The sequence below is a fragment of the Mastigoproctus giganteus genome, chromosome 8 (genome assembly GCF_048544385.1).
Source record: "Mastigoproctus giganteus isolate SK-2022 chromosome 8, ASM4854438v1, whole genome shotgun sequence".
In the NCBI taxonomy this organism is placed as follows: Eukaryota; Metazoa; Arthropoda; class Arachnida; order Uropygi; family Thelyphonidae; genus Mastigoproctus; species Mastigoproctus giganteus.
Window position 1 is genome coordinate 46,410,506 of NC_143582.1, and position 116,358 is coordinate 46,526,863.

Below are 116,358 nucleotides of genomic sequence, written 5' to 3' on the forward strand. Positions count from 1 at the left end.
GCTTCCTTGCACCGTATGGCTATTAATAATAATAATAATAACCTGCGGACAATAAAATGATGCCTCATGGCCTTAGTTGTTTTGGTCTCTAGCGCGTACACACACACATACAGAATTTAAGTAAAGAACAGTAGGTTAATCTATAATATATTCGTTTCATGTTACCTTGATATTTTGACACGTTATCTGAGATGTGTAACTATTTTTATTTCAGATAAAATCGATTCACGTACTGTCAGTAGACTTACTGTTAAATTAAATACCAGACATGCGCAAGTTATTTTTAGATTATCTTCGTCACTCTGACTCATTATAGTTTCTGCTGTTTGGCTTTCTCACGTGATTGCTGTATCTTGATATCCGATTATGTTGATTGTTTTATGCTAAGCTATGGAAACCGCTTAGTATGGCTCACAGAGTTACACTCTGATATGGCTTACGCATAGTAAGATGAGGTCAATGTACTTGTATATCTCATAATGCTCAGTTTATGGTGAACATTTTGATGCTTTAAAAATAATTTTGTTGGAGATACTTTTAAAACTTTTTGTAAGTACGTTCTGGTATGTAGAATTTTTGTTATGATACATTTATATAACATTCTTTAATTATATCTGATTATGAATTAAATAGTTTGGATCCATTAATTCTGTTTTTTTTTTGTTTTTTTTTATATTATTGAACCTCTCATTGATGATTTAATTTTCTTGTGATACTTTTCTTTTATTTATTCCTAATGTTTTGAAGAAAGGGCAATAGTTCTGGTATTTTAATATGACCTTTATCACAGTATATTTACTTTATAGTCCCCAAGATCTTTTTGATAAGTCTTTGGTTGAAGATTATTATGCCACTGCAGCATTGACTGGAAACGGCCAGTTAAATATATTATATATATATATTTTAGTATTTAAAAGACTTAAATGCACGTCGTGGGTGTGCGTGATTTGCTATATATATCTAGCCTTGTAACTCTCATTCTTTTAGTGTGACTCCAAAAACTGGCATGAACTTATTCGGAATTATCAGTGGTGCCAAGGGGCAAGCCACTAGTCATTTTGTTTTCAATAGTCAACCATGTCACCAGCCAACTTAGGTTCAATTTATGATCCCTGCCTCTCTTTCTCAGGTTAGAAAGATGTAAATTACTCCGGCGTTTAATTGGTAAACATCTTTGATTATTTATAATAAGATTTATGTGTATTCTTTAATTTGACCTCATTCATTTTTCAGCACATGTTCTTTTATGTATGCCCCTACATCACTTATCCTGTCTTATGGCTGGATGCACACACACATATGCCTGAACAACTGACTCCTGGCGCATTAGTTCAATACTTCATCAGTAAGTGTGCTGGCACTGGACTGCAGCAATTAGTTTTGATCTCTTAGATATCATTATTTCATTCAGCATTTTCTGAGAGGATAAAGCAAACTCGAGGACAAAAAAAAAAAAAACCTTTCTCTCTGAGTAAAGCACAATTTGGTAAGTTAACTTTTGTGACTATTAGCTGTAACATATAAGTTATCTACTGTGACACTTCTGTATTTGCAAAAACTAGAATGTATTCCAGGTATCCATATGTAGCCTAAAATAGATCATGATAAATATATAAATATCTTTTTTTACCATTAAAAAATTCAATCACAGTGGGCCTGTTGGAGGTGAATGAATCATTCTGTCATATACTGAAATTTTCTTTTAATGAATAGCGTTGAAAATTGTTTTAAAATAATCATTATCAAAAAAATTATTGAACACAAAATGACTGTACAGCCTTAAACTTATAAATACAAAAATAACCAATAAATATCATTAATAAAAGTATGTAATATAATATAAAGAGATAAATATACATGGAAATCAGAATTAGTTCAAATAAGATTTTTTTCACAAGTATACTCCTAAAATCATAATAAAAGTACTTATATAAAACAGTTTAAATATTGGAAAAAACAAATTTTATACACTGGGTTATATGCTTCCTATTCTCAGCATCTTTTAAAATATTACTTATTAATTATATGAGGATAAAATTTTGTGTATAAGATTTAATTTGTTTAATAAAGATAGTTTTATAGCAGTAAAGGTTAAAATCAGTTCAGTTGAATGCTCTCATAACTATTAAAATATTGGTAGTATAATTATAGTGCTAGTGTAGCTTAGTTTAAAATGAACTGTATTTCTTATGTGTTAAAGTGGGCAGTAAAAATTGACTGCAGCTAGTAGATTGCTTAGCTACTGTAGATCACTCCATTTGTTATTTTATTTGAAAAGTTAAAATCTAAAAGTGTTCTGTGATTCTGTAATGATAAGAATTTGAAATGATTTCTGCACTCCTGTGGTGCTATCTGACCAAATGAGAAAGTCATACTCTAAAATTGGCACTACCACCATTTGTTAAACTTTCACCATGTAACTAGGCACAGAAGTAATTTTTTCAGATAAATTCTGTTGTTATATATAAGAAAGGCTTAAGTTGCGCAAATTGCAGTGGCTGGAGACTAGGCACCTGTGGTGATCTGATTGAGGTGTATAATGTCTTGAATTGTTTGAGCAAGCTCAATGCTGATGGGATTCTTCCTCTTTCCCAGATTAATCACCTGAGGGGACATAAATTCCAATTGAGGAATGCCCAGATTAATTGCTTGAGGGGCCATAGATTCAAATTGAGGAAAGACAGTTGTCAAATAGATGTGCGGAAATTTATCTTTAGTCAGTGGGTGGTTGAATTCTGGAACAAACTTCCATCTGTCGTAGAAGTGGACAGTTTAAATAAATTGAAGGCTGAACTAGACAAATATTTGGAGTGAATGAATGGGTGAAATGGGAAAGGTGTTTTTTTTTTTTTTTTTTTTGGCTGATGTTGTATAAGCTTGCTTTCTTGCATCATATGCCTCTACTAATGCTAATGCTAATAAAAGTTCATTTTAATTTAGTTAAAATGAACATTTTCATTAAATATAAACTAAAATAAATAAAGCAAAAAAAAAATGCATTACTGAAGTAAATATTTTTGTACTGAAATTATCATTTTGAAAGGTTATTTTATTTGTAAGAAATAGGGTGCTGTATAAAATTTTAATATAGCACACATTCAGAAATATAGCCTAGTAGATATAATTTATTCTTACTTTTTGCATATTAATGCATCACTTTTTGTGTTTAACTTCATTTTTCATACATAATATGGAAATGGAACCCCACCCTTTTTTTTTTTTTGCAAAAAATAGAAATCGTGTTGTTTTAGTTTGAGTTAAGTTTACTAATTCTAACACTTTTTTGCTCAACAAGCTTATGATTTCCCTTTACTAGCAGGGAAAAGGAGGTGATTATTCCTCTGTATAAGGCAATGGTCAGGCCATGCCTTGAGTACTGCATACAGGTCTGGAGGCCTCATTTTAGGAAGGATGTAGATTTGCTTGAGCGGGAACAGAGAAGGGCAACACGATTGGTGAGGGGAATGAAGGGATCCTCTTACCAAGAGAGGCTTAAGTTCTGCAAATTGCAGTGGCTGGAGACTAGGCGCCTGTGCGATGATCTGATTGAGGTGTATAAGGCCTTGAATGGGTTGGGCATGCTGAATTCTGATGGGATCCTTCCACTTGTTCAGATTACGAACCTAAGGGGGCATAAATTCAAATTAAGAAAGGACAGATGTAGAATAGATGTGCGGAAATTTGCCTTTAGCCACTGGGTGGTTAATTGCTGGAACAAACTTCCCTCTGTCGTTGTGGAAGTTGATTGGTTGAATAAATTTAAGGAGGAACTGGACAGGCATTTGGAGGGAATGATATGATTTTTTTTTTTTTTGGTTGATGCTGCACAAGCTCATACATTTTGCTTTCTTGCATCACATGCCACCACCACTACTACTACTATTTGAAGTTGTGCAAACACAGTGCCTTTTTGTTTTGATTCCATGCCTGCTTTTTTATATATTTTAAAATTTCTAACCACCCCCCATTCAGGCATGACTGTAAACTGTATAGAGTACGCAGTATTATTTAATTTTTACTAAGTTTTTCTTTTGTTGTAAAAAAAATTATATATAGGTGGACTTTTGTACTAACCTTTTCAGCAAAACTATTTTGTTCAACCAAGTTTACAATGCACTCTATTACTAAGGAAAATTATCAGAGGCCTATAAATATTTTCCTTATAGTGAAATTTTCACAGTATTATTTACCGTAATGGAATTTTACTCTACAATTCAGATTGTTGAGAAAGCATGGTAAAGACAAAATAGTTGTTTTCACTCCTGATAAAGTTCCACCCTGTAGCTGACTTTCTCATATTGCCTGAACTTAAATCCAAGTCTTCAGCTTTAAAAGCGTGTTCAATGTCTTACCCATCCCTTGTTTTTATGGTCAACCTTACCTTAACTTCAAAGTATTTGTAACTTTTTTTAATTGGGAATAAATGTTCCTCCCCTTTCAGGAAACAGAGCCAACAGGGTCCAGCATAGGAAAACATGGCAGGCATATTTATCTATGTGCAGGAAACACTTAATTTATATTGGTTCTACTTGTTTTCATCTAGCAAATTGCTATTCATATCATTAATTATATCAGTCAAACTCATGCTTGTGGCTTGTGGCCAGAGGCAATAATGGGAGCAATAATTGGACAACTGTGCCAAGGTTTGTATTAAACATACAAAATAACAATATTTATTTCTCTCAGGGTGAAAATGAACTTTGTAATACCTATTAACTGAATTTTGTAATAAACAAATATATTTACATAGAAAAGCCTATCCTTTCGCAGGGAAATGGTATATGCTTCATATAAACAAATGCTTTGTATAAACTGAGTTTGTGTTAATGAGATTTTACTGTATATACAGGGTGTCTCAAAAATACATGGCATAACTTCAGGAATGAGTTCCTCATATGTAGACAATAAAAATATTTTATATCAACATAGTTCCGGAAATGCTTGGTTTTCAAGTTATTAACTGGAAGTCTTATCTCCCGCAGGTGATTTCCTTCATCACAAGGCACTGACAGAATCTGGTAGTTTTCCATTCAGACCATGTACTCAAATCAGGAGCAAGCGGATATGCACTTTATGTATGGTTTGGTGGATGGCAATGCTCTGGAGGCTCGTCGTTTGTACCACGAAAGGTTCCCAGAACGAAGATGTCCAGACTGGAAAACGTTTGAAGGTATCCATCACCGCCTTTGTGAACATTGGACCATTACACCTCGTGCTGCCAACAGAGGATGACCAAGATCTACGACTCCTGAAGTAGAGGAGGAGATTTTGGATGTTGTGCGTGCCACTCCTGGAATCAATACACACAGAATAGCAATGCAACTGGCTGTTCAACGTTCGACTATTTGGACAGTGTCGCGCGAACACCAACTGTATCCTTATCATCTGCAACGGGTAAAGGCCGTGTCACCAGCAGATTACCCTGTGCGAGTAATGGTCTGCCAGTGGTTCTTGCAGCAGTGTGGTACAACTCCTCACTTTCCTGCCTTAGTGATATTCACAGATGAAGCACAGTTCACACAAGATGGAATCCAAAACTTTCACAATCAGCATGTATGGGCTGTGGAAAACCCACATGCAGTTCTTCCATCACATTACCAATAGCGGTTCAGCCTCAACATCTGGGCGGATGTTTTTGGTGATAAGTTATTTGGGCCACATGTATTTCCAAACTCACAGGGCAGGCATACAGAAACTTTCTGGAAAACAACATGCCTGATTTCTTGGACGACACACCACTGATCATTCGTCAACAAGCACACTTCATGCACGATGACGCTCCCGCACATTTCAGCCACCTAGCCCCCAATTACCTGAATCGAAGGTTTCCTGGTCGATGGATAGGTAGAGGTGGACCAACTGGCTGGGCTCCACACTCTGCTGATTTAAACCCACTAGATTTCTTCTCATGGAGCCATTTAAAGTCATTGGTGTATTCAACTCTGGTAGTTGATGTGGAAACTCTCCGCAATCGAATTATGGCAGGTTGTGAGATAATATGAAACATGCCACAATTTGGCATGCCGTGTGTTCTTTGCGAGTCCACGAGACATCGAAGTGAGGCCTGTATTCAGGCAGAAGGTGGACATTTTGAACAATTACTATAAGATGATGTGAACAGTTGTCATAGACAGACCTTCAAAACTCGGAAACCAAGCATTTCCAGAACTATATTGATATAAAATTTTTTTTATTGTCTATATATGAGGAACTCACTGAAGTTATGCCGTGTGTTTTTGAGACACCCTGTGTGTGTGTAAAAAATAATATATATATATATTATTTTTCTTTTGCAGAGTTTAATAGTGCCGAAGACCGCTTAGTGTTAGTTTTGGATTGATAGCGAATTTTCTATAATATGCTTGGAAAGAATAATTATCGAGAAAAGTGATAAGGGCTGAAAGTCGTTATCACTTTTCCACGGTTTATCACTTAACCACAGTTTCCAGTCCTTCATAAGGACTGGAAACTGTGGTTAAGGCCAATCAGCAGGGCTACTTGCAGAGGTGAGTTAGTATGCAGCACTTTTGATGTGGGAAGATCAACAAATTAGTTGCCTGGAGTAAATAGACACAAATCATAGTCCACAGGTAACGACACACTAGAAATAAGGCAAAATTGTTGTCCCAGAAAATTTAAGGTTTTTGTAGCATTGTCCTTTGGCTCGATATATTGCTTAAAGTAAATATTGCTTCTGAATACCTGCAAAGTTCACAAATAGTTTTGTCACAAAGTTGAGCAATGTCAGATATATTACAAAAAGAATTGGACCATGCAAGTGGTTTGAATCAAGTATTTTCTGCAGCTACAGAATTAGTTGAATAGGTAGAAACTGAAACAGTATTTGAAGTTGTTGAATGGTCAAGAATTCAAATTAAAAACAAGAATTTCAGATATGAAAAAGAGGATGAACCTATTCTGGTTCCTCAGAAGAAAGAAGTGTGAAATCTAAGTTCTTGATTTTACGTTTAATTATGTATTAATTCTGTAAAAGAGGTTTTCTCAATCAAAAATAAACAATAAAATATTTCAGTTCCTATATGATATTCCTGCTTTAAAATCATATGATACCAAGGATGTATTCAACGGTGGCCAAGTATTTTATTAGTGAAAATATTTCTGATACAGTTACTTTTGAATTGAATGCCAAGCTGCTAAACCAATGCAGCTTATTTAAACTTATAAACACACTTTTCTAAATAAGTTTTGGCCAATGATTTCAAATATATTTTTGTTTTTTAACTAGTTTATCTAGATTTTGTAATAGAAGCTTTGATAATATCAGTACAAGTGTTGATTATATTACAAAATGTGCAGGAATGGTTACAATTACATTTGTATCACTTACAGTTTAACACAATACATTTTAACACAATACGTTTAACACAATACATTTGTATCACTTACAGTTTAAGCACAATACATTTGTATCACTTACAGTTTAAACCCAATACACTTTATACACGAGTAAAATAATACAGTACACTATGTAAAAACGATGTGTACAATTTTAAAAAAATGCTGTGTGGATCATTTTCTGTGGTATGCTATGTCCACACAGTACAACGTCCAGCAGTAGTGTTCCAACGTACATTCATTTCAGAAACCGTGTTGGTGTTTTTCCATTAATGTCTTCATGTAATCATTCTCCCTGCTTGTTAGTTGTGTTAAAAGTTCCAGGAAAAAACTCTATATGCGAATGCAAGTGGTGAAGTTTCAACAACCCGCTCTTTTTTTTTTTTCCCTTTATATCCATTGTGAGCAGCTTCTGAACTCCATCTTTGTAAGCAGGAGACCAGTGGTAACTAAAGTTTTCACAAAGCCATTTGAAAGCACTTTTCATTCTAATACATTGAAGCATTTTTCAAAGCTTTCATCCTGCAAAAGCTCTCTGATTTGAGGCCCACAAAGATTTCCTCTTTCACTTTCATGGCATTATCTTTATAAATTCCTACTTAAGTAATGAAATCCTCTTAAATTCATCTTAGCCTTTCACTTTGACAAAACTGTTTATTAGGACAAGTTTAATGTGAAGAAATCTTCGTTGGATTCTCTAATGGAACATACTGTGCATCACTTGTTTCTAGTTCATATGTGCTTATTTAAGGCTAGTCATATTTGATGTAATGGTTTGCAGTAGAACGGCTTTTCCATAGGCATATTTTTTGTGAATCCTTCTTGAATGCCCATTAATGTACCAATGACTAAGTCGCCCCCTTTCATAAAGTGTTTGACAATGAACACTTTATGATCTACCTTTTTATCAAGTTATTGAGAATTTTTTAAAATTCTCAATAACTTGATAAAAAGATAGATTCAAAAAACAAAAGAAATATTAAAGAGAAAAAAAATAATATAATTATATACCTGCATATTATTTGTATTAATATGATTGTATAAACTACAATACACTTTAATATTAAACACAATGTATTTGTCTGTAATTTTAAAACCATATACCTAATAGTAAACACAATTTATTTCTCTGTAATTAAAAACGATACTATTTAATAATAAACACGATTTCAATTAGTCTTTATTTATGAATCATAAAATCGATGTTTGTTTTAAAGATTTCACTTTGATATTTCTTAAGTTTTCCCTTAAAACACTCAACACGTTACGTCTCATTACTTGCCTCAGTTTCTTCAAAAAAATTGACTAATGTGTCCATTGCACCTTGAGCTTGGGAGATTGTCGGCACTGATTTTGATTCACTTTCAGTTGTCATCATATCATCATCACAAACATAGTGTTTACCATCGTCATTATCGTCTTTGTTGAGCACAGCATCTACAATGTCACTCTGTAGGAAGACCACTAGTTAATAAGTTGTTATCGACTCATACAAATTCGTCGATGTTATCTGTATTAAAACCTACAACGTTGTTACGTAGCAACCGTTCAGGTAATGGTAAGTTGTTTTCTTCGTTTCCATCTTCTTCATCTACAATTAAAATTTCATTTGATTTTCATTTCGATTTCTTGAAGAAATTGAATATTGTTGTCAAAGTAACGTTCCATGCATCATTCAATAAATTTATAGCATCCAATACCGATATAGACTTAGTAAGTTTCTGTTCTCTTTGACCGATCGATGTAGAACTAGAAATCTTTTATAAAATCCTTTCAAAATCTTGATTACACTATGTTCAGTGGTTGTAAAATTGATGTCACATTGGGAGGCAGAAACATCAGCTTAATGTTGGACAAATTTTGAATCTGGGGATGTGCAGGACGGTTATCAGTTAACAATAAAATATTTTTCTTCTTTTTGAATAGCTGCTATTCCAATTATTTACGTATTGCTATAAAATATCCGAAGTCATCCAAGCATTCTTGTTTGCAGTGAGTGAGCCTTTGATTTTTTCCACCAACACATTTCCCCCCTTTGAATTTAAATGTATTGTCAGGTGTCGAATTATAAAAAAGTCCTGTTTCATCGGCATTGTAGATGTCTTCATCATTGAAATCGTTCCTGATTTCTGCCCAAACACAGTCAATCCACTCAATTGCCATTATTGGATCTACAGATCGAGATTCTCCACTAATTTTTGCATGAACGATGTTATGTCGATTTTCAAATCGATCCAGCCAACTATTGTTACACACAAAATGGTCGCATCCAAATTGTTTAGCAAATTTTTCCTCTTGAGCCTTCAAGGTCAGACCATCTATTGAAAATCTAGCACTTCTTTGTGTATTGAACCACTGAAGCAATGCTTCACGTTTGTAACCTCGCACTTTATAAATTTTTTTTTTTTTTTCCTCGGTTATTTTCTTTTCCAGTGCCGATATGTAAACTTATAGCATCCAATACCTATATAGACTCAGTAAGTTTTCTTTCTTTATTCTTCCATCCTTTATCCTTATCCTTATAACCAAGTTCAGCTGTGTGTGTGTGTGTGTGTGTGTGTGTGTGTGTGTGTGTGTGTGTGTGTGTGTGTGTGTGTGTGTGTGTGTGTGTGTGTGTGTGTGTGTGTGTGTGAAAACACTGGGTTTTCTAAAAAGAAAATTCAAAGTTTTATGTGTGAAACAACTGAACTTTATTCTTATTTTTATACAGATATACAGGGTGTCTCAAAAATATTGGTACAAACGTTTAGGGGAGGTAAGTAACATCTAAAGGAATGTGAATTGCATAGGAACCCATAACCGGAAACATCACCGTAAGTCGGTACACGGTGCTGTTCATCAGTTCGCGAGAGGGAAAATTTCTGGTTTACTCATTCAAGCTGCACGAAGAGCATGCATCGATATACGAACTGTGAGCTGGCAAACATGCACCTAGTGTATGGATTAGCAGAGGGCCCACACAGTGTGCGCCCCCATGCGGCACAACATTGCTTCGCAATAAATGTGTGGCCAGGTATGGTCGGTGACTGCTTAGTTGGCCCATTCCTGTTACCATCCCGCATGAACTCCGCTAAATATTGGATCTTTCTTGAACAAGTTCTACCAGGGTTACTTGACGATGTTCCAGCAAATGTGAGATGCAGCATTTGGTTTCAACATGACGGGGCGCCTGCCCATTATGGAAAGTGTGTTCGTGACTATTTGAACAGGCGTTTTTGGCGTCGATGGATTGGCTGGGGTGGACCCATTGCCTGGCCCCCACGCTCACCTAATTTATCAAGCCTTGATTTCTTTCTGTGGGGGGAGCCCCTCAAATCTATTGTGTACGAATCGCCTGTGGAGACGGAAATGGATCTCGTGGCGAGACTCATCTGCGCGGCTGCTACTGTCAAAGAAACTCCAGGTGTGTTCAACCGTGTCCGCCAATCCATGCTGCGTTGGTGTCACGCATGCATCGTGTCTCATGGTGGAACCTTCGAGCATCTGTTGTAACATCATGAAATGCGTCCATCTCGTACTCCATTGTTAATATTATATCATATAAATGTTTGCCACTAATTACTGTCTTGTGTCATTTCTGCTTCTTGTGCCTCTGCTACTACTTTCCTGTGACGTTTCCGGTTATGGGTTCCTATGCGATTCACATTCCTTTAGATGTTACCTACCTCCCCTAAATGTTTGTACCAATATTTTTGAGACACCCTGTATAATAACTTTATTTATCATCAATTTGCTATACATAGAATGAATAATTTGAAATCTGTATACAATTCTGTATACTAATCGTATTGAAAATAAATACATTACTTTATACCAAATTATGATATTAGGTTCACCTGTAAATGATTACATCTATCCATATATTTATTTTGTCTGTAAATTGTGTGCGTTCTCTGGTCGATTTGCCTATTTTGCTGGATGAAAACCCCCAGTTTCTTGGGGGAAAACCTTGCTATCTAAAAACCTTGCTTGAAAAAAGCTCATTACAGTTCCTCGTGTCATCAATGGGATTCGAATCCTGGCCTTTTCCTCCCCTGGTGTGGGGAGGAAACAGTGATAATATCACTGTGCTACCCGTGCAGACGACATTACTTTATACCTTCTGAACAGTTTGTGGACCCTTGGGGGACTGCAGACCCCAGTTTGGGAAATGCTGAACTAGACAACTAGGGAATGAATAGGTGAAATGGGTGATGCTGTATAAATGGCTGATGCTGTATAATCTTGCTTTGCATCATTTGCCAATGCTAACTCATCTTGGGTAAACAGCACTGGCTTGACCCGACTGTTTCTTTATTGGGTGTGTACCCAGGATTGGTTGAAGTTCTCAGGTCTTCACCAATTTGCAGCTTCATTGCATTTCATTTTGTCTTCTAAAGAGTCTAGTCCATTCTGTTGAGGTACCGAAAGTGGCACACCATTGTTGTAAGATTGTCCCATCACTGAATCCAGGTTTGGATGAGCAATCTTGTGCTTATTCTTTGCTGAGAAGTTTGTAATGTTACATTTACATTACAAAAAGTAACAATCACCATTGTAGTCTTTTTGTTCCCTCCAGTGATGTTGCTGACTGGGCTAGCCGGGTGGGTAAAGTGCCTGCCTTGGCAACCCAAAGGTCGCGGGTTCGAATCCCGCCTTGGGCTTGGATCAGAGTACTGCAAAAATCTTGGAGATGCATTATGGCCATAGAAGCCGATGCGCCAACAACTAACTAAAAAAAAAAAACAAAAACAAAAAAAAAAAAAACAGTGATGTTGACTTGGTTTTTTTTTTTTTTTTTTTTTTTCCGTTCAACCAATCATAATCCATTTGAACAAGCAATACAAATAATATGTGATGGTCATGCTTTATTCCAGTTACCCAGAAGACAACAAAGTATAACTGGTAAATTTTCTGAATATCTATTGTGATCATTGTGATATAGTTAGGAAAGACTTACACACATCGCAGAATTTGTTGGGATGATTATTGCCCTTTCAAGCATGAAGATGAATTTGTTTCAGTAATTCACTCGATCTTATTTTAACCAATTTATAATTAAATAACAAGCATATAGATATGTTTAAGCAATTCCATAAATATGAACGTATAAACAACAGTAATAATAAATAAATAATAATTAAATCCATGTTGGTTGGCTGAATATGTATGCACAATGAGTTTGAAACTAAACAGAAGTGGTATGTTGTAATCAGCAGAATGCACTGGTCCTACAGGAGCTGGTTATTGTTGGTGACTCTATTACCAAGAAAATGGGAAATATGTTGTGCAAGAAGTATAGATGGCATAGCACCAGGGTATGTCTGCCAGGGGGAAAATTAGATGATGTTGTAGAGTAGATATCTTCTAAGAGCACAAAAGGTGATACTGTTATACATGTTGGCCCTAATGATATTAAAAGTAAGAGATCTGAGAACTTACCAAGTATGGGGCAATGTTGGCAAAAAGTCACAAGTTAGGATTGAATTTGAAAGTGTCTGTAATTCTGCCCAGACACGATAGGAGGGAGTATATGTTGAGAGCCTTGACAATCAATTTGGCCCTGGAGAGAATGTGCAAGGCTTAGGGTAGAATTATTCTCAGAGTGGTCTCTGCTTGTTAACAGGAGAGACAGTTTTTGCAGGGATATGATACACTTGAATAGAAAGGGTGCAAGAATATTTGCTGATACTCTTAAGGCAGTGTTAGGTGGGTCGGAAAACTACTAGCTTAGGGGGTATTCACTGACTAATAGATTAACTAGAGCCATAGTCAGAGGTGAAAGTGATTCTTGCATTGCTACTATTGGTACATGCAGCAGCCTGGAAAGCAACATGTCTGGGATTTCAGTCCCTGCTTGTGGATCATCATAGAACAAATGAATATATGGACTGTGTTAGGTTAACTAAGAATAAGAACACTTGCGTGTACACTAATGCTAGGAGCAATGTAAATAAATTTGATGAATTTGAAGTCCTGATCAAGTTGTTGAATACAAACATTTCAGGAATAGTGGAGACATGGTTTATTCAGACATAAGTTATGCTGAATTTGAATATGGGGAGTACAATGTATACAGGAAGGACAAATAGGACAGGAGAAGTGGAGGGGTTAAGATCATAGTTAAGAAGAATATTAAATCTAAGGCAATGCATCCAGTTGACTTGGATGATGAGTGCAATTTTGTATCAGTATGGTGTAATATAAGCACTGGGAAAACAAAATTGAGAGTAGGAGTGTGTTATAGGCGTAATGAATGTGATGGGAGTAGAGGGGACCAGCAAATCAGAATTAGCATTAGCAAAGGCACATGATGCAAGAAAGCAAGCTTTTATAGCATCAGCCAAAAAAAAACCCTTATTTCACCCATCCACTCGCTCCAAATGTTTGTCAAGTTCTGCCTTGAATCTATTTAAGCTATCAACTTCTACGACAGATGGAAGTTTGTTCCAGCAATCAACCACCAGCTGGCTAAAGGCAAACTTCCGCACATCTATCCTACAGCCGTCTTTCCTCAATTTGAATTTATGCCCTCTCAGACGATTATTCTGAGCAAGAGGAAGAATCCCATCAGCATTGAGCATGCTCAAACCATTCAAGGCTTTATACACCTCTATCAGATCACCTCGCCAGTGCCTAGTCTCCAGACACTGCAATTTGCAAAACTTAAGCCTTTCTTCGTAAGAGCAACCCTTTTTCCATTCACTAATCTTGTTACCCTTCTCTGTACTCGTTCCAGCAGCTCTACATGATTCTTAAAATGAAGCCTCCAGACCTGTATACAGTACTCAAGGTGTGGTCTGACCATTGCCTTATACAAGGGGATAATCACCTCCTTATCCCCGTATATCATTGACAAGACACCATTAGCTACTTTTGCAGACAGTCTGCACTGCTCAGAAAACTTCATATCTCCCTGCACAATTATCCCAAGGTCCTTTTCATTCTCTACCACTGTCAGTGTGGTACCACAGAGTTCATACGTTACTCTGGGATTAATGCTTCCCATATGCAGTACTTTACATTTGTCAATGTTAAACTTCATTTGCCACCTCTCAGCCCATCTGCTCAACTTTTCTAGATCCTGTTGCAGCAGTGTACTGTCATTAGTGTTATTAACAACCCAGCCAACCTTCGTATCGTCTGCAAACTTGGACATTAAGCCTGATATACCGTCATCACTATCATTTATAAATACAGAAAACAACAATGGACCAAACACTGAACCCTGAGGGACTCCACTAATAACATTAGTCCACGAAGAGCAGTGTCCATTGATTACCACTCTCTGTCTTCTCCCACTCAACCATCCCTTTATCCATAGCAGCAATTTGCCTCCAATGCCACACTGCTCCAATTTGTGCAGCAGCCTTCCATGTGCAAGAGTATCAAAGGTTTTTCTAAGATCCAAATATATGATATCAAAGTTATTCTTTGCATCCAGTTCCTTTGTGACTACATCATAGTATCCAATCAAATTAGTCAGACAAGACTTCCCCTTAACAAACCCATGCTGTGTTCGAGCTATAACTAAAGTCTTCTCTAGATGATCCTGCAATGCTTCTTTAACCAGTGCCTTCATTAATTTCCCTGGAACAGAAGTTAAACTAACAGGTCTGTAATTACCTGTGTTTCCCTTTGATCCTCCTTTGTTGATTGGGGTCACATTTGCACATCTCCAGTCCATGGGTACCTTCCCTGAGACCAGGGAAGCTCTCATAATTATGGCTAAGGGTTTCCTTACTTCCTTTGCCGCCACCTCTAATATAACTGGATAGATTCTATCCACCCCAGGAGGCGCCTCCGTAGCCAGGTGGGAAGGAGCAGCAGTGCGTAGCATACGCTTCTTGATTAGACCGGGGTTCGAGCCCGTCACCACCAAATACGGAGGATGCGGAAAGGTCAGGGAATGACCACAGCATATCCCGGAGCAATATGGCCTTAGTTGCTAATGCTCCTAAAAAAAACAAATAACAAATAAATAACAAAAATCCACCCCAGGTGCCTTTCTTGAGTTTATCTTCAACAATTTCTCTTCCAGTTTACTCTCAGTTATTACAAGATTATCTAGCTTACTGCCAGAGTTGAATACACCTCTGGCATTCCCCTCCCTGAATAACTCCTCATGTGTGAATGTCGATGCAGAATATTCATTTAGTTTGTTAGCTACCTGAGCAGGATCATCAACAGTTGAACCATCGATATCAAGTGGACTAATCTGATTCATCCCCTTCCTTCTAGAGTTTACATAAGTAAAGAACTCTTTGCTGTTTCTCTTTGCATCCTTTGCCAAAGATTTCTCTTAATCTGCCTTCGCCTGCCTAACTTCCATTGTAACTTGGTTACAGACCAGCTTATATCTATCATAGGCTTCTGTGTCACGTGTTAATTTATATGTATCCCATCCATTTGTCTTCTCTGGCACATGTATAATTAGTTCATCTGACATCCATTTAGGCCTAAATCGTGAACAATATTTCTTTGTTCGTATGAAAAGCTAGTAGCTTCCAAGATTAATTCTTTGAATGCTTCCCATTTATAATTTGTTGTTGGTAACATCATCAGTTGGTTCCACCGTATAGAATTTAAATACTGTCTCAGACTACCGTAGTCACAGTTACGAAAGCAAAAAGCCATCCCTTTACCCTTGATGGTAGTTACCACTTTAAGTAAATCCCACTTCAGCACAGTGTGATCACTGCCATCTAGTGGTTTCTTTATCTGCAGATTCTTGATGCATGAAGAATCATTACTGATAATCAGATCAAGTGTATTACTCCCTCTAGTTGCCTCCCGAACATGCTGCTGTAGAAAACAATCATCCAATAAATCCACAAAAGCCTTGCTAGTTTGTGAGTGACCAACCCACAAATTCCAGTCAATATCCAGGAAATTAAAATCCGGCATTATATAAGAGACACTAATTTACTGGCCCACTCTATTTCTCTGCACAATTGCTCATTATACTCATCAGATTCATTAGGCCTATAGCACACACCTATTCTCATTTTTCCTTTCCCAGTGCTTATGTCACACCAAACAGACTCAACATTGCATTGTCCACCAACATCAATTGGATGCACTTCCTTAGATTTTGTGTTTCTTAACTAACAGCATAAACCCTCCTCCCTTCCTGTCCTGTCTATCCTTTCTGTACACATTGTACTCCCCAAATTCCAGTTCTGCACTGGTTATGTCTGTGTGACACCATGTCTCTGATATCTACTTTTGATGTCTTGACTAGCACTTCAAGTTCATTGAATTTATTAACTATACTCCTAGCATTGGTGTACATGCACCTGTTTCTACTCTTAGTTACCCTAACACAGCCCATGTATTTACTTGTTCCACTATGACTCCCAGCAGTCCTGGAAATTCCCATTGCCTTGCTTTCCAGGCTGCTGCTCAATTGCATTTCAGTAGAAGTAGTGCAAGAATCACTTTTACCTCTGCCAGCAGCTACTTATAATCTATAAGTCCGTGTATCCCCTGAAGCTAGCAGTGTTCTGACCCACCTAACTCTGCCTCAATAGCATCAGCAAATATTCTTGCACCCTTTATATTTAATTGTATCCCATCCCTGTAGAAGCAATCTCTCCTGTTAACAAGCACAGACCAGGCTGAGAAAAATTCTACCCCTTGAGCCTTTCACAATCTTTCCAGGGCCGAATTGATCGACAAGGCTCTCATCATATACTCCCTCCCACCATGTCTGGGCAGAATTGCAGACACTTTCAAATTCAACCCTAACACACAGCTTTTTTTCAGCATTAGTAGTAGTAGTGGCATGTGATGCAAGAAAGCAAGTGTATGAGCTTATGCAGCATCAGCCAAAAAAAAAAAAAAAAAAAAAAATCACACAATTCCCTCCAAATGCCTGTACAGTTCCTCCTTAAATTTATTTAACCTATCAACTTCCACAACGACGACAGATGGAAGTAGTTTCAGCAATTAACCACCCGCTGGCTAAAGGCAAATTTCCGCACATCTATTCTACATCTGTCATTTCCTAATTTGAATTTATGCCCCCTTAGGTTCGTAATCTGAACAAGTGGAAGGATCCCATCAGAATTCAGCGTGCTCAACCCATTCAAGGCCTTATACACCTCAATCAGATCACCGGCGCAGGTGCCTAGTCTCCAGCCACTGCAATTTGCAGAACTTAAGCCTCTCTTGGTAAGAGGATCCCTTCATTCCCCTCACCAATCTTGTTGCCCTTCTCTGAACACGCTCAAGTAAATCTACATCCTTCCAAAAATGAGGCCTCCAGACCTGTACGCAGTACTCAAGCCGTGGCCTGACCATTGCCTTATACAGAGGGACAATCACCTCCTTTTCCCTGCTAGCAAAATTCCTATATATCATTGACGAAACCCCATGACCTGCCCTGGCAGCCTGTCTGCATTGCTCAGAAAACTTCATATCTGATTGCACAATTACTCCTAGGTCTTTTTCATTTTCTACCACCTTAAGTGTAGTACCACACAGTTGATACTTTTCTCTCGGGTTACGTCTACCCATATGCAGTACTTTGCATTTGTCAAGGTTAAACTTCAGTTGCCACTTCTTAGCCCATCTGCCCAAATTATCTAGATCCTGTTGCAGTAGCACATTGCTGTCATTAACAACCCTGCCAACCTTTGTATCATCTGCAAACTTTGACATTAGGCCTGATATACCTTCATCAATATCATTGATAAATATACAAAACAACAGTGAACCCAACACCGAACCCTGTGGGACTCCACTAATAACATTAGTCCACGAAGAGCAGCACCCATTGCTTACCACCCTCTGTCTTCTCCCACTTAACCATCCTTTTATCCATTGTAGCAACTTACCCTTAATACCATTCTGCTCCAATTTGTACAATAGTCTTCCATGCGCAACAGTCTCAAAAGCTTTCCTGAAATCCAAATATATGATATCAAAATTATTTTTTGCATCCAGTTCCTTTGTAACCACATCATAATAACCAATCAAATTTGTCAGACAAGTCTTTCCCTTAACAAACCCATGCTGTGTCTGAATTATTGCTGCAGTCTTGTCTAGATGATCCTGCAATGCATCTTTAACCAGTGACTCCATTGTTTTACCCGGAACAGAAGTTAAACTAACTGGTCTGTAATTACTCGTGTCACTCTTCGATCCCCCTTTGTGAATTGGGGATACATTTGCACAACTCCAGTCCATGGGAACCTCCCCTGAGTCCAAGGATGCTCTCATAATTATGGCTAAGTGTTTGCTTAGTTGCTTTGCCGCCTCCTTTAATATAACTGGATAGATCCCATCCACCCCAGGTGCTTTTCTTATGTTTAATTAAAAAATTTTTCCTCCACTTTGCTCTCAGTTATTACAAAATCATTAAGTATCCTGCTACAATTTGATAACCTTCTGGCATTTTGAATCCTTAATAACTTCTCATATGTGAATGTAGATGCAAAATACTCATTCAGTTTGTTTGCTATCTGAGCAGGATCATCAACAGTCGAACCATCGATGTCAAATGGACCAATCAGATTCATACCCTTCCTTTTAGAGTTTATATAAGTAAAGAAATTCATGCTGTTTTTCTTAGCATCTTTTGCCAAAGATTTCTCGTAATCTGCCTTCGCCTGCCTAACCTCCTTTGTGACCTGATTACAGACTACCTTATATCTGCCATAGGCTTCTGAGTCGCTTGATAATATATATGCATCCCATGCATTTTTCTTCTCTGTTACGAGTCTCAATAGTTCATTTAATAACCATTTAGGCCTAAACCTTGAACAGTATTTCTTAATAGGTATGAAACTTTTAGTAGCATCCACAATTAATTCCTTGAATGCTTCCCGCTTAGAATTTACTGTTGATAACATCGTCAGTTGATCCCACTGTACAGAATTTAAAAACTGTCTCAGACCACTGTACTCACCTTTACGGAAGCAAAAACCCTTGTAATATGCTTTGTAATGTTACAAAGCATTACAAACAATGCTTTGTAACAAGTACAAAGCATTGTTTTGTACTTGTTAAGTAATTTTAACTTTCCAGATGGTGACTGGAATTTGTGGGTTAGTCATGCACCAGCAAGACTTTTGTGGATTTCTTGGGTGATTGTTTTCTGCAGTAGCATGTTAGAGAGGCAACAAGGGAAAGCAATACCCTTGATCTAGTTATCAGCAGTGATTTTTCATGCATTAAGAATCTGCAGATAAAAGACTGACTGGGTGGCAGCAATCATAGTGTACTAATGTGGAATTTGTTTAAAGCCATAACTGCTATAAAGGGAAAGGCTTTTGCTTTTGTAAGGGTTACTGCAGAAATCTCAGACAGTTTTTAAATTGTGTGCAGTGAGTCCAACTGATTCTAAATTGGAAGTATTCAGAGACGTAATCAAAGAAGCTATTAGGCTTTTCATATGAACAAAGAAATACTGTTCAAGGCATAGATCTAAATGGATGTGAGATGAACTGTTGAGAGTGGCAGAGAAGAAAAGTGCATGGGATGCACATAATATATCAGGCAATACAGAAGTCTATGGTATATTTAAATTAGTCTGTAATCAAGTCACAAAGGTTAGGCAAGTTAAGGCAGATTACGAGATGTTTTTAGCATTAGCATTAGCATTAGTAGAGGCATATGATGCAAGAAAGCAAGCTTATTCAGCATCAGCCAAAAAAAAAAAACAACCACTACTCCCATTTCACCCCTCCATTCGTTCGAAATACCTGTCCAGCTGAGCCTTAAATTTGTTTAGGCTATCAACTTCAACAACAAGTGATGGAAGTCTATTCCACAAACCAACTGCCCGCTGGCTAAAGGCAAATTTCCGCACATTGGCAAAGAATGCAAAGAAAAACAACAAAGACTTCTATGCTTATATTAACAGTAGAAGAAAGGGGTAGAATCACATTGGGCCACGATGTTTTTGCGTTAACCGTCGACCCTGCTCAGGTTGCAGACAAATTGAATAGGTATTTTGCATCTATATTCAAACACAAGGAATTCTTTAGGGTAGGGATGCCAGAAGTTTATCAAGCTCTGATGTGGAGCTAAATAATGCTGTGATAACTGAAAGGAAAGTGGAGAAGAAAATTTTGATGGACATAAAAAAGGAACCTGTGGCAAATGGAATCTATCCAGTTATATTAAGGGAGGCAGCAAAGAAAGTAAGCAAACCCTTAGCCATAATTATGAGAGCATCCTCGGATTTAAGGGAGATCCCTATGGACTGGAGAAGTGCAAATATATCCCCAGTTCATAAAGGGGGATCAAAAGGTAACATGAGTAATTACAGACCTGTTAGTTTAACGTCTGTTCAGGGAAAATAATGGAATCGCTGTATAAAGAAGTAATAAAGTAAAAAAAGTAAATTGCAGCCATTATCAACCCACTGCAGGATGGAAGCCTCCTCAACAATTCATGCTGAGAGAAACAGACCATAATCTGCCACGCTGGTCTAGTGTGGGTTGGCAGATTGATCGTATTCGGCAGTCAGGGGCTTGAACCCCGGTTTACCCAAAGAGCGTGTACTACTGCGCTCCCGCTCCTGACCACTCGGCTACGGAGGCCTCCTGCAGAACCATTTGGACTGGAGAAGTGCAAATATATCCCTAGTTCATAAAGGGGGATCAAAAGGTAACATGAGTAATTACAGACCTGTTAGTTTAACGTCTGTTCAGGGAAAATAATGGAATCGCTGTATAAAGAAGTAATGCAGAACCATTTGGACAGGCATGCAATTATACTGCAGTCAGCATGGATTTGTCAAGGGGCAGTCTTGTCTAACCAGTCTGATAGGTTACTATGATGCAGTGACGAAAGAACCGGATGCAAAAAATAATTTTGACATCATATAATTAAATTTCAGGAAGTCATTTGATACTGTTGCACATAAGACTGCTGTACAAACTGGATCAATGTGACATTAAGGGCAAGTTACTGTTATGGATAAAGGGATGATTAGGTTGAAGAAGACAAGAGAGTTGTTATCAATGGTCATTGCTGTTTGTGGACTAACGTTATTAGTGGAGTTACCCATCCTTCCAACAATGAACCCAGTTTAATGCTGGGTTCATTGTTGTTTTCAATATTTATCAATGATAATGATGACAGTATATCACTAATTTTGCAGATGATGCAAATGTTGGCAAGGTGGTTAACAACAGTCATTAGGGTGAGCTACTGCAACGAGATCTAGGAAAATTGGGTCGGTGGTGTGAGAAATGGCAGTTGAATTTTAAACATAGTGTAAAAAACATGGAAATTTAAAGTTTTTGTTTTTGTTTTGATTTTTTGGAGCATTAGCAACTAAGGCCATATTTCTCCGGGATATGCGGTGGTCATTCCCTAACCTTTCCACATCCTCCGTATTTGGTGGTGACGGGCTCGAACCCCGATCTAATCAAGAAGCGTGTGGTACCTGCTGCTGCTCCTTCCCACCTGGCTACGGAGGCGCTGGAAATCTAAAGTCTCAGAACTTTGTTAGACATGTTGGACAGACAACTTGTATAGGCGAGACCCGCTAATTTTCATAAAATCGGACAAATGCTAACTTATTATGATTTTTCTCTTGTGGAGGAAATCAATCATTCACTAGTTTGATTTTGAATTTAAAATCAATATTTTGAATTTTAATGGATGCCATCAAAATCAGCACTAAAATTTATCATAAACTTACAAATAAAGGAAATTATTTGCATTTTGACAGCTATGTCCCCCCCCTTCATAAAAAAAATTAATTCTAATAGCCCAGTTCAACAATGCTCTCAAGTATTCATTTAGAGAAGATGTTTGCAAACAGGAAATTGAATCACTTAAGGACAGATTCTCCAACCGTGGTTACCCGAAATGGCTCATAAACAGTACTTATAAACCCTTAAATATTGCCAAAAGAAACAGTTAAGAAAAACCAAAATGAGAAGTGCTAAAAAAACAACCGATTGGCCTCCCATATATTGAAATGTATCAACAACCTTTGAAAAAAACCTTCAAAGATTCCAGGGTAAACTTAGCCTTCGGCAGCTAAAAAAAACTATGGGCATACCTTAAAAATCAAACTAACAACAAAAAAACGATACATTTCAAACAATAAACAAACATAGTTTATGCAATTCCTTGCACACCAGACTGCAATTGCATATATATAGGCAGCATGAGAACATCGTTATATACGAGAATCCAAAAGCACAAGAGCAGTTTAAAAGTAGCCTCAAATAATAAAGAAAAAATAGACTGGACAGAAAAAAATAGTTCTGAATTGGTAGCTCACCACTTAGACACAGGATACCCATCCTTTGACAACACCATAATAATAGACAAAAAAGACACAAAATTTAAGCCAGAAACCAGTGAAACTATAGCAATAAGATCAACAAACAGATCAATAAGCACACATAGACATTGATATCCTATAAGTTCAAATTTAATAACAAAACATAACACCCCCCCATCCATGACCTCTATTAATGGGGACGGGTAGTCATGCACCCGAATTTCTGAAACCTTTTCATATCATCTCTCCAAAAAACCTTTAAGCTGTTCTAAATCTCTAAAATTTCCAAATTCCCTAACTATTAGTGTAATATGGGGGGGGGATTTCCCTTCTATCCTACTTCTCTTCCTTTTGCCTACTCAAACACCTGCACGCATTTGAAATATGGCAATGGAATGTACCCGGGCTATAAATACGACCTTTGACACATGTTCATTCCCCTTTGAAGATGGTATAAACGAAAAGCCTCCATCAAGCTTCAGGAAATCTTCTCACTTTATACTTTTAATTATAACCCCCCATGCATGGATTTAGGATCAAAGCTTGCTTTTATTCCTTCATCCTCTTACTAGGTTTATTTTATTTCAATACTATTCTAATTACATCTCACCCAGATGCAGCCATTCCTGAAAAAATCTCAGGTAAGAGAATTTCTGCCTTAAAATATAATATTTTTAAAATTTAATATTCCAAAAATACTTCTTAATAGCCTATACTAAGACAGAGAGCCAGGCACCCGCATGGCGAAAATCACACCACTGACAATACAACTGTTGAACTAAAATATATAGAAATAAATTGGGCTATAGAGGGCAGTACAGATTAGCAAATTGTCGTACTACTACTATGCAAATATAATCTAAAGTTTAAAAAATGAAAATGAAAAAATGAAGGAAAATAAATATAAAATTAGTAGTGCGGATATATTTCTGTCTTATTATTTTTCTACTGCATAAGGACCACCATTATTCAAATTTATTGCATTGGTGGCTCGCTCCTTGGATCGTTTCATCATTACATGGATTTTTCTAACTTTTGAAATGCAGTGATTCCCTGACCATTATTGGCCTTGTGGCCTCTTTTGAGATGGGGCATAATGGTCAGTCTGTTTTTATTATTATTTATTATTTTTAGTTCATTTGGTCCCGTATTGTTGGTAGTTTATGCTTCCATCTTTCGTGATATTTCACACAATTCGGACCTTGGTGCTATCTGGGGGTGCCATTAAATTCTAATTAATTGCTTTCAAATTCTAAGTGTTTCTTCCACAGTACCCTCTTCTGACTACTTCCCCCCCCCCCTTTTTTTTTTTCTTTTGTATTGTATCACTAGTTTAGTTTATCATTTTGCTCTACTGGTTTGCCATTCTACTGGCATACACTTTTTTTCAGTTTATACATACATATATATATATATATATATATATATATATATATATATATATATTTATAAAATATTAGCGTTAGTAGAGGCATATGATGCAAGAAAGCAAGTTTATATATCATCATCCAAAAAAAAAAAAAAAAAACTTCCTGTTTCACCCATCCATTCACTCCAAAAGTTTGTCTAGTTCAGCCTTTAATTTATTTAAGATGTCAACTTCCACAATGACAGATGGAAGTCTCTTCCAGCAATCAACCACCCGTTGGCTAAAGGCAAATTTCCGCACATCTGTTCTACAACTGTCTTTCCTCAATTTGAATTTATGCCCCATCAGGTGCAGAATCTGAGCAAGAGGAAGAATCTCATCAGCTTGCTGAAACCATTCAAGGCCTTATACACCTCAGTCAGATCACCTCTCAGGTGCCTAGTCTCCAGATGCTGCAATTTGCAGAACTTAAGTCTTTATTGTTAACAGCAACCCTTTGTTCCATTCATTAATCTTGTTGCCCTTCTCTGTATTCCTTCCAGCAGCTCTACATCTTTCCTAAAATGAGGCCTACAGACCTGTATGCAGCACTCAAAATGTGGCCTGACCATTATTGCTTTATACAAGGGGATAATCACCTTCTTATCCCTGCTACCAAGATTCCTATATATCATTTAAAAAAAACCCATGAGCTACTCTTGTAGCCTGTTTGCATTGCTCAGAAAACTTCATATCTGACTGCACAATTACCCCCAGGTCTTTTTCATTCTCCACTACCTGAGTGTAGTACTGCAGTAGTATATTACTCTAGGGTTACTGCTACCCATATGTCGCACTTAGTATTTGTCAGTGTTAAAAACTTCAGTTGCCTCCTATCAGCCCATCTGCTCAACTTTTCCAGATCCTTTTGCAGTAGCGTACCATCCTTACTGTCATTAACAACCCTACCAACCTTCATATCGTCTGTGATTCGTAGCAATATGGCCTTAGTTGCTAATGCTCCTAAAAACCAAATAACAAACAAACAAACAAACAATCGTCTGTGAAATTGGACATTAAGCTTGTGATATACCTTCATCAATATCATGATAAATATAGAAAACAACAATGGTCCCAACACAGATCCCTGTGGGAGAACACTAATAACATTAGTCCATGAAGAGCAGTGTTCATATGTGTTTCAACTGTTGGGAGACAGTTGAAACACATATGGAAGGACCAGCTCCATCAGTAAGATTTTGCCAGATGAGCCCTGACAGCAGTACACTGTCAAGGCTCATCATAGGAAATGCAACCATAATGTGCAGTGGGAGAAATCTCTGGAGGCAGATAAAATTCAGTTTGTTTTGGTAATTTGCATGCTAATAAAATGTAGCATGAAAGAAATAAAGAAAATAAATTTCAGAAAATAAAGAAATCTTGCTTATCAAGAATAAGCATTCCAGCTAATAAAATTTATGAAAAAATTATTGTTATTAAACTATGATTTGATGAACAGGTGGGCATCTTTGTCATTGAGCAAATAATGAGAGACAAAGCTTGCAAATCTTGCGGTTGACATCACATTTGTGGATTTTTATAAAATAATTACTCTGAATAAGTTTCCTTGTTAATTCCCAATCATTATTTTATATTTAGTTATGGTTAGTTTCAGATTTTCATTTTATTTTTAGATTATTACAAATTACTGGCAATGGATGTTGAACAGTTCCTTAACCACATGCAGAACAGTATTGGGCGAGAATTAAGGATGGTAAGCTATCAAATTCCTATTTCAAGAATTAATATAAACTATTTTTTTTTTTTATTAGTTTGCCATTTTATTTCATTTCACTTATAGTTGCATATTTGTGGGGATGTTTACCACATGCAGAGGTTTGAAGTTGCCGTTATTGATGATGTGTTTATTTATTAAATTTTTTTATGATTTACTGTTACAGTCAAATCTAATTGATACAAAGTTCAAGAGACCTAAATTTTCACTTTTTGTAATAACGAGGTACTCCAAAAGTGTCAAAATTTTATCTTTTTTTTTTTTTTTTGGTACATACTATATATCTAAGAATAATAATAATATCAAAAATAATTGAAAAAAATAAATTAATTTAAATTAATAAAATAATAAAAATAAAGCCTTGTCTAACAATACAGTAATAGGAATAACACATTTTTTAAGGATTTTATTTTATTTGTAAGATAAACTAAGAGAAAAGGAATTAACAGAAATGAAAACATTGTACAGTATGTATTATGATATATACAATATTTTAGTATCACAGTAAAAAGAATTGCAATCTTAAAATAAAAGGAGACATACAGACCATTAACTTTTTAATAAATTAATCTAATTTAAAGAAAGAGTCTAATGTCGTTTGCACAGTTTTTGTTCTACATGCATTTTTAACTACAGCACAGACATAAAATGCAATAGTTGTTTCTTTATCAATGTTACTGCAGGCCAACACATTCTCTATTATGCTCAATACATTTTGTGCATCTTTTTAGATGGCAGTGTGAGTGCTTCTTCACTTTGGCTGTTGCTGGTAACAAAAACATCATCATTTTGATTGGTGCTCAGCAGCTCTTCTGATGGTGTTGCTATGGTAGCAAGTTCATCATTCACCTTCCCAAACTCTTCAAATTTGCGAAAAAACCCCATGTCTCTTTTATATTCCCTCATTCTTCAGTTTTGCTATCATATTCATCATCTGGACCATGTTTTTCAATTATATTTTCTCCAAAGCCACTCTTTCTGACGCAGTTGATTATTACACAGTAGAGACTGCTTCTGCAGGGATGGGATACACTTAAATAGAAGGAGTGCAAGAGTGTTTGCTGATACTATCGAGGTAGTGTTAGGTGGGTCAGAAAACCTAGCTTGGGGAGATTCACAGACTAAAAAGATTAACAGTAGCCGCAGGAAGAGGTGAAAGTGATTCTTGCACTGCATCTATTGGAATGAGCAGCAGCCTGGAAAGTAAGTTGCTTGGGATTTCCAGGATTACTGGAATAGTGAACCAAGTGAACCAACAACATAGTGAACCAAGTAAATACATAGGCTCTGTTACAGTAACTAACAGTAGGAACAGGTGCATGTATACTTGCATGTACACCAATGCTAGAAATATAGTTAATAAATTTGATAAGTTTGAAGTGCTGGTCAAGACATCAAAGGCTGATGTTGTTGGATTATATCAGAGAGGTGGTGTTACACAGATATAAGCAGTGCAGCATTGGAATTTGGGGAGTACAGAAAGGACAGACAGGGTAGAAAGGGGGAGGGATTATACTGTTAGTTTAGAAACATAAAATCTAAGGAAGTGCATCCAGTTGACATAGATGGATAGTGCAATGTTGAGTCAGTTTGGTGTGACATAAGCACTGGGAAAGCAATAATGAGAATAGGTGTGTGTTATAGGACTAATGACTCTAATGAGTATAATAAACAGTTGTACAGAGAAATAGTATGGACCAGTAAATCAGAATGTCTAATAATGGGGGATTTTAACTTCCCAGATATTGATTGGAACTTGTGAGTTGGTCACTTGCACTCGAGCAAGATTTTTGTGGATTTATTGGATGATTGTTCGAGAGAAAACCAGAGAGAGTAATACTCTTGATTTGGTTATCAGCAGTGATTATTCGTGCATTAAGAATTTGCAGATAAAGGAACCACTGGGTGGCAGTGATCACAGTGTACTGATGTGGGATTTACTTAAAGATATCACTACCATCAGAGGTAAAGGGAAGGATTTTTACTTTCATACAGTTGAATACAGTGGTCTCAGACTGTTTTTAAATTCAATACAGTGGAACCAACTGATGATGTTACCAACAGAAAATTCTAAATGGGAAGCATTCAAGAAATTAATTGTCATGAAAAGTCTAGTAGCTTTTCATACCGATTAAGAAATACTGTTCAAGGTTTAGTCCTAAATGGATGTCAGACGAACTAATGAGACTCATGACAGAGAAGAAAAATGCATGGGATGCATATAAATTATCAGGCAACACGGAAGTGTATGGTAGATAAAAGCTAGTCTTTAATCAAGTCACAAAGGAGGCAAGTGAAGGCAGATTATGATAAATCTTTGGCAAAGGATGCTAAGAAAAATGGCAAGGACTTCTTTACTTATATAAACTCTAGAAGGAAGGGGTTGAATTAGATTGGTCCACTTGATATCGATGGTTCAACTATTGATGATCCTGCTTAGATAGCTCACAAACTGAATGAGTATTTTTCATCTACATTCACAGTGAGGAATTCTGTTAGGAAGTGGAAGCAGTGGATGGGATTAATTATATTAAAGGAGGTGGCAAAGGAAGTAAGCAAGCCCTTAGCCATAATTATGAGATCATCCTAAAACTCATGGGAAGTCCCCACGGACTGGAGATGTGCAAGTGTCTCCCCAATTCACAAAGAGGGATCAAAGGGTTACACAAGTAATTATAGACCTGTTAGTTTAACTTCTGTTCCGAGTAAAATAATGGAGTCACTGGTTAAAGAAGCATTGTAGGGTCATCTACCAAGAATGCAGTAATAGTTCAGACACAGCATGGGCTTGTTAAAGGAAGGTCTGTCTGACAAATTTGATTGGAAACTATGATGTGGTTACAAAGGAACTGGATGCAAAAAATAATTTTCAGATCATATACTTGGATTTCAGGAAAGCTTTTGATACTATTGTGCATGGAAGATTACTGTACAATTGGAACAGTATGGTAGTAATGCTATAATGGATAAAATGGTGGTTGAGTGGGAGAAGACAGAGGGAGGTAATCAGTGGACATTGCTCTTCGTGGACCAATGTTTATTAGTGGAGTCTCCCTGGGTTCGGTATTGGGCCTACTGTTATTTTGTATATTTATCAATGATATTCATGAAGGTATATCAGGCTTAATATCCTAGTTTTCAGATGATACTAAGGTTGGCCGAGTTGATAATGACAGTAATGGCTGTGTGCTACTGCAACGGGATCTAGAAAAGTTGGGCAGATGGACTGTGAAGTAGCAACTGAAGTTTAACACTGACAAATGTGAAATACTGCATATGGGTAGAAGTAACCCCAGAGAAACGTACCAACTGTGTGGTACTACACTTGGTAGAAAATGAAAATGACCTGGGAGTAATTGTGCAGTAGATATGAAGTTTTCTGAGCAATGCAGACACCCCATGACCTGCCGTGGCTGGTCATGGGGTCTTGTTAATGATATACAGGAATTTTGCTAGTAGGGAAAAGGAGTTGAATATCTCTTTGTATAAGGCAATGGTCAAGCCACTCCTTGAGTACTGCGTACAGGTTTGGAAGCTTCATTTTAGGAAAGATGTGCAGTTGCTTGAGCGAGTACAGAGAAGGGCTACAAGATTGGTGAAGGGAATGAAGAGGTCTACTTACCAAGAAAGGTTTAAGTTCGGCATTTGGAGACTAGGCAAGGTGATCTGACTGAGGTGTATAATGCCTTGAATGGGTTAAGCAGACTCAATTCTGATAGGATTCTTCCTCTTGCTCAGATTACAAAATCTGAGGGGGGAATGAATTCAAATTGAGGAAAGACAGTTGTAGAATATATGTGTGGAAATTTGCCTTTAGCCAGCGGGTATTTGATTGTTGGAAACAACTTCCATCTGTTGTGTTGGAAGTTGATAGCTTAAATAAATTCAAGGAGGGTCTGGACAAACTTTTAGACGGAATGGATATGTGAATTTTTTTTTTTTTTTTTTGATATTTTGCTTATTATTATTATGCTTATGCTGCACCAGCATAAGCATAATAATAATAAAAAAATTTTAAAAAATAATTAATTAGAGAAAAGGAAATAGACAACCTATGCGTTTCCCTCCTCCCGTAGGTGACCAGCTGACCTTCGAATTTCCCTAAACTGTCTTCCTCTACCACCTATGTAGGTAACTTATTCCAGTAATTTATAACTTGTTAAAATAAAACTTCCAGCAATCTAGTCTAAACATCTCCCCCACTGTAACTTGAAGCTATGGCCCCTAGTTCTAGAATCATTTATAACTGTGAACGTTTTGTCCTCATTCATTTTACTTATGCCTCTCAGAGGCATAAACACCTCAGTCAAATCTCCTCTAACGTGCCTGGTCTCCAATCTCTGCAACCCACATATTCGAAGTTTTTCCTCATATGGACTCCCTTTTACTGATCTCACCAGGCGAGTTACCCATCTCTGGACTTTCAAGAAGTACAGTGTCTTTCTTTAGGTGCGGTTTCCATACATGAACACAACATTCCAAGTTTGGTCTAACAATAGCCTTATATAATGGGATTATGACATCTTTATCTCTTATAGGAATTGTTTGATAAATCGTTGATAGGACACCATGGGCCTTCCTTGCAATCGGTCTACGATGCTCGAAGAACTTCATGTCTGACCATATCATATAATACCTAAGTCCCTTTCCTCCGCTGCTGGCTTTATTTCAACTCTACCAAGTGTATAAGTTATCTTGGAGTTACTGTTCCTCAGGTGCAATACCTTACACTTTGGTGGATTAAAGAATAGCTGCCATTTTTCTGACCATCCCTGAAGTCTATCTATGTCTCTCTGAAGAAGCTCTGCTTGGCAATGATCATTAACTACTCTACTAATCTTTACATCATCTACAAATTTAGACATCACACCATCTATCCCTTCATCAATGTTATTTACAAAAATGAAAAACAACAGTTGTCCTAATACTGATCATTGGGGAACCCCACTTCTTACATAAACCCAATCTGAGGAATAAAGAAAAAGCTTGCTTTTTTGCATCACATGCATACTACTACACTTGATACAATATTGTCCCAAGCAATAACAAGATTACGGATAGCATCCAACACATTCCAATTTGGCTGCAAATTGTTCCCTCCTTCTATGTTGCCAATCAAGTAACATGTCAGGTTGGCTCTATATGCTCTCTTGAGGTTATAAATAATGCCTTGATCCAATGGCTGCATAAAACTGGTGGTATTGGGAAGTAAAAACAACAGCCATATATTTGTCAACTTAAGTGTCTCAGCAGAATGTGCTGTACAACAATCTAGATTCATCAAAATGTTGCTTTATTCTGAAGCCATTCTTCTGTTCACTTTTGATAATCATGACTGAAAAATTTCTACCATAAGCCAAGCACTTCTATTGGCCTCATAATCACAGGGAAGTTGGTTAACCTCTTTAAAAAACCTTGGCTTGGAAATCTTACCAATCACAAGTGGGCGTAGTTTTGTACTGCCATCTGAATTGCAGCGTAACGAAACAGTGAGCATTTGTTTACTTAAATTTCCACCACGATAAGACTCCTTGAAGAGCAAATGTTTCATTTGGCAGCAAATTATACAATAAACCTGTCTTGTGAAGATTAAAAATATCCTTTCCCTCATATTTTTCAAGAATGGACTGTACAGAACACAACCAGTCTGTAGCATTTTCTTTGTCAACTAACCCAGACTTGCCGCAAACATTTCACAAAACAAAGTTATTCCTATCTTTAAATCTTTGGAGTCAGCCACTACTGCATTTGAAGTTACTACAGTAATTCCATGTTGCCGAGCTAGATAATTTGCCTTTTCTGGCAAAATCGGACCTGATATTGGCAAATTAGCATGCATTTGTTGGTATCAAAGTTTTGTTTCAAGCTCCTTATGTTTTGCACCATGAATTCGTTTCCTGTTTTTTTATCGCTACTCCACTGTCATTCACTTCATTTTTTTTGTTTTTCAGTATTGTAAATAAAGTGTTGTTGGTTTCCTTTGCAGTGCCCATTTTGCTTTGTTCCATCCTATCAACCTCTTGTACAATTTTTAGCTTAATTTCTAGGCTTAATTCTGTCCATTTACATTTTGTCACCATAACACTCTAGATGAGGTTTAATATAAACAAACTTGAAATTAATTTAAAGACACAAGTTCCAAAAAAGACATCAGCTCAAAAAATAGATTATATTGTACTGTAGCAAAAGATTAGTATTAGTAACGGCCGCATGGTGCAAGAAAGCCTATGGCTTATGCTGCACCAGCCAAAAAAAAAAAAAAAAAAAATCCGAACAAAACAATGATAAAAACAAAAATAAAATAAAATTAAATAACTAAATAATAATAATTAATAAAAAAAAAAAAAAAAAAAGGAAATTAAACCTATCATCCTATGCGCTTCCCTTACCCGAACTTACTATCCAGATGATCTTTGAATTTCCCCAAACTGTCGGCCTCTACCATGAAGGCAACTTATTCCAGTAATTTATAATTTTCTCTGAAATAATTTATAAGATTCTCTGAACTGGCATAACAATTGCAACTGACCTTAATCCCATGGAGAGCAAGGGCATATATGTAAACAACTTAAATAAGCTGTTTTTAATCTTTTGTTAATTTAACAGCTCCATCCTTCACAATGTTTTTCAGAGTGCACTTATATCGTAGCTACCATAAACTTGTTTTGTTTACGCAAAAGTAAATTGTAACAAGTCGGTGCCTTCCTTTGGGAAGCAGGGAACCGGGTGACCAGAGGCAATGATGGTTACAATAATCGGACAACTGTTTGTTTGTTTGTTATTTGGTTTTTAGGAGCATTAGCAACTAATTCCATATTGCTCCGGAAATATGCGGTGGTCATTCCCTGACCTTTTCGCATCCTCCGTATTTTGGTGGTCACGGGCTCGAACCCCAGTCTAATCAAGAAGCGTGTGCTACGCACTGCTGCTCCTGCCCACCTGGCTATGGAGGCACCAATCGGACAACTGTGCCAAGATTTGTATTAAACATACAAAATAACAATGTTTATTTCTCACGGGGTGAAAATGAACTTTGTAATACCTGTTAACCGAATTTTACAATAAACGAATATATTTACATAGAAAAGCCTATCCTTTCGCAGGAAAATGCTTCATATAAACGAGTACTTTGTATAAACTGGGTTTGTATTAAAGAGATTTTACTGTAGTGCTAAGTTTTTGTTTTTATTCAGAATATAATTTTCTTGTTCTGAAAGGACTCAGAATACACTGTGAAACATTGTTAGTTGATTGTTTTGAGTTTGTGTTTGAGATTGAGAGCTAGTAACTGTAACTGAGTTCGAGATCGTTTGAGTTAGTAACTGTAATGATAAGTTTCTGCTTTTATTGGAAATATAATTTTCTTATTCTGAAAGGACTCAGAATACTCTATGATGCATTGTTAATTGATTGCTTTGAGTTTGTGTCAAGAAAGCTATGGCCATGAGGCATCAGTATATCGTGTAAATTTCATGTAGAGTATGGTCAGTTTGCAGATCATGGTTATGCAATTAGAATAATATCCTGATTATTTTTGATATGCTTTTTTTGCAAGATGTACATGATTACGTACTACAAAAGTAAAATAAAATTGTACAAAAAAGTTTTTAAAAGCATGTTTTATTTATGAGAATTTCATGTGGTACAAAAACCTATTAAACTGTGAATGCAACTCTATCTTCCTAACTTTTTGTAACAGTCTTGAGTAGTTTTAAAACTAACAACTTTTTTATGTTGCACGAAATTATGTATGGAGAATGTCTGACAGAGCATGTACCACTGTGTGTGTGTGTGTTACTGTATTTGTTTTTGTCTTTGTATAAACAGTTGTGTTTAGAGAGTTGGCACTTGCTACCGTAAGTTGGATAATGTTTATTTGTGTGTGTGTGTGTGTGTGTGTGTGCGCGCGCGCACACACACACACACACACATTAAATGCTAAAAATCTGGAGCATCCTTGGGGAATGAGAGGTGCTAGATTTTTTTGCCTTTTTTTGTTAAAAATTATTAATTATTGCTTTTCGTTAATGCACTGTGTACATTAAGTCAGTGGTCTCAAACTCAAATTGCATGCAGGCCGAATGCACGATCTGAAAGCAGCTGACAAGCCGTACGTTACTTTGTCTCCATCTATATAGCAATATGAACTGCGCAGCTGTGCATCCAGCTAACCAACTAGTGACTGACTCAAGGAAAATATATATCAGAAGTACCATCTCAATAGAAAAAATTGGAAGCACCACAATACTGAAGCGCCACCAACTGTCGGCTGGCGAACTAAATTTACTGATTGTACCGACTTGGGAAGTTCTCCCACCTTACCCCAGTCACGTGGCCTGGCATACAAGCATACAGTGACAAAGACAAAGCCCCAACCTATTCATTCTATCTCTTTTTCCTTCAATAGCAAGTCACGCACATAAGTTCAGTCCATATCTCTATGTCTCTAAAATTATAAGCACCGTATTTACAACAAATACATAATTGAAATGTATTCGCGGGCCATGTAAAATTGCTTCGGGGGCCGGATGCGGCCCGCAGGCCGCCAGTTTGAGACCACTGCATTAAGTAACATTATTTCTGGATTTTACAGAATTTGATGTATTGTATATGTTTAAATTAACTTTTTTCAGAAAAGAGAGGTCCAATCACCTGGAAATGTAAAACATCACAGGCTAAAATTTTATTTTATATTTTGGGTATAAAAGGTGTTTCATTAAAAACATGAGGATTTTCATTACTCCATATCTGCTGTTTTGACTGCTGATGTAACCATGGAAAATAGGATGCTCAACCCCCCCCCCCTCCCAGACTTCGTATAGCTCAAATCAATGGCCAAAAATCCATCTCAGTGGCAACACAGCTTCATCCCCTAATGGACGAGTTGAATCTAGACATTCTTCTCCTTCAGGAACCATACTACGTCCGTGGAAGGGTCTCTGGTTACCCCCTGGCTTTCAGGAAAATCCAGACGACAAACCAATTGTGCCTCGCTGCTATCATCGTCCGCAATCCAGACTTAGTAGTAACACAGATAGAATCACTCTGCACTCCCCACCTAGCGGGGGCTACAATAGAAGGCAGCTTCGGCCGTATTGCGGTCCTAACAGCATACTTCCAATTTGGTACAGATATCCTCCCGCACGTAGCTCAACTAGAACAAGCTCTTGACCTCCTGGAGAACACTGATGTCATCATAGCCGCAGATTCGAATGCCCGGTCAACACAATGGTTCAACACCTCTACCGATGCAAGAGGAGATATGTTAGATGAATTCATTGCTTCACGCAGCCTTGAAATCATCAACAGACCAGGACAACCAACCACCTACTCTTCGGGAACTGGAGAGTCTAACCTGGACATCACACTAACTACTTCTTCTCTTCGCAATAGACTCCTCCATTGGCAGGTGCATGACACAGCCACTACTAGCGACCATCGCCTCATCACTTACAGTGTCACCGATTCTGCCCTCCCTCATCAAGTGTCTATCCAGGATATTGTAAGGTTCTCTACTAAAACAGCGAACTGGGACCAGTTTGACAATGTAATTCAAGATGCTCTTCATGACCCAGCTAGCAACTTCTACCAATCAATGAACAGTGCGCAGAAAACAGACTTTGTGCAGAGTCTGCTCCTCAAAGCTTCAGAGGCTTCCATGAAAAAATGTTCCAGGAAACCAAGATCTGTTCCATGGTGGTCGCAGGAACTCACTAACCTGCGCAATTCTCTGAAACGCGCTCGGAAAGAATACCAACACAAGAGCAGGACTGAACCTGCTCACATTGCAGAACAGTATAGAGACCGATTCAAAGCAGTCCGCCGTGAATATACTAACAAAATTTACCATGCCAAGCAAAGCTCCTGGCGTTCCCTTGTCGAGACTGAGGGGAACCGGAATCCGTGGGGTTTAGTCCACAAACTCGTGAGGAATAAGCTGGGATCCATGGATGTCATACACTCTGTCCGCTCTGATGACTCGTCTGAGACTACACACTGGGAAGATACAATCAACCGGATTCTGGATGAACTAATATATCAGGACAACACCAACTCTGACACTGACATCCACAGGAAGATAACAGTACAAAATTCCAGCTTCCAGCCAGACAATATGGAGGAACCATTCACAGAGGAAGAAGTCGATGCAGCAATTAAAAAAATCAAAAAAGGTAAAAGCTCCTGGTCTGGATTTTATTGAAGGCGAGACTGTGCAACGTCTCTGGGCCATAGCTCCAATGATACTTCTTCAGCTCTTCAACACCTGTCTGAATGAGGGTAACTTTCCATCACGTTGGAAGCATGCTAACCTGAGGCTCTTACCTAAGGATCTCACAGGTACCTCCAAGGCATATCGCCCGATTGCGCTGCTTTCCATTCTCGGCAAGGTTTTTGAGAGACTGCTGCTCTCCCGCTTCCAACCCCGATATGAAGCCAATGGTTTGGCATCCTCGCTTCAATTTGGATTCAAACAAGGGTGCTCCACAATTGATGCTCTATCTAAAACCCTCAAAGTTGCAGAACAGTCGGATGCAACTTATGTACTGGCAATCTTCATTGACTTCAAAGGAGCTTTTGACACAGTGTGGTGGCCGGGCGTTCTTCAGAGGGCCAGAGTCTCTAACTGCACTTGGAATTTCTACCACTGCCTCAAAAGCTACTTCTCTAACCGCAAGGTCAGCATCAAAACAAAATATCACTGCATCACCCGACATCTAACCCGAGGCTGTCCCCAGGGCTCCATCCTGGGGCCAGCTGTCTGGAATATGATACTCGACGACTGGCTCCTGAGGGACTACCCACACACTACTCAGCTTTCTTATGCCGATGACATGGTTATTATCATTGAGGGCCCCACCCGCGCCACCATAGAAACCCAGGCTACGGTTGTTCTCGCTGCTCTGTCCGTATGGGCCACGGAAAATAAACTCTCAGTCTCCACTGAGAAGAGCACAACCCTCCTATTAAAAGGCAAACTGGACTTCTCCAAACCCCCTACCATACATTTTAATGGCCGCCCACTGAAAAACTACCGATCGGTGAAGTACTTAGGAGTAATTTTGGACGACAGGAGAACTTTCATTCCTCATATCCAAGCTATCAAAGAAAAGATAAAAAATTACATCACTATGTTAGCACGCTTTACCCGCAAGGACTGGGGTCTTAAAGGACCAACTCAACGCCTTTTATACTCAGCAGTATTTATACCAATACTGCTGCAGTATGGTACCACCGAATGACTGTAGTGCATGCTCAACGTAAAATTCAGCAAATTCAACGACTTATGCTACTACAAATGACCCGCGCATGTAGAACGACATCAACTGCCGCCCTACAGCTACTAACAGGCCGCCTCCCTTTGGACCTCCACGTCGCTTTTATCGGACTTTCTCATGCCATCAAGAAGAATAAGGAAGCTGAATTCCTCACTATTCAAACCCGTACCGATACCGACATCAAACAGGAACATAAACGTGTGTGGCTACAATTCATAAACTTATGGCAAACCCGCTGGAATAACTCCACAACTGGTGCAACTACTAAACTTTTCCTTCCTGTGGTAACCTACATCAACAAGCAACGTTCCACTTGGTTCTTCCCTAATGTCTATGCTTCCTTCCTATTAACTGGCCACGGGTCCTTCAAGAGACGCCTTCTAGAGTTCGGCCTAGTCGAGGATGCCCTCTGTACCTGCGGAGAACCTGAAGACTGGGATCACGTGATGCACTCATGCAACGTATACTTAGATCTAAGAAACCAACTACTCCTAGACCTCCACACTACATCACTTCGGCCAGAAACCAAGTTATTGGAATCTAATGATGCCTTCCGTGTACTGACCAGTTATGCCAACGAGGTCTTTCGTCGTCGCTGGCATCACCTGCAACTCGCGAACACTACTCCTGGATAACCTCCTCTAGACAGCAACTGATACCCAGCACCGGAAACTTCCAGACATGAAACTGCAAATGGCGGACAGCCCTGTCGACGCCGCTCCGTGATTCTCCATTGTGATGATCCTGGACTCTTTAATTTGAACTTTACCTATTCTCTTCTTCCTACCCACAGTCTTTCTCCAGGACTCCCGCAACTGCACCTAGCACTCTTCCTGCTCCGTTTCGCCTGGGAGGATGCCTACGCTCTGTCATCCTCGCTATCTTGTCTGTCTTCCACTTTCCTGTCTCTTCTCCGCTCTTTCCTTGGCCCTCCCCACTCTCGCTCCTGCAAGAGTGTGGACGGCCCGTCAAATGTCTTTACTCCCTGGTCCGGCTCCTCGTGCCAGTGGACGGATGCTGGGAGGCTCCTTCCTGGTGATCGCGCCTCCCAGTAACGAAGAGGCCGGTCAAACAATACAAACAACACACTACTCACACATAACCCACACTGACTGGCTTTGCTATGTTAACAGAGTATTTAATGCGGATTTGTGGGAAACCACGGGAACCGCATAACAAAAAACACTATGTCCACTATGCTGATGTAACCACTGAAAGTAAAGTAAACTTTATCTCTAAATAAAACACAGTCCAAAATGCCAGTTTCATTTGAATCAGTAAAGTTTCAAAATTTATTGCGAAACCAGTAACAATAAAACTATCTTTTTTGCTTTATCAAGTTCTTTAAGTTTGTGTTACATGAATATGATAGGGGCAGTGGCTTAACTCTTTAATAGCTCTTTGTGTGTTTATTTCCCATAAAGTAGAGCATCAGGCAGTCGGGATTTTCCTCATCATCACCCTCCATTATCCTGCTGAACATGTCAGACATTAATGGGGAGTCATCTGAACCTTCACCAAGGGTACCCAAGATCTTACACTCCGAATAAGCTTTAGTTTCCACTGCCATTATGTGACACATCAAAATTTCAAGCTCTTCTTTTCCATACAATAAGTAGTAAAATACAATACTGTAGCATTTGATGTTTTTTATTTAATAGTACACAAATAATTGGATTTAGCAATTAGGCCTTCCATTCCATATAGTCCTTTAAAGAAACATTTCATTGTATGCTGAATACAAGTACATATAATAAAATAATATCAAGTTAATAACATTTATAAAAAAAAATATGCACAATATCTTGCTGAGAACAATGATGAGATAATACATATTTTTTAAAAATTTCATGTTTTTCAGCCACACTTAAATTCTTTCTTTGGCTTTGCTTTGACATTTAAAAATTTTTAAATGATTATGTGTACAAAGTGTGCACATGCTTATGTACTCTGATCACTTGGTGCAATCAAATTTGAAAGGAAAAAAAATTTATTGAAAAATCTCAGATTATTAATTTTCCTGTTGCTTTTATGACTCAAACTGAAATTATGATTCTAATGTAAGAAGAAATTTACACAGTGCAACACGTAAAAGATGTAAGTTTTTGATGTTTTAATTCAATAAATGGCTGATTCAATTAACTAGTGATTCTTATCAGCAGAACCCACTATGTATATCCACACATTAGGCGATCTGGGTTAGTGTGTCACACACGTAAGCTGATTATGGGTTTCAGCCTAGATGCTGCCACAGAAAATGCAATCCCATTGGGAACTGTGTTGCTGAAAATTTTTTTCTTTTAATCCACTATGTATACAGTCACAATGAATATGTAAACTCTCTTCTGACCTTGGCATCACAAGAATAAATGAAAATTTATTTATTTATTTTTAATAGAATTTAGGCAATAAAAAAAAGTTTAGTGCATTTCATTTAGCCATTTAGTTTTATTACTTTTTTTTTCCCCCTTAGATTGAGAGAGAGAGTGAGAGTGCTGGTGTACATTTTGCTTTTTCTATTAGAGTTAGTAATGTATTCATTGATGCTGTTTACTACAACTTGATATTTCATAAGAATTTTATTTTTAGGCAGCTAGTCACTTCTTTAATTTTATTACAAGATCACCTCTTCTCTTTGGGCCTGACTTTCATCTACCTGCAGATTTTTTTGGCCCTCAAAGAATGCAGGTAAGTTATTTCTTACGCTTTACTATACGAGAATGTTATTTTGAATGTTTTATGTTTGAATAATATAGCGATTTTCTAACAAGGTTGGAAATAACATGGGCAATAACCAAAGATAGTCAAAGAAGCAGAGCAAGTACTTTAAAAAAAAAAAAAAAAAAAAAAAAAGTGTTTTTTAAATGCAAAATATTTCATGTAAGTGGCTTTGACACTCGCTTAAAATCCAATATCAGTCTTTTACTAAGAAAAGCTTAACCATAGTTGTCAGGAAATATGTTAAGTACATATATAGAGCTTCCAGTGTTATTTGTAGGTATGAATTCTGTTACAGAAAATTTCTGATAAAGGATCATTAGTTTTCTGTAATAGTCAATTTCTGCACCCTAACTTATCCCTTGAGCACAAATCTACTTACGCATGTATATATTTTTTATGAATAAAATTCCTTGTGATATTATCATAGCGTTGTTGTTGTTGTAGGCACGTCAGCAACTTAGACAATGTTTTGCCATTTTGTATTATGCCTGTACAAGTGTGTGTTCACAAACTAATTTTCATGTTGTGTTGGCTGAAAAACCTGGAATAACTTATAGGGGAAACCCCACCCCCTCTGTCTGAGATCAGCTAACTACAGTCTCAGTTGATTAGAACTTCAGATTCTTTCTGTCGTAGACAGGAATCAAACCCAGACTGCTCCAAATGGGAGAGAAGGCAAAACCATTACACTGTCTCACAAAGTTATAGTGACACTGTGAGACATGATAATATTAGCAATGGTAATTTGACATGGTCTCAAATGATAAAATGACTATTTTCAGGATTCAAAGCTGGTCACACCATTTTAGCAGAGCTGCTAATGACATCCAGTTTTGAATTTTAAGTCAGAATGCCTGTGAAAAAATGGAGAAGAGAAAGAATCAATCTTTCACTTTACATTGAGGCATATTTTTCAGCAGAACAAAATATGATACTTCTGTAAATTGGATCGAGACGTAGTAGTAATAGTTTGTGCTGTCAAGGAACTTGAGGGTACAGGCTCATCCCTACTATTTATTGTGGTACTTTTTTATTTATTCTTCCGCCACTAGGTACATCAATACTCTATCAGTACAACTTAAATTAAACTTTTGTGTAAACCATAAAAGGTAAATATACTGTATATATGGTAGAAAGATAATTATATAAAGATATGAAGATGGTGGGAGGATAATAGAAAGGTACCTTTTTAATTCTTTTAAATTTATAAGAACCTCAAGTGAACCTTCCAAAAACAAGAATTTTTATCTTAGCTACTTGAAAGGTGCACTTATAATTTTAATTTTTTTCAACAAACACAAATTTTTAAGCATGACAAATTTGTAAAAATTGTGAAAAATTTCACAAAAATCAGGATAGTCCTTCAGCCAATTATGATTTTTGACATAAAAGAACGCCTAAGTAGGTTAATTTATGACCTGTGATTTGTAATGATGTGTTTACTTGAGCTAATACCAGATTGTTTAGTTGATGCACTGTTGAGAAACAACATTTATTCTTTTGTGAATGAATAAATTGATCTGTCTATTACATGTTTATTCTGTGCAGAAAAATTTCACGTTAGATGACAAAGCATTATATTGCTTTGTCATCTATTAACAAAACCACTCAGCATTGCCTAGGGGAAGATAGGTTCCTCTTATTCCTGTGAGCCCAAATGCATGAAAGAATTGAGAGAGAGAGAGAGAGAGAGAGAGAGAGAGAGAGAGAGAGAGAGAGAGAGAGAGAGAGAGAGAGAGAGAGAGAGTAGACAAACTTTAGTTGTGATTTTGTTTATATAATTTTAATTTTACACCAAGAGCTATTTGATAAATATCTTTTGGCATAATATAAAACTAATATTTATTAGGCCAAATACAGGGTTGTTCATTAACAAAATATAGGTTAATTCAAAAAGAAGTAAAAAATTTTCAAAAAATCATAAAAATGAAATGTAGTACTGTATATATTATTTTTGGGACATATACAGATGGTCAGAGAATTTCTGAAGTTTACTGTGGACCCTACAGTAAATTTTGATTTGATAGTCCAGTCCATTTCTTCTCCAAACTTTTTTTCTGATAATTGATGCTACAGACAAAGGATTACTGCAGGATCATTGCATCAGTGGTGCATTTCAATTCACATAGATCTGTTGGCATGTAGCTGCACAAACATGGCATCCTTTTACATAGAAGTCACATTGTGATAGGTCCAGAGTCCTGGAGAACTGAGAGCACCATATTTTGTCTTCTTTGACACCTTGTCCAGTGAGATAGTTATTGAGATCTTTTTGCATGTCCACATGAAAGTGAGGGACTTGCAAGAGTCATTTATTCAACCTATCCAGTAAACATTCCCATTAATGGCCATAAATTTTTTGGGAAGGATTTTTAGTGGTCTACACCTGAATGTTGTGGCATTTGAACTTCTCACTCAAGGGAAAAAATGGCTTTGTCACTGACAAATAAGCTGTGCTGTTGTGTCAACCACTTCCACTTTGAAAGTTACATCAAAACTCAAATCATTTGCATTTGTTATTGTTTTCAGTTTTAATGTTTGCACTATAGCAGAGAGAGACAAGCAACAGGCAGCTCACGGTCACCCACTAGTCCTCCTCTTCAGTATTGTTAGTAAGGAGTAAGAAGCTAACTGTTAATTGTCTGACGGCATCAGAGGTTTCCCCTATCTCCGCAATAAGAAGCCAACTGAGTGACATTGGGCTGCCTCTTTTTTTTCTCTCTAATTTAACTGCAACTTGTAAGCTTTCTAAAGTCAGTGCTTCTGGAGAATGTGCCAGACTGTTTTTTAAGACATTTTTGTTGGCTATGCACCTGTAATTTTACTTCTGTGGCTTTGTTGAAAGACTTCTTTTACATTTGCATGGTTTCATCAGTATTGTATGGTAACCTGAGCTGTTCTCCTTTCAAATAGAGTTTTTTTGCTTTCTTATTGCTTACCCCCAGTTGTAATTTGACATGTTGTGGAGGAAGAGTTCTTTTTGTAGTGTTTGTGAAAATCATTTTTCATTCTCTTTGTTGCAAATTGGATGATATGAAATGCCTTTTCACATGAAGAAACCATTTTAACATGTTCCGCATGCCAAACATAATGGAAATTACATTTCTGGTAGGGATTTTAAAATGGGTATTTAAGTGTTTAATTGTCATTTGGTATTTTAGTTGGCATGATGCATTACATTCTTCTATTCATTTGGAGAGATCTGGGTTTGATTCCTGTTGATGACTGGAGGAATTTCTAAAGTTCTCTTCAATTGAAGCTGTAGCTAGCTGATTTCAAATGGAGGGAATAGGGGTTTTAATCATAAGTGAGTTACTCTAATTTTTTTTCAGCCTGCAGAACATGCAAATTTGAACACACACTTCAACAGACAACTACACATATAGATATGAGCAGCATGCTCAGGTGCTGCTAAATTAATAATTTGAATGACAAATATGCATGGTCAGTGTTTGACAAATATGTGAAAGTGTTTACTTCCTTTTGAATCATCCTCTGTATAATTTTTTTTTTTTTAACACAAGATTTTTTTTTTTTTTTGTTTTCAACATTTTTTTTTTGTTTGTTTTCTCATTAGGGGATGAAATATATAAATTCTTTCCTTTTTCTATTCTTGTGCATGCAACATAAAACTGAAGTAACATAGGCTTGAATAACCGAGAGGTAGATAAGGTAAGTTTGTTCTGCAAGTTGCAGTCGAAAATAGCTTGATAGCCCAGTAGTAGATCACATAATGAACTTTTGCATTACTTTCTAAGATAAAAACTTATTAAATGAAACTGCCCATATTTTAACACTGCTAAACAAGTAGTAGTGGCATGTGATGCAAGAAAGCAAGTGTATGATCTTATGCAGCATCAGCCAAAAAAAAAAAAAAAATTTACAAAATAAATCCCTCTAAATGTTTGTCCAGTTCCTCCTTAAATTTATTTAACCTATCAACTTGCACAACGACAGATGGAAGTTTGTTCCAGCAATTAACCATCCGCTGGCTAAAGGCAAATTTCCGCATCTGTCTTTCCTCAATTTGAATTTATGTCCCCTTAGGTTTGTAATCTGAACAAGTGGAAGAATCCCATCAGAATTCAACATGCTCAACCCATTCAAGGCCTTATACACCTCAATCAGATCACCTCACAGGTGCCTAGTCTCCAGCTGCTGCAATTTGCAGAACTTAAGCCTCTCTTGGTAAGAGGATCCTTTCATTTCCCTCACCAATCTTGTTGCCCTTCTCTGTACATGCTCAAGCAAATCTACATCAATCATCTACAGGTGAATGCAAATATTTAGAGAATGAGTTTAACAGCATTTCTTGGCCGACCGGGCTAGCCGAGTGGGTAAAGTACCTGCCCGGCAACCCAAAGGTCGCGGGTTCGATTCCCGCCTCGGGCTTGGATCAAAGTACTGCAAAAACCTTGGGAGGTGCAATATGGCCATAGAAGCCGATGCGCCAACAACTACCAAATCAAAAAAAAAAAAAAAAAAAAACAGCATTTCTTACTGATAATTCAGCAATGAAATGATTAAATCCAGTAAGTACCTCAGGATTAAATAACTCCTATATGTACTCAAGAATTATTTTTGATGAGAGAGGTAGGATTTGTGTAGAACCTGTGTACCTGTCTACTTAATGGTGAGAGAGATGGGTGTACAGAAGAACTTGATTGATTTATCGGTGTGAAATTTGCTATACTAAAAATATTCTAAATCCTTAAATTTTGTAAAGGATTGGAACTGCTGCTCCAAATTTGCATTATTTCTGTAGGGATCATATCAGTTGGGTGTAAGACAGTTTGTCATATGATAGTTCAGTGTATGACAGTTTGGTGTATACTACAATATAGCATATAACAATTTGGTGAAAGACAATTTGAGAGTATGACAATTCAGTGTATCACATAGAAAGTAGAAATTAAGAAAATCAATAAAGGTGTGGGAAACCAAAAGAAAGTCACTAAGAAGGAATGAAGAAATTTAGAAAATAAAGGGTAAAAAATTTTTTTTTTTTTTTAATCTATTTTGTGTAAAAGTATTCAAGCTGATACTACTCATAGACAAAATGGCAAGTATATATTTATCTTTGGCATGACTGTTCAACAACTTGTGCAACAAATTAACTCCAAAGAAGATTATTTTTTAATTTTTTTAAATACATTTACTCAGCTTAAGTTTTTGCTGTGTGGATCGGTTGTTGGGATTCCAGAATAAACTTGTTGCAACAGAAACTACATTCACTGGCCAAAAAATTAGAAATATTAATCAGTATCTACTAGGAATACCTGCCCAAATTACAGCCTGTACATATTATGGTATGGATTCCACTAGGTGTGTAAGAGAGTCTAGTTCCAGATTTGACATTCTTCCATCAGGATATTTGTTCAGTTGCTATACTGTGGTCACTAGAGAACTTTGAAGCTGAACTGCCACTTCTAACATATCCCAGAAATTTTCAATTTACAATGAGTGTTGAACCATCAACTATTTTCCATTTAATCGATGATGCTGAAGAATAAATCATTCTTTAAGCATAAACTATTGTTTTGTTGACCTTTATTTAACATTACTATGGTAAAATTTCATCATTGAGAACGTAACCCCTGTTTTTAACGTTATGTCTTTGGGAAATAAATTCTTGCTTTATGAGTGCACGCTAGGAATGAATTAACTCTTAAAGTCGGGAACTGCCTGTATTTAAAATATGGAAATTAAAATTATACTATTTTATTTGGTTTATTTTGGAGAAGCTGTCTTATTTCTTGACATTGCACACAAGACATTTAGACATGTGGAGCTGAGGACTAGGATATTAAAAGAGACTTGGCATAACCTGACCTGTGTTGAAATTTTGAGAACCCAAGGCACATACTAGAACAGTTTTATTTGTTGTTAATGTTAATTAAAAAATAAATACTTTTATTTCTTGAAATAGTTAGAGGAATATAGTTAATAGATTAGGATCTTTAATAAGTTTAAAAAACTGTTCTTTATTAATATCATGTTTGTTGTTTCAGCTCAGACACATTCTAAACAACATAACGCACTCACGCACACATATACAATGATATCTCTTCTTTTTAACTAATAAGTATGTATAAAGGACATCCAGGATACAGCTGTAAGAATATATTGATTAAAATAAGAATTTTAATTATTAATACTCTTCCTTTTCAGGTTCATTCAAATGGGTCATTAGATCCCATTGTTGTAGGAAGCATATTTGGAACGTCACCCAGAAGGAGGGCAACACAGATCTTAAGTCGAAATCCCAGCATTTTTGAGGTAAGAGGGATGCTATTTGATTGCTGATTTTTTGGAATGATTTCTGTTATTGTCTCTATGTTTTATTAGTCATGCCCTTCTGAAACATTATACAACTAAAATAAATGTTACTGAGATAAATTTCAGCTGAGAAAATTTCAAGTTTGAATGCTACAATATGAACAACTGTTTCTCTTTAATGTGAAATAAATGCATCATATTTATCATCTTATTGACTTCTTTAAGTTTGATAATATGGAAGAATATAAACATAGTCCTACCTTTTTCTGGATGATTGACAGAAAAGATAATAGACCTATAATTATAAGAAAAACTGCTAATCTTGTATCATTAAAAAATGCTTTAACTAGGCTGTCAGCTTATTGCATATGCAGGCTTAAATCTTTAATTAAAATATGACAAAGTTTTTAACTGTTTTAGTGCTGAAATTTAATATTGTAAAATCACACTAACAATTGAATAGTGTCCAGGAACATGACAAAGTTCTTTTATTACTGTTTAAAAAGCAGTTATTATAATAATAAATTAATTAATCTGCTTACCATGTCATAATCAGGTTGCAATGAAAAAGCAGACATTTAAGCACATTCCTTGTAATTCCTCCTTGCTACAACATCACCTTACAATTTGTAAGATCCTCTTACAAAAAAAAATAATAATAATAATAAATAAAAAAATGTGGGAATACTGCTAAGAGGCCTAACAGCAGAAGGTGGTTGAGGTACTAATCTTGAGAGCCCATTTCAATCCTCAAAAGGTGTCTAAAAAGATAAACTGACATGGGGGAAAAAAAAAAAAAATGAATATCTAGTTTGGATTTCACGTCATAGCTAATGACCCATATCTGCATTCTGCAGAATTTTCTTTTCAATTTCATACTATCTTATTGCTGCTGTTGTGAGATTTAGAGTAGCAGATAAGCCTAGGTTTTGTTGTTCTGGAATTAACAGGTATTTGCCAATCTAGGAAATATCAAATGTTAACGAGTTGGTGACTGAATGATGAGAACAAATCGACAAAGAGATGTGCATTAATAAGATTGTATTTAGGGGAAGTATTTTAATTGTCTCTTGGTTTAGACAGAGCAAAGGGAAGACAAAGGTGCCAAGTTAGCCTATTTCAGTAACCAATACATATTAGCAAGAAGCCTTCTGGGATAGGTAGTGACAGTTGTCTGGTAAGTGGAATGAATCATATCCTGTTGAATGCACAAAATAAATATTTTACTGTAATGGTCAGATTGCATATAAGAAAAATTTCTATTGAATGTTCTACAAGAGTAACTACATAAAACAAAAGTTATGAAAGTTGGGAGAGGTGAGGAAAACCTAGATTGTAGACTAAGTAACCAAATGTTGAACTGATTAATTTTGTATATATAGAGGACAGTCTTTAAAAATGTTTAAACATGGAAATAAACAATAGAATAAATTATGCAAGAAATGGAGTAAGTCACTTGAAAAAAAATCATTTTCAGAGCAAAAGAGAAATTAGCCAAAAGACCAAAATAGCTGTCTGGAATAGTTTTTAAGCCTATCTTAGCCTGTGTAGCTGAGGACTGATAAGAAATAAAGGATTGATGAAAATTAGAATCTTCAGAAAACAACAGTTTTGAATAAAATCAAGGGGCATTTGAAAAGTTCATGGCCTGAGTATAAAGGGTTTATTTGAGGAGCCCGGTAACATGTTGCTTTTCTACATGTTGACTCCATAGTGAGTTGCTGCCAATGCTGCAGTGTGTTGATTTCAGTGGGGAAGGTTTTCTCTTGGGCATTCACTGCAGCAGTGATGTCACTGTTGGGGAAAATGGATGTCATCCAGGTATTTTTTTCAAATTAGGAGACGGTGAGAGTTTGGTGCTAGAACTGGTAAATATGGGGGATGGTTCAAAATTTCAAAGCTGAACTCACTGTCTGTCACTGCCATAACTGCATTTGCAGCCATGGCAGTGATAGACTTGTGAGCTATCATGTTGTCCTAGTGGAACAAGACTCTTTTGCTGAGTCTTCCCTAGTGTTTGTCTTTAATTTCACAAAAATGCCTCACAAGGTCTACGTAATATGCCCCTGTGACTGTCGGCCCCGGGTGCCAAGCGATTATTAGTGTAGCCAAGCGATTTCCAAGCGATCTATATATTGTGTGTGCAAAGCAAATAGTTTTCTTTAGGTTTTAAACACAATTTTCTTATTTATTTGTATTGAGAAACTTTTGCACTACAAAAAGTAGGCAGAGTTCCAGGAAGGAAATTCACCTTTCTGTTTCTTGTTAATCTTACTAACCAAACTAACTAAGCCGCTTGGTTACCCTTGTGGCACTGCTCCTGCCTCCCTGTGGCGGGGCCGGTAACCCGGAAAGAAAAGCTATCTTTCCGGGGCTAAAAGGAGCAAAATGATTTCTCCTACAGGACACAGGGATCCTAATATGGCTGCTCATGAGATAGAAGACTCTACCTCATGCAGTGCTAAACGTCAAAAAACTGACAGTTTACAAAGAAGGCATCCAATGCACCTTGTATTGCATTCGACGCAAGAACAGTCTCTTGGTAGTCTCTCGCCTTTTAAAATACAGAAATATCTAGAAAATCTAATAGGATCTCCGAAAACAACTAAGCGTCTTAGATCGGGGGACTTGCTCGTTGAGGTCTCAGATGAACGGCAATCACAACGGCTCCAAAAACTAACATCCTTTGGAGGATTATCGATTACTGTCTCCCCTCATGCTACTCTAAACACCTCCAGGGGTGTGATAGCTGAGTGGGATCTCATAAATCTCTCAGAAGAAGAGTTGAAAAATGAATTGCAAGACCAGGGAATTGTGCATGTAAAGCGCATATACACAAAACGAGACAATGCTCTAGTTCCAACTCGGAATATAATACTAACATTTGACAGTCCCAAACCTCCAGCATCCATCAAAGCAGGATATCTGAATTGTCAAATAAAATTGTATATTCCTAACCCTACACGCTGTTTTAAATGTCAAAAATTTGGGCATTCCCAAAACGTGTGTAGAGGTTCAGCCACTTGTGCCAATTGTGGTTCACGCGAGCACAATCACTCAGACTGCAAAGCAGAGCAGCACAAATGCTCAAATTGTAATGGTCCACATACTACCTATTCCAGAGATTGTCCCCTTTGGAAAAAGGAAAAAAACATTCAACGGGTCAAAGCCGAAAAAAACATCTCGTATCAAGAAGCTAAAAAATCTGTACAGGCTCAATTTAACACTCGACCTAGCTTCGCTGAAGTCGTACAAAAGCCAACTGCGGTAACCAGTACTCTGCAAAGAAAAATAACGACTGGTACTCAAACTGAGGTAACGTTTCCCCCAGACAGATCAATGTCAGATTGGGCTCGGTCAATATTGGAAGCTGTGCCCCTTTCTGGTAAACCATATAAATCAAACAAGGCTGTTAACACACCAATCACTGTTCCGCATTTTACCAATAACCCAGTGTACTCAAAAAGTCTTGATATTACTAATACTGATTCGACTGAAATGGAAGGAAACACTGACCGCGAAGACCCCGTTCTCGATCTCTTCCCAGAAGAAGAGATGGAAACAGGAAGACCGTACTTCCCAAAAAGAAAATCTGGTCACCATAAGCTAACAGTACCTCGGACAGAAACCGAGGACCACACTTTACCCAAATAATGCCCAGTTTTCTTCAATGGAACTGTAGAGGGTATCGCACCAACCTTGATGACATTCGGGATCTCCTTCTCCAGTATAACCCAGTTACCTTCTGCCTCCAAGAAACTAACTTAACAGCTTCTGTCACTACCTTACTTAAACATCATGTTATCTACAGAAAACATCGAGTTTCTCATTTAAGCAATTTGGCGCATGGAGGGGTTGCACTTGTAGTCAACTCCAATATCCCTTCCAGACCATTAATGTTAAAAACAAATCTAGAAGCAGTAGCTGCTCGAATATCCTTTCGTTTTTCTTTTACCATTGTCTCCTTATATCTTCCCCCTAACCAAGACATTTCTTCCACTGATCTTGAAACTGTTATATCTCAGCTCCCTCCTCCCTTTTGCATTATGGGAGATTTTAACGCTCATAATCCTCTATGGGGTGATAGAATACACGATAAACGAGGAAAAATACTAGAAAAGCTTTTAGATAAATTTAATCTGACACTACTGAATACTGGTTTACCCACTTATTTTCATCTACCTTCTGGGTCGAGCTCAGCAATTGATCTCTCCATATGCTCACCAGTCCTTTTTCCGCTGTTTGATTGGTCTGTTCATGACAGCCTACTGGGTAGTGACCATTATCCAATCGTCTGCTGTGTAGAATCAAATTCACCACCTTGTCATAATCAAACTGCCAAATGGAACTTTACCAAAGCTGATTGGGTAAAATATAGGCAACTAGCCATCCTGCAAAAAACAGCTGTTTCAAATATGTAAATAAATAATGCGGTTAATTATGTAACAAATCAAATATTGCTGGCCACAGAAGCAGCAATACCAAGAGTGTCCACAGATCATAGAATAAGACCAAAACCCTGGTGGAACAATGAATGTAATCAAGCTAAACGAGAGAAAAATAAAGCCTGGAATAAATTTCGCAAAAACCCTACCGCCGCTAATCTAGTACACTTTAAGAAAGCCAGAGCCAATGCTAGACGCATTCAGCGTGCAAGTAAAAGAGAGTCATGGAAACGTTTTGCCTCAACTATTACGCGGTCCACTAAAACACAAACCATCTGGAAAAATATTAGAAAAATGTATAATAAATATCCTCCTTCGTATCTATCAATACTGAATATAAACGGCAATGATGTTTCACTACCTCAAGACATAGCCAACACTCTCGGAGAATCCTTTGCTGAAACCTCTGCCGTATCCTCATACTCGCCAAACTTTCAGAAATTAAAGTCCCTTGCTGAAAAGCAGACCCTAAATTTTAACACAGACCAATATTAAATGTACAACTGTCCCTTTACCATAATTGAACTACGGCTTGCTCTTAAGAGCTCGAAACACAGTGCTGCTGGACCTGACGGAATACACTATGTCATGATGAAAGAGCTGAGCGAAAAGTCGCTTTGTGTCTTACTCCAGCTATATAATCGGGTTTTCACAGAAAATACTTTCCCTGATAACTGGCAACACTCGTATGTCATAGCATTATTAAAACCTGGCAAGGATCCAGTCAACCCGCGTCACTATCGACCTATCGCCCTCACCAGCTGTATGGGAAAAATAATGGAAAAAATGGTAAACTCTCGACTCACCTGGGTGCTGAGCAAATACAACCTCATCAATTCATCGCAGTGTGGATTTCATACAGGTAGATCAACTTTAGACCTATTGATACAAATGGAAAACCAGATTCGCAATGCCTTCTTAAGGAAGGAACATTTGACTACAGTTTATTTAGACGTTGAGAAAGCTTTTGACACAGCTTGGTGATACGGAATTCTCCGTGATCTACATGCATTAGGCTTCAGGGGTAATATGCCAAGATTTATACAGAACTTTTTGAAGCAGCGATCCTTCCAGGTCCGTATTCAATCCACTCTTTCCCGAAAATTCATCCAAGAAGAAGGGGTTCCACAGGGCTCAGTTTTAAGTGCCACTCTATTCATTATAAAAATCAACTCAATTACCAAGGTCATTCCAGCCACTGTATTTACTACCTTATATGCAGATGATGTCAGTATATCTTGTCACTCACAGAACATGAGAATGATTGAGAGACAATTGCAAGGAGCTCTTAATAAGATTACAACGTGGGCCACAGATGACGGGTTCCGCATATCACCTGAAAAAACTGTTGCAGTTCATTTCTGTAGAAGACGTAATCTCCACCCTGACCCACTTCTAAAGCTGGGGAACCATGATATACCTGTTGTGCCTACCATTCATTTCCTTGGATTAACTTTAGATAAAAAATTGACCTTTCTTGACCATATTAAAGAACTTAGAACCACCTGTTTCACGAAACTAAACATTTTGAGAGTATTATCAGCTACAACATGGGGTGCTGACTGTCAAACACTCCTTCATTTATATCATGCTATTGTAAGATCAAGGTTAGACTATGCGTCACCAGTTTACAACTCTGCTAGACCTAGCATTTTGAGGGCTTTGGACCCTATTCACCATAGTGGCCTTCGCATTGCTCTTGGAGCCTACCGCACATCTCCTGTGCAGAGCCTGTACGCTGAAGCTCACGATTCCCCACTCTCTATATGAAGACAAATTTTACTGCTAAATTATGCCGTCAAAATAAAAAGCCAACCCCTGCATCCATCATGGAAACATCTATTTACACCAGATTGGGAGAACTTGTATGCCGTTTATCCATCAATAAATCGACCCGCTGGCATACATCTTTGCTCACTACTTGATAGTTGGCAGCTTGACCTTTCTAAAATAGCCACCACTAGTTTCACGACTCCTCCATGGGCATTTTGCCCTGCCACCTGTGATCTGTCCCTTCAAGAATGGGGGAAAAGTACTCTTTCTTCACAGAATGTAAACCAGCTTCATAAATCTCTACTTGAGAAATATGAATCTTATACCATGATATACACAGACGGTTCCAAAACTGATCACCACGTCGGTGCTGCTGTTGTTCTTCCGTCATCAACAATCTCTAATCAGTTACCTTTAGAATGCAGTATCTTTACTGCTGAACTTCATGCCATTCAGATGGCGCTAGAAACTATAAAGTTGAAGCAGTTTACCCATAGTATTATTTTTACGGACTCTCTGAGTGCCCTTCTCGCTTTACAGCAACCAAGAAAGCATCATAACTACCTACTTGGTAATATTCAAAACTTGCTGGCTCATCTAGCTAAGAACACGAAAGTAATAAAATTTTGTTGGGTCGCTAGCCATGTTGGCATACCTGGCAATGAGAGTGCTGACCATGCAGCCAAATCTACTGTGCAACCAATTCATGACTTTTTCAAAATTCCTTTCACCGATTATAAAAGTCCTATAACAAAGCGAAGTATGATTCACTGGCAAACCATCTGGCAAAACCAAGAAGGCAACAAACTCCTTCGGATTAAACCGAAACTCCAGTCTTGGCCATCTAGTTTCCACTCGAACCAAAAGGAAGAAGTCACACTTGCAAGATTGCGAATAGGACATACACACCTTACTCACCTTTATCTTCTCTCTTCCTCAGACCCGCCTTCTTGTCCGAACTGCCATGCTCAAATCACAGTCCAGCACATCATTGTTGACTGCCCTCTCTATAATGGAGTACGGCAGACCACCTTCTTATCAAACTATGCAGCCCAAACCACACCTACTTTGGAACAAATATTAGGCGACAGATCTGATATTAATGCAGTTTTCACTTTCCTAAAAAGGATAAAATGCTATGACAGAATATAATGCTTAAATCCTCACATAGTGCACATATCTCACTTTTAATAAAGCCTTTTGCCTCCTACCATTGCTTGGCGCATAATGGCCTATAGCTGCCGTTGCGCCGTAAAACATACAACAACAACAACAACTGTGACTGTCTTGCTTGTTTGTTTGTTTGTTTGTTATTTGGGTTTTAGGAGCATTAGCAACCAAGGCCATATTGCTCCATGGATATGCTGTGGTCATTCCCTGACCTTTCTGCATCCTCCGTATTTGGTGGTCACGGGCTCGAATCCTCGGTCTAATCAAGAAGCGTGTGCTATGCACTGTTGCTCCTGCCCACCTGGCTATGGAGGCACCAACTGTCTTGCCTTTCTGAAGATAATTTGCTAGCAACACTCCACTCAGCTTCCCAAAAAACTGATGCCATCACCTTTCCAGCAGAGGGAATTGACTTGGCTTTCTTAGGAGCAGGAGAAGAGCTGTATTTCCACTGTTTGGACTGCTCCTTTGTCTGGCTGAAAGTGATGGACCCATATCTCATCCATGGTCACAGATCTTGCCAGGAAATTTGCTGCATCTGCTTGAAAACAATGCAAATATTCACTTGACTTGACAACTCTTGTGTATTTTTGTTCTGCTGTCAGCAATTTTGGAACCCATTATGCTGACACATTTTTCATAACAAGAACCTGTTATGTGGTACACACATAACACATAACAGGTTCTTGTTATGAAAAACGTGTCAGCATAATGTGCATCACATCTGAATGGTACACACATTCAGATGTGATGCCCAAGATGCTGGCAATGTACCATACTGTCATTTGTCAATTGCTCATCACCAGATCATGCACACTTTCAACAACTGGAGTGATGGACATTGCAGGTCTTCCACAGTGTGGGTCATCTTCCAGGCTCTACCCCCTTGTTTAAATTCTGCTGTCAACTTCTTAACCATGGAATAGTAAGGGGCATCCATCCCCCAGTGTTGTAACCATACTCCCTTGTGAATTGCCTTTGGAATTAGTTCCTTTTTTCCCCAAATATTGTATGACTGCACAGTGACTGATTTTTGTCCATCTTTTCACATTTACAAAACTTTGTTGACTTTAGGACCTGTAATTAAAAAATAGATGATATTGAAACTGCATGAAACTTGGTGAGTTACTATTTGAAGCGTTATACATTAAGTACAGCAAAGGCAAGACTATATTAGCAGTGAGGTAAGTGAAGAAAACTTAAGCTGGTATTGGACTTGTGAGGATGGTAATAGACCCAGATGTGGTGTTCTCAGTGGTGTCAAGCAGGCAAGCATTAGAAGAAAAAGGACTTCCCTGCTAAGACTAAAAGTCAAAGAGGAAATAGGATAGCTTCAGTGAAAATATTGAATAGAAAACTGATAGTTTGAGGACTGATTTATACTTATTACTATAGTGACCTGTTATGCTCTTAGGGTATAATAGATTTTGGTGTGATGATGATATAAACTTAATTTAGGAAAACAATTTAGAAATAACTTAGGAAGAATCATATTGTGAGCTTTCTTTGAGCTCTTCCTAGGTGGAAAAATAAAATTAATAGTTCTAAACTGTCATATTGTCTTCTTCCTTCCTTCGCTCTGCAAATAACCACATTCTTCCTTGACCTTTAGTATACTGCGAGAATAACTTGGCAGCGTTGGGATTATTTATTATACATTTCATTAAGAAATGTCAAACAATAATTGTTCAGTAATTTCAACACTGAACCCTGTTAAATTCTATTTATTATCCTGGTCCACCTAGAACAATAGTCAATTATAACCAACCTGTACCTACCCACAAATGGCACATTGTTCCAATTTATTCAAAAAGCATTCATGTGTGTGTGTGTGTGTGTGTGTGTGTGTGTGTGTGTGTGTGTGTGTGTGTGTGTGTGTGTGTGTGTGTGTGTGTGTGTGTGTGTATTGAAAATCTGAAACCAAAATATACTATGTGGAAATTATTCTTTCCGTTCATTTCCTTTTTAAAAACCTAATAGCATATAGATTAAAGATTATTTTACTTATTTAATGTACATCCTTGTGACTAGAACACTTGTAATGGAGTAATTTTTACAGATTTTTTTCACATACTGGCCAAGTTGTTTTAAGGTGAGGATTGCATAGTTTTCCTCCTCAGTTTTTTATTTATTTTTTTTTTTTCCCCACATAAAAACAGGAAACTGTCCCTAGAATATATGTATTTTACAGACATTACATACTGATGCCTTTTAGCTTCCTCAGCACCTAATTATAAACAAGTTGTGCAGTTTTTCATATAATTTTGATTCCTGCCCAGAAACTCCTGTAATTAGTCATGGACTCCATAATTTACCCACAGTGAAAATTAAACTTATGGTTTTTATAGTTACTCCTTTCACTCTTGGAGTCACCTTTTTAAATTAGAGATATATGCTCAGGTGAAATCCCAAGAGGAATTGACGGCCTGTTCTGCTGTTTCTTTAATGTCACTATGTACATTCCACAGTACCTTGTACCTTTGTCACATTTAAGCTTTCAGCTTGATAACTCTTCTTCTGATCCATTTTCAGTGATCACACAGTTGTTTAATTCCATGTACCTGTTATCCAGACCAATAATATTATCAAGGCTGAAAGAACATTTACATGTAAATATTGATGCAGGAAATTTATTTAGCTTACTAGCTATCTTATACTGGGCAATATGTTTCACTCCCTTCTAGTGTTCACATGTAAAAAACACTTTACTGTCACTCTTGGCAAAGCATAAGAAAAACAGGCAGTGCATAGAAATAAATGCACAACAATAATGTATCATTTCATAGCATTTTAGCATTAGCAAGGGAACATGATGCAAGAAAGCAGGCTTATATAGCATCAGCCAAACACACACACACACACACACACACACTCTCTCTCTCTCTCTCTCTCTCTCTCTCTTCTCATTTCACCCATCCACCCGCTCCAAATGTTTGTCTAGTACTGCCTTGACAACAGTGATGAGAATGTTGTCATACATGCCAAATGTTTTCGAATCATTTGTGCCGTGAAAACATTTACATACCTGCATGATTAGCACCACTCATAGGAACTAATCTTCCTTTGAATTGTATAGGTGTATTGTTCAGAAATATGTTTTCCAATAATGAAATAGCAAAAGTGTAAGGAAAAACAGCAGACATTATTAGTGAAATTGCACAGATAGGCAAAGAAAAGTTAAGTGATGGATTTGAAAAGGTCATTTTTGATTACTGCAGAAGTCAGCGAACAAAGTGATTCCAAGCTACATCCCATTGATGTAGCTTATTCTATCACATTAAAGAAAGCTTATCACATTAAAGAAAAATCAAAGCCACAGCAGCTTGTTTTTAGTGACAGCACTGGAAGGTGACTATACAGTATAGTCACCTTCCAGTGCTGTAAGGTGACTATACAGTATAGGACATCTTCTTCTGAACCTGAAAGCATGTAGGATTCCTTTAACATGTAAAGTATTGATAATGCCCCTGTTGTGATAGTCCTAAAAACTGAGCAACAATATTAAAGGAGGAAATTGAACACTTGGTTAACTCATTATCTCATATTTGGTTGCTGTGTCATACTTATGTGATGGAAAGGAGGTTGCATACCTTTCTGTGAAAGTGGATGAATGTTTGTTATAAAATTGCAAAGTACAAGAAGCAATAACTAGTGGCATGACATGTCCAAATCTAATTCATGACCAAAAGTTTTGAAAACGCATTAATGAACTCCCTGAGAAATAGAATTTCTGAATTGTACACTTCTGGTGAAACTAATCCTAAACATGCCAAGTATGTTATCCTTTTTCTCTCCTCTCTTCTGGCTTGAATAAACGGATTTTTTCTTTTTTCTTTTAAATGTTATGCCAACATTTGAAAATCTGAACATAGCCCTTCAATCTAATGTATTATGACATCCATTACTCATAGATATTATTGAAGAATGTTATGTGCAAAATCTGTAATACCAAGAGTTTTTAATTTTCTCCTCCCATTTTGGAAGTTGACTACCACAGCAGACTGAATCAGAGGGATGATTCTGACTTAATCATAGGCATCACAGGATTAAAACAAGAAGAGAACATTCTGCTCTTTTCTTCAGTGAGGAAGTACCTTATTGCTGCATGTGGTGCACAAGTTACAATTGAAAAATGATCTTATAAATGCCAAGATATCACAAATTTTGTCAATTGATAGTGCATCATTTTTAAATTTGAAATTTTTAGGGACACATTTCCAATACTTTTTTTTGGTGTCATTAAAGATAAAGAAATAGATGTTTTGCATCATCAGTTCTGGTAGTTTCAGTTGGAAAACCTACAGGATTTTATTATTACAGAAGAAAGAATTGATGCACATGGAAGTCTGGTATATAACACATCATCCCAAGTCATGCTTGGCTTTTTAACAATTTTTCATAACAATCTTGAGCGTGAGAGGATATTCAACCACCTGAGAAAAACAAAAACTGAGTTCAGTTACTTTTCTAGTGAAGCTTTGAAAATGCTTTTGACAGCCAATTTAAGATGGTAAGGTCAGTGTTATAAGCAAAACTTTGAACATTTCTGAAGGGGCAAAGTGTGTAGCAGTATTTTTCTTGAAGCAGTCATAATCAGTCGATGTCTAACAGACAATTCAAACAGGAAGCCACAAACAGAAAAATCCTAGGTAGGCTTACGTTTGACAGTGTACTGTACTAATAAACAATCTCATTGTCTTATTATGATATCAAATGTATAGGTTGTCCATGAAATTTAATTTCTGGTGCAGTGTGGACTTTAAAAATCTGTTTTAGTCCTGTTTTTTTTTTTTTTTTTTTTTTTTGCAAAATAGTTTGTTTTCTACCAAAAAATCTTCAGGTTTTCAAAAGTCAAAAGTTGGCAGCTTTGCATTAGAGATTAGATAATTTTCTGTTTTGTTATTGGTCAATGTATAAAAAGTTTTATTGAAATTATGGAGTTAATGTCATAATCATTCAAGCTTAACACGTTCACTGTCCGCATACATTACATTTTTGTGACCTCAGAAGTCCAGATATGAAACTGTCTGATTAATTAAGGTGTGTGCGTAAGTATGTACATTTGTATAGCTATTTTGTATATTGTATGTAGTGTTTTTTTATGTGGTTTTTTTTTTTTTTTTTTTTTTTTTTTAACTATGCATCATGATGCCTGGACATGTGTATACAAATTTACCCCTCTATGTTCATGAATCACGTATGATTCATTTACAACTACCTGCCACTTTTATTACTTTTCAGGTTATATTGTTGACACTGAAATGTTTCAGTCACAGTCTCGAGTTATTAGCTATTTCTAGTGTGAAAATGGATGGTCGGGACTCAGTGACGAGGAGTTACGAAGAATGTTGGAGGAAAGTGACTATGAACCATTTTCTAGCGATAGCGATGATGATTACGTACCAGATACAGTTTCAGAGCCTGATATTGACAGTGGAAATGAAATGCAACAAATATTGACACAATTGACGGATATGGCAGGTACATCAGGGCAACGTGAAAGTTCTGCTAGTGTTAGTAAAAGTCATTGGACTTACATTGTGATTCGTGAAGGTTCTGCTAGTGTTAGTAAGTCATTGGACTTACATTCGAGACTGTGATTGAAACACTTCAGTTGATACTGAAGTGTTTCAGTCACAGTCTCGAGTTATTAGCTATTTCTAGTGTGAAAATAGATGGTCGGGACTCAGTGACGAGGAGTTACGAAGAACGTTGGAGGAAAGTGACTATGAACCATTTTCTAGCGATAGCGATGATGATTACGTTCCAGATACAGTTTCAGAGCCTGATATTGACAGTGGAAATGAAATGCAACAAATATTGACACAATCGACGGATATGGCAGGTACATCAGGGCAACGTGAAGGTTCTGCTAGTGTTAGTAAAAGTCATTGGACTTACATTTCTCCACCTCAGAAGGAAACTTTCATAGGTTCATCTGGTATCCAAAATATTGACAGTATAATGGAAAATGGTAAAGCTTCTCTAACCTGCATTTATTATAAATTTATAAATGTCATAAAGCTTATGGTGAACCAGACAAATTTATATGCTCATCAGGTTATGAATAGTCAAGAAACAGTGAAAGTAAGAATGCAACGATGGAAAGATACTAATGAAAGTGAAGTGAAAAAGTTTTTGGGATTCATTCTATTCTCAGGTATTGTTTCATATCCGAGTTGGGAGTATTATTGGAAAACAGACCCTATGTTCTATCACCCATTGTTACATAATTTTGGAATGACTTACAATCGTTTTACTAGCCTACTAAGATGCTGGCATTTTGCAGATAACGCAGCAAAACATTCTAATTGATTGTATAAAATTCAACCCCTGATTGATCTAGTAATTACAAATTTATGTAATTTATACTTCCTTGGGGATGTTGTTGTTGTTATCAATCCTCATCTCAGCATTTTCTGTCAGAAATTCCAAGGCTTTCCCATGGTAAAATTCACACAAAAAGGTGTCACGGATGTTACAAAGAAGCAAAAATTGCTGGAAAAAATCCCAAATTGGCTGCCAAGCAAGTTCATACTGAATGTAAATCAAGCCATATTGTATGAAATGTTTTGCAAAATAAGCATAAAAATTAGTCTTTTTTTTTTTTTTTTTTTTTTTTTTTGTACTTCTGAAATAAAATACACTTTTCTTCACATTTCAAAATCTGTTTTATTTACTCCTAACGTTGCATGTAATTTGAAATATCTGATGTAGCTATGTGTAAACTAGGAAACTTGTATGCAGGTTAATTAACTTTTCTAAAAAAATATTTTCTTGTTAATAAGTCCACAAAAGATTAAAAACATAGTTCGGAAGTCCAATTTTTTCAAAATGTTAAGCTGGCAAGGTCCCAGGAATCACATATGATGCCTGTATTTAACTTATTACAAAAAACTTATGCATCACATGTGATTCCCTGGACAGTGACCACATTAAAGATGTACAATACATTTATCAAGCAGTTCTCTTGAAAATTGCTAGCATTAATGCTGTATCGCTCTAGAATTTTGCTTATTAGGAAGCCATTTCATATAAATTAGTATTAATGAAATTAAAAACATTATGTGAAAATTTTGAATGCATAGTTATGCCAAATCATTTTATAGGTTAATTTTGAAATGTCAATACATGACACGATTAGCATTTGTTTTTCCAATTAAAAAAATTTTGCTTATTGATTCCACTTGAATCAGCCATGACATAGATAAATGAGATTAAGCACTCTTTATATGATAGATGATAAGTCAGAAATTGGCAACTGCTTTAATGCATTTATTTGATTTATCATATCTTAATCACATGATGTAACAAAATACTTTGCTATTTAAATGGCTACAGATAATCCTACTGGTGAATCTTTTATTAAACCATCTGATTATTATAGTGGAAGCAAATATACATAACATGTGGGCCATACTTTCAGGATCTATTCCAGACCTTAAAACAATGAAAAAAGTTCATTTAAACATGTCTGATTCTGAATGGTTATGGTGCTATGGCTATTTGATTTTAAACAAGTTAGATAATGTTTTCAGTGTGTTTTATTTCAAATGTATTTGAGTTTTTAATTTGATTTTCATTTTCTGTGATTAATAGAACTGAAAAGTAAATACCAAAAATTAATTAAGTAATATATAAAAGTAATTGCTTTCCTTTCACTTCTCTTCATATACCTAAACATAATATTCATTCAGCTTTTTTTGTAATGTACTTTACTTATTTCCTTTTGAATTTTAATAAAATTTAAATGCGGCACATATTTCACATTCTCTGATTTCAGAAACTAAACAAACAGCAACATGTACTTCAAGTACATGTTGCTGTTTAATTTCTGCAAATCACTGCTACATTTCTGAAATCATTCTGTTGTCAATGCCATATAATGTACTTTTTAATGAACAGTTTAATTAAATCATTCATTCAAAATTAATAATGCCTCACCTGCAGTACATTATATATTTAGATAACTACTACTGTTACCATTTGGGGGGGGGAACTAATTAACAAATTAACCAAAATAAATTAAATATTAAATTAAACAATGAAAGCCTATTCTCATCTTGGGAAAACCCGTCAGCCCTCTGCAAAGTTGTCATGGTACTGCTACTTACATTAAGCAAGAGGACTATAGAATCTTGAAAGACAAATGCAGACCCATAAAACAAATAACTAAAATAACAATTTGGGGTCCACACCTGTTAATCTGCTGAAAAATAGCCAGATGCTCACTGGTGCCTCTAAATGAACTATCACAAAACAGAGAACACTAACTTATTTGCCAAAAACCGCTAATTTAAGTACAGCAAACCTTCTTCAGACTAACTTAAAAAACCAAACATACAGCACCTAAATTTTTGAGTCTATTTAAAGAAGGGGTCAGCAGTAGTAAGAAAATCCATATGATGACTTTTCAGAGTTACTAAAAGTACAAGTGATCACTATTGAGGGCCACCAGCCCATATCCAAATCAATAGTTCATGATCGAGAATAAGTTTGTAAAGAAGACAAATTAATGAATACCCCAACTTCTGAATCACAAATTTATGTTAAAACCAATCCTAAACAAGCTATGCAAGCTAATAATTCTGGGCCTATTATTCTCATCCATGCAGAAAGCCTGTTAATGTTTCTTCTGCCTTGAATAAAGCAGTTTGCTTATTTCTTTTAAATGTTATGTTAATGTTTGAAAAGCTAAAACCAAACTCTTCAGTTCAACATATCCCTTATCCATGTACTGCGGCCATTATTCCTAGATATGATGAAGAATTAATGTTATGTACAAATTTATTTTACCAACAGTTTCAAGTTTACCACTTCTATTTTGGTAGTTGGTTACCATAGCTCAGTTAATCTGATCTTTTTGACTTAATCCTGAGCATTTCTACTGCCAAAGTCATGGAGAGTCTAAAACAAGAGGAAAACATTCTGTTCTTTTGTTCAGTGAGGAAGTTCCCTATGAAAAACATTCTTATAAATGCTGAGGTAGCTAAATTTCATCAGTTGATTTCATCAAATATCACTTTCATATTTGAAACTTTTTGTGGACAAGTTGCCAACACTTCTTGGTGTCATCAAAGATATTGAAATAGATGTTTTGAAGCATCAGGTATACTGTTTTTGATGTCAAACCTACTATATGTTATTATGAAAGAACTGATGTATAGTGGTCTTTGGTTGAAGAATTTGCAAGTACACAAAGAAGCTTGAATATAAGAAATTATCCCAAGTCATGCTTGTATTTTAAGAATTCCTTATAGCAATGTTGAATGTTAGAAAAAACAAACTGAATTTAGATCTCTTTCAGGTGATGCTTTGAAAGTGTTCCTGAGAGCCAAGTCTATGCAGCAGGGCTATTGCTATGAACAAAACTCAGCATTTCTGAAAAGTGCACAGTCTGTAACAGTATCTTTCTCAAAATAATCAAAATCAGTTGATTTATAAATAAGAGTAACTGATTTTGATTGCTTCTATTGATTTCTGAAAAATGAATTTATTTTCAGAAATCCAAAGTCTTAGTAAAGCTGTTGCTTTGGAACATACTGGTAAACAATGTGTGTGTTTGTGTATTTTAATATAATTTTTTTTTGTTTTCAGTACAGTTTAATTTCTGCAGTCTTTTTTTAATTTTGAAGTGTGGACTTTACAAAAACATCTAGCTTTTTTCAAATATCATATATTTTCCTCTTGTTTTTTTTTTTTTTTTTTTTTATTTTGGTGCCAAGCTCCTGCTTTTTTGGCCCAAAATAATGTTTTCCCTTTGGTTACGTTTGCTTGATCTCCAGCTTTTTGAAAGTCAAAATTTGGCACCCACGTATCTAATTAAGGTTTTCAAAATTTGTGTGATATGACAGTATAATAAAGATAATGCTGTTATGCAGAATTACACACACACATACCCTTCTGGGACATCCTTTGACACATTCCTCCCAAGAGATACTACGTATCTCTGGTTCTTTGAGTAATTTAAAGCAAAGCAAAAGTGTGAATAGTAATTTTATTAGGTATGTGTGTGCTTATTCTTATTCATTATTTTTATTCCTTTTTCTTATTCAAAATTCCGTAGCCATTTTCAAAACTCCAAAATTCGAACAACCATAACTCCATAATTGTTTATGGAGGTCGGCAATCTGCGGCTCTTTGAACATGTAACTGTGGCTCTTTAACTTTTAATCCACATGTACGACAAGCGATGTATTTCTGCGGGCAGATATTTTCACGCATGAACTATATTAAAAATAAATCGAGAAACCGTCTGAACAATGCGAGTCTCTCAGCATGTTTAAAGATGAAAATTATAGCATACTTGCCTGATGTTGAGAGACTAGCTTTGTTCAAAATTTGTACCTAATTGGATGTTTGTTATGTTTTTTCAGTATTAATAAATAATATTTCAAAAAAAATATATTTTTTTTAATAAAGCACCTTTCCACTCTATTCCATTTCTTAAACCCTCCCCTCATCCCAGCTTGGGCTGAGGTGTGGCTCTTCGGATTTTTTTTTTTAATTTGATCAAAAATGGCTCTTCGCTCAAAAAAGGTTGCTGACCCATGATGTATTTTCTTGTCTCATAAGTATCCCTTGCATGTCTTGTAATCTCGAATGGCCAGGTTTTCAGGCTGCTGTATATCCCAGTAAAAGCAGTGCAGTAATTACTTTCACCTCTGCCTGTGGCTACTGTTAATCTATTAGTTTGTTTATCCCCCATCCCAGGCTAGATGTTTTCTGACCCACCTAACAGTGCCTTGATAGCATCTGCAAATATTCTTGTGCCCCTTCCATTTAAGTGTATCCCATCCCTGTGGAAATAATTTCTCTCTCTCTCTCTCTCTCTCTCTCTCTCTCTCTCTCTCTCTCTCTCTCTCTCTGTCCTGCTAATGAGCATAGACCAAGCTGAGAGAAATTCTACCCCATGCACCTTGCACAGTCTCTCCAGGGCCTAATTGACTGACAAGGCTCCATGTTCTCCCACCTGTTGTGTTTGGGCAGAATTGCAGACCCTCTCAAATTTATTTCACCTCCCAACTTTTTCTCAGCATTGCCCTGTACTTGTTAACACACTCGCTGCCTTTACATATACAAGCATCAAAAGGCACTAGAAGTAATGTTCCATTGCACATGAGTTCATAAGGCACCTAAACACTGTGCTGTAATCCATGAGTGGCTATTCGTAAGTAGTCAATAAACAAAAAGCAAAGGGACGTGAAATAACTACTCAAATATTGGCACACTGATTGAATTCTTTCAGCAATGCTTGGTTTTTGTTTATAGACTTGCATACATTTTTTTTCTCTCCCCTGTAATAATGTTAGTTTATGTAAACAAATAAACTTTTTATAAACAAAGCAATGTAAGCTGGAACAGGTTGGAATCACAGGAAAAATCCTTAGATGAATAGTGGGATGACTTCAGGGCAGGAGGCAGAGGGTTGTGATAAATGGTTAATTACTCAGATTGGGTTGATGTAAGAAGTGGGGTTCCCCAAGGATCAGTTTTAGGACTATTGTTGTTTTTGATTTTCATAAATAAGATTGATAAAGGGATAGAGGGCGTGATGTCTAAATTTTCAGATGATGTAAAGATTTGTAGAGTAGTTAAAGATCACTGCCAAGCAGAGCGTCTTCAGAGTGACCTAGATAGACTTCAGGGATGGTTAGAATAATGGCAACTATGATTTAATCCCGAAAAGTGTAAGGTATTACACCCAGGGAACAGTAACCCCAAAATAACTTATACACTTGGTGGAGTTGAACTAAAGCCGGTAGTGGAGGAAAGGGACTTGGGTGTTACGATATGGTCAGACATGAAGTTCTGTGAGCATTGTAGACAAGGGAGGCCCATGGTGTTCTATCAATGATTTATCAAACATTTGCTAGTAGAGATAAGGATGTCATAATCCCATGCTATTGTAAGACCACACTTGGAATAGTGGTTCAAGTATGGCGACCGTACCTAAAGAAAGACATTGAGTTCTTGAAAGGCTCCAAAGATGGGTAACTCTCCTGGTGAGATTGACAAAAGGGTGTCCATATGAGGAAAGACTTTGAATATATGGGTTGCAGAGCTTGGAAACTAGGCACCTTAGAGGAGACTTGATTGAGGCATTTAAGGCTCTGAGAGTCATTAGTAAAATGAATGAGGACCAGATTTTCACGGTTATAAATGATTCTATAACTAGAGGCCATAAATTTAAGTTATGAAGGGTGGGGAGATGTTTAGACTGGATTGCAGGAAGTTTTATTTTAGCCAGCAAGTTATAAATTAGAATAAGTTACCTATGTAGGTGGCGGACGCTGACAGTTTGGCGAAATTTAATGGTCAGCTGGCTAGTTACCTACGGGAGGAGGGAAACATGTAGGTTGTCCATTTCATTTCCTTTTATTAATTAATAATTTTTAAAAATTTTCTTCTTATTATTTTATTCTCTTTTTTGTCTGGTGCAGCATAAGCGATAGGCTTCCTTGCACCATGCGGCCATTACTAATACTAATAACATTTTAAGATTTTTCTGATTTACAGCTCAGTGCAAAAGTAAGTGTTTGGTTTTAGTTGTGAATTCCAAACTTTTACTTTTCAAGTATTATTTATGAATTTTCAGAATGATGTTGGATTATTGATTTTTTTCAACATTCTAATAATTATGGCACATTAAAGACACCCTCTAAAATTCTCAAATATGGGTTGCAGTAAACTTGTTAAGAAATTCATCAGATCTCCTACACTTAATATCATTAGATTAAGACTAGAAAATTTGGAACCAACATGTACAACAATATCAACCTTTGTGACCTTAAAAGTGTCATCAACATAAATTCCAGGATTTCAGCTACAGTATTTCCTATTTCCTTGACTCCCTGACATTAGAGTCACCAATGACTATCTCGTGTGGATCAGAGATTTCTGCTGTTGAGGATATTGTTGTGTTGTCTTTTGCTTGAGCTAGCCAGATGAGTGCTTGATGGAACCCTCTTTAATTTTTCAATGAGAAAACATGCAGAATACATCACATTAGAGTCACCAATGACTATCTCGTGTGGATCAGAGATTTCTGCTGTTGAGGATATTGTTGTGTTGTCTTTTGCTTGAGCTAGCCAGATGAGTGCTTGATGGAACCCTCTTTAATTTTTCAATGAGAAAACATGCAGAATACATCACAAATCCTTGATTTGTAAGAGAATTGCTTTTGGCAGTTCTTTCCTAAACCAAAGAATTCCCACTTCTTTGAGCCTTTGCTTTGCTGCTCAAGTCTGGGGTATGATTCCAAGCTAAATTTATGAATACCACACAAAACTAAGAGACAAGAGAATAATATAATATACTATAAAACAAGTATAGCTATTGACTATTGTAACTTATGTTATGTACTATATAATACAGTTACATTATGACAGAGGCACCTCCGCAGCCAGATGGGAAGGAGAGCATCAATGCGTAGCACACACTTCTTGATTAGACCGGGGTTCGAGCCCGTCGTCACCAAATACAGAGGATGCGGATAGGTCAGGGAATGACTACTGCATATCCCGGAGCAATATGGCCTTAGTTGCTAATGCTCCTAAAAAACCAAATAACAAACAAACATTATGAGATCATGTTTGTATTGATATATTTATAGTTTATGGACTTAATAAAATACTGTAGACTTCTAACATAACTATGTGCCTATGGAATTATACAGAAGACTACTAGCTACTAAATTCTATTTATAGCAGTCTATAACAATACTATGTTTGTTTGTTTGTTTGTTTTTCGGTTTTTAGGAGCATTAGCAACAAAGGCCATATTGTTCCGGGAATATGTGGTGGTCATTCCCTGACCTTTCCGCATTCTCCATATTTGGTGGTGACTGGCTCGAACCCCGGTCTAATCAAGAAGCGTGTGCTACGCATTGCTGCTCCTTCCCACCTGGCTATGGAGGCGCAACAATACTATAATCAATATTATGTTTATATGTTGATACTATAACAGTAGCGGCTATATCGTTTTATCGATACAGTACAATGGTATCAGACTATAACTTTCGTTTTCTAATTGAATTGAGAAAAATAAAAATAAGTAATCCTGTAATAGAGTAGAACACCTAAACTATGACCAGCCAGTTTTTTACTTATTTTGTAGACTGTTATTAATGAAAAGACCACACTCTTGCCTACTGAATGTTTTCATATGTTCACTGCTTCTTGCTGCCTTTTCCTTCCTAATTCTTAAGTGGTTTATTTATTTATTATTTTTCTCTCATTTCTTTTCGCCATATAACTATAATACGTTACCACTTACTATAATTTACCTGAAGCAGGGCTAAAAAGAGCCTGCCTTGGGCATGATTTAAGCACATTAAAACCACCTTGGCTCTGTGAATCCAAATTAAACTCCCTTTGCTATTCAACGACATTCCACCTACTTACTTTTTATCAGAAAATATTATCTATATTTTTCAATTAAATTTAAAATTCCATCTATGTTTTTAGCAAGTGTTCCAATGAAATTTGTTAATGGTCAGAAGTAACACCCTTTCATATTTCAATCTTCAAATCAGATCTGAATATTTAAATTTTACTTTTTAAATTTTATTTTTAGCATTAGTATTAGCCATATAGCGCAAGAAAGCCACAGGCTTTTGTGGAACCAGCCAAAAAAAAAACCCACGAAAAACAGGTGGATAAGAAAATACAAATTGTGCTTCCCTCCTCATGTAGATAACCATACAGTTGACCTTTGAATTTCTTCAAACTGTCAGCCTCAGCTACCTGCAGAGGCAACTTGTTCCAGTAATCAATAACTTTCACTGGTTAAAAGAAAACTTCTTAAAGTTCTGGAATTCTTTATAACGGTGAAAATTTCAGTCTTCATTCATTTTACTAACCCCTCTTATAAACCTCGATGAGGTTCCCTCTTAAGGTGCCTAGCTCTGTAGCCCACATAACTGAAATCTTTCTTCATACAGTCACCCTTTTGCCGATCTCATCATGTATCATTTTTGCACTTATTAAAACAAACCCTTTGGTCTCCTTTTAAGTGCTCTTTCTTTCGCATGCCATCCGATCCATGGCCTTTTATTCTTATGCATATCATCCATATTTTTTACTCTTTAGGCAAATCCTGTAGCTATGAGTCATATGACTTTCCACTTTCCTAAACTTACCACTTCAGAAGTGATCTGTTACTATTTGTTGTCTCTCATCTTTTGACTTCATCTTATTGGCTTTGCTATTTTCAACATCTGCTTATGTTTATAATATATGATGTTTTGCCATTTGTCTTTTTTTTATTATTATTATTATTTTAATAAACTACAAAAATATTAAATTTAAAGAAACTTGATTTGCAAGATTAGTGACACTGGCAGTTTTTATCAACATAAAAAATCAAGTATTTTGTATACAGAGCAACTCTTTGTAAGTTGACAATGACTGAAGTATGCCTCCACACCCATCTCACCTGGATAACAATTTCTAGAGATCAAAGAATTTTCAGACCACCACCTAGGATCTCTATAGAAAACCAACAAATAATTCTTTGTGATGCTTGTGTACCTCTAACATTCACACATAGATAATGTCCTGCAACCCAGGTTCTCCTCTACTCTAATTGAACAGTAGCCAGAAATAGGAAGCCCATTACTTAGTATCTAGTTTTGTATCATTATCATTCATTCCTAGCTGGGAATACCAGTCTATAGAAATTATCCTTTGTAGTAACATTAGTATCATTTATTTAGAGAATGGAAATTCAGTTTTATCCATTTTATGTGTTTCTTTGCACCAGACAATGCATAAGTAATTACTATCTTTAATTATTTTCCTTTTATTACTTTTCAAGGAGAAAAGTTTTACAAAACATGTGGCTAATTTGTATATTATTGTAATTATTTGTAATTAAAGTACCTAAAATTTAGAACATTCCAAAGCAGTGAAATGTGCATTTATTTATTTCAAAGAAGACATTGCTTTCTGACTAAGATTGCCTTTTGTAAAGTTCCCACAAATTAAAATTTATAACATATGATATTTGTAAATGTTTAAAACTTGCTATTGATGCCTGATCAGATTAAATTTTTTTGTATAATTAATAGCACTTCTCTCACTTCATATTTTATGTAAATTTGAATTACAGAGATATTTGAATAGCATGTTGGACTCATTGGAGATGCACTATAGCCGTTCTACAGAAAGATCCCATAGTGATAATCGAACATCATGTAATAGCAACAATACTTCTCGTAGAACCCATTATCGCAGCCAGAGTAATGTTGAAAGACCCTGTCGCTACAATTACAACAGTGCAGAAAGATCTCGCCACCACACTCGGGTTCCTGAAAGGTCTCACTATAGGAGCCACAGTAATGTGGAAAGATCTCATAATCATCACTGTAGAAATAATGAGGTAAACAATATCTTATTTTTAGCAATTTTTTGTGATAAGTTACTTTTTTTCCCTTTGCTGTGTCCATTTTACATCATTCCATCCTATCAGCCTCTTGTATAATTTTCAGTTTAATTTCCAGGCTTATTTCTGTCCATTTACATTTTGTTGCCATAATGCTGCTAGATGAGATTTAATATAAACAAACTTTAAATTAATTTAAACACACAAGTTCCAAAAAAGACATCAGCTCAGATAAAATGGCACAAAAAATAGATTATACTGTATTGTTGCAAAAGACTTTTAATTGTGCTACTTCAGCTGTACTTGGTACCAGATAAAGACCATTGTATGACCCCCACACCCATCTCACCTGGATAACCATATTCCACCAAGTGGCTTGCAAATATATTTTTAAAAAAAACCCTGTAAATTTGTTTTACTGAACGTGTAATGATGTGTAACATCTGATTCTATAACTCGTATCTTTAGGAGAAGTTAATCTTAACTGTGGAATGAAAATTAACAGTAATATGCTATTGTTAAGAATATATGTAGATAACATCACTAATTCTCTCAAAAGTGATTTCCAAAATAAACTTTCTGGTAGATAACCATCCCTTTGATATATATATCAAAGGGATATATATCAAAAGGCTTCAACAGGTGAATACAATTTTAAAGGACAGTGCACGTATAAAAGAACATGTCAAAGGATCAAGACACTTAAGATCAATAGTGATCACAAAACAATATATATATATACATATATCCAATTTTTTAAATTTAATAAAATCAAAATAAATTAAAATAAGATAGACTGACCATCATGCCCCATCTCGACAGAGGACCACGAGGCCAATAATGGTCATGGAATCGCTGCATTTCAATCGCTATACAAATCACCGCCATGATGAAAAGAATGAAGTACCAATTCACCCTCCCTCATGATGGTCAGTCTATCTTATTTTAATTTATTTTGATTTTGTTATCGTTTGGTAGTTCCTATAACCCTCTTTTGGTGATATTTCATGCCTTTTGGAACTGGTACCTTTCAGGGGGGTACCGCTAAATTAATAAATAATTGGCATTATCCTAAATTTTGTATAGTTTTTGTTAATTGGATTTAAAGATCGAAATTATATAAGGGTTTCTGGGCTATTAATTATATCTATTCCTTTTTTCGTTCGATTGTTTATTTGGGTTATTTTATGTTAATTTTCACTCTACAGTTTTTACCATACTACTGGCTTATGTTATATTTTATTAAATTTAAAAAATTGGATGTATTTCAGCTTCATATGGAGGAATTGCACGTCGCTGCCTCTAATGAACGCTTAAGGATTTATTTATTTATTTCATTATAATTTAACTTTATTTAATATAATTCAATGATAGTATATATATATATATATTGCTGCACTCGTGGGTGTTCTGATAAACATGGATGGTTAATTGCAGGCTACCATATTCCAGCAACAAGTATCCTTTGTAAAATGAACACACACACATTATGTGCAATACAGTTTTTAGAATTAAAGCATGTTTGCATTTTGTAATCAATTTATGGCATGGAGAATTTGTCTGTCTATTTGGTAGCAGTTTACAACTTAGTGATAATTAGCATAGGAAAATCCAGAGCATTCCAATCCTACAGTTCTTATACAAAGAATTAGGCTGGCATAGTAAATCAGAGTACATTATCATTGGGATTTAAACTTTCCATATACAGGAACTCCCTGACTTACACAAATTCGACTTTACACAAGTTTTTGCCTGCCGGTGCAACTGAAAAAAATATGGAAACATATTTTGTATCTGTAGGGATAAATGGAGGTATTGTGAAAATATCGTAATGTGAACCCAATAACATATTGTTGTTGTTTTTTTTTGTAATTTGTTCCAAGTCCTTAGAAGTTGAAAATTTCGCTATATTGCTAAGCTATTTATTTCTCTAAAAGGTCATATTTATAATGAAAATTGCACTACACTTTCATCATTATTGTATGTTCCCATTATAAGAATCAATTTTGAATGCCTCTGTGATATTTTTCTAAAGCACATTTCTGGAGGTCACGACCAAATAACAGTTTGCATTTTCAGGTTTATTGGGCTTTTCTGTTAGCGCGATCTATTATAAATGAATAGTAAACTCGATCTTATTGCATTTGCAATAACTGGAATTCTGTGGGGTTTTATGTTACGGTATTATGGTGAAATGGGTTCCCCTTCACTGAAATCTTCAATCATATAAAAAATAAATTTTCAGAAACGTTCCTATTTGCGTATTACAATGATGAAGGAAAAGGGACCAACAGAAAGTGCAAGTGCTGGCAGTGCCAGGAAATGAAACAAAATTGATTTAGAAATGAAGATGAAAATGATTAAGAAGTACGAAGCAGGACGAAGTTTGTCGTCTATAGTGAGAGAATTAGGTCTTGCTGCTTCAACAGGTGAATACAATTTTAAAGGACAATGCACGTATAAAAGAACATGTCAAAGGATCAACACACTTAAGATAAATAGTGATCACAAAACAGCATCCAAGTGCTATATCAAAGATGGAACAGCTATTAATAATATGGATGGAAAATCAGATTCAGAAGCAAGTGTCCCTAAGTCCAATGGCCATTCAAGCAAAAGCAAAAGCAAGAAGTATTTATGAAGATATTAAGGATAAGTACGGCAAACCCCAACCCAAGTTCGTGGCAAGCAGTGGGTGGTTTAATAGGTTCAAGCATCTCGTTAGTTTCTAAAACATTAAAATATGTGGTGAAGTCGCCAGTGCTGATTCTGCAGCTGCAGAGAAATTTTGTGATGTGTTAGAAAAAATTATTGAAGGCAGCTATTCAATGCAACAAATTTTTGACGTTGATGAGACTGCTCTGTATTGGAAAAAAAAATGCTGGATCGAACATACATAGCCAAAGAGGAAAAGAGAATGCCAGGTTTCAAGGCTTCAAAAGATAGGGCTGCACTCTTGCTTGGGGCTTACTCAGTGGTATTAATCTGTAATATCCAGTGGAAGATTACAGATTAATACCCTGCTTGTGTACCATTCTGGAAATCCTCGTGCATTTAAGGGCATCAATAAAGCCACCCAACCCATGCATTTCCAATCGAACCAGAGAGCATGGATAACAATATCCTCTCTTTGACAATCCTCTCTTTGAGGATTGGTTTAAATGCTGCTTCATTCCCGAGGTTGAAAAATATTGTAAAGACAACGATGTTCCTTTCAAGGTTTTGCTTCTATTAGATAATGCTCCTGGACATCCTATGCATCTAGATGATTTCAATTCGAACGTGAGAGTCATATTTCTTCCGCCAAACATGACTTCACTCATCCAACCTATGGATTGGGGTGTTATTTCGAATTTAAAAGCATACTATTTATGCACAACGTTCGCTCAAACATTGTTTGAAGTAGACGGTGAGAAAAATTTTACATTAAGAAACTTTTGGAAATCTTACAGTATTTACCATGCCGTCTTACACATTAATAAGGCCTGGGCAGAAATTACTAAAAGTTGTTTAAATGGCACTTGGAAGAAAATATGCCCACGGCACATAAAAGGCTTTGAAGCATTTGAAAAAGATGAATCATATGAAGAGTCGTAGCAGCGTACTTATCAGCTGAAGTCGTCAATTCTGGCAACGATGCTTGAGAGGTAAAACTTACTGATGCCTGTCTGCTCTCTTTTTTTGTAATTTTATAATTTTGAAATTTTTTAAATTGCATGCTTTTGTAATTTTTCCTGTGCACGAGATAAAAAATTTAATAAATACAATACAAATACAATAAATGATTCTATTCACACGTTCGTTGAACATTTTTTTTTTTTTGATTCAATCAATTCAATGAGCACAGTTGCAAGTGTTGCACAAGCATGGGAGGGGGAATTCCGACTTACGTAGGGTTCGGCGGAACGCAACCCTTATGGTAATCGGGGAGTGGCTGTATTGATTGGAACATGTGGGTTGGTTACTTACTCAATAGCAGAACATTTTTGGATTTACTGGATGACCATTTTCTATACTAGCATGTTAGCAAAGGCAAGAGAAAGCAGCAGTTTTGATATAATCATCAGCAGTAACTTTCTCTATATTAAAAATTGTCAAGTAAAGGAACTACCAGGTGGTTGTGATCATAGTGTTATTGATGTAGAATTTATTTAAAGATATAATTATGTCAAGTATAAAGAGATGGGATTTTGCTTTTGCAAAAGTGATTGCAATTATCCTGATGTGTCAAATGCAAATGCTAAATGGGAAGTAATTGTAGAAACTACTGAGCTGCTTTTTTATACCACCTAAGAGAGAGTGTTCCGGGTTTAGACTTCATTGGATATCTGATGAGGCTAGTGGCAGAGAAGAAAAATGCATGGGATAATTATAAATTATCAGGGGATGCATTAGCCTATAGTAAGTATAAAATAGTCTACAGCTAACTTATTAAGTGAGTTAGGCATTCCAAGATAAATTATAAGAAAACATTGGCCAAGAAACTTTTGACCAATGATGATCCTGTAGATTACTGACAAAACTGAATGAATATTTTGCTTCTACATTCATAGGTGAAGAAGTTCTTATAGATGAGGATGCTGGAATTTAAATGATTTTCCAATTATTGAGAGGAAAATGAAAGAGAAATTGTTGAAGCCAAAATAAGGCACTTGGGCTGATGAAATTTATCCAATTATAATAAAATCAGAAGCAAACCTTTAGCCATAATTATGAGAGCATCCTTTGGTTCAGGAGAATGTCCCTCAGAATGGAGATGTGCAAATGTCTCCCCAGTACATGGCGGGGGAATCAAACAATAAACTGAGTAATTGCAGAGTTTGATGGCTGCCAGGGAAAGTAGCAGAGTTAATGATTAAAGAAGTAATGCAGGATAATCTTAACAAGAATGCTGTTTACCTCAGTTGCTGTATGGATTTGTTAAGGGGAAATCTTAGTCTGACCAAACTGATCAGCTGCTACGAGATAATCACTGGATGCAAAAAAAATTAACTTTGGCATCATATACTTAGCAGATTTCAGTCAGGTTTCTTTTTACTGTTCTATGTGAATAACTGCTATACAAATTGGAGTGTGACACTGGAGGAAAATTGCTGTGCTATGGATAAATGGATGGTTGAGCAGTAGGAGATAGTGTGGTTATTAATGGGCATTACTTTTCATGGATTATTGTTATTAGTGGAGTTCCTTAGGTTTAGTGTTGGTACTTTACTGTTGGTTTTTATATTTATTAATGCTATTGATGTAGGCATATAATGTTTAGTGTCTAATGAACAAAATTGGGCATGGTGATTAATGACAGCAGTTAAAATTAAATGAATGTTGAGGTTTAACATTGATAAATGCAAGGTGCTGCATTTGGATAGCAATAATCCCAGAATAACTTACTGTGTGAGTGGTACCAAACTCATGGTAGTGGAGAATGAAAAAGATGTACAAGGATAATTGTGCATTCTGATATGCAGTTATCTGAGAGTGCAGTCAGGTGCTAACATTTCAAGGGGGTTTTGTCAGTGATATACAGTAACTTTGCTGACAGGGACAAAGAGGTGATTAGCCCATTGTACTTGTATAAGGCAATGAAAAGGCTGCACCTTGTGCACTATTCCATACAGATTTGGAAACCTTGTTCTGTTGTCACAGGTGCAGGGAAGAGCAGCCAGATTAATCAAGAGGTGCAAAAGGGTAGTCTTACCAAGAAAGAATAAAATGCAGCACCTGGAAGCTGAAAATCTGCAAGGAGACCTGAGTGAAGTGTTTAAGGCTTTAATTGGGTTGAGTAAATTAAATGCCGATTGCATCAGTACTTTCCCTCAGTTGATATTACAAGGGAACATAAATTTAAATCAGAAAAGGATAGTTGCATGATAGATGTGGAAATTTGCCTTCAGCCAGAGAGCAATTGATTGTTATAATAAATTTTTACTTGATTTTTAGTAAGTGGCTAGTTTAAATCACTTTAAAGAAGGAGTCGATAAATTATTAGAGGGGATAGGCAAATCATGTGGGTAATTTTTTTTTTTTTAATGGCTGGTGCTGTAGAAGCTGGCTTTGTTGCATTATTTTGTCACTACTAATACTAATAATACACTCACAAATATGCTAAATAACTTTTAGATTTTGTGTTTGTGAACAACAAAAAAAAAAGCTAGTTTTTTCTGTGTGTACACTGAGGATGTCTGTGGCCTGTAATGGCCATAAACATCTTTAACTGTCAAGATGGCTTGAAACGAGAAATAAAATTAGAAAAGATTCTACAAAATGTATTATTTTTGTAATAAGAGAATAAATTTTTAATTTTAGTTTGTATCAATCTTCTTTGTTTAGAAGAAGTAAAAAAAAAATAAAAAAAAATATATATATATATATATTTATTAATTTTTTGCTTTGCAACTTTTCTTTCCTATGACAGCGGAAAAAATCAAAAGGCAGCTTAAGGCATGAAGGGAACCAACATCGTTCAAAAAGTTATGATGTGCCCCCATCTTGTGATGTGGAAATATGCACTATTTGTTTAGAGCAGTTTAGAGAAACTGATACAATAAGGTAATACCATATTTATTTCTGAATGTTATTTTTATCTAAAATATCCATTTCATGCAAAGAAGTTAAAGCGGCTTATCCTTCAGCAATCAATCAGTTTTCTCTATATATCATTCATGTAATCAGAAACAAACCAATTTAAAAGACTAGCTATTTTGAGCAATTTTCTCGAGAAACTGTTTCACTCTGACCATTTATAAGTGTTATAAATGGTTTGATTGTTCACACAACGTGGCAGACTTTGATGACAGCTTCACCTGAAATTGCATATAGTGTGACCACAACCTAAGACAGTCTCTAACACAAAACATATCATGTTACCTGAAATGAATCTTGGTTTAATGTAAAGTTTTTTTTCTCCAATGAAATGTGTTTGCCAACCTCTGCCATTACGATATTTTTTGGTTTTCTTTTAGTTTATTTTTTGCTTTGTCTGCAAACAAATATTAGTTATCGGTGTTCTGTGCCCAAATTAACTGTGACAATTACATCCATACAGGGTGGTTCTGGAAGGTCTAGCCAGAGTTAAAAAGAAGATTCTACTCATCAAAACAGTGAAAGAAGCTCATATAAACATAGGCCCTGAAATGCTTCCTTGCCAAGTTAAGGCAGGTTCCTCCTGGCTGGTGATGTCAGCAATACTGTTCAACTGATTTTTATATCATCTCATTACAGATATTCATGAACATTAACCATTATTCAGATGATGAAATGATGGACATACATTTCACTTATCACCATGTAAATAGTAACAGCAGGAAATTGAATTGTCTTGACCACCAAGGAAGCATTCCTAGAGGGATAGGAATTGCACACACAGAGAGAGAGAGAGAGAGAGAGAGAGAGAGAGAGAGAGAGAGAGAGAGAGAGAGAGAGAGAGAGAGAGAGCACTTAGAAAAACTGGTTCTTAATCAGATGAAATATTATCTTGAACCCAACACAAGAGATAATTCACTCTTTCAGTTCAATGTCTCACTCAGGGCACTGATGAGAGACCAGCAAGTTTTGAAACAGCTGTAATGGTTGTGTTACAGTTTTTAATTGAATAGTGAATTCGCTTCATTGGTGATGGAATTCAAATTAAAAACAAAATTATTAATTTTAAGTTGAATAAGGAATACAATGAACATCCAAAAAACAATGATTGACAAAATAGAGGAGAAAAGATTGGAGTGGTTTGGCCATGTGAAGAGAATAGAGGACAACAGATTGCCCAGAGGAGTCATGGAGAAGGAAAAAAGAGGTAGACCAAGAAGTATGTGGGTAGAGGGTGTGAGAGCAGCTATGAATAGAAGAGGACTGGTGGATGGAGATTGGGAAGATAGAAGAAAATGAAAAAAAAAAAAAGAATAAAGGAATAACTTTTCGATGTTAGTTCGAGAAAAACTATTGTAATAACAAAATAAATCCTAAAAAGAAGGTTGGCACTGGGATTAACAATTTAATTTCTAAAGTGAGAATGAGCCCAAACTTGCTGCTATTAAGAGGAGGATAATAGCATCTTTTTGGAAAGAACAGAAAAATATAATAGATGAACAGTAGCATTTGTTATATTGTTGTTGCCGCCATGGTTGCCAAATTACTTGAGCAGAAAAAGAGGGCATGGAAAAGTTACAGAGCAATAAAAAGTACTGAAGCCTATAACAGCTACAAATTGATCTATAATAGTGCCACAGAAAAAGTTTGGCTGGCAAAGAAAAATTATGAGAAATCGCTGAGGGAGATAAGGAATTCTTCAGAAAGAAGAGAAGGACAAACCAGATCGGACCCTTGGTAATGGACGTGGGATAGTATTAGATACCCCAGCTGAAGTTGCAGATGAACTCAACAGTTATTTTGCATCGATATTTACAGAAGAAAAACCTTTTACGTCAATGAGAAATTAGCATTAGTAAAGGCAGATGATGCAAGAAAGCAAGCTTATATAGCATCAGCCCAAAAAAAAAAAAAAAACACCTTTTCTCATTTCACCCATCCACTTGCCGACCGGGCTAGCCGGGTGGGTAAAGTGCCTGCCTGGCAACCCAAAGGTCGCGGGTTCGAATCCCGCCTCGGGCTTGGATCAGAGTACTGCAAAAACCTTGGGAGGTGCATTATGGCCACAGAAGCAGATGCGCCAACAACTACCAAAAAAAAAAAAAAAAAACCATCCACGTGCTCCAGATGTTTGTCTAGTTCTGCCCTGAATCTCTTTAAGCTATCAACTTCTACGGCAGATGGAAGCTTGTTCCAACAATCAACAATCAACCACCCGTTGGCTAAAGGTAAACTTCCACACATCTATCCTACAACTGTCCTTCCTCAATTTGAATTCATGCCCTCTTAGGCGATTATTCTGAGCAAGAGGAAGAATCCCATCAGCACTGAGCATGCTCAAATCATTCAAGGCTTTATACACCTCAATCAGATCACCTCGCAGATGCCTAGTCCACAGACATTGCAATTTCCAAAACCTAAGCTTTTCTTTTTTAAGAGTAACCCTTTGTTCCATTCACTAATCTTGTTGCCCTTCTCTGTACTCGTTCCAGCAGCTCAACATCCTTCTTAAAAAAAGGCCTCCAGACCTGTATACAGTACTCAAGGTGTGGCCTGACCATTGCCTTATACAAGGCGATAATCACCTCCTTATCCCTGATAGAAAAATTCCTGTATATCATTGACAAGACAAAATGAGCTACTCTTGCAGACCGTCTGCACTGCTCAGAAAACTTTATATCTGACTGCACAATTACTGTCAGTGTAGTACCACATTGTTGATACATTACTCAGGATTTACTGCTTCCCATATTCAGTATTTTACATTTGTCAATGTTAAACTTCAGTTGCCACCTCTCAGCCCATCTGCTCAACTTTTTTAGATCCTATTGCAGTAGTGTACTGTCATTATTCTCATTAATAACCCTGCCGACCTTTGTATCGTCTGCAAACATGGAAATTAAGCCTGATACACCATCATCAATATCATTAATAAATACAGAAAGCAACAGTGGTCCCAACATTGAATGTTATTAGGACTAATGTTATTACGGACTCCACTAATAACATTAGTCCACAAAGAGAAGTCTTCTCCCACTGAACCATCCCTTTATCCATAGCAGCAATTTGCCTCCAATGCCGCACTGCTCCAATTTGTACAGCAGTCTTCCATGTGCAACAGTATCAAAAGCCTTTCTAAGATCCAAATAAATTATATCAAAATTATCCACATCATAGTATCCAATCAAATTGGTCAGACAATCATATTGGACAAGGTCTAATCAAATTGGACAAGACCTTCCCTCGGACAAAACCATGCTGTGTCCGAGCTATAACTGAAGTCTTGTCTAGGTGATCCTGCAGTGTTTCTTTAACCAGCACCTCCATTAATTTCCCTGGAACAGAAGTTTAAACTAACTGGTCTGTAATTATTTGTCACCCCTTGATCCTCCTTTGTGAATTGGGATCACATTTGCATATCTCCAGTCCATATGTACCTCCCCTGAGTCCAAAGAATTCTCATAATTATGGCTAAGGGTTTGCTTACTTCCATTGCTGCCTCATTTAATATAACTGGATTGATCCCATTCAGACCAGGTGCCTTTCTTATGTATCTCCTCCACTTTGCTCTCAGTAATTACAAAATCATCTAGCTCACTGTCACAGTTTAATTCACCTCTGGCATTCCTCTCCCTGAATAACTCTTCATGTGTGAATGTAGATGCAAAATACTTATTTAGTTTGTTAGCTACCTCAGCAGGATCATCAACAGTTGAACCATTGATATCAAGTGGACCAATCTGATTCATCCCCTTCCTTCTAGAGTTTACATAAGTAAAGAATTCTTTGATGTTCTCCTTTGCATCCTTTGCCAAAGATTTCTTGTAATCTGCCTTTGCCTGCCTAACCTCCTATGTGACTTGGTTATAGACCAGCTTATATCTATCATAGGTTTCCATTTCGCCTGTTAATTTATATGTATCACGTGCATTTTTCTTCTTTGCCACGTCTTATTAGTTCAAATGACATCCATTTAGGCCTAAACCTTGAACAATATTTCTTAGTTGGAATGTAAAGCCTAGTAGTTTCCAAGATAAGTTCTTTGAATGCTTCCCATTTTGAATTTGCTGTTGGTAATATCATCAGTTGGTCCCACCATATAGAATTTAAATACTGTCTCAGACCTCCTTAGTTGCCTTTACGAAAGCAAAAACCCTTTCCTTTACCCCTGATGGTAGTTACCTCTTTGAGTAAATCCCACTTGAGCACAATGTGATCATTGCGCCTTAGTGGTTCCTTTATCTGCAGATTCTTAATGCATGAAGAATCACTACTGATAATCAGATCAAGAGTATTACTCCCTCTAGTTCACTTCCAAACATGCTGCTGTAGAAAAAATCCTCCAATAAATCCACTAAAACCTTGCTAGTGTGCGAGTGACCAATCCACGAATTCCGGTCAATGTCTGGGAAATTAAAATCCCCCATTATAGGACACTGATTTGCTGGCCTATTCTATTTCTCTGTACAGTTGTGTATTATACTCATCAGAGTCATTAGGCCTATAACACACTCCTACTCTCAATTTTGCTTTCCCAATGCATATATCACATCAAACTGACTCGACACTGCACTGTCCAGCCATGTCGACTAGCTGTACTTCCTTTTATTTTATGTGTTTCTTAATTAATAGCATAACCCCTCCTCCCTTCCTATCATTCCTGTACACATAGTACTCTCCAAATTACAGTTCTGCATTCCTTATATCTGTGTGACAATACGTCTCTGATACCCCAACAATATCTGCCTTTGATGTTTTGACCAACACCTCAAATTCATCAAATTTATTTACCAAACTCCTAGCATTGGTGTACACGCAAGTATACATGCACCTGTTCCTATTCTTAGCTATCCTAACACAGCCCATATATGTACTTGTTCCGCAGTGACTCCCAGCAATCTCTGGAATCCCCTGCACCTTGTTTTCCTGGTTGCTGCTCATTCCAGTAGAAGCAGTGCAAGAATCACTTTCACCTCTACCAGCGGTACTATTAATCTATTAGTCTGTGTATCACCCCAAGCTAGCATCAGCAAATATTCTTGCACCCTTTCTATTTAAGTGTGTCCGATCCCTGTAGAAGCAATCTCTCCTGTTAACAAGCACAGACCACGCTGAGAAAAATTCTACCCCTCGAGCCTTTCACAATCTCTCCAGGGCTGAATTGATCGACAAGGCTCTCATCATATACTCCCTCCTATCATGTCTGGGTAGAATTGCAAACACTTTCAAATTCAACCCTAACTCATGGCTTTTTTTCAACATTGCCTTGTACTTGTTATGTAATTGTGCCAGTCTCCTACTCTTAATATTATTAGTGCCAAGGTGTACAACAATATCACCTCTTGTGCCCTTAAAAGATATCTACCCTACAACATCAGCAGCCTTTGCCCCTGGCAGACATACCATGGGCCTGTTCCACCTATCCTTTTTGCACAATATGTTCCTCATTTCCCTGACAATAGAGTCACTGACAACAACTAGTTCCTTTAGGATCAGCGCATTCTGCCTTGGGGGTTGCTGCTGTGTTGCGTGATGTTCAAGTGCAAGCTCTGGTGTTGATGTTGGTAGCTAAGAGCTTGATGGCCTCTCAATTTAAATCCTTTGAGGGCATCATCCTGTCCTTCAAGCTCTCATATAGGCGCATAACAACGCTCAGTTGGCACCTGATTTACTCACATTTCTTACGTCGCACACACACACACACACAAACAAAGATATTTCCCTTGGGAATATCATGTCCCGTTCCTGATTGATCCACAAACATGAAACAAGCAGTACATTTCAAAAGGCTGTGATTCAGAGAACCGTCGCCCCCTTCAGTTCTCCTCTGAGCCAGCACTCCAATTAGCTTGAGCCTTTTGCTTTGCTGCTCTGGTCTGAGTCATGATTTCGATTCAATTTCAAATAAAATTTCAATTTCAATACAAAAATATAACCCTAAATGTATATCCCAATACAGTTATTACACTTTATATATCTATATATATATATATTTCAGTATCGAGTATTATCTCCAAGTTACATTATATGACTGTCATATCTCCTGTCAAGTTCTATTAATTTACAATGTTACATTTGTATAATCTAGGTCGTTATATGTATTTAGTTAATAAAGTACAATTTAATTGTCAATGAAATTTATAAGATTTATAAATTTTACTGATTAATTGATAATACTATACTATGCTAACAGATTTCTAAATACAGTTTTTAGATGTTTTTTTTTAACTTAGCCTCAGTTAGCAACTCTATACCAAACTGCGAAATTTTTTCAAACTGAAATGAACAGCCAAGTAGTGTGTGGAAAATTATGGGAGTGAAGTTGAAAATAAATGTAATTAATGATGTTGAAATTTCACATGTTTATTTAATGAAAAAACTTGAGCCTACAGGCCAGTAAGGCTCCTGGGGTTGATGGCATATACCCTATAATCTTAAGGGAAGTGGGAAGTGAGTGCATTGAACCATTGAGGCTAATTATGAGAGCATCCTGGACTCGAGAGTTATTCCATTGGATTGGAAAAGTGCCAATGGGTCTCATATACATAAGGATGGTTTTAATAGTGAGGTGGGAAATTACCGGCCGGTTAGTCTAACTTCAATAGAAGGGAAAATCATGGAGGCAATTATCAACTGTGGAATTCAGGATCATTTAGATAAAAATGGAATTCTGAAGGATACTCAGCATGGTTTTGTAAAGGGAAAATCATGTTTAACTAATCTGGTTAGCTAGATCGTACGTATAGCTTAGCTTAATTTTCAGCACTCACCTCATAGTAATCCGCTTAGCTGGTGGAGGGTTTTACCACATACATAGTGGTTATAGGATTCTAATACTTTACAGGGATTATGGGTTTAGAATTAAGTTATGGGCTGTAGAAAAATTGAAATGCATTTCGGGAACCCAACCCGCATATAACACAAGCGCGCTCTCTTCCCCCCCCCCCTCCACTATAGCTAACTGAAGACGAGGAAACTCGAAAGTCGCTCGTGCGCGATTATTAGCTTATATTTCCTTTCTTTTTTTCTCTACATTTAAATTTAATTAGGCAACCATGGAAAGTGCACTTTCCTTTCTTAAAAATTTTTCTACAGCCCATAACTTAATTCTAAACCCATAATCCCTGTAAAGTATTAGAATCCTATAACCACTATGTATGTGGTAAAACCCTCCACCAGCTAAGCGGATTACTATGAGGTGAGTGCTGAAAATTAAGCTAAGCTATACGTACGATCTAGTTATTACATTACAGCACATAAGGACTCCTTAAAATATCAAGAGCTAATCTGGTTAGCTATTTTGACAGAGTCACTCAAGAGCTGGATTTGGGGAATAATTTCGACATGGGATGCATGGTCAAATGAAATGAGTGCAGTGTTATCTTGTCTTCAAAGACGATGTATACCCATGTCCGGTCCATCATCCAGATTTCAGCAAAGCATTTGACTCAGTCCCACATGAGCTGGAGACCCAAAAAGTGGGGTTCCCCAAAGATCACTATTAAGAACACTATTGTTTTTGATTTTCATAAATAACATTGATGAAGGGATAGAGGGTGTGATGTCTAAATTTGCAGATGATGTAAAGATTGGTAGTGTAGCAAAATGATCATTGCCAAGCAGAGCTTCTTCAGAGTGACCTAGATAGACTTCAGGAATGGTCAGAAAAATGGCAGGTTGATGACACACACACACACACACACACACACACACACACACACACACACACACACACACACACACACTGTCCACAACTGTGGTAACTCATCAAATGGGCTGAGACTCACAAACTTACCATTTCCCCAGCCAAAACCAAAATATTGCTGATTAAAGGTACCCTCCATATCTGTAGGCCACCCGTCCCCCAACTTCAGGACACATCTATCAGAATGCACACAACTGTTAAATACCTTGGTGTCTTCCTCGATCATAAGTGGTCCTTCATGCTGCATCTTGATTATATCAAGGACAAGATCAAGAGATACACAGCCATGCTGGCTTGCATGACCAGAACAGAGTGGAGACTTAAGGGCAGGACTCTCAAATGCTTTTACTCTGCAGTCTTCCTCCTGATTGTTTCATATGGTGCCCCTGCCTGGTTCCGCAGGGTTGAGAGAATCACCTTTGCCAAAAAACTTAATGGAATTCAACTTCTTTCTCCTCCAATCCACAAGAGTTTGCAGTACTACCTCCACTCCAGGTCATTTCTGGAAATCTACCTTTAGACCTCTACATTGCTTACTGCAGCCTCTTGCACTGCTCCAGAAGGAAATTACAAACTACCTTCATCGGTATCTCTGCTGCTACAAATGCCAACCTTGCAACCAAGAAGCAGAGACTCTGGTCTGAAGTTTCCAACCTCTGGCAGTCCCACTGGTCCGGATATTGCTTTCCTCACAAAAAGTACTCAGACTTGGCTCACCCTCAACTTAGAGACCACCTTTATGCTCACTGGGCACAGATCCTTCAAAGCTCATCTTTATAAATATGGTGCAGTGGATGATGACACATGCATCTGTGGTGAAACAGAGAACTGGAATCACCTTATGCTCGACTATATGGTTTATTTAGATCTGAGACTACTCCTCCTTCAGAGCAACTTGCCTGCTCTCCAACCTTTACACTCTGATTGAAACTAGAGAGATCTTCAATGTCTTCATACACTTCTGTACTGCCTGTTTCAAGAGATGGAGACACCGTCTGACTGCTGCTGTTGTTCCATAGGTGTAAGGCCCCACTCCTGGACCATAGACAAATGGAAAGGTGTGCATGTGGCAACCCAGAGAAAGCTACCTGCCAGACTGTATTCCAACAATGAAGTCTGGCAGAGACAGCATGATGGTGTGGGGCTATTGGTTGTTTTAAACAATACCATGAATGCTGAGGTCTATCTAGACATCCTGGACAATAGTGTGTTACCTACATGGTGGCAGTGCATTGAGGAAGGCCCACACCTGTATCAGCAGGACACTGCTCCATGCCATATTGCTTGTGTTCGGATGGACTGGTTTGAGGAACATGAAAAAGTTGAACTAACTAGCCAGCCCAGAACTCCAATCTCAGACAGAGAACACTCCTATAGAGAACCTCTGGAGTGAAATGGATCATCAGGTGGTTGTGAGGAGAGACTGTCCAAAAAAAAAAAAAAAAAACTGAAATGGTCACAGCTTTTGAAGGCTGAAACGCAGAAGATATTGAAAGACATGTACAAAAAACCAGTGGAGAGTTTTCACAGTTACTAGATTCTGTCATAAAGGCTAAAAGTTCCAGCAGACTATTGGTTTCCTGTAAATGGAGTTTCTATAGGAAAAATGTTGTTATTGTTATTTGGTTTTTAGGAGCATTAGCAACTAAGGCCATATTGCTTTGGTGCGGTGGTCGTGGTCATTCCCTGACCTTTCCGCATGCTCCGTATTTGGTGGTGACGGGCTCGAACCCCTGGTCTAATCAAGAAGCGTGTGCTACGCACTGCTGCTCCTTCCCACCTGGCTACGGAGGCGCCTCTATAGGAAAAGAATGATAGGGTAATATCAGATAGTCAAAACTTCAGTATTATATACATTCAAAGCTCTTTATATCAATCCTAATTTTGATATTCCAGCATGTTATTAGTATTTGTCGTATAGTGCAAGGAAACCACAAGCCTTTGCTGCATTGGCCTAAACAAAAATAAAAATAAAAAAACTGTAAAAGTAGATAATAAGAAAATATAAAAAATTTGGTGCTTCCCTCCTCACTCACCTAGGTAACTATCGAGCAGATCTTTCAAATTGTCAGCTTTAATGACCTGTGGAGTCAGCTTGTCTCAGTAATCAAAAACTCACTGGCTAAAAGAAAACTTTCTACAATCTAGTCTAAACCTCTTCCCTTGTAATTTGAATTTATGGAATTCTTTATAACAGTGAAAATTCTGCCTTCATTAATTTTACTAACCCCTCTCAGAGCCTTATATAAACCTCAATCATTTGGTCCTCCTTGGGGGACTCCTCTAAGGTGCCTGATTGCCAAGCTCTACAGCTCACGTAACTGAAGTCTTTCCTCATACAGTCGCTTGCTGATCTCACTGTGCAAGTTGCCCAATTTTGCACCCTTTCAAGAAGCTTAATATTTTTTCTTAGATGAGGTCTCCATACTTGGACACAGCATTCCAAGTGTAGTCTAGGATTATGACCTCCCTGTCTCTACAGGCTATTGTTTGATAAATCATTGACAGAATACCATGGGCTTTCCTTCATATCTGTTTGTATCATAATTCCCAGATCCCCTTCTTCCTTTACTGTTTTTAATTCAATCCCACCACGTGTATGAGTGATTTTGGGGTTGCTGTTCCCAAAGTGTAAGACCTTGCATTTTGCTGCATTAAAGTATAGCCTACCACTTTCTGACCACTCCAGAAGCCTGTTCAAGTTAACTTGAAGGAGTGCTGCTTGGCACTGATCATTGACTCTCCTAATCTTTACATCATCTGCCAGTTTTGACATCATGCCCTTTATTTCTTTGATGATTTCATTTACAAAAAAATCAGAAACAACAGTGGTCCAAGAACTGGTCCTCCTTGGGGAACCCCCAATTTTGGCATTACTCTAATCTGAAGAATATCCATTAATCACAATCCTCTGCCTTTTACCCTGCAACCATCCTGTGATCCATCTTGGAATCTTGCCAGTAATCCCAACATGCTCTGTTTATACAGCAGCTTCTCATGGGGAACTGAGTCAAATACTTGCTGAAATACAAATAAGCTATGTCAGAATTGTTCTCTATATCCAGTAGTGAGTAACTGTCAAAACAGCTTACCAGGTTGGTTAAATATGTTTTCCCCTTAATAAAACCATGGATGTTCTTCAGAATGCTATTTCCATCTAAATATCCATGGACTGCTCTTATTAATCATTGCCTATGAGATTTTCCTTACCACTGAAGTCAGAATGACCGGTCTGCAGTTATTGATTTCACTCTTAGAACCACCTTTATGCATGAAGTTTTATTTGTAGTTCAACAATTGAGTTACAAAGTATTCCTCTGAAGACAGCGTTGGATGTCCATTTGTTGTTGAAATGAGGTGGATAGTATTGTCTTTTTTTTTTTATCATATGATGTGAGCAATACACGAAGGAACCAGTTTTTTCCTGCTTCCTTCGTGTATCGTGGCCACGAAATCCAACTGGATAGTGTGGCACCATCGTTATATCAAGCCTGGGGCGGGATTCAAACCCGCAACCTTTGGGTTGCCAGGCAGGCACTTTACCCACCCAGCTAGCCCGGTCGGCAGTATTGTCATATCAGAATTACATGACTAAAGAAATCCATAGTAAACCATTAGAGTCAGTGACAATGGTTTTAAGTGCAAAATTTTATTTTTACCTAATTACGATGAGTATCACTCTTCTAGCTGTGGTTTCCATCAGGAGACTTTACTACCTTATTATTTTAATAATGAAGTGGTAAAATCTGAGGTTTGTTATTATAATTATTAATGTAATATCTTTATCAAAAATGTTCTATTTCAGTGTGTGGACAATCTTGATTACTTCTATAACTAAACTTTTCACCTGAAATTAAGAGAGAGAATTGCTGACCTTTACAGTAAATGCAAATAAGCTTATTTAGGTATTAGAATTTATGACCTAGACAAATCATAGACCCCACATTATATATGCTGTGTTGAAAATGTGAGAGTGGGTTAATGAAAGATAAAAATTCCTTAAATTAGGTGTACTGATGGTGTGCTGTGAACCTAGAGATTACATATTGGATTGCTATTTTTGCATGTGCAGTATTACGGGGAAGGTACAGTGCAAAGAACAAAGCTGCAATACAATATCCAAATCAACTATTCAACCTGATCCCAGCAGTGAAAATTGGCCCTCATTTATTTTCACTAATTTTATATTCTGAAATTTTGCCTATGGCAGCATATTGTAACCTCAAACTATTGTTTGAACATATTGTATTATTGTAATCTCAACCATCCTGTGATCCATCTTGGAATCTTGCCAGTAATCCCAACATGCTCTGCTTATACTATTTTGAAATGAGATAATATATGTATATGTGCTGACTTTTCAATCTCATAAACTTAACTTTTTGGTAATCTCTAATTTCTGTTCTTTTCAGGTTTAAATCAGTTTTAAATTAGTTTAGGTTCATTAGTTTTCCTTCTCAAAAATTAATAGTGAGAGTTGGTTTGGCTGTGGGATGGATGGTATATACTTCTTGGAAATGTGAGGCTGTCTTTAATTTGTCAACTAGTAAACTAACTGGGTATTGCTAAAATTAATCAGCAAGTTAAACATATGTCCTGTTATGTCCACGTGCACTTTGTTCTGCTGCCATCTTGATAGTCACTGTTTGGTCAGTACTAACAAAATTTCCATACTTTTCACTGTTCATCAGGTAGCTAGATCAAGAATCATAATGGATGTTCTTTTCTTCATGAAATCAAAAAAAAACAATTCATTCCTTCAGCATCCTTTGTAACTTTTGATGGGAGTTTCTTTCACTTTAACCAGAAATTTCAGGTTCATGTGCTTTTTCATTAATTCAGACAACTATTTTTATTCTATCAAATCAAAACCTACTTAATTTAATGTCATAAGACATAATAAATGCATAACAGATTATGACTACACCTTCATTTATTGTTGATAAGTTGGCAGTTACAATACCTATGTAACTGCAGCACCATTCCTGTACCCTTCTAGCCATGCCTCATAGCTCTGCCACTGGCCACCATGGTGCATTTTGCAAAATGCTCTATAAGCAGCAGCAGGCTATATCTCCAGATATACTCTGCCTAGTACAGACAAGGTATATTATCATACTATTTAACTATCTAATTTTTATTAAATTTGCAGTATATTTAATGAAAAAATGAGCAAATTCCTTAATAAATTGGTGAGTGAATGATTATTATGTGTAATAAGTTATTAGTTACTACATAGTTCATTTACTACGAAAATTAGTGCATTTGCATCTGAAAATTCATTAATTGTTTGAGTATTCATTGTGCATTTTTTAGGTATACTAAGAGTAAATCAGTTACAAATATTCCTTTATATGAAGGATAAATATTCATATGACTTTTTTCCCTCCTTTTTAGGCAGCTTCCATGTGAGCATCTATTCCATCCAAGTTGTGTTTGGCCTTGGTTAAGAAATAACAATACTTGTCCAACATGTCGTTTTTACATTTACTAGCTTTCTGTGATATTCAGCTGGCAAATGATCACTGTTCTAGGGAGACGTGCATTCACATTAGTAAACTGATAGCTGTATGGAAAGCAAGTACAATCACCTTTAGACAATTTCCTCCTTATGTACAGCCTGCAGAATTACTAGTCAGCATTTTAGAAGCGCTAACCAAAGTTGAGAAGTAAAACATTTAACAAGCAATTCTTTTAAAATTTGTGTCATAATTTGTTTCACAGGAACCAATATATTATTGGCAATTTTAAGTTTCATTTGTTATTTTAGATTTTGAACTCTACTGTTAGATGCTTATTTGAAATGCTAGAACTTTTAAAAGTTCATGTCCATAGTAAGATAATACTATTAGTTTATGTGCATTTGTTAGTGAGCTTGGCAAACCATAGTTCACATAAGAAAAAACAACACTAAAATTTGAAACTTGTGTAGGATATAACATGCAGCATTTGTTTTGTCCATTTTTAAAATATAAGTGTTATACCTATATAAAAATAGTCATATATGGTAGTATATGAAGCAAATGCACTCAATTAACTTGGTTAAGAAATAACATTTCTTTAAAAATTCATAAAATATTACAAATATAATTACAGTAGACTGATTATCTGAGGGTGAATTTATCTGAGTTGTAACCTGTGAAAGTCTTAAGATGGATAACAAGAAGAAATGCATGAAGTTCATCACAGGTGTTTGCATATATTTTTGTAATGTTCTTTAGACAAGTCCCTTGAATTTCTCAGGAACCTCATCTTCACCTTTCTTTCTGCCTACTAGCTCACAGTTCTGTAAGCCTTCAGTTTTACTACTGTACAGTTAATTTTAAAATTATTTATATTTTCATTATTTCTCTTATTTATGTTCTCATTTAAACAGAAAATTGAACTTGTGTATAAACATTAAAAACGAGGTGCTAAAGTATCAACTTAAATGTTGGGAATAAACTCTGTCGTTTTGCAGATTACCCAGGAAAATTTTTTATTAACCAACCTGAGATAATCACAAGTTTATTGTATTTGACATGTCCAACATTCAGTTTCTAAAAACTGAACAAATTTTCTGTGAAAAAAAAAATTGTGTACCATCTAGTGGCTTTTCTGAAAACATGAAATTCAGTCTGTAAATTGATCTGAATTTAACACTTCTGTATTAAATGAACACTATATATATATAAAAAATTTTTTTACATATGTTCCAACACAGTGAGAACACTACGTTGCTTGTTCTGACAAAGTGATATAAAACACCAGATGTTTCTAATTGATTGAATATTTTGGTCAGTGCTTATAACATTTGGTATTTTATAAACTATATTCTTGTTGATATCCATGCCTTAAGTGTACATCCTTCCTCTTGAATTATATATAGAAACAGAAAATAATGATTTTGTTGGTAACGATTGTATTAGGATGCAGTGGATTAATTATTCTTAATTAATCCATTTAACTAGCATTACATTTTGTTTGTATACCATGTCTTTGCAGAAAAGATGTTTTAATTGAATTTGTTTATTAAAATACGACTTGCATCAATATGCATGCAATATTTCTGAACTTAGCAGACTGCCATGGTCTGCTAACTGGGGACACCAGAGTATTGTTCCATTCTCTAGTATTGTTTTAAATATTTTTTGAAAGCCACTGTATTGATATTACTTGTGAATACAATGATCTAAAAGTTGTTTTAAATTTTTTTAGAGAATGCATTGTCAGTCTGTTATTTCATGGAGTGGGACTGAGAAACTCTGAGTTCTCCATCCATTAACAAATTGCTAATCTTGCTTTGCATCATGGCCTAATAAAACTTCCCAATGCCATAAATTTTCCCTTGAGTGTTTGGAGAGAGTGCAGTAGGAATTTTTATGGCTCTAAGATAAAATCTCTTCTCTGCTCATCAGCATTCAAAGAAAAAAACTATGTATTTCTTACCGAGTTTTATTACTAATAGTAGAAAACAGTATTATTTTCAACTGTTTTTCATTGCAATTGTCTTTTTGAAACATTATTACATTATATAAGCTTTTGTGAGCTAGTCTGGAGATCTGTCCCATTTATAACATTTATAGTATTTTTCCCATCATAGTGGAAAATGGATATCATAGTGGATACATTATCCAGAGGTAATTTTCGGATGCAATGCATTAATTCTATTAATTTATTAGAGGATATAAAGCTGAATGTGGAACTAGCAGAGGAATTTTACTCCTTAGTGTAAAAATAAATCTGTGCATCTTAGAGAAGGGGGTTAGAAGTATTGTTGAATGTAACTTTGGGGAGGGAAGAACAGTTAAGTTTAAGGCCAAACAAAGATCACGTGTTACCAAGATACATTATAGTATGAAGTTACCAAGAATTTGTATTTAAGATTTGTTGGTCATAAAAAAAGGCACATGACACAATACCAAAAAATCTGATCTTCCAAAGTTTAGAAAAAAATGTGGCATTAAGGATAACCTAAAATTTTAAGGGAAAAGGGGGGGGGGTGAAAATGGCAGATTTCCACTAAGTAATAAAGCATTGGAAAATGGTTCAGGGTTAAACCTGACTTTAATATAGGAACATCTTTTTTTTATAAATTTTCAAGGACCATTTAATAAAAGAACTGATATGTTGTTCTTTTACTAAATGGTATGGTACATTTCCCACACACAAAATAAGTCAGTATAAGTTACTGACATATTTTATATGTGGGAAATGTAAAAAGTGGATCATTATTATAGGCAGATGATATTGTGCTGTTAAATATAGACTCTAAGATCTTTGGGAATCTCTGACTAAAACTTATTTACAATAAATTTATTCAAACTTTATTTGAATAAATCAGTGTAAGCAATTTGGCTCTAATTGTTACACAAAAACAAAAGTTGGGAGGAAAAGGAAATTTAGAGTTTAGGTTAAATGACCAGAAATTGGAATAAGTAATGTATGCCTAGGTGTGGGTGAATTTTTTTGTGTAATCTTACTCAAAATCAGGCATGTCTCCAATAAAGAACCCTCACATGCAGTCATGTAATTTATTTTAATTCTTTAACTTTTCTATAATTTCCTCTACTGCACTCTTTTTACTTTCAACAAAAAAAAAAAAAAAAAATTTATACCCTGAAATTCTCTTATTTTACTGATATGACCCTTTCTTGGTTCACTCAGATCGTGGAGCCTTAAAGGGACCTCCAGAAACGACATCAAAATACCTCAAATGTTACAATTACTAAACAGCCAACCTTTAAAAATAAAATAGAATATAATTACTTCAAAAAACATATGCAAAACTTGACTGAAACACATAATTAATATTTTTATAGTTTTACAAAATTGCATTGTGGGTACTAGATTAATTATGACTAGTGTTTAATATTACTTGCAATATTATATTTAGGTAACATTTGATATGCCAAACAGACATTGCTATGAATGATTCTTTTGTAGCACTTTTTTTTTTTTTAAATAAAATCTTTTTACCTGTATTTTCTTGAATTATTCAACAAGTTGTATTCCATTTAAAAGAGCTACTTAACTTGAATTATACAATTTATATGAATTGAAACAATGCTTGTAAACATTTCCCTATGTAATCCGACTTCAACATGCACTTAAATTCTTCCATATTCAACATACTCTTTCATTCAGTTAGTTTCCATTTATTAATTATTCATACATTTTTCTCTTTGAAAAAAACAGTACCTCTTGCAGCCACGTCTTATTGCATCGCACTTGCATTGCATGACTGTGATCTGTAGTTTGCAAAAGAATATTTAGAACTAAAAAAAAAACAATGAATTTAGTATATTTTCCAATAAGTTCAAGAATACATAAAAGTCCATATATAAGATGTGGAATGACTTTTGCAATAATACAAGTATCAAATTTCATCATCTCTCACTCTTTTATTTTTTATTTTATTACTTAAAAGAATTTTTTTATAATATATGTGCAATATACAAAAATATAAAGCACTATTATAAATTCACACATGATTTTCTTGACTGTAAGAATTCCACTTATTTGAATTACCACTTAATATTCTTTTCAAGTAGTGACATACCTAGGATATGGGGCTTCATGTAATAACAGATACTTCAAGCATTTAAGTCTAAAATTAGTATCCCATCTCCTAAAGACCTCTCTCTCTGTGAGCTATTTGTGCTCTTAGGCTATGGGAATATACAAGGAGGTTGTCTTGGAAACTAAGCACTATTATTTGCTCCTTGAGGCATATGAGTTGGATTCTACTTGGATCACATGGCACAGTAAACTAAGTATTTTTTATCTTCTGCCCTCAGTGGATTTGCTGGTAACCACTGTTTAAATTTAAGTTTTAAAAAAAAAAATTGCAGTATGTAAAAAAAATGAGGTTTCCTCAGCATTATTCATAGCAGAATTAATTGAACTGATTACTTGCTACTTGTAAATCTAATACAAAACGAAGATCGCCATTAGGTTTCTACATAACATTAATGGTGAATTTCGTGAAGTAGATGGGTCGATGATGTCTGTTTTCTCATACTCAACCAGCAATTGTGTCACTTATCCTTAAACTTTAGTGTCTTATATGCACTGGTTTGTCACAGGTAATATGAACTGAATGCTCTGGAGTCATAAGCTTGATAAAGGAAATCTCTTATACTGATCTGATTTAGGATTTATTTGTCCAAAGTGACAGCAACTAGACTGGCAACGTGTTCATTTGTGTTTAACGCTTGTTTATCAGGAACAGCTTTAACGGCATAAGACAAGTTAGTAGTGAAATTATATGCTTCCTATACCTGCTTGTCATTGATTCAACGTGGGAATTACATGCGAAACAGTTTTTTCCTTAAAATTAAATTTAGAATCTGTTTCAAGGAGCAAATCCTGTCCTAAAATCAAGTATTAGTATCAGGCAGATCTTTCAGTATTTTTACTGTGAAAGACAATACAATATTAGAACTGGGAAGCTGCAAGTTCAAAGAAACCCATTTCTGTGATCCAGCTGATGCCTCCCTAAGTAGGTTTGACCTTAAATCGATGGCAGTTTGATGAAATTGATTTAATGGTATCTGACAAAGCGGAACAAGGAATGTTGTTGATGGTAATCATTTTAGAAGTCATTAAACAAATTTAATTCGTGTGAATAAGTGAAAATTCTTGTTGTTTAGGTCTGGCAATTCTCCTAAACTGATCGGAAGTAGACTGAATAATTCAACTTACTTATGCATACTGCCTTCAGTACAGGGTAAGGCCAGTCTTTTAGGATAAAGACTCACTCGTGAATTGAGCTTGCTTAAAGCTATAACTAACCTGATTTTTTTGTCATTTTGAGATTTAGCAAAATGACCTACCTCCCACGCATGAAACAAGTTAAGTCTTACTTTTGGAAAGTCAATTCTGGATTGAAACTGCTTGTTGCTCCATTAATCATTAGAAGCTTGATTTGATTGCTAAGGACTTAAAACAAGCTAGAATTTCCTGCTGATCTTTTTATTTCAGATTTCCTCGAAAGCTGATTTTTACACTGTCTAGTTTCTTTCCAAAATACAAGGAGTGGTACGAAAATAAGCCTCCTTTTTTTTTCCCCCTCAGAAAATTTAATTCCTACAACTTGTCTTTAATTGATTTCTTTTACATCAATTAATTCTCAATATATATTAAACACGCTGTTATTCTTCCACAAAGTCACCATTTTCTATGCACTTCTGCCATTTCTGTGTCAAACACTATTCCAATCCTGCAAAAGTCCTTATTCTTGCTGCGGAGGGCTTCGTGAACACTGTCATTGAACTGGTATTTATCTACAAAATGGGTTCCGTGGAGTGCATCCTTCAGTGGGCCGAAGAGGTGATAGTCAGAAGGTGCAAGGTCTGGGCTATGAGAGGGGTGAGGAAGAACAGTGCACCCCAGTTTTGCAATGGCCTCCATTGTGCACAGTCTGGTGTGGGGTCATGGAGAAGAACGTCATTAAGATTTTTGTCTGGTCTAACTATGGATGCGTGCTTTCTTGTATAAATCTGAGTTGATTGTGGTGCGACACTCCAAGAAGTCCACAAGCAAGACCCGATCTTTGTCCCAAAACCCTGTCGCCATGACTACTAACAGAAGGCTGCCTTTTGAACTTCTTGAGTGATGAATTTTGATGGTGCCACTCTGTCAACTGTCCCTTTGTTTCAGGGTCATAATGCTGGACCCAGGTTGTCACCTGTGACTATGCATAAAAGAAAAACCTCTCCTTCACTCTTGTAGCACTGGAGAAGTTCTGCACAGGTGGATTTCCAGGCTTTTGTGTTCATGTGTCAGCATTTTCAGGACCCACTGGATATAAACCTTGTTGTAGCCTAGTTCACACAATTTGCATGTTGTGATGCAGTGGTCATCTTTATTCAGCACATCGACATGGCTTTTGTCTGTTGTCACTGACATTACTGACCGGCTGCTTCAGGCTTGTCAACAGTGTTACTTTCCCCACTTTTAAAGTGGCTTAACCAATGTCTAACTGTACTGACATCTACAGTATTGTCACCATAAACATTTTTGATATGCGTATGGATTTAAATAGGCATCACTTTTTCCTTAGTAAGAAATTTAATCACCACTCTTTGCTTGATGCGTACACTGGTGTTCAAAGAAAGTGCATCACCCCTTAAAATTGTAATTGTCATCCGAAACGCAAGTATATGGAAATATTTCTTACAGATTGCATCAGATAAGATTGACATGCATAGGCAATAACGTAATATTGCATCAGCTGTTACTTTCAGCTATATGAGCACGCTCTTCAAGAGTTGCAGTCATTCCTTGTTTGTGTCAGAATGGCGAGTTACGTGCAGTTGATGCCATGAAGAAAGAGTGCTTTACGTGAGGAAGGATCTTCTTCCCATCATATTGATTATAGTGTGTCTTGTAATCAGTCGACAGTGAGTAGATTTCTTTTCAAACTCAAGAATACTGGTTCTGCTGATAGGAAAAAAAGGAACTGGATGAAAAGAGTCTCTATGCCAAAACAGGACCGTGTTTTGAAGCGCTTATGCCTTAAAAACTGCAAAGCTTTTTCATCTTAGCTGAAAAGAGAATGGGAAGAACATACAGGAGTGGTAGCAAGTGCAGTAACAGTCAGAAGATGCCTCTTCAAAAATAGACTTGTAGCCCATCGTCCTAAGAGCCTCACACAAAAAATTAAAAAGGCCCAATTAATTTGGTGTAAGGAGCATGTCAAATGGATCCCCGAGCAGTGAAATTCAGTTATTTTCTTGGATGAGAAGAAATTCAACCTGCATGGCTGTGATGGGAGGAAAACGATTTGCCGTAGACGTGAAGAATACCATCCAGACTGTATGGTGTCTACAGTGAAATTCCCTACCAGCCAAATCATATGGAGGTGCATTTCGTATCGCGGAGTAGGTCACGTGCAGTTTATAAAAGGCTCCGTAAATGCCAATGGATACCTGGCTATATTGGAAGGCAAATTGCTGCCAACCATTAGCGACCATTTCAACCTGCCAAGTAACTGCATCTTTCAGCACGACTCTGCTCCTTGTCTTCGGGGGGCGAAAAGTGTAAGTAGGCACTTCTGTAGTTACTTTAGCTTCATTTCTGCATTAGAGGTTCGACAGTAATTGTCTGATAACGCTCCTCCGTAGCCAGGTGGGAAGAAGCAGCAGTGCGTAACACACGCTTCTTGATCAGACCGGGGGTTCGAGCCCGTCACCACCAAATACGGAAAGGTCAGGGAATGACCACCGCATATTCCCGGAGCAATATGGCCTTAGTTGCTAATGCTCCTAAAAAACCAAATAACAATAACTGATAACATTTGTTACAGGTGAAAAAATGGTTGGAAGAACGGTCCATTACAACTCTTAGCTGGCCAGGAAACAGCCCAGACCTGAATCTTATAGAGAACTGTTGGCATCGTGTGGAATCTGCAGTTGCCAGAAAGAAACCAAAGATGCTGATGGGGAAAAAAGGAACCGGACACAAATGAGTCTCTACGCCAAAACAGTCTCTGAACAAATGAGTCTGTACGCCGCGTTTTGAAGCGCTTATGCCTTAAAAACCGTAAAGAACATACAAGAATGGGAAGAACATACAAGAGTGGTAATAAGTGCATAACAGTCAGAAGACGCATCTTCAAAAATGGACTTGTAGCCCGTCGTCCTAAGAAGCCTCTCCTCAAACAAAAATCAAAAAAGTCCGATTAATTTGGTGTAAGGAGCATGTCAAATGGACTCCAAAGCAGTGGAAGTCAGTTATTTTCTCGTATGAGAAGAAATTCAACCTTCATGACTCTGATGGGAGACAAACGATTCGCCGTAGACGGGGTGAAGAATACCATCCAGACTGTATGGTGTCTACAGTGAAATTCCCTATCAGTCAAATGATATGGGGGTGCATTCGTATTGTGGAGTAGGTCACCTGCAGTTTATAAACGGTTCCATAAATGCCATTGGATACCTGGCTATATTGGAAGGCAAATTGCTGCCAACCATTAGAGACCATTTCAACCTGCCAAGTAACTGCATCTTTCAGCACGACTCTGCTCCTTGTCATCGGGCGAAAAGTGTAAGTAGGCATTTCTGTTGTTACTTTAGCTTCATTTCTGCATTAGAGGTTTAACAGCCTGTTACAGATGAAAAAATGGTTGGAAGAACGATCCATTACAACTCTTAGCTGGCCTGGACCTGTATCCTATAGAGAACTGTTGGCATTGTGTGGAATCTGATAGCCAGAAAGAAACCAAAGACCCTTTGTGAACTTCAGGAAGCCATAATTCATGTTTTGAACCACGAACTATCAGTTGATTATCTTCAGAAACTGATCTTGTCAATGCCTCAACGGTGTGCTGCTGTCATCAGGGCCAGAGGCGGTTAAACTAAATATTAGTTTGCACCTGGTGAGCTTTTCATTTTGTTTTCCATTTAAAATGATAAACTGAAGGTTTCTGATAACATTTCAGCCATAATTGTCGTGGTTACCAAAACTGTTGTATAAAGGTTGCAAATGCCAATTTTGGAATATTTTGAGAGCACCTGTCAAATATTACTTTGCCTTAACTATTAATAAATATCTTTTGTTTATACAGTCTGTCCTCGTATAGCACAATAGTTGCGTTCCTAGAAACTCTCGTGCAATGCAAAATTGTGCAATATAAACAACAGGCCCTATGGGAAAAGTAGGGTTAGGTGCCGACCACCCAAGATTGAACACACATTTGGAACCAAAACATTACCAAACACAATAAATAATCGGGTAATTTTAAACATAATAAAAATAATATTATATTATAATAAAGTATTTTTAGTATTTTTTAATACTAAAAAAGTATTTTTTACGGATAAAATACGTATTTTATTCGTAAAAAAATTATTATATTAAATAAAATAGTCGTAATAAAATACGTATTTTATAATACGTAAGTATAAATTATAATACGTAAGTCGTAATAAAATATTGCTAATGCTTTTGCTTCTATCGTAAGCAAACTTGCTTTTTGTTTGATTTTCTATCCAAACAGATCACAGCCGTTCCATCTCTTCCAATTCTTTGTGTCTTAATCTAATGGATTTTAATTACACTTTGAGTTGTTCCTGCTATGAAAGTTGTTTTTATTTTCTCTGCATTCTTTGTAATTCTCCGCGTTGCCTCATTTAGGTCTGTAGCACGTGCAATATCACATGGTCTTTCATTTCGCTCAAAGCGTTTCACAATTTCATATTTTTTCTCTATCGACAGAAGCGGACTGGCCATAAGCCTTATGGGGGAAACCATGGTGGGCCGGAGGCTGGTGTGATTTTGGCCATAAACCGTAGTATGAGGCCACTACAAATTTTCCCGGGTAAGAATTTTTGACCCAGCCCGCCTCTGTTTATCGATATTGCTTCTTTTTTTTTTCTCTCTGAATCTGCAGTGTCTTAGCCAGGACGCTTCCTTTTCATACCTTTTAAATATTTTACTAATTTTTAGGGAATAAAGCACAATTACAAACGAGGTGGCACGCTTGATGCACAGAAACAAAGCTGCGCGCGTGTAGCAACTGAATAAACAACACCGTAAAGGCCGAGATATACTATTAACACCTCACATTTTATTAAAGCACATTTCTGGGGTTTACTACCATAAAACAATAAAAACAATTTCCAGTTGTGTTTCTGCTAGTGGAATCTGTTATAAACTGGTAGTAAACTCCATCTAATTGCATTTGCGATTATATCGATAGCTGGAATTGTGTTGGTTTTTACATTATTATGGTGAAATGTGTTTCCCTTTCACTGATATAAAACATAAATACATTTTCAGAACCTTCTTCGTTCCTATCGTGTTGTGTTCAGTTGGGGTGATTCCGCATTCGACTGCCATTTCTTGTAAACACAAAGGCGAATCGTGTATAAGCGAATTCGGTTCGTGTTATATAAGATAACGTTCCCCTATTTATAAATCGTGTATGATCGAATTCGTGTAATGCAAACACGTGTTATACGAGGACCGACTATATTTCTATTTGTGATGCTAGTCATTAATGTAACATACCATCGCAAAAAAAAAAAAAAAAAAGGGTTAGAAATGTGAAATTCCTAGATGATGCACTTTTTGGGAATACCAGTGTATATCTGTAACATCCACCATTTTGAATTATCCGTGTGCTGCATTCATGAGACCAATCGCAGCGCCACTCAGTATGGTGAAACTAAAGACCTGGGAACACTCAGTGATGTGCAAAATGATCTATGGTGCCACATTTGAAAGCAGAAAATTAGGAGGCATTGCTTTTGTACTGGTTCTCATAGTTTGATGCAATAATAAAGGAACAGGATACAAATAATAATTTTGACATCTGATTGGTCATAAAAAATGTGATGCAGAAGTGATGTCATCTGCAGCTTCCACCAGAGCAAATTATTTGGTAAATTATATTGTTGCAACCATACTTCCTACAGCTGCCATTCAAATGGGTATTATTTTAATAATTTCAGGTTGCTGAATGGAGTTAGGAAAAATGATTTGGGTGTATTATTTCCAAATGTTAGACAGCAAACCAAAAAGAGAATGTTATTGTTTTTTCTTAGTAAAATTAGATACATTTATCACAACCAAATGCATGTATATGCATTTGGTTGTGATAGTTTTCTCTACTTATTTTTCTAAAGAAAGTAAACAAAAGTAAACAAATTTTTTTAAGTAACACATAGTTGCTTAAATAATTCAATGTGTTGCTTTTTAAAAGACAAGAAAAGAGTTTCTCCCCATTTCAGACTTTTTAATAATAATAAAAAAATAATAATAAAAAGACTATTTACAAATGTGCAGGTTTTGTAACAATATATAAAAAAAATCTGTATGGATAAGAAGATTGAGAGCTGCACTGAGTAACAAACATTTTCATAATTTACATTTTATACAAGGTAATGTTTCCCCATTTGCTCCCTTTGGGAAACAGAAGGTGATAGAAAAACTCCCAGAGTTAATCATCTTTTGTAGCTCACCTATAATGGGAAATAATTCAACCAGAATCATCAGGAGGAAGGTCCAAACTCTGACAGTCTTCTGTCTGGCTATTAGTCTGTTAACATCTGTAGGGAAGAAAAGAAAAAAAAAATAGTAAATCATTAGAATCCTGCAGTCATTGTCAGTTTCAATGGTGTAAACACACAGTTTGAAACTGGTTAAACAGTCAATTCATGATTATGTAGTGCACAAGCCTTGAAGAGTTATCTTGCCACAGAATCGAAACAGAGTCATTGACATGATCACGCCCCTGTTACACAGAGTGAGAGCTGTACAAATATCATCTGTAGAGAGCGAGGTTCTGTCTCCTAACGTGGCATCCCTGTTCAAAAGACGTCTCCCACAGGCAATAACCTGTTGTACAGGAACAGAAGTGAACAGGGAAACTACATCAAAGGAGACCATAATCTCGCTCTCAGAAATAGTAAAATTTTTAATAATACACAAAAAATGCATACTACTAGAAACCACTCTCAATCTGTGTTTAACGGGGGTGGGGGGTCATGTTCAATGATTGTTTCTCCAAATACAGAGCACAGCTATGGGGGGGGCCCCCCATTAGTCCTATCGTGACTATTATCGTCATGGAAGAACTAGAGTCTATTTTCTTGAACTTACCTGTTCCTATCATTCTGTGGTGTCATTATGTCAACGATATCTTCGCCATTGTCCCTTGGGGATCAGAAACTCTACTGCTGCAATATCTCAATTCCCTGTCGCCTCTTATTCAGTTTACAATTGAACTGGAGGTAAAAAATACTCTTATGTTTTGAATGTTTTACTCCAACTTTTTTGGATTTTTTGAATGTTTTCGCATTTTGTAACTTCCATTTTTAGGAAGGCGATGTGCACAGCCCTGCTCGCACTTTATTCTCCCACGCTTGGATGCATTCTAGTTCGATTGGTGACAGGCAATTGGAGTTTTACAAAATCATGGCAGAGCTTTCGAATTGTGGTTATCCACCTCAGGTTCCGGATAGATGTGAGCTTGCTCATGAATTTGTTTATCAATCAAATGCTCCTCGTGTCAATGAATTTATTTCTACATCCCCTATTATCAGGGCATGTCGTAGCACCTTGCTAGGATTTTGTGTCTCCACCATACATGATGTGTGCAACTTCTGGGGAGGAAATTACATTCTATTATTTCTAAGGCGAGAACAGCTGTTCCTCCTCTCCTACGGAGTGGTTCCGTATACCTTATTGCATGTTTGGGTTGTGGGGGGGGTTATGTAGGCGAGTCCACCACGAAATTGAAAGATCGGGTTTCAGAACATGAGTGGCTTTTCAAATTTTTAATTTTGAACACTCCACGGTCACTGAGCATTATCTTGATCCCCAAAGCATAATAAATGAGCAAAATCTTGATCTCCAAAGGGATATTGAAATCGTTGACTATTCACGATTGCTGACAGCGCGCATGGCTTGAGGAGGTGCACATAGCTAGCAGTAATAGTACCGTGAATCGCAATAGGGGAGTGCACTTGCACCCCATTATGAATCTACTGTTCTGCAGTGCGATGAGTGCTGTTGATCATCACATATAATTCTGCCCTACCGACATGACTCAGGATGCATGATCATGCTCAGTTGACTTTTGCTGTTTTAACCAACGTATGTATATTGCAATACACCATTCACCGACTAAACTGATGAAGAGGCACTTCATCTCGAAAGTTACCGTATATTAGTTTTGTCCATATTTTAAATATGTTTTAGTATTTTATGTAGATATTTATTTATTTTATTAAATTTATTTTAATTCAGTTTGTTGGTCATTGCTAGAAAGTTTTGCGATATGCAACCTGAAAGTCAAGGCCTGTTTTCTAATAAACATTTTGTGTTTAGTACAAAGGGTACTAGGAAAGTTTTGCAATATGATGCAACAATGAATCACAGGAAGCTGCTTGTTGCTGCATGTTGAGACATGTTCATACGTGCATAGTAGCTGCCGCGCCAAGTCGATGGGCTCAGTTATTCATTAGTAGTGAGAGTGTAAAGTGCTTGCGATGGCATCGTGGTCACGAAATGAGATAACGACAGTTTTGCGGTATAATTTCGTGCGTGGTTTAACCATAGACCAGTGCTTAGAAGAAATGAGTCTTGCACTAGATGATGATTGTCCACATCGTACAACGATATTCAGGTGGTATAGAGAATTCCAAAGGGGAAATTTCACTCTGGAGGATTCTGAGAGGCCGGGAAGGCCACGAACGTCAGTTACGGAGGAAAACGTTACTGCTGTGAGGAAAATGCTTGACGAAAACAGGCGAGTGACCTACCAACAGATAGAGGATACTTTGGGCCTAAATGCACCAGCAATTCGTTCGATTCTGCAAGATCATTTGCACGTGAAGAAACTTTGTTCTCTCTGGGTGCCGCATCAACTGACTGAAAAGCAGATGACACGACGTGTGACTTGGTGCCAGGAGATGTTAAAAAAGTTTGATAAGGGACAATCTCGGTATGTGAACAACATCGTGACAGGTGACGAGACTTGGCTGTACTATTACGATCTGCCGACCAAGGCTCAAAACAAAGTTTGGGTCTTTGATGATGACGACACACCCGTAATTGTCAGAAAATCCCGATCTGTAAAGAAGAAAATGATAGCTGTATTTTTCAAATCTAGTGGAATTGTGGAACGTGTCGTTTTGGACACGCAGAAGACAGTCACAGCTAAGTGGTATACTGAACAATGCCTGCCTAAAGTCATTGGATCTATGAAGAACCTGCGGCCAAAGTCAAGAATGGACACCTGGTACCTCCATCACGATAATGCTCCAGCTCACCGCGCCAAAGCCCGCACCGAATATTTGACCATGACAGGACTGAAACTTCTCGAGCACCCTCCCTACAGTCCAGACCTTGCTCCCTGCGACTTTGCACTGTTCCCGCATGTGAAAATGAAGCTAAAAGGGAGGCGGTTTTCCAGTGATGAGGACCTTCTACGGGCTTGGGACAACGAGTGTGCTTTACTCCCTAGTGAAACTTGGCAGAACTGGTTTAAAGATTGGTTTCGGAGGATGGAGAGGTGTATTGAATGTAGAGGAAATTACTTTGAAAAAATTAAATAAACAAAGCTGTATTGCAAAACTTTCCTAGTACCCTTTGTACTTGAGTGCACATTTCATCACCTTGTTTGTGACATAGCTTGTGCACACACAATATAAGTGTGGAGAAGTGATAAAACCAAACTGGTTTTGATATACATCCAACACCCCCACAGTTAATGTGTTTTGTGCTACAAGTTGACAACCCATGTTCTTTACAAAAAGAACACTCACCATTTCCATGTATCAATCAATATATGCTGGAGAATTATCTGATCTGAACATTTCTCAGGATGATCACAGAAACAATGTGCTCTTTTGACAAGATGGTGCACTTCAATCACTTCCATAAGGATATTCATAGCTATACTTGCTAGGTTGAATAGGGTGCAAAGGTTTAACTCTGCGGTCAGTCTACTCAATCAACACAGTCAAACTAGGCATGTTACAGAATGTCTGGCAAGATGTTCATAACCACTGGGATGTGTGCTGCATTGCTGCTGGAAGTCAAGTAGAAATAGTATAACTGAAACATTGGGTTTGTAGTATTTTCTTCCAGTACAGTGTTTCTTCTATGTAAATATAATAAAAAGTTATAAGGTACCAAGTGTGTGTGTGTGAAGTGACTTGTACTGTGTATTTTGCTTAATATAAAATAAAGTGAACTCCTACAAATAACATTTAATTCTAGTTCCCCTGCTGTTCTAAAATCACATATCTAAATTTGGTTTTAGATATGTGATTTTAACATAGTCCCGTTTATGTAGCTTTAGCATTAGTAGAGGCATCTGATGCAAGAAAGCAAGCTTATACAGCATCAGCCAAAAAAAAAAAAAAAAACTTCCCATTTCACCCACCCATTCGCTCTAAAAGTTTGTCCAGTTCTTCATTGAATTTATTAAAGCTATCAACTTCCACAACAACATATGGAAGTTTATTCCATCAATCAACCACCCGCTGGCTAAAGGCAAATTTCCGCACATCAAACCATTCAAAGCCTTATACACCTCGATCAGATCACCTTGCAGGTGCCTAGTCTCCTGATCCTGCAGTTGCAGAATTTAAGCCTTTCTTGGTAAGAGCACCCCTTTGTTCCGCTCACCAACCTTGTTGCACTTCTCTTTACTCATACTAGCAACTCTACGTTCTTCATACAATGAGGTCTCAAGACCTGTATGAAGTACTCAAGGTGTGGCCTTATACAAAGGGATAATCAGCTCATTATCCATCCTAGCAAAATTCCTGTATATAATTGAAAAGACCCCATGAGCTGCTCTGGTGGCAGCCTTTCTGCTGCCATGCAGAAAGCACTGTCAGAAAACTTCATTACTGACTGCAAAATAACCCCCGGGTATTTTTCATTCTCCACTACCCTGAGTGAAGTGGAGAATGAAATACCCAGGATAAATGTACCAACACAGTTGGTACATTTATCTGGGGTTACTTCTACCCATATGCAGTACTTTATATTTGTCAACTTATGTTAAGTCTGATTTACCTTCATCAATATCGTTGATAAATGTACAAAACAACAATGGGCCAAACACCGAACCCTGGGGGACTCCACTAATAACATGAGAGTCCACGAAGAACAGTGTCCATTGATTACCACTCTTTGTCTTCTCCCACTCAACCATCCCTTTATCCATTGTAGCAACTTGCCCTTAATGCCATACTTCTCCAATTTGTACAGTAGGCTTCCATGTCCAACAGTATCAAAAGCATTCCTGAAATCCAAGTATATATCAAAATTATTTATTGCATCCAGTTCCTTTGTGACCACAACATAGTATCCAATGAAATTGGCCAGACAAGACTTTCCCTTCACAAACCATCTGTATCTGAATTATTACTGCAGTCTTATCTAGATGATCCTGCAATGCTTTAACCAGTGACTCCATTATTTTCCCTGGAATAGAAGTTAAACTAAAAGGTCTGCAATTACTCATGTCACCCTTTGTGAATTGGGGATACATTTGCACATCTCCAGCCCATGAGGACCTCCTCGTAATTATGGTTAAGGGTTTGCTTACTTCCCGTGCTGCTTCCTTCATTATAACTGGATAGATTCCATCTGCCCTAGGTGCTTTTTTTATGTTTAACTTCAACCATTTCTCCTCTACTTTGCTCTCAGTTATTACAAAATCATTTAGCTCCCTGTTAGAGTTTAATAAGCTTCTGCCTGCACTTCCCTACAGAATTCCTTGTGTGAATGTAGATGCAAAATACTCATTCAATTTGTCAGCTAACTGAATAGGATCATCAATAGTCGAAACATCGATATCAAGCAGACCAATCTCATTCATCTCCTTACTTCTAGAGCTTATATAAGCAAATAAGTCTGATGTTTTTCTTTGCATCCTTTGTCAAAGATTTCTCATAATCTGCCTTTGCTTGCCTACCTCCTTTCTGACTTGATTACAGACTAGCTTATATCTACCATAAACTTCTGTGTCACCTGATAATTTATATGCATTTTTCTTCTCTGCCACGAGTCCCATTAGTTCATCTGACATCCATTTAGGCCTAAACCTTGAACAGTATTTCTTTGTTGGTATGAAAAGACTAGTAGCTTCCAAGATTAATTTGTTGGATGGTTCCCATTTAGAATTTGCTGTTGGTAACATCCAGTTCATCCCACTTTATAGAATTTAAAAACTGGGTGAGACCACTGTAGTCAACTTTATGAAAGCAAAAATCTTGCACAAGTCTCTGAATTAAATGTTCACCCCTTGTATATCCTCCCAACCAAATGAATTTCAATTATAACAAACAGAGGAAAACAATTACAGTGGATGGTAGTTACATCTTTAAGTAAATCCTACATCAGTACACTGTGATCACTGCCACCTAGTGGTTCCTTTATCTGCAGATTCTTAATTTATGAAAAATCACTGCTGATAATCAGATCAAGAGTATTACTCCCTCTGGTTGCCTCTCAAACATGCTGCTGTCGAAAATCAATAAATTCACAAAAGTCTTGCTAGGGTGCGAGTAACCAATCATAAGTTCCAGTCAATATCTGGGAAGGTAAAAATTCCCCATTATAAGACGTTCTGATTTATTGGCCCACTCTCTTTCTCTGCATGCATCAGATTCATTAAGCCTATAACACACTCCTACTCTCATTTTTCCTTTCCCAGTGATTATGTCACACCAAACTGACTCAATGTTGCACCCCACCCATGTCAACTGGATGCTCTTCCTTTAACTAACCGCATAATCCCTCCCCCCTTCCTATCCTTTCTGTACACATTGTTCTCCCCAAATTTCAATTCAACACTGCTTATATCTGTGACCCCACGTATCTGATATTCCAGAATATCTGCATTTGATGTCTTGACCAGCACTTCATCAAATTTATTTACTATACTCCTAGCATTGGTATACATGCACCTGTTCTTACTCACCCTAACACAGCCCATGTATTTACTTCTTCCATGATGACTCCCAGCAGTCCTTGAATTCCCCAGCACATTTCTTTCCATACTGCTGCCCATTCTAATAGAGGCAGTGCAAATATCACTTTCGCCTCTGCCTGTGACCACTATTAATCCTTTAGTCTGTGAATCCGCCCCCCCCAGCCAGCATTTTTCCGGCCCACCTAACACTGCCTTGATAGCATCAGCAAATATTCTTGCACCCTTTCTATTTAAGTGTATCCCATTCCTGTAGAAGCAGTCTCTTCTGTTAACAAGTACTGAGAAAAATTCTACTCCACGAGTCTTACACAGTCTCTCCAGGGCTGAACTGATTGACAAGGCTCTCATCATATATTTCCTCCCATCATATATTTCCTCCTAAAAATTCTGCCCTATCCGGGCAGAATTTTTAGGTGATCATTCACAATATTGTGAACACTACCATATGAAGTGGACATTCTAACAGTTAATTCACAAAGTGTGATTTGCCTGCCTTCATCCAAAATTTCCTGCACTTTTGCAATTTGCTCAGGAGTTGTTTGAGGAGGAAGGTAGTCTTGGGTCGTCTGCAACAGACTCGTGGCCATCACTGAAATGCTTGTGCCATTTAAATATGGCCGTCCTATCAACACACTCAATACCATACGCTTCATTCATCTCAACTGTTTCTGATGCATTTAAGCCCCATCTGATACAATAATGAATCGCACATTGCTGTTCAGTCCGTATGTCTGATGTAATACTTGCTTCAAAATGATCATCAGTGACATGCGGCTAAAAACAATCTCCTGATGCAACACTATCTCGACAAGTACTGGCATACACACACAGAGTCTGCTCATTAGAGATCAGGAAGAGCAACTCTAGGAGCAGTTATGGAAAGTTCGCATGGTAAACAAAATCTTGCACAAGTCTGCGAATTAAATGTTCACCCCTTATATATCCTCCCAACCAAATGAATTTCAATTATAATGAACAGAGGAAAACAATTACAGCGGACCCCAGCTTTACAATATTAATCCATTCCAGACACACCATCATATCGTGAAAATATAATGTGAACCCAATAACACATTGTTTTTTGGTAATTCCTTCCAAGTTGAAACGTTCACTATATAACTAAGCTATGTATCTCTCTAAAAGGTTGGTTGGTTGAGTTTTATTGGCGCATCAGCAACTCAGGCTATAATGCGCCAAAACCTTGTCATAAAAAGGTAAAACTTTCAGTGACCTAATGAATTAGGTCACTAAGTCAGGGTATAAAAACAACTATAAACTGTAAAAGACAAATATCAGTAAACAAGTTACGATAATATTAAAAAAAAAAATAAGATTTTTTTTTTTTTAAATATGAGTAAAAAGGTTTACTGTTTTTAGGAAACTAAAAATAGCAGACACATGGTCATTGTCGGATAAAATCTGACTGAGTGTATACGGCTCAGTCAGATGGTTAAAAGCGGTAAAACGAGCATTTCTAAAATTGGTACAGTCACATAAAATATGTTTAACGGATAAAATGGTGTTGCACTGCTCGCACATAGGAGGGTCATCAGCCCTCAGCAAAAAGGAGTGTGTAACACGACATTGGCCTATGCGGAGCCGAGCAAGAACAACTTCCTCTTTGCGATCCCTGCATAAGCTAGACCGCCAAGGATGGATCACAGGCTTAATTCCACATAGTTTGTTTGTAGTAATCAGTCGATGCCACGAATCTTGCCACTGAGATTTTAGGTTACTATGGATCATTTGCCTGTAGTCTGTATAGGGGACTAACAGGTTAAGATTATCCGTCAGGGCTGCCGATTTGGCTGCAGTGTCAGCCAAATCATTTCCTCTAATCCCGATGTGACTGGGGATCCAGCAGAAGCGGATATCGAATCCACTTACATAGAGGCTGTATATTATCTGCTGGATTCAGGACAGGGTTGGATGATTAGTGTGTGACATCGCTGATAAAGCCTGTAGTGCACTCATTGAATCGGCATATATAATACACCGTTGGTAACGGTGTTTTCTTATGTGACCTAGAGCTAACTCTATGGCATGCAGCTCTGCAGTGTAAATGCTGCAGTCAAGGGGTATCTGCTCTGATATGGTATTATTCGGAAAGACAGCAGCAGATCCCACACACGATTCTGACTTCGAGCCGTCTGTGTAAACTGGCAAGAAGTCAGAATGTTCTGCACGGTGTTTTGAATAGAGCTGAAGGTAGACAGAAATTGGAGTATTAGACTTTGTCGCAATCTTGAGCGAGAAGTCACATGCTGGTGTTTGTGCATGCCAGGGTGGAAGTGGCTCCTTTGGTGATCGAGCGACCTTGTCTACCGAGATGTTAAGCTCATTGAGTAGCTCTTGAACACGAATGCCGAATGGGCGATTGGCGGTCCGTCGTGTGTTATAAAGATTTTCCCATCGTAGCTCGAAAACGGATGTCCACGTGGGATGGTCCGGCAGGGACTTCAGCTTGAAGGCATATTGTAGAGACAACTGCATTCGTCGAAGCGACAAGGATGGTTCATTTGCTTCGACATACAGACTTTAGACAAGTGATGTTCTGAATGCACCAGTAGCAATACGAATGGCTTGATGATGGATGGGGTCAAGCCAACGAACAGCGCTATTTTCTGGCAGATGCATATACCTGAGACCCATAATCTAACTTTGAGCGTACAAGTGCACGGTATAGACGTAGGAGAGTGCATCGATCTGCACCCCAAGAGGTATAAGAAAGAGAGAGAGCGGAGGATGTTAAGCCCTCTCGTGCACTTTGTGCGAAGTTGACGAATGTGGACAAATATCAGCTTTTTGTCAAAAATTGAGTCCCAGGAATTTCGCCTCTGATACAACTGGAATGGTGCTTTGTCCAAGTCGTAATTCAGGCTCAGGGTGGAGGTTACGTTTGCGACAAAAATGTACGCAAACGGTCTTCTCCGGTGAGAACCTGAAACCATTGGCCGTGGCCCAGGAATTAAGACGGTCAATAGCTTGTTGTAGTTGTCTCTCAATAACCCTCATATTGCATGATTGAGAGAATATGCTGAAGTCATCGACGTAGAGTGCACTGTTTATAGTTGGAGGAAGTTGTTCAGAAATAGAATTTATTTTAATGGCAAAAAGCGTGACACTTAAGACAGATCCTTGTGGTACCCCCTCCTCTTGGCAAAAGGGCCGCGAAAGGGAGGATCCTACACGAACTTGGAAATAACGGCAGGATAAAAAATTTTTAATAAAAATTGGAAGGTGGCCTCTTAGACCAAGGTTGTAAAGGTCTTTTAAAATACCAAATCTCCAAGTTGTGTCGTACGCTTTTTCCATGTCAAAGAAGATGGACACCAAATGTTCTCTTTTTAGGAAAGCATCTCGGATAGATGTTTTCAGTCTAATTAGGTGGTCCAGTGTGGACCTGTTTCTTCGGAAGCCGCACTGAAAGCGGGAGAGAAGGACGTTCGATTCTAAATACCATAAGAGACGGGCATTGACCATTCTCTCCAATATTTTGCACAGACAGCTGGTGAGAACAATGGGACGATAGTTTTTTGGACATATAGGATCCTTTCCTGGTTTAGCAAAAGCAAGAATAGTTGCCTTGCGCCAGGTATCCCGAAAATGCTCTTCAAGGAAGATTCTGTTATACAGGAAGAGCACATGGTCCATGGATTCTGGTGAAAGATGTTTGATCATTTCATAATTTCTTAAATAGAAAGGGTGCAAGAATATTTGCTGATGCTATCGAGGCAGTGTTAGGTGGGTCGGAAAACTGCTAGCTTGGGGGGAGACAAAGACCAATAGATTGACAGTAGCCACTGGCAGAGGTGAAAGAGATTCTTGCACTGCTTCTATTAGAATGAGCAGAAGCCTGAAAAACAAGATGCATGGTATTTCAGAGACTGCTGGGAGCCATTGCGGTACAAGTAAACACATGGGTTGTGTTAGGGTAGCTAAGAATAGAAACAGGTGCAGGTATACTTGCGTGTACACCAATGCTAGGAGTTTAGTAAATAAATTTGATGAATTTGAGGTATTGCTCAAAACATCGAAGGCAGATATTGTTGGGATATCAGAGACGTGGTGTCACACAGATATAAGGGATGCGGAACTGCAATTTGGGGAGTACAACGTCTACAGAAAGGATAGGAAGGGGGGAGGTGTTATGCTATTAGTTAAGAAACACATAAAAACCAAGGAAGTGAAGCCAGTCGACATCGCTGGACAGTGCAGTGTGGAGTCAGTTTGGTGTGACATAAACATTGGGAGATCAAAATTGAGAGTAGGAGTGTGCTATAGGCCTAATGACTCTGATGAGTATAATAAGGAACTGTACAGGGAAATAGAGTGGGCCAGTAAATCAGAGTGTCTTATAATGGGAGATTTTAATTTCCCAGATATTGACTGGATTTTGGGGGCTGGTTACTCACACACTAGCAGGGCTTTTGTGGATTTATTGGATGATTGTTTTCTACATCAGCATGTTCGGGAGGCAACTAGAGGGAGTAATACTCTTGATTTGATTATCAGCAGTGATTCTTCATGCATTAAGAATCTGCAGATAAATGAACCACTAGGTGGCAGTGATCACAGTGTGCTGAAGTGGGATTTACTCAAAGAGGTAACTACCATCAGGGGTAAAGGGAAGGGTTATTGCTTCCGTAAAGGCGACTTCGATGGACTGAGACAGTATTTAAATTCTATACAGTGGGACCAACTGATGATGTTACCAACAGCAAATTCAAAATGGGAAGCATTCAAAGAACTTATCTTGGAAGCTACTAGGCTTTACATACCAACTAAGAAATATTGTTCAATGTTTAGGCCAAAATGGAGGTCAGATGAACTAATGAGGCATATGGCAGAGAAGAAAAATGCATGGGATACATACAAATTAACACATGACACAGAAGCCTATGATAGATACAAGTTGATATGCAACCAAGTTACAAAGGAGGTTAGGCAGGCGAAGGCAGATTACGAGAAATCCTTGGCAAGGGATGCAAAGAAAAACAGCAAAGAGTTCTTTACTTATGTAAACTCTAGAAGGAAGGGGATGAATCAGATTGGTCCACTTGATATTGATGGGTCAAGTGTTGATGATCCTGCTCAGGTAGCTAACAAACTAAATGAATATTTTGCATCGACATTCACACATGAGGAGTTATTCAGCGAGGGGAATGCCAGAGGTGTATTCAACTCTAGCAGTAAGCTACAGAATCTTGAAATAACTGGGAGTAAAGTGGAGGAGAAACTGTTGAAGATAAACACAAGAAAGGCACCCGGGGTGGATGGGATCTATCCAGTTATATTAAAGGAGGCAGCAAAGGAAGTAAGCAAACCCTTAGCCATAATTATGAGAGCTTCCTTGGACGCAGGGGAGGTACCCATAGACTGGAAATGTGCAAATGTGATCCCAATTCACAAAGGAGGATCAAAGGTTGACACAAGTAATTATAGACCTGTGAGCTTAACTTCTATTCCAGGAAAATTAATGGAGGCACTGGTTAAAGAAGCACTGCAGGATCATTTAGACAAGACTTCAGTTATAGCTCAGACACAGCATGGTTTTGTTAAGGGGAAGTCTTGCCTGACCAACTTGATTGGATACTATGATGCAGTCACAAAAGAACTGGATGCAGGGAATAACTTTGATATTATATACTTGGATCTTAGAAAGGCTTTTGATACTGTTGCACATGGAAGACTGCTACACAAATTGGAGCAGTGTGACATTGGAGGCAAATTGCTGCTATGGATAAAGGGGTGGTTGAGGGGGAGAAGACAGAGAGTGGTAATCAATGGACACTGCTCATCGTGGACTAATGTTATTAGTGGAGTCCCTCAGGGCTCAGTGTTGGGTCCATTATTGTTTTCTGTATTTATAAATGATATTGATGATGGTATATCGGGCTTAACGTCCAAGTTTGCAGACGATACAAAGGTTGGCAGGGTTGTCAAGGACACTACTGACACTATGCTGCTGCAATAGGATCTGGAAAGGTTGAGCAGATGGGCTGAGAGGTGGCAAATGAAGTTTAACATTGACAAATGTAAAGTACTACACATGGGAAACAGCAACCCCAGAGCAACGTATCAACTCTGTGGTACAACACTGACAGTGGTAGAGAATGAAAGGGACTTGGGGGTGGTTGTGCAGGCAGATATAAAGTTCTCTGAGCAATGCAGATGGGCTGCAAGAGTAGCTCATGGAGTATTGTCAATGATATACAGGAATTTTTCCAGCAGGGATAAGGAGGTGATTATTCCATGTATAAGGCGATGGTCAGGCCACACCTAGAGTACTGTATACAGGTCTGGAGGCCTCATTTCAAGAAGGATGTAGAGCTGCTGGAACGAGTACAGAGAAGGGCAACAAGATTAGTGAATGGAACAAAGGGGTGCTATTATGAAGAAAGGCTTAAGTTTTGCAAATTACAGAGTCTGGAGACTAGGCACCAGCGAGGTGATCTGATAGAGGTGTATAAAGCCTTGAATGGTTTAAGCATGCTCAATGCTGATGGGATTCTTCCTCTAGCTCAGAAAAATCACCTCAGAGGGCATAAATTCAAATTGAGGAAAGACAGATGTAGGATAGATGTGCGGAAATTTGCCTTTAGCCAGCGGGTGGTTGGTTGGTGGAACAGACTTCCATCCCTTGTGGTGGAGGTTGATAGCCTAAATAAGTTTAAGGCTCAGCTGGACAGGTATTTTGAACGAACAGAGGGGTGAAGTGGAAGTGGTTTTTTTTTTTTTTTTTTTTGGCTGATGCTGCATAAGCTTGCTTTCTTGCATCAAATGCCTCTACTAATGCTAATGCTAATAATGGATGTTTTCTGGGCCAGCAGCTGTATCCTTTGTACGGGCGAGTGCTGTTTTCAGCTCATTGATATTAAATGGCCCATTGTATGGGTGGGAACCCTACGATGTGAATTTAAGGGTCTGTTTTTCAATGTTGTGCTTTAAGACCAGAAACTCTGGGGAGTAAGATGATGTTGCAGAGATGTTAGAAAAAGTTTCCCCAAGAGCATTGGCTATTGCAGTAGAGTCTGCAATAGTACATCCATTATATTCAAGGACCGATGAGGGGTGTGCTGTGTATTTTCCCTTCATTTTCCGGATTTTTTCCCAGACCACCTTAGTACTGGTCGTCTGGGTAATGGATGATGTGAAACGGATCCACGATTCCCTTTGACTCTGACGGCGGATGTAGCGTGCTTTGGCTCGGGCACGTTTAAAGGCTAATAGGTTGACTGTGGTCGGATATCTTCAAAATATCCCCCATGCCTTGTTTTGAGCCTTTTTAGCTGCTGTGCATTCTGGATTCCACCATGGCTTTGGAAAGGGAGGAAACCGGGTGGATGTTTTTGGAATTGTAGTTGCAGCTGCATGGACAATATTTTCTGTTATGTACGTAACTGCATCATTGATAGGCTCCTGACTGACTGCAGAGTTGTCAAATTTTGCCAGTTGTTGAAAGGCACTCCAGTCAGCTTGATCAAACTTCCACCACGGTAACCTGAGAGGAAGACAAGGTCTCCCAGTAATTAAGGTGGTTATCACGGGGAAGTGATCACTTCCATACAGGTTCCCTTCTACCTCCCAGGTAAGTTTCTTCCTCCGCAAAGAGTTCCAAGACTGAATCTTCGTGTACCTCCTTCTGCTCGACATCCATGTTTTCTTGGGTACTAGGGGGGACTTCCCCTTTCTTATTCTTTTCTTTCGTAATTACCTTTGTTACTTGTGGAGCATTAGGAGGTACTGATATAGGAGTGGCAGCAGATTGGTTTTTCTGTGCAGGTTTTTGAGAACTTAAGAGATAACGCGCAATGGGAGTGAAAGACTCCTTTGGAGGAATGGTCATGTCCGTCTGAGTTCCGACAGAACATCTCCCTGCTACCTTCTGGGCGTAGGTAGGTTTGTTGATATTCAGGGGTTTCACCAATTTCCTTGCCTCCTGGTATGATATATTTAGCTCTGTGCCTTCAGCCGTTGAATTTCTTTTTCTTCTTTCCACCTCTGGCATGCTCGTGAGTAGGCCGGGTGTTCGCCTTCACAGTTAATACAGGTGGATTTTGCGGCTGAACACGCTGTTGTTTCGTGGTCCTTTGCACCGCATCGAGCGCATGCAAGGACTCCACGGCAGGCCATTTGAGAATGTCCATCCTTCTGGCATTTAAAACACTGTAAAGGGTTAGGAACGTATGGACGCACTGAATAATTAATGCATCCAGCTTTAATCTCATCAGGAGATTTAGGAGAGTTAAAAGTCAGGATAACGCTCCTGGTTTTAACAATTTTTCCATCCCTTCGCGCAGTAATTCTCTTGACGGCAATAACTCCCTGTGGTCTTAATTCGGAGCAGATTTCCTCCTCGGTTACATCGAGAAGGTCCCACTCCGAAATGACACCTCTCGATGAATTGAGTGTTCTGTGTGGTGTCACTGTTATAGGTATTCCTCCGATTGATGTTGTTCGGAGTAGATGTTCCGATTGCCTGTCATTTTTAGTTTCAATTAAAAGGTCTCCAGAACGAAGCCTCTTAACTGATTTGGGTGAACTTGCTAACCCATCTAACCCTTTTTGAATAAAAAAGGGCGACATTTTACCAATTGGTGTTTCATTTGTAGAATGCATGATTAAGAACCTTGGGACAGGCCCTGATGGTAATTCGGTTCGCTGCCTCTTTTTAGCAATAATGCTATCTGTATCTTTTTCATTGATTTCTGATAGGGACCGGGTTGGGGCTCCTGAAGAAGTTAGTTTATCAGGATTCATAGAGTTTTTATATGGTCCAGTGCCCGGGCTCCCCATCCACCACGGAGCCCAAAGGGACGCCCACTACCCGGCATGCAATAA

The 116,358-nt window shown here is 37.2% G+C and overlaps 1 protein-coding gene across 5 annotated transcripts; it reads left to right on the forward strand.

The window, feature by feature from the left end:
- Nucleotides 1-351: 351 nt before the first annotated feature.
- LOC150081506 (uncharacterized) lies at nucleotides 352-90,021 on the forward strand. 5 transcript variants are annotated; one of them, XM_090379345.1, is made up of 8 exons: nucleotides 352-563; nucleotides 1,234-1,486; nucleotides 25,634-25,713; nucleotides 39,600-39,698; nucleotides 45,903-46,010; nucleotides 69,512-69,781; nucleotides 76,197-76,330; nucleotides 89,466-90,020. In XM_090379345.1, the coding sequence occupies exons 3-8, from the start codon at nucleotides 25,654-25,656 to the stop codon at nucleotides 89,560-89,562; spliced, it is 768 nt and encodes a 255-aa protein (XP_090235471.1). In that variant the 5' UTR covers nucleotides 352-563; nucleotides 1,234-1,486; nucleotides 25,634-25,653; the 3' UTR covers nucleotides 89,563-90,020. The 5 variants fall into 5 exon arrangements, with proteins under 5 accessions (XP_090235471.1, XP_090235470.1, XP_090235473.1 ...); XM_090379346.1 differs by lacking the exon at nucleotides 352-563 and adding an exon at nucleotides 949-1,129; XM_090379344.1 differs by lacking the exon at nucleotides 1,234-1,486.
- Nucleotides 90,022-116,358: the final 26,337 nt, after the last annotated feature.

Coding starts and splice junctions, on each gene's coding strand:
- LOC150081506 (XM_090379343.1), top strand. CDS start 4,613: ATGGGAGCAATAATTGGACAACTGTGCCAAG. Junction 46,011..69,511: donor GAAATCCCAGCATTTTTGAG/GTAAGAGGGATG, acceptor TTTGAATTACAG/AGATATTTGAATAGCATGTT. Junction 76,331..89,465: donor AGAGAAACTGATACAATAAG/GTAATACCATAT, acceptor CCTCCTTTTTAG/GCAGCTTCCATGTGAGCATC.